Source organism: Chelmon rostratus, chromosome 21 (assembly GCF_017976325.1).
Source record: "Chelmon rostratus isolate fCheRos1 chromosome 21, fCheRos1.pri, whole genome shotgun sequence".
Classification (NCBI taxonomy): domain Eukaryota; kingdom Metazoa; phylum Chordata; class Actinopteri; order Chaetodontiformes; family Chaetodontidae; genus Chelmon; species Chelmon rostratus.
The window spans coordinates 7,506,338-7,613,218 of record NC_055678.1 but is presented as its reverse complement, the minus strand read 5'-3'; the positions used below and the strand labels follow the sequence as shown (position 1 = coordinate 7,613,218).

At 44.7% G+C, this 106,881-nt stretch overlaps 5 protein-coding genes across 6 annotated transcripts; 1 reads left to right on the top strand and 4 right to left on the bottom strand.

The window, feature by feature from the left end:
• Positions 1-10,956: 10,956 nt before the first annotated feature.
• On the bottom strand, positions 10,957-15,158 carry mmp21 (matrix metallopeptidase 21). Its single transcript, XM_041963413.1, has 7 exons — positions 15,019-15,158; positions 14,031-14,899; positions 12,839-12,978; positions 12,621-12,762; positions 12,269-12,526; positions 11,978-12,150; positions 10,957-11,262 (listed from the first exon to the last, which is right to left on the bottom strand). Exons 1-7 carry the CDS (start codon positions 15,156-15,158, stop codon positions 10,957-10,959), a joined length of 2,028 nt encoding a protein of 675 aa, XP_041819347.1.
• Positions 15,159-15,497: 339 nt separating this feature from the next.
• uros (uroporphyrinogen III synthase) lies at positions 15,498-18,373 on the bottom strand. 2 transcript variants are annotated; one of them, XM_041962879.1, is made up of 10 exons: positions 18,254-18,373; positions 17,685-17,841; positions 17,460-17,543; positions 17,260-17,356; positions 17,023-17,097; positions 16,555-16,629; positions 16,361-16,444; positions 16,144-16,229; positions 15,969-16,067; positions 15,498-15,885 (listed from the first exon to the last, which is right to left on the bottom strand). In XM_041962879.1, the coding sequence occupies exons 2-10, from the start codon at positions 17,745-17,747 to the stop codon at positions 15,763-15,765; spliced, it is 786 nt and encodes a 261-aa protein (XP_041818813.1). In that variant the 5' UTR covers positions 17,748-17,841; positions 18,254-18,373; the 3' UTR covers positions 15,498-15,762. The 2 variants fall into 2 exon arrangements, with proteins under 2 accessions (XP_041818813.1, XP_041818815.1); XM_041962881.1 differs by having other exon boundaries at positions 17,685-17,768; positions 18,254-18,275.
• Positions 18,374-18,665: 292 nt separating this feature from the next.
• Positions 18,666-22,073, top strand: LOC121624711 (BRCA2 and CDKN1A interacting protein). The gene is made up of 7 exons (XM_041962550.1): positions 18,666-18,821; positions 19,250-19,324; positions 19,427-19,507; positions 19,591-19,677; positions 19,800-19,987; positions 20,749-20,917; positions 21,145-22,073. Exons 1-7 carry the CDS (start codon positions 18,681-18,683, stop codon positions 21,313-21,315), a joined length of 912 nt encoding a protein of 303 aa, XP_041818484.1. The 5' UTR covers positions 18,666-18,680; the 3' UTR covers positions 21,316-22,073.
• dhx32a (DEAH (Asp-Glu-Ala-His) box polypeptide 32a) lies at positions 21,583-29,144 on the bottom strand. The gene is made up of 11 exons (XM_041962549.1): positions 28,884-29,144; positions 27,834-28,027; positions 26,062-26,434; positions 25,717-25,956; positions 25,533-25,626; positions 25,235-25,384; positions 24,230-24,421; positions 23,880-24,020; positions 23,373-23,563; positions 23,097-23,287; positions 21,583-22,811 (listed from the first exon to the last, which is right to left on the bottom strand). Exons 1-11 carry the CDS (start codon positions 29,142-29,144, stop codon positions 22,613-22,615), a joined length of 2,226 nt encoding a protein of 741 aa, XP_041818483.1. The 3' UTR covers positions 21,583-22,612.
• A 3,302-nt stretch (positions 29,145-32,446) lies between these two features.
• On the bottom strand, positions 32,447-106,678 carry LOC121624709 (disintegrin and metalloproteinase domain-containing protein 12). The gene is made up of 23 exons (XM_041962548.1): positions 106,555-106,678; positions 95,971-96,092; positions 93,207-93,280; positions 69,507-69,585; positions 65,771-65,847; positions 64,054-64,240; positions 58,854-58,919; positions 58,187-58,258; positions 57,626-57,795; positions 56,522-56,606; positions 53,980-54,128; positions 46,323-46,500; positions 43,484-43,573; positions 43,112-43,307; positions 42,922-43,030; positions 42,064-42,262; positions 40,428-40,505; positions 38,940-39,048; positions 38,455-38,590; positions 38,251-38,365; positions 36,882-37,124; positions 34,192-34,373; positions 32,447-34,113 (listed from the first exon to the last, which is right to left on the bottom strand). Exons 1-23 carry the CDS (start codon positions 106,676-106,678, stop codon positions 34,044-34,046), a joined length of 2,910 nt encoding a protein of 969 aa, XP_041818482.1. The 3' UTR covers positions 32,447-34,043.
• Positions 106,679-106,881: the final 203 nt, after the last annotated feature.

The following is a 106,881-nucleotide window of genomic DNA, read 5'->3' as shown; positions in this document are numbered from 1 at the left end:
TACCGCCATCACCCTCTCATGCTCCCCACAGGTGCACAGCTTTTTCCACCCCGCACATCAAAGCGGCGGCAGCAGAGTGAGAGACTGAAGTGCGGGGTGGCGCATAGTTTCATCTTCAATTGTATCCCGTATTCAAAAGAAGACGCTGTGTTACTCATTCCTCGTCTGTTTGGGTTTCTAACCGCGGGTGAAGTGTTTGGATTTTGAAGGCCAAAACAAGATTCGGCAAGAAGATGTTCGATTGCGTTCCCAAAGACTAGATTTGATAAATCATCTCAGAGAAGCAGTTTTTCAAAATCAGGAGATGATCCTCATTTTGTCGTTGTTGATTCCTGATCAATGCTGTAATCTTCTCCTGCAAGAAATCTATATGGCCATCTGCAAAAATTACCAGGTAGAGTAAAACAGCCGACTTTACTTTCTCCTCTGAGGAGTAGGTGTGGCAGCTCTGAGTTATTGACAGCTTTTTTTCCCCCCTCCCCATAAGCTTTGTTGCAGGAGGAGGGTGGGGCGCTTGGCTCGTCCTTGACCTCCCTGTGAACCAAATACATCGGGAGTCTGTTGCTGGGGAGATTAAAATCATGCAACAATGGGAGGTGGCGGGAACAGAAAGGGCCAGGTTTTCCTAAATACATGCAACACCCATGCAAGGCTGCCCAACAGCTTTGCCTGCACACAGCGGCGGTTTAATCACGCCATGCACGCAGGATGCGGAATACGCCTCTGCTCAGCTTCCTGTCAGGGCAGCGAAAAAAGGTCAGCGTGTTTCTTTTTTCCTCTGGTGGAGGCTTCACGGAGACTCAGGAGGAGATGAGAGATGTGCGTGCACTCCACGTCTTTAAGGCGCCATCACAATCACCCGCGCTCGCCCATCATACATCCTAGGAGCGCTGCGAGTGCTGCACCCTTGTCTTATTACAGGCGGCAGGTGCAGATGGTTAAAGGCAGGTGCTCGGCGGAAAAAAAAAAAAGGAAAAGTAGAAGAAGGGGGGGAAAAAAAAGAACAAGCACCTGGTCCCTCTGTTGTAACAGTCTGGGGCTGCTCTCACTATGATTAGCTTTGTTTCTCCAACAGAGCGCAGCGAGGAACAAGACCTACAACTTCATTAGGGTGGAGCGCAGCACCTCTTCTTTTGCTTTTGTCCTACACTTGACTGCACTAAGTCAGAGGAGGACGGGGTGTCTGTGAAGATCCGCCTTTTATTAGGCGCTACGGCTCCGTCGCCGGAGTGGTGCCTCTCTCTACAAGAAAAGGGCGATAATCTGATGCATGTTAGATCTACCGAGTCGTGATGAGCAAGCACAGAGGGGAAAAAAAAGAAAGCACGCGCCTGATTTCACAAAGACCTGCGTAGAAAGCCGAAGAAAGACCGCCAGTGCTGACCCGACAAGCAGCAATAAGCTCACTCCTACACGAGTTTGGCTGGGATTCAGCGCTGCACTCTGACCCCCCTCCTAACTTTGTTGTTTGGAGCTCGATTGCGCAGGTAGTGAGTCTGAGAGCTCTGCCCAGGCAAAGCCCGTGTAATCACCAACCCCTGCTCGCAGCGCTCCATTTTCAGGATGCTGCGGCGTATCTTCAAGGACGAGCAGAGGAAATGAGTGCTAATAGTGTGTTTGTATTGTCGGAGCTCGTAGGCCCACAGATTTGCTTTATTCATGGCCTCACTTCATCTGCCAGCCAAGCATTGAATAATTGAAGGAATTATCAGGCTAGGGGATCCAAAGCCCCTCAGAAATGTGTCATGCCCCTGAGCAAAGCCGGCAGAAAAGAAAAAAAAAAAGAGAGAAAGAGGGGCCTCCTAATTCAGAGCTGTGTGTGCGTGCAGCCACACAGCCCAGCAACGTTCCTCCTACATACAAAGACACACATACAAAGTTAAAACACAGAGGTTGATGATGCCACAAATGGCAAGCTTTGACTGGCAGAATATCAATAGCTCATAACAGCGGGAGCCCATGCATGTCAGATAAATTTATGATTCTCTCCAAATGCCGCTCTCCTATTTTCCTCTGCATCAGAATGGGTGTTTTTGGAGTAGCGAGATTTCACCATGCAGTTTGGCTAGTGTCCCCCGCACAAAGAATGTGACTGACGCAACATTAATCTCTGAACAAAGACGCTGGCACAACTACTCCGCACAATTTCAGGGCTATGAGGTGGCAACGTCAGTCTCGATTTCTCACTGCTCCTTCACGAGCTGTTCCACTTTCTCCAAATTCTCATTTAGATCAAACAAAACGCTGCAGAAAGGAGGTGAGACGGTGCCGTTTAAATCCGTGACACACACGCACACCGGGGACCTCCCTCTCATTTTCTAAACAGAGAGTCATGGCAAGAACTTTTAAATTTGTCATAATAAGGTGTGACCTACATGGGAGGGAGCCAAAGCCCGAACTCCAGCTCCCAGCAAGATCCCTGCCTATTGAGTATTCCAAAATGTAATGCATGAACATTGAGGAGGAGAGGAGCTTCCCCTCTAAAGACATAATTCTCTCATGCTTTGACACACAAGACTTCCCGGAGCATAGGTTAGAATACATGCCACATCCTTCAAGGTGAAAAGCATGCAATATTTATTTAACTGATGCACTGTTTGGTACATTTAAAAAAAAAAGACATTACCAACACCAGCCAGAGGTTGTAACATAATATAATCTCTCTGACACTGACATATGAAAAACATTCCTTAGCTGACGCTCATGAATAATGGCAGCTGTTTGGAGAGGAACAACTCCGAGGTCTATTTTCGAGAAGGTCTCAGCTGCAGTGCTGCAAAACAACTATCCTGCTGTTTGCGTCGAGCGGAGGGATGGTTGGAAATACATCTTTCATGAACGGCATATATGTTTAAGGAAAAGCATGTATATGCGCCACAGGACAGGGGGAAGGGGTTGATTTTTGAGATTGTGATTCAACCACGCACGCAGACGGATAAAGAAATCGACACTTCACACTGCAACGCAATTTTGTAGCACGGGACGTGCTGCGTGATATTTTTTACTCCGGAGCAAACGTGGCAAAATTTTGGAAGGCTCGCCCCGGAATAGGATCTCAGGATGTGAGCGGCAGTCATTCACTGTGTCCGGAGAGAGTGTGAAAGGGTGGCCTATTCTCTGTGTGAGCCGGGGGCCTTGTTGAGGGTGGCGAGCACGGCGAGAGCTCCAGCAGGCAGCTCACAGACGGCCGAAGCCCTCGCAAAACCAACTGAGGACAGCAAACCAGCCCTTTCCGCTTGATTGTAGGGCAAACGGTTGTCGTTATATTTGCAGATTTGGGCATATTGGTCGTAATGGGAATGTGGCGGCGTCGCTGCGACCGAGTCCGACTAGGCAAGAAACGCAACAATCAGACACGCTGGAAAAAAAAGGCCTTTTCCGCAGGAGACGTGACTTGTTGCTGTAAGAAAAGCACAGGTGTTACTAATAACATTAATAATGGTCCCATTATGTTCAAGTGTCCCAGCGTGGAAGTAAGCCAGCATCAACAATACCAGGACGCTGACAGCGAGGCGGCTAAATGGAGTTCAGCCGTTACTCATTTTATCGAGAGGACGACTTCATTTCTCTGCGCCTTCCAGAAAAGAATCCATCTGTTTCATGGTTTAACACCACCATGGTTTAGGTCTGGTTAGGTTTAGACTTGGTTAGACCATGGTTTGGGTCAAGACTACTCCTCCATTGAGGTTAGGGGACCATCATGGTTGCAATAGTAATCTCTTGGCTAAGGTCAGGGGGCAACGGTGGTCATGATTAAAACATGCAAACAAGCAGCACAAAGTGATTCACCGAGCACAGACAAAACATGAACAGCAGCTTATACAATTTCTTTAAGACATACACATAATATCAAGAAAGTCAATAGAAGAAAATAAACAGCAGAGACAAAACAATGTAAAGCCAATGATTAAAACAGAAAAACTGTGACATTATCTCAAATTAAAAGATTAAAAATGAGCAGCTATTGCACATACAGAGTCTGTAAACTGTTTGAGTTAATTACAACAGACTGGAATAATTTTACCATCCGCCTTCATTTTCTCTTCCAAATAAGTTTGGCCCGAGGGTTTGTCTAAAACCTTCACGCTCCTGCTTCTTGCTCTCTATTCAGCAAGGTCGCCATGTTCCCTGATCTCAGCCGCTCGCTGTGTTAGAAGTTATTACGACGATGCCGCAGAAATGGGTCGTAGGAAACCAGGATTATGCTTTAAGTCTAGACTGGGGGACCGCTAGCAATGCTTGGAGTTAAGGTTGAGAGAATAAATGCATGCTGGAGCGACAGGATGGGGAGCTTTAAAAGCAAAAGGTGCTTTTTGTTGCTTGTCTGGCTGCAGAATTCTGCATGAGCTGAAGACGTGAACAGGCTCTACACTCGAGATACAGCGATCGAATCTGGAAAAGCTCTCCAGATGTGACACATTTTGAGTTGATTTTCAAGAACAAAACAGATCTGTAGCCGTTCATATATAATACTGATTTGTAGTTAATGTGTTTTGTTAACAAACCGTATCAAAAAAATGCCCAAATTTAGGCTGAAAGTGAAACCTGGACACGCACACAGAGATGGGCATGCAATACAAAGTGTAAACCCCCCCCAAGTTAAGTAAGAGGCCGTTCATACCCAACCATCATTCCCCATCGACTCAAACCCCATCTGTTCCTCTGGTAGAAAATGGAAGAGAGAGGGAGGGAGGTGGCGGAAGAGGGGCGGGGGCGCTGAGGTGAGGAGAAAATCAGGGGGGGATCTGGAAGAGGTGGAGGGGACAGGGAGAGGAGAGGCGAAGAGGAGGAGGAGGAGGAGGAGGAAAGACCCCCGAAGGCCGGCCACTTGACGAATTCCTTGTTTTGTGCTCATGAATGTACGAGCGGCTTCACAAGCAGGTGTGCTTCTGTGGCTCGGGAGGGAATAAAAGGGCCCATCGGATGCAGGCAGCCGCCGCGGCAAGTGGCAGCAGCGCCACGCGATATTTTGCGCCAGAGAATAAAGTGATCGTTGCAAAAACAGAGACACTTGAGAGTAAATAAAAGGGCTCTGCTGCTGCTGCTGATGCACAAATTAATCAAAAGGCTCTTTGTGGCAGCAGGGCTCCATGACTTCTCTCAAGCTAATTAGAAGACCGGTTCACCCAAATTACAGAAACAAAGCTGTGTTTCCTCCCTGGCCCTCCTGACGGAAAGTGCAGATAGTTTGGGGTGTTTCTGCCCAGATTTTGAGATATCTGAGATTTCTGTTGGCATAGCGAGACACCACCAGAGGTGACGGAGGAAACTTTTTTACATGCAAAGCAAAGCAAACACAACAGGTTTAAAACTTAAAGACAGCCGAAGCATTAGCATTTCCTGCGACCAAGCCGTGGCACGCACGTCTCCTGTCACTTTCCCAGGCTCAAAATGGAGGCAGCGGCGGCCGGGCAGTCACTTCTGTGTGGCCATGCGTGGGACAGCCTCGTCCCTCCCCCCTTGACCCGCAGCTGCCACTCAGACTGACATCACCAGAAAGCCCCCTTGTTTTGTTTCTGAAACTCCTCCTTAGCCAAAGGTCAAGGTTCAGTGTGCGGCGGGTGGGAGGAATTCCTCCACCACATATGGAGGCAAATTAGCGGGCCGGGTGCATGTATTGGGTGGACTGCCTGTGGTATGACAAACATGTCCTCCTCCACACCCACTCTATTTGTTTATCAGGTATTTAGTCAATACCTAAATGCTGCATTATGCATGAGGCTACACAACGCTTAATTACACTTGCATGATTTGGATTCCTCATTCAAATTAGTCTGTGTGATACATGAACTATTCTCAAGAGAAGACATGTAATTACTGTACTATTTCCATTCGGCACAGTGACTCCTGCTTACATGTGTAACCAAGGACGGATATAAAGTCAAAGATACTTGTTCAGTCGTCCAAAAAAAAAACAACCAAAAACTGCTTTTAATGCAGAGTTACACTGTTTCCCGTCACACAAAAAGAGTTTCTCCTTCGTCACGGTTTAATGACGGCGTGAAAGCTCGGGTTTGTGAATCCCAAATCCTATTTACCTCTCCTTAACATTAAAGATCCTCAGTGAGGAGCACTCTGCTCCAAACTATTTGATGATAAAAGCTTTTGAAATATTGATTTGAATGTGAAATTGAGAGGCAATCGTGAAGGCACCAGTCAGTGTTTTTCTCTTTTAATCCAAACTTCTTTATCCTGGGGGGGAGAGAAGCGGGAAAAGAGGAAGGGAAGGGAGGGGGACACATGTGGGGGAACATCTGTGTGTGTGTGTGTGTGTGATTCTTATGAGGTGTGTATGCATTCGTGCAAATGACACCGTGCAGCTGTGTGCACTCCCGTGTGTGTTTCATGTGTTCCTCTCTCTGAGTGAGGTGAGAGACTGCTTGATTTTTGAACCACTGTAAACAAGCCGGAGCCTTGTTAACGATGCCACTCAAAGTTAATGCGCAAAACAACTTTCAACTCGAAATCCGCTTTTCAGGAAAGTCTGAATTCCACGCTTATTACTGCAGAATAAATGCTGATCCGCACTGTGCCTCAGTGTGGCGGTGGGATCTCTGGCAGCAGCTACAAATTCCCTTTCAAACAGTGTGAAACACAGCACACAGCGCATGTATACCCAGGTAAACGTATTTCCATAACCCGTCATTCCTTGGGAACACACACACACACACACACACACACACACGCATGTCAGCATTTCCACAGGAGGCATCTGACAAGAGGAGACACATAAAGCGTGTGGAAAGAATCCTCCCTTTTCTTATTCCGCTCTCAAAATACACCTGTCACATCCACAAACACGCTCAAATGCAGCACAGACACCCACTGCAAATATTTCTACCAAGATAGCTGAAGAGACTGCACATTAGCTGTCATGTGCAGTTTAAATGCGTTCATAAGCACTGGTCCAAAATCCCACATTTCTCATTCTAAATGATAAAAAAGAAGACAGGTGCGTGTAGATCTTTGTTCCCTCAGACTAACAGCGTCATTGAGCTGTCAAATACATTTGTGGGGTAAATAAAAATGATGAAGATGCGAGTAAACATGTGGATAAAATCGATACATTAAAAAATGAACACCGCTGTGCCGTGGAAAACTGACACGGGCCCATGCAGCAGTCCTGAGGTCTATTTGAGCTGCTTCTGTGTGTTGAGGTTGCCCTCTACTGGTCCCCCCGTCTCTGTGGCGTGAAAGATGAGTTTACCTGCTCGAGGGCACAATATTATGTTCCTGCATTTCCATTTTAATACGGCAGTCGCACCAGACTTCACAGTAAGCATCGATGCTAATCTACGGCCTGTCAAAGGTGCAGCGCGGTGCAGTGTGATGATGATTAAGTGCTGCTGTGTGTATACGTAAGGGTTCAGATTTTAACATTGTCTGTGATCCGTAGGGTGTTGTCGTCTTCTCCTTCTTCTCATTTTGATTTGTTAAGGATGTTGTTTTAATACCATGATCTCTCCACCAACTGCTCAGATGAAGCTCAGTTTGTCCATCATGAGAGAGGAGAGTTCAAGCAGCTGTATGTACGACGTGTTGCTCTGGAGGAGAAAATAACCTGACTGATGTTGCCAGGCTTTAGAATATCTTTATGTAGCTGCATTAAAAGTAGTTCTATGGAGTTTGGGGCTTGTGTGTGGGCTTTGATCAACCAGGCAGGATAAAAAAAGACTTTTGAGTTGCATTATGGGAAGTGTAGGATCCAGTGTTTTTGGCTCATATTTGAGCAGGCATGTCAAACTCATTCCATAAAGGGCCATGTGGCTGCAGGTTTTTGTTCCAACCAAGGAGGAGCACACCAGGCCAACCAATCAACATCAAGGGATCACTTAGCTGAAGACTGAGATCAGCTGATTAATTGATCCCAGCCTGGTGTGCTCCTCCTTGGTTGGAACGAAAACCTGCAGCCACACGGCCCTTTATGGAATCAGTTTGACATGCCTGTATTAGAGATTTGATTCCCGGCTGCTTCGATTCTGACAGTTCTGTTTCCGATCTGTCTCCTACTGTTGGTCAAACGCACGTTCATTCTGAACCCTGCCAACATGGTATCAGAGAAGGTTACAGGCTTAGGTTGCGAGACATTTTGACGATTCTGCTTTGGCTTTTTGCTGTTCACGACATGACTCAGAGTCTCACGTGTCGAGCCAAGCTGAGATTTCTCCAGCTCCATCAGCTATGTTTGACCCCTTTGCTGACAAGTGAGGAAATGTCAAAGTGCAGCAGAGTGGGTCCATCCCCTCCATGGCTCCAAACACCTGCGACTAATCAACCTGTTTACCTGTGGAACGCTCCAATCAGGTGTTCTTGGAGCGTTCCACAACTTTCCCAGTCTTTTATTGCTTGTTTGACACATATTGCTGCATCAAATTCAAAATAAGCAGATGTTTCCAGAAATCAATGACACTGCTGAGGTCAAGCATTAAATATATTGTTTTAACTCAAACGTGGAATGCATTAAAGCTATTCAACCTCCAGCAAGGTGCGACTCAGAAAAAAAAGCCACTATTTCAATCACAGGGGAAATCCTTGAATTGTTTACTGTGCAAATGTTCTCTTTCTATGAACAAAGTGATTTTATCCTTGAACTCACTGTTAATTCAACCCGAGAGATCTGCGACAACGGGGATGTCTTTGAAAGGCTGGAGCTGACGAGAATCTTGAACGCACATATGAATGCGACACACTGCTGCAGCTACATGCAGCAGTTTGTTGAGCTAATCCCACGGCACACACAAAGACACATTACTGTATGACAGTGGGTTGAAATGATGCTAGAAAAGATTTGTTCCTATGCTTTCCGCACTTTGACAGAAATGAGGCAACAGCACTGCAAGCTCTTTTTTCACATCTTGGCAGAGTTTGGGAGTTGGGTTTTTTTTGTTATATGAATGTGCTGTAGGAGTTTCATCCCATTCTCCCGTTTGTGAAGCACCTCCCATGTGGATTCCTGTGCCATGACACAGGTTTTTCTATCTCTCCGGGGCTGCCGCGGCTCGGGCTCCATCAGCATGACTGATCTCATTTATCCCAGTCGCATCCAAAGAGGCCCGCGGTGCAGGGGAAGGGAGCTTCAGTGGCGGCACTGTTAGCGCAGAGGCTGTGCGGCGTGCGGCAGCCGAGGCCTCGCGTGTGTGAGTAACAGTTTGTATTTAGGATTTCTCTGTATGGGGGGACGTATGGGGGGCCTTCATGACGGGATAAACAAACAGATCACAAGCCTCCGCAGCAATGCATCATCTTACGTGCTGGATTCAATATTAGTCTATCAATAATTCCTGCTGAGATGTCAGCCACACAGCTGTGTAGTGCTGCAGCAAACATATGGCACATTGGACTCACACAAATGTAACTCCATTCTGAACTACAGAATGTTTATTAGTTCACTTGCAGATACAATATGCCTGCAAATATTGTTGGAATTTGAAATCTCTTAAAGCTTAAGTAGAGCTGAACCAGGAAAACAAGGGTCTGTATTTGTATGCTGTTAATGCCTTTCCAGAGGGAAGCTCATTCTGCAGATGCGTGAGCAGACTCACCATCTCATGGCATCCGTCTCTGTAGCCCCACTTGCCATGACATTTTGTTCTTTTTGCTTGTAATTGATTTCTACTTCAATTTATTAATATAGCCTATGGAGCGCCTGGAGCACAACGCTAGTTATCTGGGGCCCACCAGGAGCTTAATCTCCTAAGATGAGCTGAATAAATAAGGGTGTTCAAGTAACATATTGATTACAGAATCAATGTCTGTTTCGTTGCACCGTGCTCAAATGATTACTATAAAATGGAACAGCATTAAGTAGCAAGACGAGCCCCCTTTTCAATCATTTTGCTTCAATCTAAATTTCAGTTGGCTCTTTTTTGATTGATAGTGTGCAAATCTTTACACAACACGGAGGATTTCAAGGAAGCGGGTTGTGAGATTGATGTTTTCCACCATCTCCAGGTTTTTATTGATAAAGCTTGTATTGTTTTCTTCCAAATCAGCTCAGATGCTGTTTGGCGCACTGGCGGAGTATTACAGTTTCCAGGTCACATGTCCTTATCCTTTCCTGCCTGCAGGCAGCTATGGATTTGAGGTCCTGCAGGTGATGTAGAGGGTAGTGGTAGTTTCATATATTCAGTGCAGATGTGCTATCAAGCCAACAAGAGGCTCTGGGACCAGGTGTACCATCATCATCATCATCATCATCATCACTGGGCAATGAGTGGATCTGGTAATAATTTTAACCCTCCCAGAAACATGTTGCACAAATAAGAAACAGTCTGCAGCATCTGGATGAATGTCGCTCCGTTGTGTGCGATGCGATTTTTGCATCATTATATAACCTTTCGTTTTCTATTCTCATGTCAAATTGCTTCCAGTCTGCACGTTTACCCAGAAATCACTCTCAGTCTCCTGAATAAATTTCCATTTTTATACATGCATATGCGGACACTTTCTTCTTCAAAAGATATAGATCCAATGCATCTGACATGAGAAGTCTCTACGTAGTTATCATTTCATGTTTTTGCATAAACACCCCCGTCTCTTTGTAAACATGCCGTTTGAAAGCAATTTCTCCACAGTGCACTTAAACACACCAAACTTTAAAGGAAGCCCGGCTATACATGTCTATATGTAACAGAGGTGTGTGCATGAAGCATAAGTAAACATTCTGTGAATAAGTTTATTCTCTAAATATCTTGAACATGAGAGGTCCTTGAGGATTGGTTTCATGCCAACATGCATTTGGCGCCTTGAAGTGAGAGACAGGCAGAGCAGCTGGTATGTTAATAACATACCTAATTGAAGACAAGCCAACGGAAATATCCAGTTGAATTACAGTTAAACATTACACAAACGTCGATAATGGGTGTCTACACTCATATGACAACATGCGTAGGCGCAACAGGTGAATCAGTAGACCATATCAGCACACATCAGGGGGCTTAATGAATCTCCGCCACCTCAGCGAGTTAGTCTGAGCGCGGTGGGATGAACGTTGCAGATGTCGAACCACTGCTGATCCACCTCCTTGTGTGGCAGCAGGCCATTCCGCGGCAGAAAGGCCCGGCGCCAGCGTTTGCGGCTGCCCACCACCTGCCAGAAGCGCGTGCCCTTGAGCAGAAAGACGGCGTTGTGGGTGTAGGAGAAGTAGGCGGCGTCGATGTTGCCATCTGGATGGTCTCCGCTCTCCACTGCAGGGAAAACTTCTCTGATGTTTTTGGGGAAGCCTCTCGCCAAGCTGTTGGCTTCCACGTCGAAGGCGTACACCTGTTCGAACGGATAATCGCTTTTGCCTCATCAATCAATTCAATTACGGGCAAATCACAGAGGAAGTGTGTGGCGGGTTTGTTTGCATGAATATGTTCCCTCGTAATGCTGAGAAACAATGAATTATCTTGGGCTTTGATTACAAATCACATAAGGAAACTGTAGCTGTAATGACAATTAATCCAGGGCCGGAATAGAATTTTAGGTGGCTCCAGGGCAGAAATTATCTGTTGTCCCCCCTATTCAGACCATTCACCAATACCTAATGTGCATAATGTTTCCTCTTGGGTCTCTTAAAGTATAGAGCAAACTATGGCAGCTTCATTATATGCCCAGAAACTAACAATTAGACCTATGCTGCAATAATAGACCCCAGGTTTCTGTGATTGTGTAATTTGATTTAACACAATTTATGGAATTATTAATAAGATTTATTTAAGGGTCCATTTTTACGAGACAAGGCCACAAAATTATGTGATAATGCTGGACCTGCTCTAGATATTCCCTTATGAATTTGCATTTAATCACCAAAACTCACAGAGTAAATCTGCCTCTGTGATGTCTGTGAGTCCTCTGACACTGATTTAATCCCTCAAACTCTCACCTCGTTGGCCCTCTCTCACGCATTCCCCAAATCTATTCCCATCTGAACAAATCTACACGCGTCCTGTGCACCTGCATGTGTCAAAGAGGAGATAAGGAAAGCCATTCTCACCAGAGTGTTTTTGAAGAAGTAGATACAGGAGTCCCTCCTGTCGTAAAAGGCTGTGTCAATGGGGCTGAACACCCCTGGGAAACCCTCAGAGATCAGCCTCGGATAGCGGTGACCTTCGGGGTCCTGTCTGAACACCTGGTCATTCTCATTGTCATACCTCCAGAACTGCGTACCTGTACACAAAAACAGCATTGACCAAATATACCTTTAAAGCTGTTGTATGAAAATGTTTATCCTTCAGGAAATCTGCAGTATCTGTACATATATTCACATATGTAGTGTAGTATTTACCTTTAAAGAAGTAAACAGCATCTCTTTTCCTGGACCACACATGCACATAAGCATCCACTCCGTCCATGGGAATGCCACGCCAGCCAATCTGCAGCGCGACTGGATCTCCATAGCGTGTTCGGTTGTTCCTGTTCTCATACAGCCAGTACCAGCCGTCTCTTACGAAATAGGTGTTAAAGCGGACGACCACCTCCCCGTAGGGTGTCTTCTCCTTTCTGATCCAATCAAATACTGTGTTGAATCGACCTTTACAGCCCCCTGGGTTCAAATGCAAGCACATTATAAAAAATGAATTACTGTAAATGAGTCTAGTTCTCTCTTTGCGTATCTATCCACTAGATGGTGCTGTTACCGTAGAGGTGCTGTACAGCTTTCCTGTCCATCCAGTCCATCTCGAAGCCTGACTCCTGTGGCAGATAGCTGGGCTGCATTATAGAGCCAGGCCTGTAGATGTGGGGGAGACCCAAAACATGGCCGATCTCATGAACCGCCACCTCAGAGAAGGAAATTCAAAATGTTAGAATGAATGAGTCTTTTCAGTAATAACGCCTCTGCCTTATTTATGCTTACTTTGAGAAGGCTGATCCCGGTGCCTGCATTGGGACCAGTGAAATGTTCGTCATCATCGAAGTGTATATCACCCAGAAACCAGGCGTGGGCAAATTCATGACCAGTGCCATCAAACCTCTGGTTGCAACCCAGGTGCCTTCCTGTGTGGAATATAGTGACACAGGATTGAAAAAAGATGCATTGATCCCTCTATGAATTTGAATAAAACATTATGTCCAAACAGTGTTACTTATAGTATAATGTGCATGGTGAAAAAAATTAAATCATCCAGCTGTTGTCAGCTTTAGTGCACAAAACCAACATATATCTGCTCTGAACGCTGGTGGTTGCTATTACATTTGAAATATGCTGGTTCTTAACGTGAAAGCTATTGTTGTAGTTTATTTCGAATGAAATTATTTAATTTGATCACTTTATCGATGCAGTTTGGAGTACTACTTTTTTCTTTCTTTTACTGCATTTTCTGCAGTGGTGAAGGAACCAGTCTTTACTTAAGTGAAAGTTCAAACACCACACTGTAAATACACTGTGTTACAAGCAGACGTCCTACATTGAAAATGTTATTTATGTAAATGTATGTAAGTATAATCAGGAAAATGTACTTTATGTATGAATAGTGGTGCAGAAAAATGGCCACTGTTACTGTTACATGGGTTTTACTGTTGTGCTTGTTTGAGGTGGAGCTAATTTTAAACAATTTTGTATAGGACTGCATTATTTTCATTCTGGATTAACTGACTAGTTGTTCATCTTGTAAAGTTTTAGGAAATTTCTAGAAATGCCGTCACAATTACTCAGAACCCAAAGTGAAACCTTCTCAATGCTCATTTTGTCCAAAATTCAAAATGATTAAAATTAAATGTAAACAATAAAAAAGTTACACAGAAAAACAGCAAATTTTCACATTTGTGAAGCTGAAGCCATGAAATGTTTTGCATGAAAAATGACTTAAACTATTATCAAAGTAGCTGCCAATCAATCTCTGTCTCTCCGATTAACTGATTAATGAACAAATCACTTCAGTTGTGCTTGTGTATACTGTTTGGTAGTTCAATTTATAGCAAGACCTCATATTATATAAGCTTATCTTTGGATGTCAAACTGGTAACTAAAGCTGTCAGATAAATGCGGTGCAGTACAAATGTAATCATGTATGTTGTAATAAGTGTCGTGAGTTTCAGGTCTGACTTACCTGTGCCAAAGCCCAGCCTGATATCAACATCCTCCAGCGGGGAATGAACATCCTCCACAAACTCCAGCGGAGACACCTCGCTCCACATCCTGAAGGCCAGCCTGAAGACGTACCTCTGGTCTTCAATCGACAGCTGACTGCTGTAGCCTTCTCCTATCAGCCTCCATTTCAACACCCTCTTAGAAAAAGCCATGTAACCCGTTTCACTCAGATCTCTCTTGCGCCTGTTTTTGGACACGAGAGCGGCCAGGTGACGTTTCCTGCGTCGCACTGCCTCGCTCTGACGGATGCTCACGCTGTCGTTCACAGTCTGACTGTCCATGCTGGTGCCATGTGAGCTATTTGGAAAAGTGTTATTTGAAATTGGATCAAAGAAGTCTTCTGTGTAATTCCTGCTGGTGTCATTAGAAATCCCTGTGAGAACACTCTCTGTGTCATTAGAATTGAATATCTCATCCTCAAAGGAGTTAGCGGTACCAAAAGAAGTGTCACTCATTATATTGCTTGCTGTGTTGTTACTGTCGGTCTCATTAAATGTGTCAGCATGCAGGGCACTACTGTTCTCAGGTGCTACAGGGGCGTTCAGGTCTGTCTCCTTGTCAGGGACTCCACACCTCGGTTTGTTCATTGCCGCCTTGGTGGCCTCATCAAGCACACCTGTGACAGGCAGGCCCGACACCCTCTGAAACTCCTCAAGTGCTGAAATAAACGCTTGGCTGTCGTGGTCCCGAGGAGCATCCCTTGAATGATGCACTGAGATTCCTTCCTGGATCATGTCCTGCAGATCATCCGGGAAGTCATCGCTAAAAGACGAGTCTGAATCCTCAAACTGGATCTCCTCCCAGTTCACTGGCTTAATGAATCCATATCTAGAGAGAAATAACTACAACAACACATGGGTTACATTATATGTTTCCTAGAATCGTTTGTGAAATGTCTGATAGATGCTGAGATCACCTGGAATTTTTTTTTTACCTCTGCTGTGGACTTGTCTGTTATAACCTCAGCTTGGTGAGAGCTGAAGGTCTGCACGTCAGAATGATCCCGATTATGGAAAAGTCTCTCCGCATCAGCTGAGCTAATGCTCGTCAAAAAAAGCGAAATTATCAGCTGGATCAAAGTCAGCATCGTGGCGTCTGTGTGCTCATGTGACTATATACAAGTGAGATGACGGCAAGTGAGAAGCCGCAGTGCTTTATAGGCAGATCCTCACCCACCTAAAGGTGCGACTCTCTGGACGTATCCCACTTTCCTCAGCTCTGTGTGAAAAGTAAACCTGCCTTTACTGTCTGCAACTGCTCAATTTGACTGTATTGTATGGGTGTGTTTTACATGCTCCATTGGTTTTAAATGGACTGCTGTTGACCTGTGGCAAGAAGGTAAAACCTTCACTTTCATGTGGACAATAACAGTTCTGCCAGCACCTGTTTTGAATGGGACACACACAATGAATAAACAACCTTCCACATCACCCCGCTGACCCGAGTTTATTTGCAAAAATAAACGCCACATTGACTTTCTTGAGCAAGCTTAACATAAATTAAAATTATAATCATATTCACTTACATTTTTTAGGCCTTTATGGCACAAAAAGCGACTTTTTCGTAGTGCAAAGTAGCTGAAGTAAAAGTGGTAAGATGAACAGTAAAGTAAAACAGACAAATACATATAAATAACACAGAATATACAAGGAGAGAAGATTAACTGGATGGATGTCTGAGCCTGCGGCTGGTTACTGTAGAGCTTTGGCTATCGCTGCTGCAAGGTGTTCAGCTGTTGGCTTTTCTGCAGCACAGCTGACACACAGACCCTCTGCTGTCATAGCGTCTCGGGTCGTAGGCCCTATGGCTGCAAACTGGAAACAAAGAAGTACAAGTGGCCGTTAGAGTGAAGATCTTCACGCGTCGCTTTACACGTGTGACTATGAGGAGGCTGCACCTTTATCTGAGTCAGCTGTTCGCCTGACAGCCTCCGAACCACTTCCAGGCAAAACTTCACTCCGGATGGACTGAAGAAAGCTATGCAGGCCGGGGCGCCCTGTAAATGCACAGACTCATGAACAGATGCTTTTTTTTTAAGTACTCTGTAAAATGCAGTGAGAGTGGGATTTTACCTGCTCTGTGAAATAGTTCTTCAGATTTTTCTCCACATCTGGATGTTCAGCTGTTTGATAGACAGTCAGAGTCTCTAGGGGCACTCCTGGAAACAAAGAAGCAGATTCCCACCGTGATAAAGGTGGTGCAATTATTATTTTATAATTAGTGGAACCCCAGTGGGACTTTTATCACCTTGACTTTTAATCGTGAGGCACAACAAGGGAAAATGCTTACCATTGTCCCTTAAAGCCGTAGGCAAGACTTCTCTTTTGATTGAGCCACAGGGGAAGAAAAATGGTGGAATATTTGTGTCCTCTCCTGTGATGAGAATTAAATATAAGGTCACATTAGTTACCAGAAAGATTCGTAACTTTTTATTAAACTGAACTGTGAAGAATGTGGGAGTATGAAATCATATCATATCGTACGTTCAATGATGACGCGTGACAGGTCCTCTGCTGTCCCTGTATCCTCGCCTAAAGGGTTCAGACCCAGATTTCGTACTGAGCAGGAAAAAAAAAGCACAAAAAGGATTGTTGAGGAATGCTGATATCAGCAAATCTTTACACAGAAATAATTTCAACTTTTTCAATTGCTGAACTCATAAAACTGACAACAAAGAGATTAACAGTCACTAAAGAAAGAAGGTAAAGCACACGGCAGGAAGGTGCTGCACCTGCTCGTTTTGTAAAGAGCAAATATTTGCTGTCTGTCACAGCAAACTGTCACCTGTGTACAGCCTATTTCCAAATAACTGAAGGCAGCAACATCACTTCACACGCTTCTGTCAGCACAACTCCAGGTGCCTGCTACACACTCCGCCAGAACGAGCATTAATGTAGCAAGGACTCCTAAAAAGCACAAAGATGGAAGAAAATGAAAGACAAAAGACTCACCTAATGCAGCAGTTGCCTTCCCAACCACATAGATGGACTTGGTGTTCCACTTGTCTTTCACAGAGCTGTTCCATTCTGAATTCATGATAAGGAAAAGGATGACATTTAATCAAGGAAATTGTTTGAAATCTAAGTTAGGAGTCCAGAAACACAGTGCACAGAATTGATGATATTTAAAGGAGAAGAACACCATTATATTAATGAGGTACTGGATGCAACTCTGTTGATTCCTCTCACCTTCCCTTCTTTCTTCTGCTTCTAAGCACATCCTCACAGCCTCCACTGCTCGTGGACTGGTAAACACCAGACCACCATGTTTCTCTGGTTGGAACAGCTGAAATAGAGAGACATCTTTAACAACACGCACGTGGCAAAATAAATGTGAAAATACAGAAGTGAAACAAGCATGAATTCAATACTGTAACAATGGAATTTACCTTATCTGACAAAGTGTTCAATGAGACAAACTTAAAAGACAGCACAGGAATTAGGGTTGCTTTGCATCCATGTGATGCCAGCTCCTGTGGAATTAAAATCGAAAAACTGTCAAAATTTGCAGTGAAATGCAAAGAATTGAAAGTGGAGTGCTGTCGTGACAGCTGCTGCGAATGCATGCACACAGTGTTATGAAAAAAAGTGGATTTAAGGAAAGTGTACCTTACCTTAATGTAAGGATCAGGTCCAGACTCTCCATCTCTTGGCTCTTTGAGAAGCAGCACATGCATCTTGACAAATACCTTAAAACACTGGCTCGACAATATAAATATGGAGGAATACGAGAGCACACACCAAAGTGGAAAATGAATGCTGCTGTCAAAACTGCAGTGACAAAACAGAGGAAAGGGGGTGTGAAGGCACAGCAAGCTAAGCTACACCCTAAAGCTGTCATGTGCAACCTGCTGATAACAGGACGGGTGAGATACGATTATTGGACTGCACATGAGGAGCAAATTATAAGTAACAATGTCACATTTTCTAACTGATTGGGTTCAGTGTGTACGTGCTAAAGCAAGGCTAATGCTTTCCTGTGTATTATTGTTTACATTAGCTGGACACAGAGGATGAGTTTACCTACAGTAATGTTAGCCTTCCCCTTCATGGAGGCTGTCTGTAATGTCTCGTGATAATAAGGCGATAATAAGCGACTCATGCATGTTGCTTGTGCCGCACAATAATGTAAACTATAAAGGATATTTTATAAAGGACAAAACATAGCATGAAATAAGTGTACCTTGAGTTGTTTCTGTCGCTGAGTGAATGACGACTTAAGCCACAGTCAAGAAGGGGAGACTTAACATAGAATATTTGGCAAATTTCTCAAAAAATAAAATTACATGTGAAAAAGCATTATTTGTTCCAAACATACTTTGCAAATAATTAGATCACCATTGGTCAATACTTATTTATAACAGTCAAATAATAATATAGGCACAGTTTAAATAATCAGGATCCCCTTTTTCTAAAATGGTACATTCCAGTTTACCAACGGCCGACAAGCTATCATTGCGGCTCCAAAGGCTGCTACGGCAAGCGGGAAGTCGTGTACATTTGGAGCCATAATGGCGGCTCCAGTGCTCCACTTTCCCCTGCCGCCCTGTGGCTGAACTGTAAGCTCTGCCCCGCCCACTCTGCTGACACGTGTGTTGCCTGTTTGCAGCATGGCTTCTTCAGCTAAAAGGAGAGCAGTCGGTTTGGGTGAAAATCCCGAGGAAAGCGAAAACAGCTCCGACGACAATCCGGAGGAGGATGATGATTCCGGGGAGGACGACAGCGAGGCGTCAGAGGAGGAGATCAATGAGGTAAAAGAATCAACAATACTCTGAACTTTTTATTTTGTGTGTGGCTCTGCTAGCCAGCTCGTTAGCTAGCTAATTCAGTTGTCGGCTAATGGTAGCAAGAAGGCACAAATATTTGCCGTTGCTGTCAACCATAATTAAAGAGATTAGTGTTGCTAAACTAGAAAAACTGGCTATCCCAGTTATGTATTAACGTTACCGAAGTATGATGGTAACTCTAATCTACTCGGTAATGACTGCTGAACGTATTTAGAGTGCACGTCAAAAACCCTCTTTAGTGGAGCTAAAATTACTAATTTACTCAAAAAGAGCATGACACAACTACTCATTAAAGTACCAAAAATAGTAAAATTTATATATCTTCCACTCCGAAAAGCAGGCAGGTTTCTGTTGTTGTTAACTGCTCTGTGCTCTGTTATTGTCATTTTCAGGAAGTGGTGGTGGACTTCGAAGCCCACGCCATATCAGCCAGCGACTTCAATGGCGTCAGGAAACTCTTACAACAGGTTTGGGCCAATGTTCATGTCATGTTTAAATGATCACATTCATATTTCACGTGATGGGCCGAAGCGTGGCCTCACACCGATGTCTGTTATGTTTGGATACAGGTCTTCCTGAAGGCTCATGTCAATACATCCGAGATGACAGACATCATCATTCAGCAGAATCATGTCGGAAGTGTCATCAAGGTGAATTACTCAACAATTTCATCTCATCTCAGGTTGTACAGGTGACTTCACAGCTCTAACATAAACTCACTCATTTGCTCCAGCAAGCCGAGGTGCCAGAAGACAGCGACGACGACGACCCAGATGAGGTGTTCGGCTTCATCACAATGCTCAACCTTACAGAGAGAAAGGTGACGCCACTGACATGCACCAGCATTACAGACTAATTCGCCACTTGTTTGGCTGTGGTTGTGTAGGAATTGAAGCGTGATGTTGGTACACTAAAACTTTCTTCATCTGATGCTTTTGGCAGGGCGTGCAGTGTGTGGAGGAGGTGAAGGAGCTGATCGTGGATCAGTGTGAGAAGAACTCTACCCACAGCGTGACGGAACAGCTAGAGCAGATCCTCAGTGACACCAGCAAGCCAGTGGGGCTGCTGCTGAGTGAGCGCTTCATCAACGTGCCTCCACAGATCGCCCTGCCACTGCACAAACAGCTCCAGTGAGTTCTGCTCTGTCCCCTTCTGTCCTCCTCACTATTGACTTTCAGGGAGAAATGTACCCTGAATCATGTTAATGCTGTTAAAAGCAGTTTTGTACAGGTGTCAACAAAAGCGCAACCAAACGCATCATTCCAGTTCTAAAATACACTGTTAAATACATGTATTCTTGCAATTTTAGGATACAGTAACGTATGATCTTTTTTATTCCAGAGGGTCACATCTAGTGAGAGAATCTGCTCCTGTTGCAGCACTTTTATTTGCAGTATTGCTGCATGCATTTCAGTTCTTCTGCAAATGTGATTGCAGTGCATGTGTACACTGTGTAATTGACATGCTTGGGTGCTGCATCCAGTAAGAGTTTTTAATCAGTTTCATCTCTCAGAACTGATCATCCTGGAAGTAGTATCCAGAACTGTGTGTTCTGTGTTAATGAAGGCAGCAGTCAGACTACATCTGAACCCTGAATCAGGGTGATTGATGCCATTTGCCTCTGTACATTGCGTGAAGTGTCATTGTTGAAGCTCTGTTGCTGACTGAAATGGATACATGACCTGGTGCTTTGTAAAGGAAAAAAAACTGAAGAGGAGTTAACTGCTTTTTATGCATTTATATATGGAATAATGGCTTTTCACTCTATAGCTGAAGGAGTATCTGTAGCATCTCGGCAGTTTGAATAGAAAAGGTTCATGGTCAATAATGAAACAGCCTTTCCAAAGTATTCTGTGTGAGAAAATAAACTGAAAGAACTTCTGTCCTCCAGGGAAGAAATAGCTGAAGCTCAGAGGACGAACAAGCCCAGTGGGAGATGTCACTATTGTTTGATGATCAGCAAGACCTGCAAAGAGGCAAGCAAGAGTATTCCAGCCAGAGGAGGAGCTCCCAAAGAAGAATACATGTTTGTCAATGCAGAGGAGGAATTCTTCTATGAGGTAAAGTCAAGAAAATGCAAGCAGAGTTTAAGACTGTGTTAATATATAATATACAGTGATAATAAGACTTTATAGTTCTGTAGTTATGGACTGAGCTAAAACAAAATAGCCTCAAAGAGAGTGTGTTTTACTCTCTAATTATTTTTTTAATCTTTCTCAGAAAAAAGGAGTGAGTGAAACATTTGCGTTCATGCCAGATTTAAACATTGCCTGTATTCTCCTTACAGCAAGCCGTCATCAAGTTCCACTACTCGGTCCAGGAAGAGGCAGACTCCTGCTTGAGCGGCAGGTGGTCGTTCGACGACGTGCCCATGAAGCCTTTCAGGACAGTGATGCTGATACCAGCGGACAGAATGCCTGTCATTATGGACAAACTCAAAGAATACCTAACTGTGTGAGCCTCATAATAAACTGAGACACCTGTGCACACACTGAAGAACTTCAGGCTCGTGGAGTGGTTCAGCATACTGTTGCGACACTGAGAAAATGTTTTGGTACCGTCAGCAGCTGTGGTGCCAGTATTGTAAACCTGACATTTAGTAATTTTGTTTAAAGCAATTTTATTGATGCAGTTTTTTAACCAACTCCTGCTTCCCTTACATATGCTGCAGCAATATACAGCCGTTTTATCATGTGAATATGAACAGAAATACAGCACCAAGTCATGTTTTTCCTAAAGATTTTTATTACAAGATTATGAACCGAGACAATTGAATATAAGAAATGTTTTGTGTTAATAGCAACAGCTGATATGTGAGCTTGGAATCCAGTCTGAGCAGATGGAGGAGGGAGGGACGTGGCAGTAAGTCAAATTACTGATTGGTAAAACTGTCGTCTACTCCGTCCTCCATGACATAAGTTGGTAAAACGCCAGTTTTCACAAATTTGGATTGTTGAGACACACAGGAGAAGAATCTTAAATTTAAACTTAATGTGTGCCCAGGATTTTCCATTAATGCATTTCTGTAGGTCTCTTGCCACTGATTAATAATAAATGCATTATATACCCACATGCCTTGATAGACATTTGCTCTGTTAATCTGGCTGCATGTAGATTCATACATACTGTTGCGGTCTCAAAACCTCATATACCGCATTAACCTGAAAGGTATACCAGCACCTCTCAAAAGAACAGCTTTGCATAAGAAATAAAGGAATTAGATGAAAACTGGCCTCAAGCAGCTTGTACATGCATCAAAGTGTTAGACCATCTCTTTGAATGTGGATCTTTCATGGTTCTGTGCACAGGAGGTGTGTTCTCCCTTCAAAGCAGTGCAACAGACGACATCCATCTGCAGCCCCTCTCTGCTGACGGTTAGTCGGAAAGTCGAAACAGCTGTCAGGATACGTAGATTTCCACACAGACAGTGTTGAAGGGGAGAGCAGATCAGGGAAAAGGGTGAGAAACAAACAAGAAAACCTCCTTCAGATGCTAGCACTTATGGGGGGGTGTTCCACAACTAATAAAAGGTGTTCATTTACTACAATTTGAGGCATGTCAGCTCACTAGACAACACCCTCACCCTGTGGGAGAGTCAGCGGCCTTTGCTCGTGTGCATGTGACCATCAAAACAACTTAAACAATGTAATAACTTAATATTACAGTCCCTGCTTTACATTTACTAACCATTTTACAAGCATAAATGCATTTGGTGACAAGGTTACAGCGCACATTTTCACATTTACGATTTCACATCACTGAATCACACATCTGTCGTAAGTCTGCGGCACCACTGCACAGCCGCTGCCGGCGTCGCTGCCGATGGTGGCGGCTTTTTGGTCTTTGTCTTTACGTTTTCTGGATCCGTCCGGGTCCAACATGTCCTGCAGTATGTCTTTGCTTTCACTGGGGGGCAGATTGTAGAAGAAGTACAGCGGAGCCATTTGGATGAACCTAAAATGACAAAAATGACAGTTGGAAAAGATGAAAAACAAGAATATCTTTAATTCTTATATATATATATATATATATATATATAAATAATGAACCTACTGTGGAGATTTAAGAGGATTAAAAAGATTTAAATGTGACCAAATGGCTGAGCTTTACTGTAATAACAAAAACAATCAAAACATGTTTGTCTCACCAGTGTGGCACATGAAAGTATAAGCCATGGGAATTCTAATCTGCTTGTACACATGGCATATGTAATAATGACCTGAAAAGGGTCTGACTTACACTTTAGGCGAAATTTCAGAGACTGTTCTCATGCAGTTGTTCTCTGACAGGGTGTAGTCGTGGAACACAACCCACTCTGGCAGCCCCAGCTTGTGTGACTGAGCCCCGTAGCTGGACAGCGGGTGCACGTGGGCCACGTGCTTGTGCGTCAGAATGAAGTAGTTTCCCGATCCGTCCACGTCTCGGGCGATCTGCGTGTAGGAAAGACCACAGACGTGAATTCAGGTGAACCGCTGGAGGCTCACTCATCAACGCTGACATTTCGCTCCCACATACCTGCATGAAGAACCCAGCCAGCAGAGCCCTTTTGATGTTCTGGGTGTTGGTCTTGGTCCCGAAGGAGGGCTCTGAGATGGGAAGCTCGATCCTGTTCAGAGTGTCTGTCAGCTCTGATCGGATGGCCTCGGCTGTCTTCAGGGCGGAGTGATCCAGGAAATAGTCCTGGCACCACTTTTCAGCACTGAAGTCTGAAACCAACAGTAAAGTAGTATTGACACTATGACACTGTCCCAATCATTACAGTAATCTCATGTAATTTTGCTGTTGATCTTGTGTTTTTAATTCCACATAAAGCATTTTAGAAAGCGCCTCATTGTATGAACTGATAATAATACAATATTAATTTTATGTTACAAAGGTTTCATGTGATTTCCACCGTGAAGAGCAGATTCAGAAACCACTGCTGCAAGGAAAGCACCAAGGTCAGAAAGTTGCGCTATAGTGAGGCATGTTTAAACATTTACTGAGGAGTTGGTTTGTTTCTGTTCTCTAACTGTGTCGTACATTGTTCTCTCTGGCTTTGCTTGAAGGCGTTGTAGATGTTTATGAGGGCGAAGTGATCGCCCTCAGGGTGCTGGAACTTTCTGTGACACTGAACTGCCTCGTGGGTCATGCCGGCAGGTGGTTCAAGGAAGCAGCTTGGCGCTAGATGACAAGGAAACAACAAGGTCAGCATCACTGAGACAAGCCACTCTTACCAAAGACCATCTGGTTCAGTGTCTGAGAGAAACTGTATGAGCTACTATAACAATGTCCATCTGGTGAATCTGCAAACCAATTAAAGGATCTTCACTCATGAGGAGCACGGGTAAGAAGTCTTATTCTGATTATGAAGTTGAACACATGGCACGTACCTGACAGCATCGCTGCGATCGTCAACATCTCACTCACGCAGTCGAACTCGCAGGACGCCAGCAGCGCTTTGGCCATCTGAGGGTCCAGAGGGATTTCAGACATTATGATGCCAATCTCAGACAAGTTGCCGTCGTCGTCTAAAGCTGCGAGGTAGTCCAGCTCCTCCAACGCCTGCATGAGACCCTCAGGATCTGCAGAAAGGAATCAAGCAGCATGAGTTTGACGCAGAAATTCCATTTGTCAAAAAGACAGAATCCCTATTGTGCAAATAGCAAAGTGTCTGCTCTCTGTAACAAACATTGTTTTGTTACTTGCTCGGTGTACGTAACGGTACATCTTTATGTGCAGTTCACTTAAAGCCACTATAGAATCTGAAAATTCCAAAATGCCCCCCAGTGGTCGTATCAAAACATGACATTGTCGTAGACAAATTGAGATGGACTAAAAAACCAGCACCAGTTTTCACCAGGGTAGTCTCATTTTCCCACAAACACCAACCTATGCCATCAAAATTATTTTAAAAAGTTGCTCTAATCACATAAAATCCAACACTTTGTACCTTTAAACTTCAGTTTTCTGCATTTATGCATATTTGGGCGAGTGACTTCAGTGCCAGACTCTGCAAGAATATGGCGATATTACAGTATATTTGGCCTGTGCTTCCTCTTCATTGTACTTGCCTGGCGCTGCCCTAACGGGACATGTTGTAATCGTTAATGAGCTGGCCTCTTTTAGCCCGTTCTGTTCATGTTAGGGTGGGTCAGAGCTCAGACAATAGTAGCAGGGTCCTGTCAGCTCAGCTAAATCACGGCTGACCGGGCCCAAACAGCTACACAGAGCAAATTCATCTGCACTTCCTCCAGCCAGAAAAACCCTCCCACATACACCTCTCCTGCTGGGTTTTGGGGTGAGAGAGAGATTGTGGGAACCAGTGACCTGAGAATAAAAACCGTTGTTTCCATGTTTCAGTGGTAACCTTGTGCAATTTCCACGGGCAAGCTAACCTGGTCTGTCGATGAAATCACACTGTCCAAGGCCGGCGATCGCAGTCCTCTTCAGGAAGAGGACTGTTGGTGTAATGTTGGACTCCAGGATCTGTGGGGAGGTCTCTGCAGGGAGATGGCTGTCTTCCGGATACAGGCAGAAACATTTGCCTGGGGAATAAATGGAACTAAATTTCAGTCAAGCAAAAAGCTGATGCACTTAGTTGTGGTGTTACATGAAATTATTTGATGGAGTCTGAGGAGATTATAGTTAAGATACCAGGATGCCTAAATCTGGTTCAAGTGTTGTCAAACATACCTGCTGGTCCAGACAGCTGCTTACGTAGCTCTGTCTGACATTTACTGATGGGTTGAAGAATCTCCGAGCTGGCTCGTATTCTTGGATTGTACACCTACAAAGTCCAAAACCATATGTCAATCAATATTATTATGGTAGTCATTTCAGGGAGATGTTTCAGGATGTTTCATTAGAAATAACACACCATCTTTTTCTGGACTCCTGTGTCAATGACAAAGTTGACGGACTCTGTAGGCCACCACATATCCTCCCCCTTTGGGGTAGAGAGGAAAACCCTCCTGGACTTTTTGGAGCTTGGTTGCTCAGTCAGATCAGGCAGCTGCCCTCCCTGGCCTGGGCACAGGACCACAGGCACCATCTGGCCCAGCTCCGCTCCCAGCCTGGTGCATTCTCTCTGGAGGATGCTGTGGGCGCAGTCAACCTCCTGCCGAAGAGATCACAAGCAAAGAAGCACAAGAAAAAAAAAAACTGCTAATTCAATCTTAACTTTGGCCCAGTGAAACCACTAATAATAAAAGCAATCTCTCACCTCAGCTGAGGCGAAAAACGCGACCACGTCGCCGTCCTCTTTGGTCCGATGGATCTCCAGCACAAGCCTCAGCGCTGAGTAGAAGTAGTCTTTGTTGCCGCTGCTGCTGTGGACTACCTCGGCAGGAGACGAGGCCTCCAGACTGATGAGCGGGATGCTGCCGTAGTGGCTCAGCAGCTTGTCAGTCATGGGCGGGACGGCGAGGACCACCACTCGGAGCTCTGGCCTGTGCAGCAGGATGTCCTTGAGGAGGCCGAGGAGTATGTCTGTGCTGACTGTCCTCTCGTGGGCCTGGTCAATGATAATGACCCCGTAGTGCTCCAGAAAAGGGTCTGACATCATCTCTCTCAGCAGCATATCGTCAGTGCAGTACCTGAGTGATAAATCAGAGGAAGGAAGACTGTCTAACTGCCATGAGTGGCAACTTCAGGGTAATAGCTTGAGTATGTTGCTTTAAATACCTCATAAGCAGGGAAACTGATTTATAGCACCTAGCGCAAACATGACTCCTGTTGAGGTTTGGGGTGTTTGTCTTCATTAAAAGGTTTATTAAAGATATGCTAAAACATAGTGTAACAGTAGCATAAGTGAAGAGCAGTCAAAATGTCAGAAAACTGACTCAGTAAAGTCAGCTACACAGCAACAAATACCACCATGTTAGCTAACATTAGCCTCCATAAGCTAGCAGCTAAGCTAAGGCAAGGCTGTAGCGGTTCTCTTGAGTGTAATAAATTAAGAAATAGTGCGTCTTATTGCTTGTGAGTTCAACTTTTCATCTGTAAGAGGGACAATGAGTTATCTCTTCATTTAAAAGTTTCACAGACTCGCTTTAAACGCAAGATCATGCAGTGAAAATGCAGGATATCGTTAGCAGTGCCTGAGCGATTGATCAGAGGATTTAATGTTAAAAACAAAGATTATGTAACTGCCATAAGTGGCAACTTCAGGATAATAGCTTGACTATGTTGCTTTAAAGACCAGATCAGTGGGCACGCAGACTAGAAAGTACCACAAACATGTCTCCTGTTGAGGTTTGATGTGTTTATGCTTTTGTTTAAAACCATTGAAAAGTTAGTCAAAGATGCTAAAATATAGTCTAACAGTAACACAAGTAGAGAGTAGTCAAAAAGTCAGAAAACTGACTCAGTTATGTCAGCTACATGGCAACAAATACCAAATGTTTGCTAATGTTAACCAACATTAGCCTCCATAAGTTAGCTGCTGAGCTAACCAAGGCTGTAGCGGTACCTTTCAGTGTAGTAAATTTAAAAAAAAAAGCGTTTTATTGCTTATGAGTTTGACTTTTCATCTGTGAGAGGAACATTGTGTTATCTCTTTATTTAAAAGTTACACAGGCTCGCTTACAGTCATGCTGGGAAGATGCTGTTCATATACAGACCGAGTACGAGCAGGCTGCAGACTGTTTACAAAATAGGTGACAGGTGACATTTAAGATGGACTGTTTTTGTAAGTATTTAATCTGTAAATTATTCTGCACCATATAAAATAGCAAATCCTTTTATTTGAGAAGCTGGAACCAGTGAAATAAATCATTATTTGTTATATATATATATATATAGTGATTAACTTAATGCCCTATGACTTGAAAGTAGCCCACTTTATCTAGACTGAAGCAGAATCTTGTGTGTGTGTGTGTGTGAGTAGCACAGGCAAGGAAAGGAAAGGAAAAGATTAAGAGTGACAGAGATGGCTTGTGGATGACATTAAAATGTCACTGACGCGTGCTGCTGCCGGCCGTGAAACCAACAGACCTCAGAACAGTGTCGGAGGAGCAGCAGGTCTCCAGGGGGATGGTGTAACCCACTTCGTGGCCTATGTTGACATCCATTTCATCCGCCACGCGTAAGGCCAGATCTACGGCCTGCTGTCTGTTGGTCTGTGTGCACACGACCATGCCGTGCTGGTACTGGGCAGACAGACAGAACTCTGCACACCACTGAGGGATCTGAAAGAGAACAAATGTTCTTCACCTCTCACTCTTCATTGGATGCCTTTATGGCGCTCCAGTGCCAGTTCACCGTCAAAAAGAGCATTTTCCATTCAGATAAACTTCCAGTGGCAGCCATCCTTTCAGGATCGTACCAACAGCTTTTGTTTAAGCACACAGCAAAACAAACAGTGACAGGAGATATCCTATGGTATTATCGCTCATAATGCAAAATTGCTTTGGCAGCATGAGGCGGCTCCAGCGGATCAGGGCTTAGCAGCAGGAGGTCCCCTAACACCCCGGCTGGAGCCTTTGTGAAGCTTGACTGTCAGGCAGGAGCTTGGACAGCCTCGCTGTGACACAACAGCATCTGCTGAGCTGGGCAGCCTGTTCACACAAGCTCACATAATGGTGCTCCTTCCATACATGTCAAGTGGGGGTGGGGGGGGGATCCGTGTCACAGGAATCAATAATGTGTCAGAGAGAGAGGATGTGCTGTTCAGCAGATAGCAATGCAGGGCAGAAAAACACAACTGAAAGGGTTTGCTTCACATGTTAAATCAAATCAAGGGGAGCAGACCAAATTTGCTGTTGACTGAGCATGTGGCTGCAAGCCGCATGCAAGTCATACAAATTGGGTTATGCTTTGGGTCTGAGGAGGTCAAAATGTGCCTGAACAGAGAGAAAGTAAAGGGAGAGGCACTATTCTTTAACTCGAAAGCCTCATGGGACACAAAGAAGCTCTAAAATGAGATGTAGATGAGGTTAACTGAAGCTTAGAAATTAATCCTGATTGAATGTGAACATCTTTTTCATCCCTCCAGTCCTTCTCTCCTGATCACATGTTCATATTATTCAGCATATGCAGTCTTACCTGCGTGCTCCTCCCGGTCTTCGCTGTCCCAGACACAATGAGCAGCTGGTTGTTGACCAGAGCATCCTCGAACTCGCACCTCACCTTCCACACGGGCAGAGTCTTCCTCTCTTTTAGTAATTTGTAGTAGCGTGAGGAAAAGGGCAATCCATCGAACTGATTTAACTCCAGATCATCCCCAAAGCCAAATGCATCTTCCGCAGGACTTTCCTCACTTTCAGGGGAAATGTCAGGCTCTGCTGAATTATCTACCTCCGACATCACACGTATATGTTTGTTAATCCGCACAAGGGCGCACAAAGTTTTTCCTCCCACTTCGGTTACGGGTCCATTTCAGTTTCCGTCCGGTCTGTCCTACAGCATGTCCTACATGCGCGCACTTGGTCAGTGAACGTGATAAATGAGCACAGTTTTCTTTTTTTTTTCTTTTTTTTTGGTTGCTAAAACTACATTTCTGAAGCTGTCTAAAGTTTGAAGCTGCTGTGTTTGGAGCTGCCTGACGCGCAGTGCGCACCGGCGCGTAATTTCTCCCCGGCGTGGCTGCGCACGTGTTTGATTTGCGCAGAGCGCCACGTTCACTAATGAGCAGCGCGGCGCTCCACCAGCCTGTCATAATCGCCTGCTTATCCAAAAGGAGCACGTGTCCAGCAGCGAGGACTGCGACGCTGATGATCCCACGTCAATAAATAGAGACGAATAAAGAAATAAAATCCCAAATATCCTCAAAAGATATGCAAAAGTTTTGGCACGCCTCGTCAAAAATGTATATATCTATGAATAGTTGAGTGAGTGGAAGATAAACTGATCTCCAAAAGGCAGAAAGTTAAAGATGAAACCTTCTTCATGAGCCTAATGAGTTTGTTCACAGTCATGGGGTGGTGCAAATTTCAAAGCTTTTTGAATACTGTGACTCCTCAAACCTCATAAACAGCAGCCACAGGCTCCTCTCAGCAGCTACAAGAAGGCAGCAAAGCCTTTTCAGATGGCTCTTTCATCAGTTCACACAGTTAGTTTAGTATATAGTTAAGAGATGACAGTTAACAGGAACAGTGGAGGTCAAGTTCAGGTCTGGAAACTGAGCTGCTCATTGATGGAGAAGCAAATCAAAGGCCCCGTTTGGCTGCAAAAGACCTTGAGGAAGATTCAGCAGACTGGTGCACTGTCCGTCTGTGCAGCAACGCCTGCACAAATATGAGTTAAAAAATCAGCATCAATTTAGCAGAGAAGCATCTAAATAAGCCTGATGGACTGATGGAGTTAAAGCAGAACTTTTGGGCAACAGTGAGCAAAGTTATGTTTTGAGAAAAAAGGGTGCAGAGTTTCATAAACAGAGCACCTCCCCAACTGTTTGGGCTTTGGGTTTGTGTTGCAGCCAGCGGCAGAGGGAACATTTCCACTGGTGAATGACAGCAAATCCTGGAGGCAAATATAAAAATCTGCAAAGAATCTGAAGATGAAAAGAGGACGGCTTCTACAACAGGATAATGATTCTAAACCCACCTGGAAATCCACAATGGGCCACCTCAAGCGGCACAAAGCCCCCTGACCAAAAAATCATTAGAAATCTGTGGACAGACCTGAAAAGAGCAGTGTGTGCAAGATGACTCAAGAATCTCACAGAACCAGAAGGCTTTTGCAAAGAAGAGTGAGCGAAAACACCCCAAACAGGAAGTGAAAGACTCTCAGCTGGCTACAAACAGCCTTTACAAGCTGTCATTGACCAAACTGACCACACAGTGTGCCCAAACTTTTACTTTAGGACCATTTCCTGTTTTGTGATTTTGAAACTGTAAAAGATGAAGAAATGTGTCATCTTCAGCTTCATTACTTCCACAAATCAGGACATCTTTTACTCACTTTTTGCATTCCACTTGAGAATAAATGAATCCACCACGTATGTTTTGGTTGAAGTGTTTTTTTCCTTTATAATTTCTACATATTAAATAATTATAATTATTGGTGAGATACAAAGCCATAAATATGACATCTCACAGTAACACTTGAGTTTACCCGTTCACCTCGAGCAGGCCGCAGCTTCTCCACAAGGGAGCGCTGTTGGGTCATTATCAGTCCGGTTCACACACTGTAAATGAACTGATCTTAAACTTTCTAACCAGCAGTGAAGCTTGATAGACATCAAACAAGCCTAAATGTCTCAACTCTGCTGACTGTAAAAATATAGCCTATACCTGTCTGATAGTAGCCAAGAACAAACAGATATGCACGGGTGGGATGTGACTACATTTACTCCAGTACTGTAGTACAAGTACAAGTTTGACATACTTTTACTTGGATATTTCCAGTTAATGCTACTTTATACTTGTGGTCCACTACATTTCAAAGGGAAATATTTACTTTTTACTCATTTTGGTACATTTATTAGACACTTACAGTTACTTTTTACATTAAAAAACTCAATATGCTTATATGACATGATGCAGTACTCTATTACTAATCTACCCATTAGTATCAGAAGTATAAAATCAGTTCCAGGTTGACGCTCTGCAACATTAAAATGCTCTTAGATCTGTTTGATAGTGATAAAAACAGAATAATCTTCTGGATTCTGCATAATGAATACTTTCACTTGTCATCTTTGCTGATAATACTTCTGTTCTTTTATTTAAGTAACAGGACTTTCCCTTGTAATGAAGTATTTTTAGTCTACAGTATTTCTATTTTTACTGAAGTAAAGGATCTGAGATCTTCCACCAATGCACATCATCACACTCAAGTATAGTTCAAACGTTCTGCACTGAACACAGAATTTAGTCAACCTACGTGTCTCGTTTTGACAAAGTGTTTTTAGCCTTTGCATTCGTCTCTTGACAAACAAAATGTGTCTGGAGCTGCGACTCGGCTCCGTAATTACATGATGTTGTCTGAGGCTGTGTGTCCTTCTTATCATGTGGGCCTGCTTCATTTTCTCATTAGCGAAGGATTTTTCTTCCCCACACACTGTTGCTATCGAGCATCCTTTTAATCACCGCACACTTCACTCCGGCGGGTCAGCCCAGCGAATCCTGACAGGCAACAGTGAACGCAGCCCCACACCTGTATTGACTGAAGCAGTGTTTGCATCCCTCACAAAGACCTCGTCAAATTGCTTTCAGAGAACGGCTCAGACTGTCGAAATGAGCTAAGCTGCCTCAGACGTCAGTGTCATATGATTAAACCAATTTGAAACCTCGAACGTTTCTGAAAGTAAAGTCAAATTCGACTCATTTCTGTATTCAGGATTCAATCTCCTGGTTGCAATTTGACTCAAGCGTGAAAGAAATGCAAGAGGCTCTCGAGAAAAAGGTTCGGTTTGAAGAGAAAAAAATCGGAGACGTATGAAATCTGCCTTTGTGTTCGTGCAAAGTAGGATTGCTGAAGAGAAACAGCCACTGTTTGTGTGCATTTAGACTCCTATTTCTATTTTTCTGAAATAATAATCATCCCTGTCATATCACTTGCATGCTGTGCAAAAAGATGGCACAAAGATCAATAACAAAAATGTTCTTCAGTGTTTGAAAAACAGTTTTACTGATACTGCTTGAGTGTTCAAAATACCATGACCAGACACTGACACTTTAAGTGTTTTCTTTACATACGATGTATCAAACAATCATTATAAAAAGAAGCATTCTCCATGGAAATGTGTTCACCTGTAACACAACATATGAGGAACATATGGACATAACGTACAGACTCAAACACCGTCTATTAGTACATGGACACGTAGCATTGAAAAAGCAAAGTAAACAAAGCGATGGATGTCAAACTAGTGCAGTATTAAAAAGATAACAGTATCAAAAGTAACAAAAGGTCAAAGTCAGTTTTCAGCCTACATATCTGTGAAGGAGAGCTGTGCTTAAAGGAAATGCTGCTCAGTGTGAATGTATATACGCTGCATTGCAATCCGGTAAATTAATAAAATACTGTTAAATTAGCACAAATCCAATTTATGCAGGATTTTGTATCTGGCACGTATGCAGATTGGCTTTACAAAACTAATCTCAAGAGCCAAATGAAAAAGGTACAAAAAATAGAAAATGAACAGGCGCCACAGTTTGCGGTGGCTCAGCGTGCACCGAGCAAACCGCCGCGCTTCGTTTCAGTGGCGGATGCGTCCTTGTCAAGTGAATCTGTCCGTGATTTCAAGTCCACTCCTGAACACCGCAGCCAGACTCTGGCTACGTGTGACGCCTGCGCGGCCACAGCGTCGAAGTCCTCAGCGGCTCCGTGATTTTATCGCAGAGATTCACACAGAGTCCTCGGTGTAGACAGGCACAGAGGGAAATACTCAAAAACACACATGACCTTTTAGCAGAGCGATATTTCAGAGACGTTTACTCTCTCTGAGGGATGATCTGGGCTCGTTTCAGATCCTTGCTCAGTTCATATGGCGGTACCCAGATCCCTCAAGTGAGCTTCTCGGGGCTTGTTAATGAAACGGAAATGGCAAATCAGTGACATTTCACAACTCAATACTTGTTACCGTCCCGAAATATAAATTCAGAGGAAACAGACCTGAACTTCAGCTGTCTGCGAAATACAAGCCCCTCTTCCCCAGCTGCAGAACTGTGCAGCAATACCTCTTTTTCTTGTTTCAAGCCTCGTCAGATTGGCTCAAAGCTGCGACAGGGAGCATTACCCTTCAAGAAAAACCCTGCTGGTTTCCAAATGACTTATCTGAAGCTTTCTCTGTTCTCATCTGTCATTGCACAATACTCTTTTTTTCAGCTCCTCCTGCAGTATACACAACAAAACCGTAATGTAAATGCTTCCCTTCATTAAAAATGCTTCCGCAATTAGGAATTTCACAGATTGGCTTTCTTCATGTTTTAAATCTCCCGTCGTCGTCGTCCACGATAAAGATCAGTTGATGAAACTGATGCAAACAACAACTCAGAACAAAAAAAATTCAAACGTTGCTACCGTGTAGTAAAAGTGTCTGGCACAGTGCACTGCGTGGCAATAAATACAGAATATAAATACTTTACATGTACCTGAGCTCAGACTCGTAGCACCATTCAGAGACAGAGCACCAAAGGGACACGGCAGATCTCCTGATTCAAAACTCAGAGAGGACGCCATCTTTTTAAGGTTTTCAGAGTTTTCATAGTGCAAATTTCTTAGTGTCCTATCACGACGATGTCCCTTCCGGCCAAAGTCTCAGCTGCTGTATTTGACGTTGGCTATTATGCAAGGCTTTGGTAGTGTGGGAGGTTGCTTGGGGCTGGGTCTAGAGGAGAGAGAAAAGTGGCATTAATAGTCTTTCAGTTAGGGATACCAGATTACCAGAGGGAAGGCTGGAGCTCACCTTTTGGGATGTGGGACAGGGCGAACAGGTCTGGGGACACCAGGTATTGGTGCAGGGCCACAAACAGCAGAGGGCCCTTGGACTACATTGTGGCCCTGCGCTGCAGAGGGGCTTCGAACCAGACGAGAGCTCCTTGGATCAGCAGGAAGGGGTTTCTGAGGAGGACTCGGCTTCTCCAACTCCTGACAAAGAACAGACAGGTTAGGATAATACCTGAGAACCTCCACCAGGTGGCACTCACGCCCAGGCGACCGCAGCTCACGCCTGGTTGTCGTGTCCACTCTCAGGCGTCGGGGCAGCCCTGCCCGAGCAGCGAGTGATGAGAGGAACTGTCATGTGGTTTTAATCTTTAGAAGACTGAGATCACGATGAAAGCCTGCTACCTAACCCCCATCTGCTCTCCGCTCACTTCCTCCTCTTCTGCTTGGTTGGAGCGAAGCCTCCTCAAACATCAGAGAGGAAGGAGCCAAACAACCGAGCCTCAGACCTCGCTCACCCGTGGAACCGGGTCTGCTTATTCAAAACATAATTGCTTTGTCAAAGTCAAATTTGATACCCGAATTGAATGTTTTCACTGCAAACTGGAGGCTGTCAGTGCAGTCTCCATGGCAGGATATGTGTCTACTTTGCACCCTATAAGGTCAAGCATCATGACAACCTGCGCTGTTCAAGTCCTGCTGGTAATTCATCACACTGACAGCAAATACTGTCATGCAATGACCGACTTGAGCTCCATCCAGGAATATCAAATCAGTACCAAGTGGTAGCAAAGTGAAATGTGGGCAAATGAAAAGTCTGATTCGCTGCATAATGGGCACAAAATGTTACTGCAGAAAAACTAAACCCACATCTCACAAGCCAAAGACAATCCCGCTGGCTCCATCAGGTGAAGCCCTCCCATTAGACAATGCCTCTACGCCCCCAGCAGAGAGCTTTCTCCGTGGGGAGGAAAAAAAAAGGGCTTTGTCGCCGTCTCAGAGCTGCCAGACAGCTGCTAAAGATATCGGTGAGGTCTTCTGCCAACAGGCATCACTTTCAGTTTCACACTTTGACATTAAATAGAAACAGCTGAGAGGGGAAGTCTACTTCCTGAAGTGGAAACGCTGCCAAGAGCTGCTGAACTTCACCTGTTGTGCAGGTGTATGAAACCCAAGAGCCTTTGCAAAACTGAGTGGACTTCTTTCTCTAAATGAAATGAAGCAATGCATGTAGCATACTCAGGAGACACTTTCCATGCTTCTAGGCTCTATTTTTGCTTTATGTTCTTTAGCGTTGTTGTCTGCATTTGCTTGTTGTTTGCAGATTATTCAGTTAAATCTGGCATATTTATATTGCAATAATGTCCACGATGAACACTTTATTTCAACCCTTTCTGTTCAGCATTTATAACCACTATATAAACATTTAATAAAGTATTTCTAACTTTAATGCAGCTGCAAGCAGATATAAGGACATCTTTAAGTGTTAATAACACAACGCTTTATGATAAAAACACAACTTTTCAACAAATAGTAATTCTGTAATGCTCTTTATGGAATGCCATTATATAATAACATCATGTCATAATGTTTATTGGCACCAGAACAGTGTTGTGTTTTAAAGCCAGACCTCCTCTGTGACCCCTCTATTAATCCAGACTAGACTAGAATGTCATTATGTGTGTTAACACACCTCCAATTAGCCTGAAACTGGTGTGGCACAGCTTTGACCTCAGCTCCCCTAACCGCTGTCCTCAAAGGCCGGATTGCGATCCTTGACATAAATTATAGTCGACTCCGGGCGAGCTTCGGGCTGGAGCTGATTCCTGATTTTTCATCCGCATTTCGTCCTTCTCGTCTTTTATTTACTTGCTCGGGGCTGCAGCTAATGATTATTCTCAGCAGGGGATTAATTTCTTAATTTCTTTGTTGATTAATCAATACAAATGTCTGAAAAATACAAAAACAATGACACAAACAAATTTTTGCAAAGCAGCAAATGCACACGTTTGAGGGGCTGGTTTAAAAAAATGCATTGATTCCATTTGATTAATCGACTCCTTATCTCAAGCCTCTCCCTGTCTCTTTATCGCTTCCTGTCTTTTCGCTCTTTCACTCTCTTTGGGTCTCTCTGCCTCGCTTGCTCACAGAGTACAAGTCAAACCGGATTAAAGGCAAATAAGAGTCTTTGAGAATCACTGAGTGAGAGGGATTTAACACCAGGAACCTCTGGCTTTCTCTTCCCCTCAACTTTGATAGCCTGCAATACCATAACTAAACTCCATGGAATACTAGTGGCAGCAAATTTACCACCCTGTGATATTTGGACATACTCATTGCTCACTTCAGTTGCTGTTTCATCTTTTCCGTCTTCTCCCTCTGCAACTCTGGCTCCATTTTCATTATTTATGTGGTGGTTTGTATTGTAGAATTGAAGTCTTGCTTGGATGACGCTAGCTCCCGGGTTAACCTCGTTATTTTATGAGACCGAGCATAACTGTCAACATGCATATACTATATAAGACACAAAAGAACCATGAAAACGGTCGACATCACACCCGTCTGAAGGTGCAATGAACAACATCATTTCCCCGGTTAGGTATTATAGGCTGTAGTGGTGAGTAAAAGCTCCCCAGAGCCAGTGGAGAAATTGCAGTGAGTAACATCATCAAATAAAATGTCTCCAACTGAGGCAACAGAGAAGTCACTCACCATGACCATCCTGCAGGAGTTATGGCGTGACGCACTGCGAAACGACGCCCCCCTGGGCGCGACGTGGATGTGATGTGGAGGCACCGGGGGCCTCGGCTGCACGGGGCCAGGGGAGAGGGACAGGGTGAGAGACAGAGGGACGGGGTGGTTGAGGTGAACCGGAGGGCACTGGGGCAGTCTGCGCAGGCTGTGGGAGGGGTAGGGGGCTGGTGGGAGCACCGCCTCTGGCCCCCGGTGAGGAGGCTGCAGAGAGATGAAAGACAGAGCCAGAAGAGTCAGTCAGAAGAGAGAGCGTCTGCTTCCTATCACAAACAGCCATGTTATCCTCCTCCTCTTCCTCTGCCATTCTTCCTGAAGCTGTCAAAGATGTATAAATCAAACGCTCCCACTTGCCTGCTCGCTATTCCCCAACTCCTCTTCAGGTAACCTATCAAAGGGAAAGTGCCACAAGCAACCGCCTGGCCTCAGTCAAGGGGGGACACCGCTAAAGAGGCCACACACACTCCCATTGAGGCGAATCAGACGCAGGAGAGAGCCAAAATATGGGTCTGCCTAAGAGGTGGACCTGGCCAGATGTGCACAGCTCAAAAACACGCAATGTAACACATACAAAGGCACGCACACATGCGCCCATGCGGTGTTTTAACACAGCTCCCGACAACTGGAAAATGACCTCACCTGCACCGTGCTTACATCAAACGGCCTTACATCCTTTCTCTTCTTACCGTTGACATAAATGAAAGCCACATGCTCCAAACCGAAAACGCCAATCTCATGGTAATGCACAACAGCTTGCCTCAGTCGTGCGCCACCACGCAGCGCAAATGTCAATTCTGACACGGCTCCTCTTATTTCAGCCTCCCTAACTCGATCGATCACAGGTCCCTTCCCATTACAAATCACGTCAGGGCGGCAATAAAGTAGTTAAGGCGCACAGTGGTGTCGGCACACAACTCATTACAGCAAAATCCCTGCACTGTCTGGCAATTATCAGCAGCAGGATGACTTTATATCTCGAGTAAGCCACCGCGTCAACATTCTTCATGTGGGGATAAATCAGTTTCTCTCGTAACAGGCAGCTGTTAATGACAAGACCTGTATTCAAGTGTTGCGAACACAATGCTCACGCCGCTTTCACCGCCTCCTCCACATGTCCACATAGAGGGGGATGATTTAATTGGATTTGAATGAGCTGCCATTTGTGTGAAAACAACACGCCGATCCCGCTGAGAGTGATTTGTGGTGAATATTACGCGGCACGGATCGTCTGACGGCGATCCTCCGTGCGAAAGTCTCGGCTATCAGCGTGAGATGTCTAATCTGCGGGTTTGCAGCGGGCCTGCAAAGTGAAGACGTGCGATGTAGTGACCTTGAAGACGGTGGCGCCGTGTGGCAGAGGCGGGGCCGGTCGAGATGGAGATGTCGTGCTCGCCGACGGAGGCTGGCTAGGGGCGGAGGGTCTGCTGATTGCAGCGCTTACAGATCTGGAATTTAAAGAAGACATTAAACATATATACCTTCCAAGATTTTTTACAAATGATTGAATTATTGTGTTGAGAAATAAAAAAAGCACCTGAGCTTCTCAATTGGGTTCTTTTTGCTGGTGAAGAGCAGGGAAAGCAGAGTTTTTTTCTTGATGCAGATGATCAGGCCGGCTCCCAGGACAGTGAGGAGAGCCACCAGGATGCCCACTGTGAGATTCCTGCTGTCTGCTCAGAAACACACACGGCAACAACAGGTAGCCTCAGCGATAAAAGTCCTCTGGTGCTCGAGATTGTCAGACTGCATCTGTAAACATCCCTGCAGCCTCGCCTTTCAATTTTTAATGTTTTTTAATGTTGTAGTCTCAGAGTCTCTGTGGTTTTCGGCAGAGGAAAACAATTTTTTTGTGGAGAAAACTGTAGTTTTAAGACTCCTAAGGCTCACTTTGTTCCAGAGCAGGAGTCATTGATATACTGCTGTTGAAATGCTAGCACATTCCACGCCTTAGACCTGCAACATAACATGACCCAAGCTACAATAAATCCGCCATTTAATGTACTTTAAAATGCAACTTACCTGCTAATCTGATGGGGCCGCTCTCCACACTCCCTCCGAATCCCGCCTTGTCACAGAACGGAGGCGCCCAGTGAGCCTCACAGTGACAGTTCTTGTTGTTGTTGCACACCTGCAGCATATAAAAAGAATGATTACCTGTTAGATGAGCCCAAAACGCAGTCGTCAGCATGCCTTCTTCATGCAAGGTTTGAGCAGCGCTCCTCTAACATGCAGCCTCTGCACTCATCGGGCTACAGCACAAACACTCAACAGCTGATAAATGAGTTGTGCTTACGAAATTGAATGCAGACCTGAGTGACAGCACGTGGAGCCTTAGTGTTGTTTTCATTATTTTTCACTGAATTCGTTAATTAATCTACAGAATTTCAAAAAGTTGAGAAAAACATGCAAATCCTCACATTTGAGGATCTGGGATCAGTAAATGTTTGGGATTTTTGCTTGAGAAATGACTTGAAACGACAATCAAAATAATTCTTAGGTAATTTTCTGCCTGCGTTGTTGCAGCACTCGACAGTCTCTGTCAATACTTGTATGCCGATGCTCTGTGTGCTGCATGTAAGCAGACAGAGTCACCCACCAGACAGTGCTGCTAGTCTCCACACGGCAAAGATGTCTGGTGTAAAAACCAGAGCAGGCTTTTTGCCTGATACCACATTTTAATCTCTCGCTCTATTGTCTTCCTGTCCTGCAGAGCCGTGGGAATAGTAAAATCTAAGAGGATTCCCCAGCAGAGTAATGTGGAGCAGGTGTGGACCTCTTTCCAAAGCAACATCTTGATGTAATCTGTGCATGCAGGGGTGCCCCGACTCCAAGAGGAGCAGCATCCTTTTATTTCTGCGAGTAAAACAGTCTTTAGAGCTTTATAGATATGTCTTAACTGGAACTAGACAAACAAATATGACCGCATAATGACTGGAGATGTTTCATTTTAAGAGACAGTTAAAACTGTTTCCTCTGTGGCTTCTATGGAGGAGCAACTTAAAGCAGTCACAGGCAAAGCCTCTGGGACCTAACAGTGAATTTAAGGGTAATACCACAAAGCCGCACATTTCATCTCATGCAGGACCACCCGTAGACTTTTATTGGGTGGCATTTAAGAAAAATCCAATATCCATGCACCCCAGCTCAAAGTCAAACTGCGTGTCACTGCTCCGAGCGTTTTGGCCAAATAAAGCCTGGCCTTCAAATTTCAACACAGTTTTTGGGACAAGGACGAGCGCCTGAGAGTATGATGAATTGCACTTAAAGCTGAGCATAAATGAAGCCATTATATCTAATTGATTGAACCTTTCAGCATCCAGAATGATTGATTGCGAGGCATTGTAACGGCTCCCCCGCCGCTCTACACTGGGCATTTTGAGCACATTACAGCCGAAATGAGCTTCTGTGTGAGAGGGGGGGTTGGGATATTAAGCAAACAGCTGATCTGGGTGGGGTCTGGTTTGAGATGGACAGCTATCACGTCAGCATGAAAGGCGCCGCACTCACCCCTCGACCGCTGCACTTGGCCGAGCACTCGTGCACGCCAAAAACACTGACGTTCTGGCACCGACGATTCAGACACATCTGAAGCAGACAAGGACATTAAAAATTGACAGTGTGAGCTCAAAGAGCATTTCAGTAAAACTGGAAAACCTTTAATCTTTTAAGGGAGAAGACCAACTGATCCAGCCTCCTATTTCTTTTAATTTGCCGCCGACAAACCACTCCAGCTTTAAAACGGCATAGCACGAAATCTAATTATGCTAACAATGGTATTTTTCAAGAGTGTATTAAAGCTGCTTTTGAAAAGTTATATGATGTGGACTGTGGGCTCCTTAAAGGCACCACACCCAAATGCATCCAGGCTGAATGTGAAGATGAACTTGGCAGCACTGGGCACAGAGAGTACTGCCAGACCCCTTGACAGATTAGGGCTGAGGCCGGATCCTCCTTAAGGGTGGAGACTCACAGTGAAGTAAATTAGACTAAATGGAGTAACTGTATCATTGAAGTGACCGATGGCTGAATGGATGACCACTGGAAGTTGCCAAATAGACTGAATAATGGTAAGTCAATTAAGTGTCTGAGGTTGTGCGAGTCTGAAATGACAGTACACACCCTGAAGAACTTCTTTAGAAGGTCTTAGTCATGGCCTGTCACTCCACGTCACTTTTTCCACTCTTCTTTCCCAGCACTGGGTAATTATATTCATATTGTGTTTTCACACAGCCTTACAGACAGCTAGCACTGCTGTTTAGCAGCAGAGGTAGAGAGGTTCTTCAAATGTGTCTTAAAACAATGCCCACATGTACCGTGAGATGGTTTTTGGTTTGCAGTAATTGGTGGACTGGGGACAAAATCTGCAGACTGGGGAAAACAAAGAGGGAGTTTTGCACTAAAAAGACTTTTAAAGGGATGCTTTCACTGTCGAGAAGAGGAATCACTACAGTAACAACAAGTCTTTCAATGTGCACATGGACAGTTGAGTATTATATTAAGATTGACAGTAAACTAAAAAAGACTGTAAACCTGTCCTTTGAGTAAAAGCAGCAATAAAAAACACTCGATTACAAATAAAACATTTGCTTTTTCAGTCAAAATGAGTAAAAAGACAAACCTCAGAACTGTAAAGGAACTCATCATGTAGTCTTGTTCATCATACCTGTATTTGTGTTATATAGTTATTTCTAAGTATGCTTTCCTATTGTGTATGTTGTTATTTATATGTTCTTAATGCACAGTTTGTCATGTCTGTCACTTTGTAACCCTGTGGTCAAGTTTTACTTATTTTAATGGTGCTGTACTATTAAATAGATTAACTTACACAGCATTGTGGCCATAGCCAATGCTAATTCTTCTTACTTTATATACTGTTTGGTATCTTAATCCACAATAAGGTATCACATTTTAGAAACTGATAATTTGTAAAATCTTAATCTGCAAACCGACCAAATCCAGCCGTCAGATAAATGTAGTGGGGAAGCGATATAAAGTAGCAGAAAATGGACTGAGTACTTCAGTGTTGTACTTTAGTGCAGCACTTGAGTAAATGTACTTCATCACCTCTCACCACTGCTGATGAATCAGCTGAATGTTGGACCGTTTTGTGTGTTCAATGTGCATCTATACCGGCTGCTCTCACCATTCCGTCTCCACACTTGGTCCCCGTCAGGACCAGGCCGGGATCGGGCATGTCATCACCCAAGTAGACATGTGTACCCCTGCACAGTATCCTCCCCCCTTCCTGCATGGGGATGTTTGTTTCTATAGAAACAGCGTTGGTGCCAATTACCGGGCGGTTGGCTCCTCCTTGACACTGGATTTTGCCACATTTAGCATCTCTGCAACCAGAACAAACAACAGGGAGAATAACAATGTGATAATTAAATAACATGTCACTGTTTTCCCAAATGTGTGTAGACTCCACGCAATTATTTTTTTTTGTCTCTCACTCCTCGTGTCCAATTAGGGAAGCTGCAGAACAGGCAGCTTGTTTGTGCTGTTTTCGGTTCACAACCTGAGAGATTTTGTAACTTGCTGGATGTCGCCAAGTAACTGTAACCTTCAATTAGGGCTGCAACTAATTAGTGTTTCCATTACTGTTTAATCTTATGGATTAATAGTTTCTAAATGAAAGAAAATTATGTAGAAGGTCCATCCCAAGCTGACACAACCCACCGTGGCCTCTTCAAACTGCTTGCTTTACCTGACCAACACTGAAATACATGAATATATGCAATTTATAATGATATAAAAGAGAGGAAATGCAGAAGATTCTCACATGTCAGCTGCAACCAATTTGACATCTTTGCTTTTTTAATGACTTGACTTAAATGATGAATCAACTTATTCTTTCAGCTGTAGCCAATCACATCCATTCGGGTCTGCAGCATTTAAAAGAGTTTTCTGCTCATATCGAAGACATTTTCTTTACACAGAGTAACCACAGCATATGGCCGCCAGTGCATTCATTGGCTTGGATGGAAAGGTCAGGTCTTACCTTGCTTCACATTTGGCAAAGGAGCCTTTGGAGTCCTTGCCACAGTTGCCATAGGGGTCTCCTGCAGAGTTGACCCTTTGAAAACAGATGCCCGGAGCTGGCTTTGCACCTTAAAAACACAATGAAACACATTTAAAATCCTTTGCTGAACCCTCGTGTGAGCCAACACGGGGGGGGGGCTTCCACATACCTTGGCCCCACAGCGTGATACACTGCTGCTCGTGAGTCTGGCAGATGCCGTTATAACAGTAGCCGTCCACGTTGTGGCAGGCGTGGCCGTCGTGCAGGTAGACGTTGGAGGGGCAGTGAGGGCTGGTACCGGTGCAGAACTCGGGGAGATCACAAGAGTTACTGGATTCGCGGCATGGAGTGCCTGCTGGCTTCAGCTGCACCCGAAAAATGACAGCGGGCAGCAGCCAGTGAGACAGAGACAAAGTGACGCTGAGGCAAACATTTGATGAGGTGAAACAGCTATCAAGTTTAGATAAAGGTGCTCATTTAACGTTAATCAGAGGAAATATCTTTATGTCAAGATGCCCGTGCAAAACCTGGGACATCCTACCTGACAGTCCTGGCAGCACTGCCCGTGTGCACAAACAGCATCCCCCTTCAGGGTGCACGTAGTAGCATTGCAGCAGGGATTCATGCATTCCTTCAAAGAAGAAGAAGGCAAACAGAGAAATCGAATGTAAGTGAGGAGGAACAAAAGCAAAGAGGAGTTTACTCTGCACAAAGAGATCGTATTTCACCTCAGAGCAAACGCTCAGACTTTGTTATCAGAGGGGATGCAGCCCTTGAAGGACTGCGTTCTGACTAAAAGACCTGGCAGAGGAAAGGAAACAGCAGTTTCTAGTTCTCTAGAAACAACAATGTTTCCAACTGACAGGACTTACAAGCTCATTTAGACCCTTGGAAGCATGGTGGATGGTGAAGGAAATAGAAAAATGAGGAGAAGAGAAAAACAGTGTAAAATAAACTCCCCTCTACAAACAAGAAAAATATTGTGCGATCTCTGATATAACCAATGAGCCTTGAAACTGAAACAGAAATTCTAGATGAGTCTTATTTTAATTCAGCTCAGTGTAGAAATTCATATGTGTCTGGATGACAGGGTGAGGAGCTTCACCTGCTCCTCACCCATAAACAGATGTTTATACTACTCTCCTCGAACGAATCAGCATCTACTGTCATACTTCTTAATATCAGTAAAGCAGTCTGGTCCAAATAGACTGCAAATGTTGTTGAAATCTAAATCTGAAATGCACTTCCTTAACTTGCTGTGTAAGCGGCTTTTAGTTTAAACTAGTGAATCCTTTCAGACTGGATCTCTTGTCTTCTTGCATGTTACTAAGAAAAAACCTTCAAAAAGCAACTTAACACTTGTCTTTGCTGACCTCCAGTGGTTTTACCTCTCACCTTGCTGCAGTGATGCACAGGTGTACGTCAGTACCCAGTGACATCACTGTTGGTCACACTGCAAAAATTCAACTCTCAAAAACAAGAAAAGTTACTTAAAATAAGCAAAATTATCTGCCAACAGAACAGGAAAATTTCACTTACCAAGATTTTTAAAACAAATCTGGTCCCAAAGCACCCACAGTTCTTTTAAAAGTAGTGCAGCCAGACTTCGAAGAAGTACATTTGTCTGGATAGAAAGAAATTCGAACTTCGACCAAGCAGTTTTGTACTCATCAGTGTCGGTCAAGCAGCTTCATAACTCTTTAACTAACTGGATATTTAAGTTTCAAGCATCAAGTTGCTCAGAAACTGTAATAAAATCTCTGTAAGAATTTTTAATATCTTATCAAGAAAATTAAGGATAAAAAAGCTTGAAACATGTGAAACATTCTAACATAAAAAATGACTGGTTAGAAGATATATCTTCTCAAAAACAAGCATGTGTTGCTTGATTTAAGCCATTTCATCTTCCTTGGATTGCACTTTTTGCAGTGTGCAGCTGCAGCAGTAGCACACTTCACAGTGACAAATCAGTGATGCTGTTGTGAAACACTGCCTGATGTTAAGTTACTCTTTAATAACTGACTGTGACAGCAAAAAAGATTAAATTGACCTAAAATTAGATATTAAGAAGTTCTTGAGTTTGTTTTTCCAGCGACACACAGAATCAGTGTCACACCATCCCTGTAACATTTCCCATCTCACCCCGGAGGCCCATGTTAGCCTTATCATGAGCCATGCCCTGCACCAATCAGCCGCTCTCTGATGCAGAGGGACCCCAGCGTTCAATCACAACTCAGCGCAGGAGATGTGCATGCACGTGTGCATGTATGATCTCACACAGAGGCAGGCTGACTGGACCCCCAAGGGCCAGCTCTCTCCCCCTCGCCATTAAGCCGCGGTTTGAGCAGACCGTACAGCCGAGTGCAGCGAGAACCGGGAGGAAGTAGATGGACGGAGCTGGCAGGGGACACTGCTGACATGATGGGCCTTCCAAAACTTCTTTCAGCCTGGAGACCATTAAGGGCCTTTCCCATGGTCCCCGGGGCCAAGGGAGGCGGCGGAGTCGCGCTGAAAAGAAGTAGCCTGTGATTGTGAGGAACAGGACCCAGGCTTTTTAATGAGGCTTTTTAATGGTGGAGAGAGGTGCTGTCTGAGCACTCTGATCTGGCCTGGGTTGGCATGACGCCGCTCAGCTCTGCGGAGAACGTTGTTATTGCTGCTGGCTCAGGCCTGCGGGGCTTAAGTCAGTTCTTTGTCTTGAAAGACAAGGCCACTTTCAGCCTGACCCTGACTGACGCCTGAATAGCTCACAAAAAGCCTCGCTGGGCATAAAGGTGTAAACAAATCGTGAAAAACAACAAGGCATTCTTCCACGTAGGCTATTATATAATTCAAAGCATCCTTCCAAATGATAATAGACGTCTCCTTCATATTTCATAACTCTGCTGTTGTCTGCCTGTCTCTGCTGATTGTCAGTTGCATCATGATTAATGGTTTTATCATCCTACAGTCGCAGCAGTTAGCGACGTGGGCCACCGTTATGCATGTGCATGCCAATGTAGAGTCATTTAAATAATTCACCAGTTGACAGGGTGAAGCTGTCAGCGATGTCTCCTCTCAGTGAACTGTAGCACCATCAGACAACCTTCCTCCCAAACACCTCTTCAGCGCACTGAATGAATAAATTCACACTCATATCCTTAAGCTCATTTTCTGGAGCTTCGAAACCGAGGTGAAGTATTTGTTTTTACTTTGGGAAAAATGTTGGTTTGTGCCACGCCTGTGCCAGGAACCCCCACAAGCTGCTTATTTCACGGCTCAAACGTGGGAAACATAATTAACGATGATCTACGGGTAGCGGTTTCACTTTTTGACGGCTGAAGAACGGCGGGGTTCAGGAAGTTAAAACGCTTTGTTTACCGCCACTGTTGCACGCTCACCTCCAGCTCTCCACAGTCACACTCCTCTCCCTCCTCCACGTAGCCGTTGCCACATTTCTGCCCGCCGTAGAGCACCTTGACCTCAGGCATGTTGAAGAGACACATCCCGACGCCCTTCTCAAAACTGGCTGTCAGGTCCTTCTTGCTGCAGCTGCTGAACACCGTGGGGAACGGATACCTGCGAGCGAAAGAAATGTGCTGTGAGCGACACAAACAGAGAGGGCGGAGGAAGACAACTGAGGTCCTCCAGAAGGGTCCTCTTCAGTCTGAAGTAATCAGTGCTAATTGCCGCTAATCAGAAAATCAATTAACCACTAGAGCTCAACAACCTCTCCAAAGCGCCATCAGTGAGCGAACAGCACAGGGCCCCAGTGACTTCTCCCTCCACGGAGAGAGAGGGGGATCTGATTAGACATATTTTACGAGACAGGGGATCGTAAAAACTCGAACCAAAAAAGTGCTTCCTTCGCAAGGCTTGCAACACCCATAAATTCGGGAGAAACGGGGGATGGTGTGTTTTTAATATTGTTTTTGGAGCGGACAGAGAGGGTGGTCTGCTCCGTGGGGAAAGCAAACAGCCCAGGGCTCTGTCTGCCAAAAGCTTTGTTAGAGACCTCACGTGGCTTTATTGAGCTTTTCTGTGATAATATAGTGCCTAGACGACAGTGTGTGTGTGTGAGACGTGCATGAATATGTGCAGATTGTATCTCATTCTCTGCATGGCTCTTGATAAAAAAAAGCACCATATGAGGTTTTTTAATACCTCCACCCACACCATAAAGTCCAGCCTAACAAGGCCAGAATGGGTGAATCTGGACATAATATTCACGCTTATATCACACTTATAAAACATACTTGTCTTTGCATGCATGGATGAGTGCAGGTGTGAGACAATATGAGGGACATCCAGGTCAACTTAGAAGCCCAACAGGCGCGACCCACCCAATAGCTGGACGTCAGGAATCACGACAAAACCGCATGCCCACGTTGCTTGTAAAGCTTTGTAGGCATTAATTTGAATGATCTTTATGGTTGGAGGCATTATGTTTTCAGATCGTCTGCCTACACTTACATGGGTTGACATGAACATGGTTTCTCAGGAGCGCCCTGAGAGAGTTTCAAATCATCCACTTGGACTCAAGGATGAACTGATTAGAATTTGGTCTTCAAAGGTCAAAGGTCACTGTGACCTCACAAAACACGTTTTTGACCAGAATTCAAGAATTCATACACTGATTATGGCAAAATTTCACACAAAGGTCGCGTTGGATAAAATCAAGAAGTGATGACATACATCCAAAAGGTCAAAGGTCAGTGTGACATCATAATGTGCTGCTGAAACACTTTTCTGGCCATTATTCAGCACCACAACTCAGGAGCAGAAGGCAGACTGTGACCATATTTCACATTTGGTCAGATGCTGAATTGGTGACACTAATCTTGGCCGTCCACCTTGAAACTGTTCTGATTGTACAGATCTTCTGTGCTGCAGGTTCAACATGTGTGTGGAGCATCCACATTTGAAGCATTGCAGTCAGCCACAAGCTCATTGTATCTGCTGATATTGAGCTTTAGGTGATTGTCGTTGCACCATGTTATGAAGCTCTCCATCAGTCCTCTGTGCTCCTCTGGAAAAAATAGCCTCTAAGTGAAGACAGTGTGTTTCTACCTGGAAATTATTCACTGGAATCATACATGTCAATATATCGATAACACTTAATGCCTTTTATTAAATTTCTTCAAAGTCTTCACTTCTTATGTTAGACAAGTCTGGACAAACATGGATGTAAACTGGAACTTTACTGGCTGATGGAGGCAAATAACTGCAAGGCAGTAATTTTAGTCTTTATATAAACATAAAATGAGTCAATTTCGGAGTCATAAGGGATAATTCATATACAGCCTGAGCTGCTGTGGCATCGAGAGGCAACAAAGTCATATAGTCCTTGGTAGATCGATACATGCATGTCATTGAGGTGTTCCTGGGAGTGAATGAGTGTCAGTTTGTTTTCAGCTGTAAAACCTAACCTTGAAACTCCGACCCACCGTCGCTGCTGATACAGAAGCTGTAAAACAACCACACTCTCTCTGGAGCTTTTCCATTTCCGAGAAGGAGGCATTTCTACGTAGCTCAACGTCGACAGCTCTTTCAAACCGTGCCTTTCTCTGATTGAGCCTCACATCTAATGCAGCTCTAAATATGTCATGGCACTTGGTGAATGTTTTGACATGACCTCATTCTCGGTTTGCCTCTGATTTCCGTCATGTGTGGAGGCGGCTTACATCAGCCCCTGCTGCTGACCCCCCCCCCTCCAAACACACTGCTCTCTAACATCAATACTATGCAGAGGTTGTGTTAGGTAAAAGCGGGGTGCTTCGAAGGAGATCTCTAGACACTCTGGATTAAAGCGAAAGATCAGAGTGGATTATAATGACATGAAATGGCAACAGGAAAGAGCAATAAGGAAAGCTGTAATAACAGCCATTATTGCACCCTCCTCTCCCCCCTCCTCCTCTCTGAGTACCTCAGGGGATCTCGCTGTGATGAACAGCTGTCAAGGCTGCTGTTCAACAGGCAGGCCACTTCCTTAGCAACTGCTGTTGTTGATTTCCTCTTTGCCCCCAAAGCCTGAGCCAAAATTGCTTGCTCAAGTTGCAACCCCCCCCCCACCCCCCCCCCCCCACCCCCCCCGCTGCATTCATTCAATTTCCATGAAGTCAGCCCTGCTCTTCAGTTACCAGCCCATGCAATCCATGACAAGCACTCACATCCCTGTTTTCTGTTTTTTTGTTTCTCTTTTTCAACGCAGAGATACATGAGCGGCTCGGGATCCAGCTGTTCTTTATGAGCAGCAATACAGAAATAATTGGTCTACCCTGCAACGGTCTGGGGGTGGGAGGAGGAATAATGGCTGTAAAGAGGCAGAGGCAAAGATGAGTTACAGTGGATGGCATTTAGCAGCTGCAGTCCGCAGGGCTGGTAAAGCACCGCCGGGGCCGGTCACAGTGGGCACATCTGGGGCTCATGGTGAGCTAAAGATGCTCTCGTCAACCACTCATCCCCCGAGAGTCTGGGCCACCACCTCAAAAGAAAAAGACCCAGTCTGACTCAGGCTGTCTGGATGGTTCCCATCCTGTTCTGGCTTTACGAGGATCAGCCACGTTCACCTCTGCTCTTTTTTTCTCATACTGCTGCATTGTTTTCCACCTGGTCAAGCCCCACTTCCGCTATGGGATCAACTGTTCTGTGCTCTGTTGTTCGTCTCTAAGCCATAGTGAGTGTCTGACGGTTGGTTTCTAAGCTGCAGCGGTATTTCAGTTGATGGTTGATGGAGTGTTCAAAGCAATCACAGCGACTAAGCCGCAGCAATGGCCAAACAAGGCTTTAATGGATCCGTGGGAGGTCTGGTGATAAGGAATCATTCCCAGATCAATTACAGGCCCTGATGATTTGCCGCACACGGCGATCATACTGCAGAGCTGAAGGCTTTCAAACATCTCAAAGCCCCGCTGCATCGACAAGGGGGTGGATTAACTGTGACAGGTACCTCACATTTCTGTCGAGAGCTTCACATCAGTACAGACATTTAATATGCATTAAATGGAGTTTCTGACAATTCTCAATCAAATCTGCAACGCATTTCTCTGTCTCTGCTTCCCAATGACCTGCCATTTGTCTTGTTAATCGAATTTAAAGATCCAGAGAAGCAGCAAAATTATTTCATCTCAAGAAATTTGTGGCGCTTTATACTTTCTGAAATGCTTGATGACACAATACAATTATGCGGTTAATTAAAAGTGTTGAGGACGCTCATCCTAAAAACTTTTACAGGTGCAGCATCAAAAAACTGAAACTGAAAGCAGAAATGAAGCAAAAGATCTCTGTGAGGTCAGAGGTTGCTTTATTAAATGTTATTTATAAGTAGCGGTACAGTCTGCTCTCAGTAATAAAAATGACATCTTTGATGAAGGTCGTTTCTATATGATTTTGCTGCAAACAATGATCATAAATCCAAACCTACTTCACCAGTAATTAGAATGCCCTTAAGGCAAAGTATCACATTAAAATACACTGAGCCCTTTAACCCAAATTTAGCTGGGCAGGGCCCTCTCCCCCTCGCCTGTCTGTCCTCGTGGTTCAGATCACAGAGAACGCCGGCAAAACCCACCCAGCACATCCTGCACAGCCAGTTTATGTCACATCTTTTCAGCCATAAAAGTCTGATCAAGCTATGAATCAGATCTGCCGGGCCTCTCCAGTGACGCATCTGCCAGAACATTTTCCACCATCCTTGAGAACATTTTTAGAGAGAGAGAGAAAAAAAAAACACAAAACGTGCAAACACTGACCGTGACCCTCCATCCTGTTATCGCAGTCTTATTACATTTGATCTGCTGGCAGGAACGTGAATAAAAGCTAATTCAAACCTGACTGTGACAACTGTAGCGATGACAAATATTTCATATGTGCGTAAGTAATTCAAAACCACAGTTGCTTCGCTACACATTTAATATTAATTTAACGGCTTCCTTTGTACATGTAGAGCCTGAGCTCTGAGTGATGACATTAGGTGATATGATCTGTTGTGGCCTTTGGTGCCTGGCAGTCTGGCCTACGTTGTAGATACCGAAGAGCATTTTCACATTGATTTCCCCACGGACCCAATTAAACACGGCATACTAGAGAGTTCCTGTTCTTCAGTGGGGCACGGGTCACATTTCCATGGCATGCCTTGGACTCGGACTCACTTTCTGTGATTCCTGATTATTTCATGACAAGGGAAATATATCAATCTCTGTCTGATGGCGATCTGGACCGCAGTTATCATCTTACTTAGGGCCTGAACGAATGAATGAACCCCATCTTAATAATGCATCCTGCAATCTGTCCATCAGCATCTCAGCTTGTCTGACTGACTTCGATGGGCAGGTGACTGTGTATCATATATCATGGAGGTTATAGCAAATGTATAACTGTGTAACTAGTCAAACAAATGTTGATTACAAAGTAAATAACACACCATCAGAGCTGTTTATCCAAAAATTTGCTTTCAGGATGGTGCAAATTCATTTTAGCCAAATTGCGGTTCTGTCAGAATGCAAACTGAAAATGAGAAAATGTGCAAAAAAAAAAAAAAAAAGTGCACTCGTCATTGTTTTTTGACGTCTTTACTTCATCTCTGCTCAGCTGTGTATTTTTTTTTAATTAATTTTCCCTCAATACCTCAAAATTTCCTGGCAATGGTGGTAAACAGCCACACGTTGTTGATGACAGGACTAAGCAAGCAGACCATCAGACCTCATGATGGCACAATAGAGCTAAAGAGAAGTGGTCCAAGACAGGTGATCTCTCACGTATATGTTTGTGTACATATGCTTGTTCCTCTGTCCATGAAGCAGCCAGCAGCAGCTCAGTTGTTCTGCGTGTGTGTTCCTGCGTGTGTGTTTGAAGGAGTTCGAATCTCGAAGGATGAGAGACACCAGCCTGTTCTCATTTAGAGCTAATGGGGGATGGAGAGATGGATGGAGAGGGGACGCGACAATTGGCCGTGACCAATGCGAGCAGGAAACAAGCGGTGCTCTGTGCAGATGTGCAGCTGGCGCTGGGACAGCTTGTAGTTTTACTGCCCCCCACCACCTACCCCGAAACCCATCAACCCATCATAATAACGACGAACTGGATCTCATTAACTCCTCCGCTCAACTCCTGGAGCCATGGCGAGGCCAGGAGAGCTTGATGGGCATCTGTCTGCACACTTCAGCGACAATGAAGACAATTCTGTGCCCCATTTGATCAACATGAAAGATCGATCAAAACAGAAGAACACAAGGTGCTCCTTACTGACTGAGTGCAGGCGAGTTTCTTTCAATTAGGACTTTCACTTATTGAATGCAAGGGCTGGTAATCAGGGGGGCTTTTATAGCAAGTCATCTAAGTCCTGGCCTTGTGAAGAGGCATTATAATCACATTGCGCTTTGAAAAGAGCTGGTCCCCTGCCCAGAAAAACATGGAAGTCGATGCTATAAACAATTAACCGTAGCAGCCGGGTGATGAACAACATTCAGGTGATTGCAGCAGAGCCCATGTGTGTGGCCACATGGCATTTTACAGCATGGAAATGCGAGGGGTTTGAGCTGGACCCACGGGAGATGAAGTACTGCCTCAGGCAAAGTATACGGTGCTGACCTGGAATTAACTGAGGAAGTAGAATGAGGGAATAGAGAGTTCCTAAACATCCTTATTTAAATGTATTGCTTCCTTAATCCTGGATTAAACAGCAGAGCAGCAATATGGAGCAAAAAAGAAGTGGGGATTATTTTGAAAGAAAGGACTAGATCATTTCTTTCTTTGTCAGCTGGAATGAAAAAGAGCACAGGCTCTGAACAAAAATCCGAAATATTCACGTATTATTTTATTTCTCACGGGTCTACGTTTGGTACGAACTGCATTTTTTCACATTTAGATAAAGTTCGTCATTGCTACATATGACAGGATCAGATATTTTAAGGGAGAGGTGATAAGTGTTGCGTACATTAAAACTGTATAACAGACAGTTTTCAAAGGTATTTAACTATTCATTCAAAGCTGCAGAGAGATTTTCCAACATTAAAGTTGCATGTGTGTCAAAGAATAGAATCACTCTAACTGGCTGTGAAAAAGGAAGAAAAGTGCAGAGCCGAAGACAGACAGAGAGGACGGAAAGCATTTCTTGCCCTTTTTTTATGTTTTCATCTTGTTGCCAATTTTAGGACAAAGTCCTTGACCAGGGATACCCTCGATCAGAGTTAAATATAAATCTACATCTTACTGCCGTGTTGATTTATGAGTCTATAATCAAGAATAGTGTTACCCTGTTTTTCATGGATCTGCTCCAAACCAAATACAAAGGGATGTTTCCAGCATAAACATCAATCTGAGGCTCCCACAGACCACTAGACCCTGGGCTGGAACTGATACCCGATGTTTCCACCCAAAACATCCCTATCCCTGGGCTCAGTCTACGACAAGATGTTAGTCATTACAATCCACGGTGAGCAAATAGTCAACAAACTACACCTCTGTCTTCATCTGTTGTTAGATGCAAGACAATTTGTAGGCTTTTTTTTTGTTTGCACAGTACATCAAGTGCAAAATCTCACTCACACTTAGTTGGAGATGAGCTGCATTGTTTAAGGACAAACTGCACTGTTTTGACCATGCACTGCCACTGAACCATTGGCTTCCCATCCAGAATGAGTCATATTGCCTCTGGGCATTAGCACAGCTGTTGAATCTGCCATAAACCCAACGGCCCAACAGTTCAGCAGCGTTATTTGCTCAGCGCTCGGCAGACAATAAATTACAAATGGCGAGCATGTTGAATAATGTTTATATATGATCACAATCTGGGCTTTTTAATGCTACACTCGCTGTATTTAATAAGCGACTAAATGCAAGCTTAATGATGGTTTGACATCACGATGATGCATTTCGGCGCGGCTTTGGAGTCGAGATGGCATTTGTGAAGCTGAACCACTGGAGTGAGTGAATGATAGCATATGTCCTAAGGCTGAGGGAGGCCAGCTAGCTGAAATAAAACTCTGGGATACTGCAGTAAGAAGTAAGGAGTCAGCTTGAAGATCTATTGACTCTTAATTGCTAGACACAATGACTCACCCTGTGGACGGAGTCATAATGCAGCCTCCACGATCCACCGTCACCCTGCAGCCACACCCCCGCTCAGGGGTGTCATGGTTCATTCCGAAGTTGTGTCCGAGCTCGTGGGCCAGAGTGACTGCAGCCCCCAGTGGGTTGTCCGAATGGTCCTGCAAAAAACAGACAACATCAACCATCAAACATGAAGAAACTGAACCATTTCATCTCACCAAAAGTCTCTTTAGTCTTCAGTCTGATTCATCTAGTATATTTCTAGGCTAGACATGATGGTAGAAGCAACGTCCCATAATAGAATTTGTTCAGTTTACAGTTCTGCTGCAGCAAACAATAGCTAATTAAAAACAGATGTCTCTGATTAAATACTCTGAGGAAAATAACAAATAATAAAAAATGTAATACTAGCCAAATTGCTTTTCCCCACAGGACCCACTGGAGAAACATTACTCAAAACAAGTGAGTGCAAATGCATATTGCCAAGCTTAGACAAACAATGCTGTTGGATCTCTGCTTATCAGAGCATTTCCTCTGCTCAACGTTGTGGCACTGAAGTGAGAAATGAAACAGCAGACTGCAGGCTGTCACCTTCAGCTTGCTCTGCAAACTCTGACAGAGCCAGATGCTTCATCCGCACAAATAAAGACACGAACCTCCTCTGAGCAACGCGAGCAAATACGGTGAAAGACAGAGAGACGCCCTCAAAAGGACAGCTTGAAAACCGGGCAGAGATAACACAAATGCGCGATGATGCACTGTGAAGATGCGGTGACACAGAGTGAAAGCCGCTGCTGGCTGAGGCGCCGACGTTTTCCTGCAAGGTGTGGAAAAACATGCGCGCGTGAAGAGGCCGGTTAAATAATACAGCTGCTGCAGCTATCGGCTCTTCATGGATGCAGCGCTGTGCATTGCAGCACCTCGCCTCCAGAGTCCTCCGTCACTGTGCATTATTCAGTAGTGCTGTGCAAGCCGAGCTCAGACTGATGAACTGCTCTGCTGGGGGGTTTTGAAAGTAACGGTCATCAGCCGCCGGTGCTTGCCGCCATCCAACCGTGCAGCCTGAATTCATGCAAAGAACCCCCCCCCCTCCCCATCTGATTCTGTTTCCAGGAAAAAGCCACCCTCGCCGACTGATGAGTGCTCAAGAGGGCACTGAATGCCGCTGTCTGCGTTCTGTTTCGCCACACCAGTGAAATTACTGTAACATTCGGCACTGGTAAATAGAGATTCCAGATGGGTTGAGAATGAATGCTCAAGATTTAACGGCCTAGAAAAATAACAATGACACCCACGGGGGAAGTTGGCTAATGAGTTCAAAGGTACTCTGTAAACGAAAGGAAGACAACTGAGACAACAGGGTCGTGATTTGCCCAGTAGAAGAGTCTGCGGTTGGAAACTAATCATTTATGTCTCTGACCTGATGTATGTGTGTTTGTGGAGCTCTATCATAATGTCCACGTCCCCACTTTACCATCTGGGAGGACGAGAGTGAAGAACCATCTGGGGACTAGCTGTAAACCCTACCACTAGCCGGCCAGGCCACAAGACAAACAGCCACTCCGAGACATAGACTATAAAATAATAGCATGATTTGCGCTAATGCAACATGACTTGTGCACACAGTATAGGGTTACGGTTCTGTAATGGGTGATCATTTACGACATGACCCTATGTTTTCATCCAGACTGTGATATACAGCGCGCTTAAATTCACTCATTTGTTGCACCTCATTAGGAAGCAACGGTTTTCAATACACACTGATTTATCAGTGGAGGGTACCATGCATACCCTTTCCTGGCTCTCCTGCAAAAAGACTCAATGATGTGCGTGACCTGAAGTTAATACAAATTAATATCAACGCTGGAATCCTGAGCTCAACCCTTACACAAGGCACTCAGGGGAGAAATATGAGAGAATTATGTCAGACAGGAGGGGGAGGTTGAGAACAAGGCAAAGAGTGGAGGGCGGGGAGAGGAAGAACAAAAGGGATCAAATAAGTCTGGTCTCCTTTCTGGAGGTCGACATATCAAATGTACTTTCTACTCCTTTGCTTTCGGATGGATGGACACACGAAACTAAAGCAAAAAGTTCAGCTGCATGCTGCATTCAGTCCTCTCACTCACAAGTTCTTGGCTGTCGTTGTCTGGGGCTGACAATTGAGATATCAGCTGTTCTCATCACCTGGTCGCATCCATCTAAAAGCCGGCGCACACACCTTCGCTGTGAGCCTTTCATCTCATTTCTGTCTTTTTAAATATGACTCTCTCTCTCTGCCTTTGATGGAGCCATTCTGCACGCCCCTCCACCTCCCTGACACCACCCGGTCCTCGCAGATTCTTCAGCTTCGTCATTTCATGTGTCAGCAGAGTCATCAACCACCACCGCTTGCCGCTGCTCAGGGCAGACGCCCCCGCGGTTACAAAATCTCGATTACAGTCTAAGCGCCAAAGACTTTCTGATAAGACTTAATTATCACACATCATCCGTGACAATAAACAATTATCTTTACTTGTGACCCGTCTTTCCTGATTGAAATAAGTTCACGTACCATGACGATTCCTCCCGACTGCTCTGCTGTGCACATGCTCATGATGGGCGCCATACCAATGGTGGTGCCCTGGAAATAGACCCCACTGAGGGAGAGACAACAGAGGTCAGTACATCATCAAGATTTTCACAGCGTCCAAGTTAAGGTCCTGGGGGGAGAGTTGTCATGGATGCTAGTGCTCATAATGCTAATGCTAGTTAGCTCACGTTTTATGTTCTTCCATGGGCTGCACATTTCATTGGTAACAAATTAGGCCTGCACATCAAATCACCTTATCTGTAATTAAAATAGAAGAGTAAGAGTCTATAGCCACCCTAGCAGCTCTGTGAGGCTGTTCGTGGGCGCAGCAGTGCTTTAAGCTAACACATCTTAGTTATTAGCAAAGTGGTGGACTGACTGACTGACCGACAGACAGAAAGACTGACGGCTGACCGACCAACAGACCAACTTTGAATCCCTTGAGCCCTGCCGCTGTGGCTAAAAACATTAGCTTTTTTAGTTTATTTTACTCTAAAAAGAGCTGTACCAGGTACTTGCTAGCATCTGTTCCACTAGCATCATTGTTAGTCTCACCTCTATTAGCATCTGTAAAAGAATAGCGTTAGCCTTTATGCTAAAGTATCTTTTTTTGTATCTACATCTGTACTTGATAATACATTTTTCGTGTCATTTTACCCAAAATTACTATTATTATTTTATTTTGTTTTGTAGAAAGATGTGTATTTTGTTAGCATTTTGTCAGCATTTTGTTAGCATGTCATGGGGGTTTCACAGCATGCACAGAGCTAACCCTGATTCAAAAAAGGTTTTGAAAATGTTTGATGAGGAAGCAAATTAAATTTGTTTTGGTGAAACACAATCATGCACGTTTGTTATGAAAAATCCACGCTGCAGGGTACCTTTGGGCTAGAGGAAATAGCCATCATGCTACAAAAAAATCACATTCGATTTTGCTTGGAATGAATAAAACCATTCTCTAACTACCATGTAATTTTCTATAATTTTATGCTCTCGATAATTTTGGAATAAAATTGTACCGTTCAAATAGTGATATGAGTTTTGGAACGCTAGTATTGCATGTGAGCGCTACAATAACAGATCCACCTGACAAGCTGGGCATTGTCATGAGGCTTCTGAGGCAGCAGCTTGACCTTCCTCCAGTCTAGGAATTCATGCAAGGTGGTGAAGGGGTCCTGGGTGATGGGACACTTGTCCACATCACTCCACACCTCCAGGCCCACCAGAGCCACACGGATATTCAAAGCCCTGTAGAACTGAAGAGAGAGAGATGTGGTTTCAGGTTTAGGTCTCTCCTAACATTTCTGTTACTCTCTTCACTGTATATCAACTTATTAAACACAAATGCTACACAGTCATTGCTTGAAAATGACGAGGGGCTCTGAACGAATCCTTAAACATTCATCAATGCACAACTTTCCATACAATTAAATCACCTTTTGCTTCTGTTTTATTAAACCACCACCCACGACATGTTTTATTACGGCGGCCTCTTCACAACATTTCTCAGTCGAGTTATGGAATTGATCATCCATTCATAATCCAATCAGCCTCTCTTTGCAGGTCGGTTAATTCTCAAAAGGCTCGGAGTGACCTCTAATAAATCACATTCCTGCACTGCATTCCCTCTGTTGATTTGATTGTTACCTTGTCCACGTAATTGGCGATCTCAGCCAGCCGCTGCTTGACCTTCTCCATGTCCTTGCCTTGCTTCTGAAACTGAACAACAGCAGCAGACAGAATAAAGCAAGGGGAAAAAGAGGTGATCCACCCTCTTGAATGTTTAGCATCATCAAAGACATTATTTGGGACATAATAAGACCGTGTCAAGCTCTAGAAATGTCTCCACAGGGTGTCCTGGAGCTGTGCTACAATCACTGTCATGTTAATTCCGCTGGCGCCTCCGCTGCAGTTGCTATCATCAAAGAGCTCCTAGTGGAGGTCAGGCTTAAGAGATAACCTCAACCACTTTGTCTAACAGTATAGCCGGCATATATTCTGTTTCTGTAGCTCTAGGCATGTGACGTTGACCTGCATGTCAGCAAGAAATGATTCCTTCTCTCTGCTCTCTTTAAGATCTTAATGCTGAGATTTGAGATAATTCAGAGTGCTCATAACGCCCAATTTGCAAGTGATGTGGTCAAATGATGGAGCTGGACAGTCAAATGGATGAGTACGTGGACACATCAGAGGCGACAACAAAGGCACTTTATCTGTGTCTCAAGGGGGTAGCTCAGTATGTGAGCCCCTTTCCTGTGGGACTTAGCAGCGCGAAGCAGGGTGGAGAGGTCGAGACTGTGCGACTTCTGCTTACCTCTCTATTGTCAGCCACGATGATCAGCTCCACATACTTGGTTGTGGTCTGGGCATGGCGTTTATGCTGCAAGAGGTGGGTGAAAGGGAGTGTGCAGGGAACAGGCAGAAAGAGGAGGGAAGGGGGGGGGCGGGCATAGAGGATGGACACATAATGGATAAAGTGATACAGAAAGAGATGAAAAGAGACGGGGAGGAGGGAGAGGAGAAGAAGAAGAACATTAGGAGGACACACTTAACCGCAGCTTTCTGGAAAGGGTAAGCCTAAATTTAGCAGGTGGCCACTCAATGCGATTTTTCACCTGAGCTGCACTCTACGCAAAAGGCGGCAGAGACGAGAATAAGCACAAAGCAATCAGCTTCGCTTTGGATCTCCAATAACACTCTGCAGGAACCAGCTTATTAACTAATAAATCACTGTTTTCGGACAATGCTGCCTGCCCTGCTGGTAGCACACAGTATAATACACTTGCACCCCCTTGCTTTTCTTTGCAAAATTCAAAGAGCACGTGATAATGATAGGTGTTCACAGTGACTCTACCTGCACACATTTCCTGTGGCAAAAATCGCCACAGTCTGACCTCTTTTTAATAGCTTGCTTAGGAAAGACGCCAGAGGAAAAGGTGAGTCTATGCGGTACACAGAAAAGCAGTGCTCTACGCTACGTGTTCAAAATCCCAGTGCTAACACGCTGATGCTAAGTTGGTATCATGTTTTTTTAATGTTTACCAATTTAGTTTAGCGTGTTGGCATGCTTGCTAATTAGCACTAAACACAAAGTTTGGTGTCACTAGTTCTGAAAGTTGGTTGGACCGATTAACCTGATGATGGTGCTAGAAGTCAGGGGATCATCAAATATTCATCCTCTGGGGACCATGAAAAGCAAAATTTATTGGCAATCCACCTAGTAGTTGTCTGCCATGAACTTTTCCATTAGCATGGCAAAATGTAAAACGGCTTAAAAAGTGAATAAATAATAACAAAATCTTGATACAAAATATATTAAAAAATTGGAAAATAAAATCTGAAAATATAGATTGAAAAAAGCGAGCGAGTATGGAGATTTCTTCTGAACCAAGACAACCACAGCCTCTGGCCATGCAGGAGATGCTGCTCTCCTGCTGTGCATAACAAGCTCTGGCCTGTCTCACCTGTGCACACACACACACACACACACACACACACACACACACACACACACACACACACACGAGTTCAGTCTTTCCACTCACACACACGCGGATACTATACCATCCTGCTGGCTAAGTGTTCTGCCTTCACACTGTGGCCTGCTTTCAACCTGAGCCTCTTTATCCTTGCTGGCCTGGCAGCCTGGATCCTCTCTGCTCTTATCTGCCTCCTCCATAGATAAGCCAGGATGGGCAAGTGTGCTCTAAATGCACCCTATGGTGATAACCAAGTCTCTGGGAAGCCACTGGAGAGGAGATACACATACATGAACACTATGTTCAATCAACTCAGGGAAGAGCATTGCCGTTCTGGAGTAGAATTCAATGTGTTAGAGCTGTGTTGCACATATTTTACTCCATTTTTCTTTTCATTGTCTCTATAAAACTCAGGCTACCACTGGAAAATGGAAAAGATTGGTTTCTCCAATGCAGTGGACATAAGTAAAAGACATCCGCAATCAATATATTCGGCTTGAAAGCTTCAACTTGACATAAATGGCAAACAAGAACAAAACATTCACCCTCTTCTTCCTTCAGTTCCTGTTTCACACGCCACTGCTGCTTCTATATCGGAGAATTAAGGTAAAGAAAGACGCCAGTGCTCTCATGCAATTTAAATGGAGGAGAATTTAAGAACAAAGGCCTGCTTACTAGCCTCAGAGCTTTCAACCGCACCTCACAGTCTTCATTAAGCAAATGGACGCGGCTCAGGTGTGGATCAAGATGAAAACTGAATAATGGAGCTTCGTGATTAGATTCTCCAACCATCCACGACACTGTTCCCAAAGATCAAAAATGACCCTCTGTGCTCAAAGTGTACAATTTAGTTTAGGCTGGCATCTGACTGTTCTTTAAATCCATGTGTATTAGTCCACGTCAGACCTGATCCCTCCACATGCTATGTTCTCGGACAGCCAAATGTCCGTCTTGAGAAATAATTTGGAGAAGGTCGTGTTGTTGATGTGCAGCTCCTGTCAGCTAGCCATCATATCTGTCTACCCTTCCCTACCGCATCTGTCTCTCATCACCCAGCGGCGCTCCGCCAGCACGCCTCTTTATCTTTAGACCCTCAAGCAGGGCACATCGCAGCTTATCAAAGCGGCGGCAGCACACCTCGGCGCCTCTGTGCAACATGCTGAGGTGAGCTTGCTTGCATGCAACCGCGTAGAACAAATCGGACTTCATATTCCCACGTCCTGGAGTGTCGTCCCCCCGCCGCTAACAAGACCTCTCGCTCCTCTGATTGCAAGTGACGATTTTCGAAAATATCCGTCACCATCCTCACTTTTTCAATCACCCGTGGGATCGTCCGTGTTTAACCGCCCCCCTTACAAACCCCATCTGTCTTCATTTAGTACACATGTTTTCCCTTCCAACTCTGACATCCCTTGCTGTGTAAGGAGGGGTAGGGATACAGTATTTTAAACAAATGAAAGGGGACATTGTGATCAGATTAAAAGAAAAAAAATGAAGTGCATAGAAAAAAACCTTGTATGAACCTCTAAACCACATTTTTCATATAGGTATAAATCATCAACATGGAACTTTTTTGCCTCCTTTTGTTATCCTATCCTCTGTTCCTCCTGCATTGTGCTGTTTGTCAGGATTTCTTCACTTGTGCCAAATCTCTGTAGCCGTCTTAACACTAAAGACAATGCTTGCCGTTGAAGCCAGCACTATAATCATCAACAGGCATCAAACAGTACAGTAAAACAACAGAAAACCCCCATCACGGCATGAATAAATAAAAACTAACAATGTGAAAGTCCAGGACGTTTTAGCCAGCACGGCCATGTGTTTGGCCTGCCTCTGGAAACACGCTCAATCTCAATATACCCTGAATGAAATGATTAAAGTAAAAAAAAAAACAGTTTTAAGAAAGTGGAAAGTCCCTTACATTTAAACTGCATCAGATTATCATAAGTGTGCTTAGCAGAGGTGGGGGACTCAAGTCACAAATTTGAGGATTTGAGACTTGAGCGCTTAACACCGATGAAAGACTCCACCTGACTTTGACTTGGTATTCGTGACTTGAAAGAACTTGACTTTTCTCAAATGAAATATTTTGCATTTTTGTAGATGTTGAGAAGCTACATTTTGTTTCTGAAACTGCACGTGATGATTACAACGCACGCAAACCTGGACATGGCAGACCAGCAGAGGCTCGACCAATGAGGCAGCCGGAGGAGCCTCGTCCAAAAATAATAACATTTGCATTCATGAAATAACAGCTGTAAGCAAGATCTGCAGCTCAAAAACCAGTGACATGACCACCATGATATCCAACTTCATCCTTCACTATGAATCCCACAAAAAAAGGTCAGTGAATTGCCACAAAATGTCAAATATCAGTAAGATATTTGTTATATTAGACTCATAGCAGCGACTCGACTTGACTTGCTTGGTTCCCACCAGGGTACCTTGGGACTTGCTTTGAGACTTGAAGGTTAAGACTTGCTTACGACCCACTCCCACCTCTCATGCTTACCCTCCTCTTGGGTCCTTGACCATCTGTTTCATCTCTTGCACCAGCTATCTCTATGTCTCTTTGTAATGGACTGATAAGTCATCCACTCCTGCCATCCCTCACAAGTGAGATAGAGATCACTGGAGTCTGTGTTTGCCATGTATCAGCGCTCATCATCTTTAAAGCTCGAGGATAGAGACTCCCTGGGACCGCGGCCCGTGATTTATCCCTCTGCTCAGTGGGGTAGTCAGGGGCTGAGTGGAGGGTGTGGGATAGGGTTGGTTTTCCTTAGCGGCAATCTGTTTGTGGACAGACGGGTCCTGCTGAAGGCATGATGTACAAGCCTGCAGTCTGATCTGGCTCTCAGAGCAAACGTTGCCACTTAGCAGCCAGTGTACTTTCCACAGACGTTCATCAACCCCCGCTCTCTTACACCCCAGATCACTAATGGACACCGTCAGATCAGATGGAAGAAATTAGTTAATAATTCAACAAGTAGCGGCTCCTAAATCATAGCTGGCCACTCACCAATATCTACATTGCAAATGATCTTTCCAAAGAGGGTTAAGGTGAGCAACCTTTCATACTCTACGCAGGTGGATTCCAAATACGGGAGACAGTAAGAAGACGTTTTTCACTTAGGCTGGTTGATATAAGATGTTTTGTCATCACATAGTTTTCAGAGCACAGAGTGATTAAAACGAAGGCTTGAGTGGCAAACGCAAAGCGAAGCAGAGGCAAAGGGCTCATTTAGCTTCAAACGCAGGGGATCTGGGGGAGGTTGAGGTGTTGCTGAGTCGAAAAATTGGTCATTGGAAAAAAAAAACATTCCTCAGAACTCCAAGGTCGAGCAAGGAGAGAAGGCACGCGTTGAAGGCCGCCATTTAGTCAGGCGTATTAATGGTTAATAACACCGACCTCTCTCTCTATATATATAGCCTAAAGAAACACCTTACTACTCTCTATCCATCCATTGCCTTATATTTATCATTTCCTGTGTGGTGACAATGCTACGCAGCCCCATAACCTCATCACAACATCAAAAAGACGACCACCATGCTCGCAGCTCTATGACGCTTTGCTTAGACAAAGTGGTCCTAAATGCTACTTTCAGCATGCTAACATGCTCACAATGACAATGCCAACATCAATCATCAATATCAGCCCCATCAATAGATATAGCTACAAAGCCTGCTCGTAGAAGTGGTGGATTGCCTTTAATGGACCAGGTTTAATGAATTTGACCTGTTAAAGACCTAGTGAGGGCAAAACGGGCTGGACTACATAGAGCAAAGGCTTTTAAAACACATTTTCTCTTTGTTCTACACAAGAATGCCTGAAGAACGCTCGGTCTGAGTGGCACTGAGTGGCTACAAAAAGAAGGGCAGGGGGCGCTCTGGTGATCTAGAGGTTAAGGTGCTGAATATGAGCTGCAACTCAGACAGGGGACGTTTGTTGCGGGACTCTCTTCACACATCGCAGCATCAGTGTGGACAGTTTACCTGCAGCTGGAGATAAAATGCTAACAGTTTAACGATCCTTACCCTCGCGCTGAAAGTCCTGAACGGGCTGCCGTCTGCATACTCGACGGGACGGGACGTGTTGAAATCATGGCCACAGGTGCCAGGAGTGAAACTGAGGTGCTCAGCTGCGTAGATCCAGTGAGTCCCATCAGAGTGATCGGCAGAAGGCTCCAGCACGTAAGATTTGCCTTCGAGAGATATGAAACCCCTGCAGAGAGAGAGGAACAAAGTGCATGGAATGATGTGCAGAATTCAAATACTGGAACAGCACAGAAACATATCAGATGTGCAGCCGATAAAGAAAATATAATCTTAATCTTGATTTGATTGAAATAAAAGTGAACCTGATACATCATTAGGACATTCATCAGTCACTATCATGCAGTGTAACACTAGTGGCTACCACCTGAATTAGTACTTGATGATGAAGTGGTTAGCAGTCTGCCTACAGAGCAGTAGTAGCTCTGTATCTGAAGTTTTTCTGCTGATGAGCCCTTTGTTCTCTTTCTTTTCTCATGTTTCAACAGTGGCCTCTGTGATTCAAAGTGACATTCTCATGCTGTGAGTTTGGATAAACTGCGAGATTCTCACAAACCTTGCACAATATTCACAACCACATGAACTCGCGATAATCCCCCAACACCCCCGCTCCACAAAAGCCGAAGCACTGCCAACCCAAACCAAGATCAATTTGTCTCGGTCGGCCAAGAAACGTGTAGCTCCGTCGAAAAAGTTATGTGCATCTGTCGCTGCACGACAGGTTGCAGAAAAACTGAAATAAATAAATAAATAAAGGCCAGGTCAACAGCAAGGGCTTCACAATCAGGCGAATCACTCTGCGCAGGGTGTAGACGTTTGGCTGGTCTGTGAAAACATTCCTGATGGTTTCCAATGATATTACTGCAATCATTACTCCTGTTTGACATCTGCAAACAGAGTGTTTCCAACACTGAAAGCCCTCACTTGTCTAAGGCCTTACAATATGTCACGTTTACTGCTTTTCGACAGGAAATACAGGGTGTCATCTCAGCTTACTAATGTTGCAAAATTCATTATTTTGTCAGTTCCGTTGACACGCCATCCCTCAGAGTTGCAGCCTTGAGACTTATGACTTGCTCTCAAGCCAGACACAATTCCTGTGTATTACAACCTGTGTCTGATTTTCGTACTTTTATTGTCAATTTTAGTGTGTTGATACTCACCAAAATAATTGATTAGAGAACAGTGTAGCCACCTCATCTGAGCCGCTTTATTTAGTGAGCGGTCGGACTTTAAAGATTTGCATCTTGATTTGCAGTTTGCTTTTGAAGAGTTGTTTTTCGCTGTTGCCGCACAGCCAGAAGGTTCTGGGGTCAAAGTTGGCGGCCGGCTGCGACCTTTCTGAGTGGAGTTTGCATGTTTTCGTCATGCCTGCTTGCTTGCCTCTGTGTGCAGGAGAGTTTAACTGACAACTCTAAATGATGGTTCAGTTTGTTCGGCCCGGGGATTGACTGCTGACCTGTTGTCAGCTGGGATTGGCTCCAGGTCCCTGCGCCCCTTAAGGATAACTGTGTATAGCTAATAGATGGATGGACTTTTGACTAGACTCAGTCTGAGAGACTTGATTTGATTTGAACTTGTCCCTAAAGCCTTGAAGACACCCCTGGAATGACATTTCCATGCATTAATTCATTTTCCAGCTACTATCGGTGGTATTGTCATGACAAAATTTTAAAAAATGAGTGTCTGACGTGCTTACCTAACACCGGCGCAGGTACTGAGGCTGACGTCCGAGTTGACATGACCCTCCACCTCACCGTGGTAGTAGCAGTTTGCCTGAGGGAGCACAAACAAAAAGATTTCAGTCTTTAAAATTCAAAACAGTGAGAAACAAAACGAGTCTGTAGGTTTAAGCACAGTTCAAGAACCAGTCCCGGCTGATAAGTGAAATATGAGCAAATTAACTGCGGGGCAATAGTCTTCTGCAGGGTTAGCAGGAGCCATTTTCACTCATCACCACAGGTCAACGATGGCTGAAACCTGTGCGGAGTCTCACGTTACCCGGCACAATCCTGCAGCTCGCCGCTGTGTTCCCAGGTACCCACTTTCATGGACCACCTGTCAAGCTGCAGCAGGGAGTAAAGAAAGTGAATTAAGCCCATGTTTATTGAACCAGGCCTGGCAGCGAGAGGGCGGGGAGGAAATGTCTGGTTTAGAGTGAAAACAGGCCTTCTGCTGCAGCTAGACGGCCTTGCTCAGGTGAGGTCTGACCAACCTTCTGCCACCCTGTTCTGGAAAACAAGGAAATGTGAGTTTTCCACCCCTCTTTGACTGCCTCTAAATATAGAGTGCAGGCAGTAAATTTCAATGTCCGGCTTCCTCCGAGGCAGCTAACCTCCAAAGCCTTCTGATTTTGCAATGTTCAGCGTCTGAATGGGTTTGTGGTGTTAAAGGGCCTTGCTTAGGCTTGCATCACAGTATTTCTTCGCAGTAATTCTGCAATAAAACAGATAATCCAATTAATGGCTTCTCACACAAGCTTGTTAAAACAGCATTGATAAATAATATAGTACCTTAACCAAATGAGGCTGGGGTACCGTAACATTTAATCAAATCGAAATCATGCATTGAATCCATTTATTGTATGTGAATCCCACATCAAATGAATTTAGCTCTAGCTTCCAGTCATTTAGAGTTACAAGTTCTAAATAATTTCATATTTAACGCTTCAGCCATTCATACTTCTGCATTAGAAGTGGATCACATGACTGCTGAGAAGTGAAAGGGGTGGCTTAAAGCGAGAATTATCGGCCAGCTCTGTGCGTTTTAGCATCCTCATCAAAAGTCAGTATTATGTTAATATTGCTGTTTGCTAATGAAAGAGTTGATCAGAGATTTGTTTATACTGTACATTCAAGAACTCTATCAACTTGGAACCAGAACCAAAATGGCCACCCTGCCAAAAAAAAAAAAGGCTGAAAATCTACTTATTTGCAAATTGCTCATTTTGTAAGCAAGTCGGACTGCAGGAAACGGTACCGGTGAATAAAACCCCCACAGCTGCCAAAAAACAATATCTTCAAAGGGCAAGACCTGGAACCAAAGCCTTGAAAGCCTTCGCCTGCTTTGGTCACTTTCCATATCTCTACCTGGAGGTGCACTGAAAGAGCGTTATCCATTTTAGCGAGGTAAAAAGGTGCAGAGAAAGGACAGCCCATTACATGAAATATGACATTTTAGTGTTACGGGGAGGAGCAGGGCTGGATTTAGTGCACTGAGTTAATGCTACCACCTCATGTTTCTTTGATGAGATCATGACTGTGATGCATCGATATAAGGGATATGAATAGACTTTTTGTTTCTAAGGTTTCTGCAGAAAGAAATGAGAAAGGAAAGTGCTTACGCCTTCATATCTGGAATAAGGAAGATTAATAACTAATACCCAGATTATTGTGGGAGGCAACACCGGGTGTGAACATCACATTGTTTATCAAAACTATGCATTTGTTATTTCAAGCTAACGCTATAATATCCATGCCGGTGATTCATATTCCCAGTAGATGGCTTTTGTTACAGAACAAGGCACTCAATTAATGCACTGTATGTGGACTTAGATTTAGTGAGAACAGGAGAGGATGGAAAACAGACAGAGGGAACCAGGGGAGGGCTGACTTAAGCTGAAGTCACTCCCAGCAGTACCTTGCCTTTGACACACAACTGAACCCTCCAGATCCCTTGCCCAGATCACTATATCAGTCTCCTCCCTGCCGGCAGGACAAATAAATTAACTACGGATCAGTCTCAAAAGATCTGGTCGTTTCCAGTAAAAAGACCCTCCCATGAAGAGCTGGCTGCGGTCATGAGAGAGGAATGAGAGGAGGGCCGGAGGTCGAAAGATGTCAGTTAGCTCCCAAGCTGGTGAGACCTTGAGCAGGTAGATGCAGGTTAGTGCAGTGATCCTTTGGTCCACCCATTCAATCTTCAATCCACCTGGCGCAGAGATTATTAGTCGATTAATCAACTTGGAGCACAACAGAAAACTTCGCACACTTACCCCTCAATCTAACCATCCATTCACGCCTTGTGCAAGCTATCTGAGTTCTAGACTCAGAGTCCAGCCTGAGCTGACCCGCTTCAAGTCCCTCATTGTCTTAATGCTTTGGAATGGCAGCAATTCTGGTGAGCTGGCCGAGCCCAGCCAGCGATGGTCCAGCTCTGGTCTCACAGCAGTCTCCAGTGGAAAACGCTGTTCATTCTACTGTGTGGGTTGGCCATTATTGAATTATATTAATATCCTCTTTTGTGGATTTCAGCATAAGTAGGCCAGGCGTTTTTGTACACAGACCTCACAGGCTGTCTATTATTATGCTTTCTGGGTGTCTGAGCAAAAATTAGATGTTTAATTGCTTTCCAAACTGCAGATGATCAAATCGCTGAAATCATTCAAGCAGGTGGAACCTTTGAGGCATAGAGGCTGCTCCACGTGGTCCAGCCACATCAAACTCATTCATTACAGAACATGTAATTTCCCAATAGTCCTGCTGTTTCCGAACCTCAAAATAAATGTCCTTCAATGGGGATATTTATGGATCTGTGGAAGATGTTTTCAAAGACCCATTGTATTTGAAAGCAGAACATATTTTGCTGTGGAAAACCCAACTGAGCTTAATGAAGATGAGAAATACTTATCAACACTGAAACAAATCAGAAGAAATTGGAAGAAGACCACAAGCCAAGTTTGAATGTATGGAAAAAATACAGTTCAGGTTGTATAAGTGAAGCCGTTAACTCATAAGAAGCAAAAAAAGAGGGTGTATTAGTACATTATAAAATAAGAAAGATGCCCCCTGTTGGAGCTGTGCTCAAATTATGAACTTCTCTATGCAAACCCTGCACATCTGCCCTGATCCTGGAGTCATTTGACAGACTTAACAGATGTATTTTAGATGAAAGCACAGTCTCAATTTAACAAGCACGAGTCTCACAAATGCAAACGGTGCTGGATGTTGAGGTGAACTTACTGTTGATGTTCACTAATTCAATATTTTCGAGCAGACCCGCGAAACAAACCATTTTTTGGGACGGTTTTAAGTTCATCCATTATAAAAGACTCGAGCTGTTCCCTAAAACTGAGTGTGTCCTCTGACCTCTGTCCGCCTTTTATGTCATCAAATATGAATCTGCCGGCAGAGAAAGAAAATGGGCCCACTCACCTACATACGCTGCTTTACGCGCAAGACTACCCGATTCCAGGCGGTTTAAAAGCGGATCTACCCTCAACGTCAGTTTTTCTTTTTCTTTTACTTCCTCACTGACCTTAATAGGAGCACAGTGAAGCAGAATCCGACAAGAGGAAGACTTCCACAAAAGGCCGACATTCACACTGTAAGAGCTGCTGGCTGGGCGATGAGGAAGAAAACATCACTGATTCTAGATGGTTTATTGTGTCAGCCTTAATAGAAAAAACAAAAAATATAAAGTTGCTTAAAACATACCATGAAGTTGTGAGAGCCTGTGACCGCGCTGCCATCTTCCAGGTAATGGGTTTCTGTATAGTTACTTGCAAACAGCCCCCTAGAAAGGATAAACAAAAACAACAAGTGAACCTAAGGGGCTTCATCCTAAAGAAAATCAATCACAACGTCTTCAGCCATTCCACCGCTGCCAGACTTGCATGGGAGATAAACACTCTGATGTGATTTAAAACTTAACCCTGCTTTAGGAGAGCATAAATTGAATCGAGCAGCTGAAGGCATCAAGGAAGAAAATGGATTTAAAAGAAGGCTGCTGTGACGTTCGCTATTAAGCCACTTTCACACCACATGCATGCACCATGAAGAAGCGTTCAATATCAATCCATAACTCATTCCATGCGGCGCGGTGGAACAGTAATTAGCTTACACATTGCAGACAATAGCAAGTAATGAGCAGATGTACATATGTGATCTGATAAAATGGGGAAGAGGGAGATTATGTTGACAGGTAAACAGTGAAGAAATCATTTTTGGTTACAGATGGGAATCAATAACGCTATAAAGTGACTCTCTGAGGTTACCAAGTGATTCATTTACAGTTTATGTCTAGAAAGCACAATAAATAAACACAGTGAATCTCTGCTAACAGAGGGGTTCTGCCCCGCTCTCTCTTTCGTCCCACTTCTGTAAGAAATGATGAAAGAGCAGCAGAAATTAAGGGATCACTTCCACGTAGAGCAAATTACCACAACGCCTTAATAATATGCCTTTCTTCCCTCTAATTTCAACCAGGTGTCCACTTATCTTCATCACAGCAAACATAGCAAAAACAATCAGAGTCCAGACGAGCATTTTAGCACTGTATTGACAGCAAGGTCAGCAACACCTGTAATTTGCTATTCCTGTTGGATAAACTGCTGGTAGTCAAACCTCATAGATATTCGAATTAGGGGAGGACCATCGTGACTGGTGAGACGCAATCATGATGCAAACGTGGGCGTCTGTGTCATCGTTTCAAAAAGTCTCGATTTCCGCGTGTCCAGACTACGCCGCAAGAGTTTTCAGAGTAAAACAGTGTCAGCAGCGTTTCCAAAGCTCCGCACACACACAGGTATTTTTTAAAAATGGGTTTTTTCTTGCGTTGTCCTCCAAAAAAATAAAAAAATACGACCAACACAAGCACCATTTAAAAAAAATCTCATGCATAAAACACAACTGAAGTGCTGTCAAGGTCATGCCAAACCAGCATATATAATTAGATACGTAAGATATAACGCTAAGCCTTAAGACATGTCCAATCATTAGCCTGATAAAAGCTATTACCAGTAGGCTACCTGACATTAGAGCTCTGATCCTTCTACAGGGAAGGCACGACCCGCCATCGCCATCATAAAGAAAGGAAACATCGGAGCACACGCTGTCATCACAAGCCTATTGTGCCCATTTCTGTGTGGCCGAGAGGATGAAGAGAAGAAGAATAGAAACCTGCATCATGGGCCTGATGACAGTTAACTATACCGAGTAATTCGTCACGTGAGAGATACACCATGTGAAAACAACTTTTATACCTGACATAAAAATTCTTGACACGGAGTCTTGTTGTTTTCAAAGCTTAAACCACGTCTCATGGCCTGGCTCAGAAGAGAGAGTTGCTTCCTAAGTTGTCATGGAGATGGTTTAGTTGCTATGACGTGACCGGAGACAACAAGTACGCTGGACCTTGTGGATAAGAATTTATTTGCCTGCACTGATGGGAGGAGCTGGGGATCAAACTGTCGACCTTGTGATCAATGGACGACCTCTTGACCTCCATGCTTTGTTGTGTTTTGTTTCGGAGAAACTGTGGCTGTTAATGCAGATCACACAGAACGGACAGACAGCATATGAGGGGATTACGATGCAAGGTTTTGTTCTGAAAGTTTCTCCGGACATTTTGATGCTTTTCATTTGGTGCTGTGGCTCCCGTTCAAGTGGACTCCACTGAGCGAACCAAAGCTGCTGTCCTCCAAGAAACAGCAGATTAAAACCCTTTCAGAGCCTCCTGAAGACCTTTCAAGCCTATAAGTGATTACTTGACGCTCAGAAGACGGATTTTTGTTTGATTGCAGCACATAACAGCTGGACTGCGCTTTCCTGTCACAGCAATGACAAAAAGAATCATTACCATCACAGCCATACCACGATGAAGGCTGCCCTCCCGGTCACTTATGGAGGTTAATGAGCACTGCTCCTTCCTCTGGGGAAGGGCACTCAGCTGGGGGATAAGGGGATCAACAGCAGAGATAGCTAACAACAAATGAGCTGAGGTCCATGAAAAGCTATGCGGACCCCTTCTGGGTTGATTATAACAGTATGAGCATGTGTATTCATGTTCACGATCTGTAGGATGAGGGCGTCCGTGCCTTTATGTGTCTGTGCATTGTGCATACAGTGAGTGCATGTACAGTGCTGCACCGCAGGACACCGGCAGATGGTTGGCTGGTGCTAATCCACAGCAGAGGAACAAACCTCAGCAGGCAGCTGGATTCTCTTACTGACCTCACCGCTGACAACCCAGCTGGGAGTGTCAGATGTAACAACCCGGGGAGGGGGGTTATTTTGTTTGGGAGCTGTCAGCATGAGACACAATGCTTCCCCGCCCTCCACTCCTCTGCGGAGCCAAAGAGCTGGTAATAATCATTGGATCAAAGCGAGGCCAAAGAGGAGAGAGAGCCAAATAAAATGATGTGTTTCTTCAGTCTTAATTAGGTCTGCGCTCTCGGTCGGACACACAACCTCAACATCTGCCCACAACAGACAATCCAGTGTGTGTGTGTGTGTCTGCCTCGCTGCTTGCCTGCTTGCCTCTGCGAGAGTGTGGGTATAAAAGAACATGTTGCAGACACCCATGTGTCATCCATATGTTGCATTTTTATTGTGACTTTCAATGAATGAGGTTTGGCGTCTTGCTCAAGGACTCTGAGCGAGGACATACAGTTGTTGCAAGAATGAACCCGATGTTTCAGTCGCTGAAGCGTATTTGATAAAATCTTAGTGGCTTATAAGAAAGATATCAGCCAATGTGACCACTGCATTTAACAGGGAGAACACGGCTGCTTTCGAGGTAGCCCTCATTTCAACTGACACGCTCATATGTTAGAGCTTCCTTGAATGCATCAGAGTTTTCAAAACACAACTGCATTCAGACAAATGTTTATACCATTTACATGTACATTTGACCGAATGAAGAAAACTAAGCAAGTCTGTCACATCACTTACAGACAAGCAGCTGAGTCCAAATCTAAGGTTGGTTCACCTATAAATAATAGGAATGCCTTTTCCAAACCTAAACTAAATTCAAGACACTGACACCTGTGGGAGGTAGGCTTAGATCAGTTCAGTTCAGGCAAACTGCAGCACAGACCGTCCAAGCACATATCATGATAATATCATTATTGGCATTCTTGCATTATTAGCAATGGTAGAGGAACCACTCATACTCAAGCATAAATAGCAATAAATGAGAGCCCAGCGCTTCTAAATGGTTCTGAGGTTTGTCACTACCTGTCTTTGGTTGGCAACCTTTATCACATGTCAAACTGATTCCACAAAGGGCTGTGTGGCTGCATGTTTTCGTTCCAAACAAGGAAGAGCAAACCAGGCCAACCAATCAACATCAAGGGGTCACTTAGTTATCAGCAGAAGACTGAGATCAGCTGGTTAATTGATTCCAGCCTGGTGTGCTCCTCGTTGGCTGGAACAAAAAGCTGCAGCCACACGGCCCTTTATGGAATCAGTTTGACGTGCCTGACCTATATAGTTACCTTAGCAACACAGTGGAATTGCAGCTGCCTCGGCCTGTCGCTAGCGTTCCTGGGCTGCTAATTCACATGGTTTGCAGCATAATTGCTTACCTCATAATGGGTGCTAAGATTAGACTGTTTCCTTCATGAACGTCGGTTGACCCTTGTGCATTATGAGGAAAAGCATTTCGCAAACGGACCCCAGATAATAGCAACATTAAAGTGCAAAAGCAGGACTCAAGCTGAACTCTTTGGAATAATAATAATAATACTTAATGTGTATAGCACCTTTCATACATGAACTGCAGCTCAATGTGCATCACATGTGGTTTTGTGAAACCCCTAAAACCTGACTGTTGTTTCAAGAAAGACATGAAAAATTGTGGACCTTTTCTTTAATGTGCTAGAACAATCTGTGCAATCTGCACTGCACACATGCAAGAAAACATACACAGGAACACTGTGCAGGAGCATCATTTGCATCAAGTGCAGACTCACAGATCACACACTTGTGGTTTCATCTCATCGCAGCCGAGCCATGAAGCACCGACCAGCTACATGATGTGTCTAGTTCCACCAGTCTCCGGTCCCGCATGGCAGCAGAAACCCAGTTTATCAATCAGTGGGAAGTTAATGAGGCGTGGGTGAAGGGAGGGGGCGGAGGGGGGTCGTGCCCTCCCAATTTAAAATGCATTACGCAGGGGACGGGCCTCTAGCAGGGCTCCGTCTGACAGACAGGGAGCATCAGGGAGAGGCACCACGAGTCAACGAGAAGATGCCACGTTCTGGCTGCTAATGCCTCAGAACCTGTCCTGACTGCAGGCGGCCTGACACCACAGCAACCACAAAGAAACTGCAAGTGTGACACAACAGGAGGCAAATATCCCCGAGAGGCGTGCTACCGCTGCATGAATCTTAAAACACTGACAATGAAATGTTTATTTAACTTCTCTGCAACCGTTAGACAGGTACAATAACCATAATCAGAGCTGTTATGTTTACATCTTGTCATGCTGTCTCCAGGCTGAAAAAGACAGAATAACTTTCTGAAAGGAAATTATATTAGGTTGGGGGAAGGAGTCAGATTCGCCTGTCAGTAGATTTGACAATGCCGACAGAAAGACAATGAAGTCACTTCAAGCTAATCCTGAATGCCAGCAACTAAATGCCACTTCTGTGCTTCCTGCATTAAATTATCATATTTTTCTGTTGTATCTCTGTTCAACATTGTCAGCCTCTTCTGTCTGTCTTTGTATTGGGAAATAACACCAGGATTTACGCAACGTCTTATCTAAATGGAATATATTCACATACAGAAATAAATGTCACGGCTAACCATTCAAACACATTCCCTGTTGTAAGCGCTCCAATTGAGAAAATTCTACCCCGCCAGCTTTGGAAAATTAATCTCTTTGGTGATTTATCAAGACATTCCATCGCTCGTTTACATGCGATCTTCACTGGTGGTGTTTGCTCTTAGGCATGCAGAGTAAATGCGGCCGTGTGTGAGATATATTTATTGCAACAGGCTTGATGAATTGGAGTTTGTGTCTAATCAATCAACAGCAAAAGGGAGGTCTCATTTGCAGGTGAGTGCTGCATGTGACCTAGAAAGAAAGGTCCTGAAGGTCAAACGCTCCACCTGGCAATCATGGGAGAAAGAGTTTTTCGGGTTTTCCTATGCTAATGCAACATCGGTTTTCTATTTATTATGACACACATTTGTACATGTAGTCTTGTACTAATGTGATTATGGCAACAGAAACCTGAAGCACACAGATGCAACAAGAGCCGAGTCTCGCACAGGCCGTAAAAACTCATTCTCAGCAGGGGAGAGGCTGCTCGGGACAGCAAGAAAACGTTGAATTGATTATGTGACTGCAGGCTAAGAGGAGAAAGAGAAACTTAATTGTGAGAGAGAAAGTGTTCCCTGCTAAAAACTGCTGTCGGGTGGCTTAAAGGCAGTCAGAAACGTGGGCAGAGTCACACTTGTCCGTCCATGCTGGGCGTCATAGATCTGCTCAGTTTGGTGGAATGTTAAAACAGCACATTTTTGAGTGAGTAGTCACAAATGCGTTTTCAACTTCCAGCTCTGCAGGACTGTCTTGATTGGTATCCAACCAGGCTGCAAGTATAATTGAGCAAGGAAAAGGTTAGCACTTTGACAGTAATGGAAGTACATTAACTTCCTTTTTTCGGAGCACATAAAGTGAGTATCCCTAATGGACTTGCTGTGACCAGGACATTGACACTATAGTCTTTGTTGCCGTTTTTGGAATACAAACTGGATCAATGTGCAGCGATTTCCCAGTCTCAGGCTCCGATATGTCTCATTAAACTCGGACAACCTAATCAGGGACTTCTGGACAAATCCTTGAGCAAACTATGATAAATGAGACGGCCTCTTGAGAGCAAGTAGCTCTCTAGCGCTCGTAAGCCCCGCTCTGCAACCTAAAGTTATTTAGAACAGATGTAAATATAAACATTTAGAGCCGATGAAATCATCATCAAAGAAATACGATTCTCATAAAAATCTAATCTAGGAGCTCCAATTAGTACATTACATTTCAGCGGAGGGACTCGTGAGCCAATGTGGTAATAATAACGTCCCTCCGCTTTTATGTGGCAAGTGGCAAGAACCCAGCCTCATGTGGAAAAAGCGCGATCATGTGCATGAAAACCTTCAAGAGTGCAAACCCCCCGAGCCAAAAAAACGTGTCTCAGTGTTAGTAACATTTTTTTTTTCTTTTTTTTCCAGGAGCAAAGGATGAGGGCCAGTCTTCCTGGCTGTGATCTGTCTGACATCAGGCAGTGTTGCAGGCCAGTGCCAAGTAGAGCAGAGAAGCAGAATTCCCCCTGCTTACCCTGAGCTCAATGCAACTCCCAGTCTTCACGAAGCATGTCATGAACAGAGCCGTTAGAGCATGCCAGCCAATGATTTCTGCTCAAGGAAGAGGGAGGAAGGGGAGGGGAAGAAAAAAAAGGGTAGTGGCAGATGGTTTTGACTTTTATTTATATAAGCTGCCGTGTTCGGTAGCACCCAAGACCAGCACCCAGTCCAGCAGCAAACACAAACAATTTGTTTTTTTCCAGTTGTGTTAAAAGAGCACAAATGATTTATTTGACACAGAGGAAGCAGGTCGAGCTTTATCCCGGTTTCAACTTATCATAACAGCCTCATTATGATTCTTTGCACCTGTGTGGCATCCCGGGTTGGTAATTGGTCAATGAGATGGTCAAACAGAATAGCCATTAGTAGCAGTGGCACGCAATTATTGCAGCGGCTGTCACCTGGAGATTGATGCGGTTAAGCCGAGGCATGCCCCGTGAAATCAATAAAGTGTCATCTCTGTGTAATGTCTGCGTGATGGATGACTCCACGGGATACCAATTACAGAGACGCAACGATGAATGCCACCCCAACAAATGATAAGATCATTGGAATTAGGACAGAAATGCGACACTAATCTTTGATAAAGTGTGAAGATGATGATGGAGACGACACTGTGAGACGGAAGTCTGTTAGTTATTATTAACAAATAGATTATCTTTATAGTTTCTTAACTGTCTCTACTTCTCAAAGTAAACCCGAGATGGTCCACTTAGCAAAGTGGGGTGCCTTCTATAGACTTGTACCTCTCTATCTATGCAGTAAGAGGTCAACCATCCTTACGTTTGGATCATGACCACTACGACAACTATGCAGCTAAAAAATCTGAGCGTGATCAGTGCTAAGAAAGACAGGAAGAGCCAGAGAGAAAGGCCACAAGCCACTTTCATTGTGCTGGGATGGATAGTTTGACATTCATGTCTTCTAGCCTGTAGCCGAATCAGGAAATAGGAAGAAGAGCCAGAGAGAAAGGCCACAGAGGAAGATTTGCTGATCGCAACCTCGCATCTCCAAGAATCCCCATGTGTGGACAAACAAATCCCAAGTCTGGCAACAACAGCGTTCATCATTGGTTCAAACACTGAGAAAGACCAACTGTATGTTTCTGATTTGCCATCATGATTGCAAGAATACTCTCTTAAGTCAAAAAGGTTGAAGTGGCTTGATACTGTTATACCACCTTCAAAGCTCATAGGTCTGAGTGGATCCAAGCCTGAACTCATTGAGATCTGAACCATAGATGGAGCAGACCAGGACACGCTCTTTATTTGTTGTTGGAGTGGTGACATGGATCGTTGTTGGAAGGCACGGACAAACGTGTCATTTAGGCTTGATGGCTTGTTTCCTTTCTGATGTCCCTCAGCACGTCACACAAAGCACACATGCTGCTGCCTCACCGCATTATGGCAGCACTTTGTCTCCTGCTGAAGCACAGTTCAGCGCAGAGTGACGCACGGTCCAAACATCCCAGTCTGACAAGCACAATGAAAAAGCCACGCTTGTTCAACTTCTCACTGGTCGTCTGGTTTGACGCCTTATCTCTACGTACGGGCGTGAAAAGCATGACTACAAACAGGATAACTACAGGAAAAGTGCAACTTTGAATCAGATGTTTTCACACATTATCATCTGTCTCCTTTTTTTCCATCTTCGCCTGTTGACACTTTTCAACAAGTAAAATCCATTCACATCTGGCTCTCGTGTGTTTTACACCACAGTGTCTGTCACCCAAAGGCCTGTGAGAGCGATCACCCTGTAAATCATCACCCGCTCGCTCATGGTTTACAGCAGGGCAAGCCTCCCTTATTTTTTCTAAAAATACATAAATAGTTATTTTACTGCTCACGATCCCCAAGAGTCAGAGAAAAACAACCACATTCGACTAATCACAGGCAGCTGATCGGCACAGTGTGACCTCTGAATGCTCCACTTCAGATCGAGTGAAACATGAAGCTCGTTTTGTGTCGATTCTGGCGGCCCCTGTGGACAAAAGTGGTAGTGTTTCCAAGGAACGAAGACAGCATTGTCCATGACCATCACCACCTCGTACCGACCAAAGTGAACGTATCTGTTTGCAACGTGAGCATCGTCAACTGTTGCTGGAGTTAACGACACACACTGTGTTTTACTGCATTGGGCATGCTGGATGGCGAACCCATGACCCAACCTACTCTTACTCTGATTGGCTTACCCTGAAATTCTTACCCCAACCCTTCCCAATCTAACTCCTCATGCGTAAACCTAACCAAACAAACCAACGAAGCCAACGAGTAATAGCCAATCAGAGGCAGAATAGTGTGGATCATCACTTTTCTCTCCTGGAAAAAAAAATCACATGATGGCATGGCTAGCACATCTGGCAATTTAGACGCAGCTTTGACTTTTATAAGTTTTATGACCAAATCAGTCGAGATTCCTGGTGAAAAATTCTCACATTTTTATGCAAATTGTGCCTGCCGGGTCTTAAAAAACAAGTCTGAATGTCAGCCACATCAGCATCGAATTTGAAACGATACATCAAGTCAACCGGTCATCCTTAACAAAGGAAATGGAAAGTTCTTCTACCCAAGTCAAACTCACCGCAATTTGTAAAGGACTGGTTACCCTTGTTTCCCAACGAGAAATTGAAGACTTGAAACTTACAAGACTTTGTTGTATGAGATCTGCAGCCTTTGCAACCCTTAAAGAAAAAATGAAGAAATGAACGTGAACTAGGAGGAAGAGGGCCAGTTCAGGATCAGTTCTGAATCCTCTCAAATCCCACAGTTCTCTCCATCTGTTGAATGACCAACCACGTTTGAGCTTTCTCCCGTGTCACTGCACCTTTTAGCCTTTGTTTTGTACTTGGGTCAACTCTTATTCTCGTTGCTGATCCTGTCCTTGTGCCAGCGATTACCACAAAATACAGCGCCAAAATTAAGAAAAATCTCCTCCTGCTTCCTTCAAACTGGTCTACGTGCCGTAAGTCCTTTCGTCTGATTTGTTGGGGAATCGGACCTGCGGACAGGCATTAAAAATCATTACATTAAAAACAGCCAGCCTTCTCACTGATGGTCTCATTTGCTAATGTAGGTCATATAGAGACATCAGTGTTAAATTGAGACTGTTTTGGATAAAAACTCCTTGTAGCTGCTTCAAATACGCTTATGCCTGTAATTAAACAAGTGATAACAATTACATTTAAATTGTAGGGAAACAAAAACAGGAAAAACTCGGCAGTTTGTTCCAGGTGCATGATTTTTTTTGTTTTTTGTTTTGATGACATGGGCCAATGACATTGTTATCTGAAACTAATTATGCCTGGTGCCAAAGCTGCACTCTCTCAAATCGCCTTTGTTGCTGTGGATCACTGGAGGGGAGATCCTTCATCCTGCTTTCTAGTCCTATCTGCCCCCGGGGCTTCTGTTCCTCTGTGGCAGAGAGCGTGCCTCCGCTCTGCCTCCTCATCTCCCTCGGTGCGAGCCCCGGCTGTGCGCCTGAGTGTGGGGGTGTGGGAGAGACGGGGAAGAGCGAGCGTGTCCCTGTGCAGAAATCGCCGCATACGCTGGTAGCTCGGCGTGATTTATGCGCATCTGTGTGGGAACACGCGCGCTTGTACACATGCAGGCATCGCTGCATGCGCCGTCTCCACGCAGTTTGCGCTACACACACGGGATGCTCGAGGCTTACAGATCATGCAACACATTCTTTTCTTTCAGCGCTATCAGCAAACCACAACACTCCTCTGCCTGATTTCCTAAACTACTTATTCAACCCGGAGCTCATCCTGCATTGAAAATCAGGAGGGCATTATAGAACTGTAATGCTTTCCTGAAGTTTTCTGCAAAACAAAATTTTAGAGAGCGAAACAACAGTGAACAATTTTCACCTTATACACTTTCCACCAAAAGAAATAGTTCAGTGTGCAATCTGTTGAGAGTGAGATCTGGGAGAAATGAGGACACGGTTTCTGGAAAGAGATGCTGATTTGCATCTGCCGCAGCTCTTTACAATATTGTGTGCACCACAAACTTTCATTGTGCTGGGATGGATATTTTGACATTCATGTCTTCTAGCCTGTAGCCAAATCAGGAAATATTGAAAGCCTGCAGATGGAAATTGACTAGATCGAATTCATATTCCTCTCTGTCGACCGATCCGAGCAGAAACAATAAGATTTACGTGCAGCCTCAAAACAATTAATTGAATCGTCTCATCATTATTATTATTTTTTTTTGCTTTGTTTGTTTTTTTTAGAACATTATGTGGGTTAAGGCTGAGAACTGGGGGGGAGGTGCCGAAGAGGGGCGAATGCAAAGTCATTTTCAGGACGGGTCATGCTAATACAGCAGCTTTGAGCTTTCCCATTAATTCAAATGGCTCGCAAAGAACTGGCCCAAGGCCCAAAGCTTATGCATCTATATTCATAGAAACCTCGTGCTCGAACTAATGAGCAACTAGGGAACGTCAGACAATCAAGCCTATCATTCTTTTCACAAGGTAAATGCACATACAGAAAAAACAGCATTTCAATTAATTAAATCTGTCTAGCTATGCCCCCTTTTCCCCCCCCTGCCCTTCTCCCCCGACTTGCACGCCCTCAGGGAAATCAAACAATTAAGGACTGAATGCAAATTTACTCTCCCTCCCTTCACATCTTTCACCCGTCTGATTGTGACAGCGAGGAAGATGTCCTCTCTCTTTCTACTACAAGTCTGATTTTGATGTTTACGGCGGGCTTGCTTATGCATCCCGACCCTGCGCTCTTTTTAGGAGAGGATAACTGACAGCAGAGGAAGGCTGCAAGATTAGGGTTAAATCCGACCGGACAAAAACAACTAAATTAGAGATGAATTTTATCTTAACGTGCGAGGTCAGGATCCTCATGCATTTGCAACAGGTGTGATCTGGACTAACACAAGGAATTAAGAGTCCAGTTTATTAGGCAGTGCAATATGTTTCTGGACCCCAGAGGATTCATAACCCAGCTTCCATTAAAACCGATATCTGCAGTGAATGCTGACAAAAGATTGTGTTACGTCTTTAAATCAGCCCACGACATCATCTCACCCTGTTGCTGTAGTTGGTGATTGGTTTCCCAATAACGCACTACTAGCTCATCGATCATCCGTGGTCCATTGATCCCTGGAAGGAATACAGCTCCTGTTGTTCAGCTGATGCACCCAGGGAGTGGAACATTATTGGCTTTCTCGAAGAGATTGTTTGTAAACATCACATCAGGCATCAGAGTGTGCAGATGGAGCACACAGCTGGGGCTCGCTCATTTTTACGGCATCGATGACCCGTTGTGCATAAAGAAGAGGTGCGCGTGGCTGATTTGTATCCCCCATACATCTATTTATTAGTTTTCATCAGCATTTTGAACAAAATCAATTAAGAGACCAGGTCCATAGCTGGGATTGTCGATATCTGATGTCATGCACAGCACCCCCAAGCCCCTTCAGAGCACTGAGCTGACACAAAAATGAAGAGCCTCTAAACATTTATCAGCAATTTGTTTGTGTCCCTGATCCATGCAGTAATCTTTATACAATCACGTGTTCACAAAGTGGTGAACCTCGCTCCATCCTCGCTTGTGAACGACTGAGCCTTTCCAGGATGCCCCTTTCATACCCAATCATGATACTGTCACCTGTTACCAATCAACCTGTTTACCTGTGGAATGATCCAAACAGGTGTTTTTGGAGCGTTCCACAACTTTCCCAGTCTTTTGCTGCTCCTGTCACAACTTTTTTGAAACGTGTTGCTGCATCAAATTCAGAATAAGAAGACATTTACAAAAATCAATGAAGCTGCTGAGGTCAAACATGAAATATATTTGTCTTTGTGCTGGTTTCACTTGAGTATGTGTCAGAAATGATCACCTTCTACGTATGTATTACACAACATCTCAACTTGTCTGGAAGCAGGGTTGTATTAATTGGCATTTTGTGTAAAGTTTCATATCCCACCTTTAAAGTCTGAATGCTGTTTCCACACTGCTCTGCAGGGGAAATACTGAATCATCTATTTACTTATGCATTTATCGGCTAATTTGAATATATTGATTTAAAAAAAATAGAATCAGCTAATTAAAAATACAGAGACATGTAATTGTAAAAAGCAAAAGGAGCAGTTCAGTATTTTAGGTAATAAGCTTGTTAAGCTTCTTGCTGAGGGTCTCTATTTCTCTCTCTCTGATATCTGCATGTGCAATATGTGCCAGCAGCTGGTTATCTTAATTTAGCGTAAAGTCTGTAAACAAGGAAACAGCTAGCATGCCTCTGCCCGAACGTTATGTCCTGTTTGTTTAATCAAAAACTGAAGTGTAAAAATGGCTATTTGTGATTGTCGGAGATTATGTGGGGATTGTTTGTGAGCTGGGTGCAGTGACTCCGTGGAGTCTCTGCTGGTTGCTCCAGCTTCATATTGGACTGACTTCTGACATCTAACTCATCAAAAGAAAGCGAAAAAATGTATTTCCCATAATAGAAATTTCAATTATGCCTTTAACTCTGCGTTGCTAAAACCCCCAAATTTGCAGAAAACCTGCCCTCGGCGTCCTGGTAGCTACGTTCCTGCACCAGACTACTGGTTCAGCTCTTTCCAGCTGAATATATGCCTTGTTGTTTTTCCAGAAGGACAACCTATAGCTTTTCTCTCAGCTCGCCCTCTGTGACTTTACAACCTGCCCCTGACCCCTTTGCTTGGAAACTCTGATGATAATTTTAAGGTAACTGTGTCATGGACCCGGCCCTCGATTCCACGGGGTCCCCGCACTCCGAAGCAGTCCGCAGCCTCTTTATCAAACCATGGCAGCTCCTATTGTTGTTGGCAGCTTACGCCTGTCCCCAGTGCTGGAGGGATTAGGTGAGAGTGAGTGAGGAGGAGTACGGGGGCCAACCGAAGGAGACCCCGCCGTGTCCCGTATCCCAACGGGGAGTTATTAGAAGTTGCTGACGGCAAGAAAATAGGGAGGGAGAAACATGAAGGCAGGTAGACAGAAGAGGAGGACTGCCTTAACACTTCATCTGACAAAGCAAAAACACCTCCAGCCCAGTCATCACATATCCCTCCCCTGCCTCCGTCTGCTCCCTGTGTGTCCATCTCTCAGCACCGCCGGGCCTCAGACGCCGCATAACCTTAATGATGAGTGGGATGGGAAACCAAAAGCATCTGCTTTCTGCATGACCGGGAGACGGGGGAAGGCTCGGTGCTCCAGGTCCCTGACTTTCTCTGCACCATTTCCTTTTATCACTAAGCTGAATTTAGTGATGAAAGAGGCATCTGAACTCTAACTCCTACACGAGGAGTAGAGGATTTGAAATTTTAAATAAGTCAAAAACAGGAACACAACAGGGGAAAAAAAAAAAGTTGATCAGCAGAGATGCTACCTTTCAGGGCAAGAAGGGGAAACTGCTGCTGGAGCTTTTTTTTGCCGTGCTAGTCAACTGGAGCGGATGCTGTTTTTGCTTTCCATCCAGCATTCATTTTTCACAAGGACGGGGCTCTGCATGAGCATGTGTTGGGCAACAAAAAGGGGGGGGGGGGGGGGGGGGGGGGACGTCCTAGATCAGCTGAAAGAGGCAGGCTTCCTTCAGCCCAGAGCTGACCGTCTGACTGATGACCACGCGTGGCTTCTTCGCTCAGTCAGTGACCCCACACGCAAGGAGTGCTGGTCACAGGAAGGTCAGCGGACTGTGAGAACGCAGAGAACAGGATGAGGCAGAGCGAGCCTTCCCTCCCCGCTGACATTAACTCACACTGTAACTCCGGCAAATCTATTTGTCTGTCTGTCAGAGGGAGGATGGAAGCCAGGACTGTGAGTCTGGACTGATTATCTTTATGGTCAGCAGCCACGGAGGTCAAAAACTTTGGCTGCTTTTGTTTATTCCCTTTGGCACCCCGGAGCCTTGAGAAAATGAGATTTCAGTCAAATTGATGGAGAGCGTTTGCTTAAATAGGTGAAAGGGAGCGATCGCGAGCCAGAGAGCGAAAGACAGACAGCCTGATGGAAAGGGAACACAAGAGGAAGATGAAGGCAGAGGGACTTGGCTAACTCATGCAAAAACTAACTTTTATACTCCAAAATCCTCAAGACCCTCTCACAAAGCCACATTTTCTGGCAATTCCCATTCAAATGATTCCGCGTTGCACTTCTGCTGCTGTCGACTTGGTGCAAAGACACGTTATTCCTTGTAGGCACAGAACTCAAACATATAAAGACATGCTCTACTTTCATAGCTGCATTTCAGCAACACATGAGCCCCTGGAGGTAGAGCTGCTTTATTTTGCATATTGCTTATTTCCCCCATGCATACAACTATGACATTACTGCAGGCATTCTGGGAAGACAGTGGAAGACAGCATGGCTACAGGTTCCCAGTCTCCAAAGTTTGGTTATTGTTGTCAAAGCTTAACAGTGGAAAAAATCCACTGCGCTCTGAAATTACAGCGCCTTGTTGATTTGTGATTTTTAATTTCAAAAGCCAAACGCTAACAAGCAAAGTGGTAACCACGAGAGAGCACGCGCTGAAACGTTGCGTCTGCTCATGTGTTTGTAGCATGAAAATTGTATGATAAAAAAGGCGCATTTTGTCTGGGGATAGCCAGTATTTACACAGTTGCCACACCTGCGACATTGTTGCGTTGGGAACATGTTCCAGCGTTCTGTATTCATATTCATATATATATTTCTAATGGTGTTTGGAAAGCAATTCCAGCGCAGGCACAATTCCCTTGAGCTTGCACACACTTCAGCAATGCCACATACTGTAGCGCGTCTATGCCTGACCGAGCTACAGCGGAGCCATGACAACATGGATAAAACATGAGGTCATGCTCATATTCGAGGATAAGGATTTTTATAAACAGAGAAACACTAACAGTGCGTGCTTTCATTTGATCAGCCGTCTGGAATATGTGGAAAAGTCTCGCAATAAATGTTCGTGCGGATAAAACCTTACATCTTGCTCTATTAAGTGCTAGAGAGAAGTCACGTAGCGGTTTGAAAATGAAACACGTGGCCAAGATCCCCTCCTAACGCAGTCTTACCTTAAAAGACGCCTGTTTTTACTCTGACTCTGGCATTTAAAGGTGAAATTAAACAAGGTACTGTTCAGCCTTTGAATTGCTATCTTAACACCAGAATCTCTCATGTTTCATAATAATGCAAGAAAAGATGAGTCATACAAAAGAGGAGAAGGGCGCGGGCTGCCTGGTTGTCTCTTTGTTTGCTGTCATGTCTCGACACGACATGTCCTATGGCCTCCGACAGCTCGGTCACAGCCTAATGGTTAAAGAGGCCAGTTTGTCAGCGGTCACTCGGTCGCCTTTGCAAACCCCCAAATCCCCGGTTGCATAAACTGAAAGCACGATCAAACAGCTTCCTCACATTTTAAACATTATCTTTATTTTAAAAGCATGAACATTGTGCCTCAAAAACAGCCTCTCCTGCTTAAAAAGAGGCCGTCTTTAACCGCAAGGCCCTCTGTACGCTGTTGGTGAAGGTAAGCAATGAGCGATGGCTCGTCCCCGAGAGAGAAACTGCTGCTGACAGTAGGTTTCAGGTGTACTTTGTTGTGAAGGGAGGGAGGCTGAGGAATAGATCTACCAGCTGGAGTCCTGAGACCCCCGCGGTCCGTCTGGAAAAAGGCTCAGAATGCGGGGGGGGGGACCCCATCGCTGCACAAAAGGTCTTTTTTAAAACAGGAAACTGGTGTTAAAAGTCTTCAGATTTTTCAGTTTTGCACTTAAGAGCCTCTACAATTAAAAATGTGTTTGGCTTATTGTGGCTTAACTTGTTGTGATGTTTGACCTTCGCCGTGCAGAATGATGCATGTGCGGCGGTTTGCACTGTCACTGCTTTCACAATCATCTGCTGAAGAGGGAAAGTTTCTCTGCGCTCACCTTTAAATCTGACTCAAGTCACGTACGCGTTCGTGTCTGCACGAACACTGTTCGTGTACGCACAAACAGAATGTTGTGACATCACAAGCTTGGAGGCCAATCATTGGTCCAGAGTTCGACCTGCACAAGAGTGATGTGGAGACTTCAGTGCGCCTTCAGTGCTCATACAGCACACTGAGAAGTGAGGCAGGAGACCTCTTATGTCCGGTATTTCAACCCTTTGAAATGAGCAGATCTGCATATTCATGGTTTTCTGGATTTTAAATGAGGGAGAAAAAGTAGATGCAATTTTAAGGTTTAACCACCAAAATATTACATCAGACACAAATTACTATTCAAAGCAGAGTATTTTTCTACGTCTGCAGGGAAAATACTGAGTAAAGAAATAGAACTGAGGTGAGTTATTATCAGGTTTCCTACGTGATTTTAATGAAATGACAAACTAGACGAGGTAACGACATCTTGAAAAAAGGCCTCTCATATCACAAACTGCTACTTAAATTATAACATTGAGTCAATACTAAATTAAAGAGCTTATTCAGCTGTTATCTACAGTTTAGTCTGAGCAGGAATTGGACAAATGACGGGACCGGACGCTTAGAGGCGGAGAGAAAGTGACTTCAAGCGAACAGGTTTTTTCTGGACTGGACTAGACTTGAAGGCTTGGGATCGAAGGCTTCCAGACCAGCAAAGAGGCATTCATACAAACACACAAAACACAGAGCTCTAAAGGTCACCAGCACATGTGCATCTCACTCTTCTTCATCCTCAAATAAGGAACAAGCCGTTCTAAGAGCTTTCCAGTGTTACTGGGCGCCTCCTAATTAATTAGGAACATGGAGTAGCGACGCCGCCTTATTAATTACTGCTCTAAGCTTGAAAATAATTGGAGCTTCTGAGAAGGTAATTCAAAAGATTGAAGCTCCTTCCAAAAAATTCCCTTTTGAAGGGAGTAGTTAAAAGGCGCTGGCTCTGGACAGAGACGAGCCCATTTCCATGGCTTGTCTTTGAAACTAATGAATCACAGTATATCATGGCCTCGCAGCCGCAAGGGTAACAAGGAAGGTACAAAGGCGAGAGCTAACCTCAGCGCATCCTTCTCTTGGAAATAAGGTTTGGTGGTTCTGAGTTTTAGAACGTGGTGTGTGTGTGCGTGTGTGTGTTTGAATTTTGCTGATGAAAGAAAGTTTTCTGTTTGTCTGCAGAAGAAAGGGAATAAACGAGCGTTGCTGCAAGTACGCCAGCCCGTCAAGCCGTTTTGGTCCGTAACCTTAAGCAAACTTCACAACGAGGGTGTGGTGTGACGAAGGACTGTCGCTGGTCGATGTGTGTCATTTGGGGAGTCGAACTGTTCCCTTGTTTACTGTGTGTGGACTGCGCCATCTTCACATTTAATTTGACTGTAATGTCCAGAACATACCTGCCAATGTCTCATTCGCCCACTGTCCATGTGTCTCCATTTTCATGCTTGGCTAATAGGTCAGATAACAATGTGATACCTCAGCGACAGGGGGTATAGATGTGACCAGCTGGCTTCAGATGAGATTATCAAGGGCTCTAATTAGATGCAATCTCCACAGTGATTACAGGGAGCACATACAGTATCTCAAGCTCAAATGCCTCCATGGATGGAGAATTCAAATCACCAGTTTTATCTGCATATCCTCCCCTTTCTCAGAAACGTCTTCCCGTCCTCTTCTTTATCCACATACTCTCACTCCAGCTCTACAAGGATGCTGGGCTGGCACGTAACTATGGGAACAAAGCATCTAATGGGATCTTAACGAGGAAGAATTTCAATTATGTGCTAATATCACATTCCTGATGCATAAAAAGTGTTGAAAGTTTAAGATTAAGATCTGTACAGTTTTGTACTTCTTATTGTCATGCTGGTATAAAACAGTGGTCCTGGTATAAAAAAGAAATATTAATTAGCGAACAGCCTGCTCACTAAATGTGATTCCATTGGTCAAGCATCATGTCAATCAATACAAAAATTGACCTTTAAGAAAGAAGGGTAAAGTCAAGAAAAAATCTCATCTTGTTTTATTTCTGAGTTAATGACTTGATACACTCCTTGTCTTCCTCCTGGCTTGAAGTCAAGAGGACGGATCTTAATGCACATGGGTGTCATCGGGTTTGACGCTCCTTAAACAATCTGTGTGTGGCTCAGCAGCCGAGGGCAATTAACTCGACAAAGGAGGTCACGGAGATGTCTTTTTTTCCAGAAAGGGTTGGTTATTTGTGCGGTGTCTTCAGCCCTCTGCTTGTTCAGCTCCCCAGGAGAGGCTGTTTCCTGTCCATGTTTTCACTGAGACACGAGGACGTCTTCTTTGTGAGGAGCAGCAGGTCGCTGGCCAGCAGCAGTCCAGCCTGAGATACGGAGTCAAATAACATCCCTAAAATCCAATACGCAAACTGGGACAAATTGTGTCTGGATCCTGTCCAGGCTGAATTTTATTGTTCTTCCAAACACCAGAGAGATACAAGTTTACAGCCAGGCCTTTCACTCAGGAAACATATCCTCTGCCTGCCCCCTGTCCGGGGAAAAGGCCAGATTAAAGTGTGTGTTTGCACATCTGTGTGTGCTCCTTGCAGCATAAAAGACGCCAAAAGATGGATAGCCGTCCCTCCAGACCCCTTATGCTTAAGGCCAAACAACGCAATGAGCAGGGAGAAACCCCCAAGTGCAGGCAACCAAGAACATCCTCCACCCAGCTGATGAGCCCCGGGCCTCCTTTCAGTGATCCTGCAGTCCATTAGAAAGGGAGAGAGGGATGAAGTGCATGCTGCCTGATCAGCCTGGGACTCTTCTTGACACGCCTGGAGGCCTCACATTCAAAGCCGCAGAGCAGCAAGAGTTGCCAGAACAGCTTGGCCAGAGTAGGTTCCATACCAAAGCTCAACAACTGTCCCCACTGATCACGACGTGCGCAAGTTTCAGGGTTTCTCTGGCAACCAACTGAATAACTGATTGCCTCTGCTGAAAAGCAACAAGTACACTTACATGACATGGTAAATGGACGGATGCGTACAGGCCTTTTCTACCTGAGGGGGACAAAAGGCTTCCTCATTCACCCACACACTCACCGGCTCGCGCAATGGGAGCAAATGGCTTCAGAGTCTTACCTTGAAATGCGATAAAGGAACAAAGGTTCACAAAGCAAAGGCCATGAGAAGCTTCAGCCATCTGCTGACTGCATTGATCCGAGAAGAAGAGATGCCGGCAGGGGTCAGACCCAGTGCAGCTTACGACGGCGGTTGGGTTTATCTCATGAATATTCCCTTCGCGGTAAATGTGACAACATGTCACTGCGTCATTTACAAGCCAGGGCGTTTTTGTTAACGGCTCTCACTGCACTGAGGTCACTTTGAGGTTTGATAATCACCTGCTGGATGCTCATTTTGCTTATAGCAAATGACGCGATGCTGAATTAAAGTTACATTTCCGAGCGGCGGGACGTCATCCGGAGGATGCTTTTGGAGCCACCCGCGGTTCAAGGGTCAGAGAAAGTGCAGCATTTTAAAGAACCGGCTTCATTTTGATCTGTAATCCTTGACAGCGCCTCCTGACACACGGTTGTAATATTTATGCGTTTGGCATTGAACACTGGAATCAAACTATTCATTAAAGCGGTGTTGAAATATCACTATCAAATATCAAATCAAAATATCAAATAGCACTTCGGGGCTTTATTCGCTGTTGGTTATTCTGTATAAACGCGCCTCCAACTAGCCAGAGAGAGCTGGAGCAGCTAATGATGGAAAATACATTACAAAAACACTGGTGGCTACAACTGACACTGTCGAGAACACATGCTCCTTTCTCCTACGTAACTTGTTGATTATGTCCCACAATGGCTCTGATTGATGACGATGATGATGATAATGAATATGTCCTTTGTGTTCATGAGTCTATCTGTAGATGCCTTTCTTTATACACACCAATGTGTAATCTTTTTATGTTGATAATAAACTGGCAGGCTAGATATAATCAGTATTCTCAATTGCATTTTTTTTTTAATTGAAAAAAATCAGAGTGATACACAGAATCTGTGGCATTGGTATGAATAAATCTTATCAGTTCCAATCCTTATACGTGGGAGCGTGAAATGGCAGCATTTCCACAAAGCGAGGGCCTTGATCTTTCAGGCAGCCATCTTTTGAACCATGATACGGAGCGCCAGTCTGCACGGTTGACATGTTGCTCCGGGCGGCGTGCGCCCTTTCCATCCAGACAACAGGCTGCTTTCAAAGCGCGTCCGCCGATGTTGCAGGAATATCCAACGCCTGTGTCTCCTTCTTTCCTTCCCCTTTAATGCCGAGCAGCGGACACACAAGACGCCGCTCTGCGTGCTGCCTCACAAACACACCAGCTTTGTGCTACGGAGAATAGTTTTCATCGTGTTGCGAGTTTTCCAAATGTCATCGGCCACACTGACACTGCACAGCTCACCATCAGAGCAAGTAAAGTAATCAATTACAAGTGGACATCCGGAATAACAAACGTCTTCTCAGAAGTTGATTGCAAATGGTGATACCAATGTTATTTCTTAATCTGGACAGAGGATGCCACAGTGGATGATAAATTGACACTTACTATACACAAATATCATGAGGAGACAAATAATACAGTCAGAAGTCAGTAGTTCAGGACGTCCCTTGTGAGTATTTGTCTGTTAACTTCACTAATTTGCCACAAATGGACTGATGGTATGTGACAGCTCAGCGTGCGTCAGATGCATCTGAGAGACGAGAATATCTGAAATCTGTGTGAGAATATGAATAAACCTGTGTGATATTTGCCGCTTGGATCTCTTAAGTTTCACACACTGAAATGGGTATAAAAAGTCACAGATTGTGCGGTGCAGTTCATAAAAGAAGATTTTCACTCCCTTAAGGGCTGTTTGAAGACGAATTTCGGTCTACTGAGCCAAGCCTGCTACAACAGGGATGGAGCTGAAGGTGAAACACAAGATCATCAAATGTCAAAGCTTCAAAACGTAGATCACGTCAGTCACAGAGGTTCTGTTTCTTTTCTTTTTGGTTTCTTTTCTTTTTGGTCTGTAGTCTGTAGTTCAGCCATTTAATCCATTACTTAAACTACAACCAAAACTATTAGAACGTATGTTAATGTTAACGAAAGCGATAAATAATTCATGTCTCGGCGCCGTGATTCGGATTTCCTCCAAAATCAAATGGCTTCCTGCTTGGCTCATGCTACGCCCTTCCACCGAGTTTCATGAAAATCGGGCCAGTAGTTTTTCCGTAATCCTGCTGACAAGCGAACAGGCCGAGCTGAAACCCCCCTTGGCAGAGGTAATAAGGATGAATTCTTCCTCTCTATAAAGCTGAAACAAAAAAATTCATCATTTCGAGTGGTTTGAGATAAGAGCTTCATGTAGCCCAGCCGTTCTGTGCGACCTCCACCGCTCTCTACTACACTCCTGGGCTGAGCATGTTCACCTCTCAGGACGACCGACACCATCGCGTTCGCTCGTGTTTTGTTGCCAGCGGTGTTTATTAACAAAGACCTGAGAAAACAGCAATAAATCCGGGGGCTTAATTCAAATCATTTCATTCTGGGCCGCATTAATTCCTCCTGCGCCGATGCCGGCTGTGTTTGAACAACTGGATTTCATCAGCAGGCCGGTCTGCCAGCAACCTCAGACGAGGGCCCTCGCTTCGTGTCAGCACAGCAGGTTCAGCCCCGGCTATGGCAGCCAAACTCACTCGACAGCACACATCCTCTTCAAATCCGCATCTCGTCGAACACGCATGGCATGACGGAGCTTCCATTTACTATTTTTTTTTAAAGTCGTGTTTTGACTGAGGAAGTGTGTGAGAATCCACAGATGATGAAAATTCAACCCCTGCCAGTAATTAAACCCTGTTCTCCAGACTTGCTGCAAGTGCTGAGAGTAAATTCTGACAGATTGGTATTTGGAGCGCTTGGAGGTTTGTTTAAGTAAAGTCTTTCCATCACGCTCGAGCTTATTAGAAAGATCTAGATTGCACCTTTCTGCAGTCTCTGTTTGTTCCTCTTGGCCCGGGGGTTTTGAGCTCGACTGTGGATTTTACATCTAATGCTATAGGACAACGATGACAGCCATGCTGGATGAGGATCGTGCATGGGAATGTTGTTTTTCCACCGCAGCTCATCGCAGGGGAAAAGTTTAGTTCCCGTTTTGAAACGAGATGTTATTACTGTACCAGAGCGTAATTCCCTGCTATAAATGGAGCCGGTGAAAAATTTGACAATCTGCAAGTCAGCTTTGCAAAATCCCCACCTGTGCAGAGCAGGAATGTTATTCAACAGAAGGACCGAGCGTGATTTCCCATCAAAATATTTTCAAAGTGGGTAAGCCAGAAAATTGCGGTCGCCGGTGTTGAAAGCTTTGTCCCGCAGTCTGCAGGTGGAATTTACATATATTAAGACTGGAAAACAAGAGAGAGTCACAGTCGAGTCTGACATAAAAACCTACTCTCTCCCTCGCTGCGCTTCCCCTCTGACAACAGACAACTCGGCTTGTTCCTGGTTGATCGTGTGTAGCGGCGGCGCTGGATGGAAAACATATTGCTCCATCAATCACGCCCCATTCTTCTCTGAGGCCGAGGCCACGTTCAGTCAGCTCCCGTGTAAAAATGCAAAGGTGACAAACATGCCTCTGAATGGATCCAGAGTTTCATCAAATTGTACCTATTCTGATACCCTGATCTCTTTCAAACGATGCTCCCCCTCCCTGCCAGACCGCTGTCTGACGCTGTGTTGACAGTACCCTAATACACAGAGTGAGGAGTGTGTGCCGTGTTCAAACAAAGCCCCCCCCCACCCATCTCCCCTGTGCTATGCCAAAGGATCAAATGAAAAGATACAAGAACAAGGAGGAAGACGTCAGTTTGCATCAACGTCTGGCTGGTGTGTTCAGGAATTTCCGCCTTTTCAAGTCTTTGTTTCGGCGAGGACACACCGCCGTGCCCGCGCTTGCAGTGCGAAAGAGAAAAGTGTCCTCCTTCCCTCTTCCCTGGCTGCTATGTGCGACACACAGCTTGGCTACAGGCCCGGCTGCAGCCCCCGGGCAGCGCATATGTCACCCTTTTGTACTCCAGAAAGCACTCAGTTCCGAGCTCAGGCCAAGTATGAATGGAGGGAACACTTACTCGTTTTTCTCCAGAGCCAAGAGCAGCTGTTCACCTTCCGCTTCAATCAGGAGCTTCAGCGATGCAGGGTGACTCTGATGAGACAACAGACAGGAGAGGGGATGAGAAAGATTGGTTCTGGAGTCAGGCAGACAGCGATTTTGATTGAGGAAAGATGGCCGCGGTCGCTGCTCATGTGTTACAGTTGGTTTAAATGTACGGAGATGCATGGAGTCAGAGCTCTGCGTGGCAATAAAATTAACAAAGCCCTCAGTTACAAGCCTGATGAAACTGTGAGCGAGCCACCCAGCGCTGTGAGAAAACATGTTTTCAATAGACGAGAGCAGTCGGCAATCCTCGCGAAGCGACTTTGTATCTCAGAACAAGGGCTGCGAGGATTAGCTTTATGTTTCTATTCCGTTTGACATTAATCCTGCAGAAAGCCGCGAGTCTTCGCGCCCCTGAGTTACAACACTGAGAGGCACCGCGTGTCTCTGTTACAGTCAGATGAAGTGGCGGCGAGTCATGCATCACTCCTGTCGGGCCCGCCGGCGCAACGAACGCGGCCGCGAGTGCGCACGCACGTCGACGCATGACCTCTGTCCTCTCACACAGAAACACACACACACACACACACACACACACACACAGGAAAAAAGGGAAAAAATCCTCCACATTCTGCATAGCGCTGAGCAACCGCACACACATTTCACACACGCGGTTCAATCTGGGTCAACTGTGGAAAGGAGCGCTGCTCTGGGTTAAGTCATCCATCACCCCCTGTGGAGAGGAATGTTTAGTGGATCATAAGAGGATATGGAAGCAGAACACTTAAGGTTTTAGGCAGTATCACTGCACGAGCCATGTGGGACTAAACTTCCAGCTATTTTCTGTTCAGACGGCTTTCTATACGCATGCTTTGACCTCCCTCACACTGCATAATGTTTATGACCACCGCCTTTTGCAACTTCAGGGAAACTAAAGACAACACGCTGCATGTTTGGGCTCATTATTAAGGGAGTAATATATTCAAATTAGCACTGTTTTTCACCTTTATTGTGCATATTCTATGATCTGAGGTTTTGTTTTGTTTTTCGGGTAATAACATCCCAGAGAAACCTTGTGGCACCTTGTCTGTTTGGTTTAGCCAGAACAAATTAATTCACAAATGAATTGACTCAATAACACAACCTGCGAGCACAAGCTGTGTTTTTAAGTCTGCCTGGCAGCCCTGCATTTTGTTTTTCTGTCTGGGATTATAACGCCAAGCAGAGCCAAGGATCCCAGATTTCAAACATTTCATGAATGCTCCAGCGGGATTTGCAGTGTTTTCTTCCTTTCGAAGACGCAGATATTGTACAGCTGTCTTCGCATGAGATGCACTGCGCTGAGCAACAAAGAGGCGATGGCTGCTATCTCTGCCTGACCGGATGTGGTCCTTCAGTCTTTCACTTGGCCCACTCTTGGTCCTGACATGTGAGCAGGATTCATTTCATTAAGACTGAGATGCACCACGCATTTTAATTGTCACTTAGATTTGCATTAAATTTAAACAACAATTAACAAACTAATATTATTCATTAAATCCATGAGCAGTGTTCATTTAAGTCTATATTGAATGGGGAATATGAGAACAGCCTTTCAAGGCTGGCATTAGGCAGGCCTGAAAAATGAGGAAGTCGTCTAATTATAAGCTTACTTTGCATATATCCCGAATCTGTTGCTTTGAAACCTTTGATTGCTTCGATTAAGTAAAGTTCTGCTCTAAATTCATGACGCAGTGTTAAGCTTGAGTCCAATCTTACATTTAATTTCACCAAGATTCAACCTGTTTTTGAATGTTTGTGCAACTGCTTTAAGAGCAAACCTTGACTTTAAAAGATTTAAAATGTCCTTTATTGGAAAGATCAAACCCCTAGAGGCCGCATGCTCACAGGTTTGCTATTTTAAACCCACGTTGAGACAAACTTTATCCCTGCATGAAAAACCTTCCTGGATCACATTTTATTGTCTCACCAGTACCTGAAGAAAGAGTTTTCCCATTAGTGGAGGCCAAAAACCAAGCTAACCCTGCAAATGAAAATAGTTTATCCATTTGGGAACATGAATGTGTTCAAGAAACACATTACAAACTGTATTATGAAATACAGAGTTATGTGTGGAAAGCTTTGGTCAGATGGTGGTGCAAGATGAAAGCTCTGGGCCAAAATAAGCCCTAAATTCCTTTGCTCCACAGAGAATTACATGGCAAGTCTATTTTTCATCAATCTGTACAGAGCAACTCGGACTAGTCAGGAAGTAAGACATCGGAGCGGTGTTGAGAATCCTGTGAATTTTCAAAATAAAACACCCTGTGCTGACTCCGGATCATACAGCCGCAATAAACACACTTAAAACAGACAAGAAAGGAAACCATTTAGCTATGAAGTCTAGTTACCGATGGTAGAAGCATAAATATCAAGGAAAAATGACCAAATCAGCAAAATCTGAGCAAGTTAACAAAATCAGGCAGGCAAAACGCTCTGCTTCAGAAACTCGGCCGGTGGGGTTTGCAGCCGCGTGTACGACGCATAGGCGACGTCAGCTAAATCACCCATATGGATTTTGATATTTATTGTGTGCAAGTGGAAACTGTGACGCCATGGTGACGCTAAGAAAATACGTAGGAGTCGTCTGCAGGGGTCCATGACTCTCAGTGTTGGACAGATAAATGGACGTCTAAGAGACGAGCAGAGCACACATGTGTAAAAGCCGCTGTTTAATTTCATCAGCTGCCGTTCTTCACCTGGGGTTTGAGCTGGCTGACTGGTCTCCAGTCTCGTCCGACAAGCTGAAGAGGTACCGTGGTCCCGTAGTGTTTCTGCTTCGCTGTTGGTCTGCGTTGAACAGTCGTGCTCAGAAGATTTCCTGTAAGGAAAATGTGAATACCATGTGAGAAAAGAGAGAAAGCTTCAAAGCGGTCCCACTTTATTAAGCTCTCTGTGCATCTGTAAAACCAGACCACGTCCATTTTTTTTTTTTTTGAGGACACAAACAATGGGAACATTTTTAGAGCAGATTTTCGACAAACAATCCTGAAAACGAATCCCTCCCTGCTATTAAAGGTCCGAGCCTGGTGTTCATTAACATCAGGACACAACCTGACAGCACAGCTGCCTCGTAATATAAAGTGTCCATTTAACGAAATCATAGTATTTGTATTTGATGGCTTTTCTGTGTCACAGCACACAAATAATGCTCTTTGAATGGGTTTTGTTTTTCATAACTAACAATTATCTACGCTGACAAAACGCCATCCTCGCCCTTCCTGAACACGTGTTCACCTCCTTTTTATAGACTGTCAGTAGAGCGGAGCCCGTCTCCTCTGCCATTAAGACATGAAGACAAGGGCAGTAATCAGCACTCTCAGGCATCAAGCAATGAGAGCCGTTAGCCTGTGGTGAAACCGTAACCGCCCCCTCTGCCACTCAAGCTGCATAAATCTCCACAGTTCTTCAGGAACGGAGAGTTTGGAGCAAAGAGGAGCTGCTGCTGCTGCTGCTGCTGTGATAACTCCAAACACAGGGCTAGTGTCCAGGATGCAGTGCACGGATTAGACGTAGCTGTGGGGCATTGTTCCCAGCATGCTTTTATCTCCTCTCTCTCTCTGTTCTGACAGGGTGTTAACTGAGCCCCCAGAACGGCTGCGACTCTCGGAGCTCGGCTGCGTTGCCAGTCATTTAAGAATATATCCGTCCCCAAATCCAACGCTGACGTCCCCGAGCGCGCCGGCAGGGAGCTAAAGTGGCAGGAAAGCTGTCACTTTACCGAGCAAACCTACCACTTTAAAGTGAGACAGAGGCGGCTCTGAATAGCACATCATGAGCAAACAGAGAGTCAGAATGCAACAGCGAGCCACTGGAGGACATTGCTAACAGGGTTTGTGCAGTAATCAGCTCCCCGCAGCGGGGAAGCTGTTTCGGAGCTTGGGTCTCTTACTAAAACAGCGGGGGTTGTTAGAACCGTTTGTTTCAGAGCAAACATCCTAAATCAAATGTTTGCTTGCTTTTTGTTTTCTCCCACTGACGCTTCATTGAGCGTTTCCAAACAGCAGGCAAACAGATTTAGTCTGCGGATGATGTCAGTGGACTTGTGAGAAGTAACGCGTGTGGTCCGGGAGTAATTTATGTATGTTTTGAAACTTTGTTACATTTTAATTCTGAATCGCATTTCAAACACGTATAAACACAAAACACACTCGAGGGGGAACACTCATCGCAGACTATTATTGTTGCCAGAAGACTCGAGGCTCTTCCTTCGAGGTTCACATCCCTTCTGCATCTCCACGCATGACTCACCCAGCTAAATTGCTGAGTCTGCTTATTATCCAGCATTAATAACGCAGGTCAGGCGGAGTGCTCCCCAGCTGAGCTTTGTTCTGGTTCTCCTCTGAGGAAACCACCACTCTGGAGTTCATCACAGAGCCGCTCCAGCTGATAGCGGAGAGCCAGAGGTGACCAGCTCAGCAGTCCTCATCCAGCTCCAGCCCGGTGATGAGAAGCAGGCTCCGGCAAGGACGGGGCGGCATCACACACACAACAGCGGGGAGAAGCATCCGAGCCTCATTAGTCGCGGAAAACCGCACCGTCTGGGGGAGGTGGGCACGCTGAGTCAGGGAACGCATGACAACCTCAGTGAAAAGTACGAATGGATAAACATGAGGGGGGAAAAAAACAGAGTTTTGACAGAGAAAGGTCAAGTCCACAGTGTGGTTAGCCCATTTATGAGGCTAACACAAACACACGCACACATGCACACACTCACACACACACACAGATGGAATGGGCATTGCCTTTTCAGTGGCATGCTCCACATCAACTTTCAGGACGAGGTTCACAACCATCCAGCCAGCGTTTGGTTCCCTGACTTCAAAGTCTGCAAGTGAATAACCATTTTGTTAATGTGCTGTGCTATGAGGTTTAATTCCCGCTTATAAATGGCATTATATTAGTGGAAATAGTCTGCAGGGTCATTTTGTTTCCACATGCTTGGGAGAGAGGTTTGGTAAAGCTGGAGCGTGGCGGGGCTGCGGCATGCCGGGTCTGTAAGTGGCTTTTGTTAGCCCGAATGTTATAAGAGCCACCAGAAGCATTAAGGGAGCGGTAAAAGTGGCACCAGAACCCAAAGCCTTATTTATACGTTCAATAAAGGAGAGTGTAAACAGAGGTCTTAATAAAGCGGAGTTCTGGCCATGATCAGCTCCCTTTACGCTCCGGCGTACACAAGGAGAGTTTGTGCCATTTATATTGCCTCAATAAAGCCAATGCAAGGTTGGGGGATCGTGTGTCCGTGCATGTGCATGTGTGACCGTGTGTGTTTGTTCGCGTGTGGGTGACTGAAATGTGATACAGACCAGTGACTGAATACAGTAATAAACTTGGCTTTCCCAAGCAGTGTAAGAAGAAATAACTCTATTGTGTGCTCTGTATGCACAGCCATTGTTTGGCTGTTTTACACGCTGTAATACATGATCGGCTGGTTGCAGCTTAACAGCGCACACTTAAGGGTTAACTGGGCTGAATTTGACTGACGTGTTTTGAGACGTCCAGGTCTGAGGTTCCAACCTGAAGACTGCGTCGTCGCCAGATGATAAACAAGACGGGAGAGAAGAAGAAAAAACATCTGTGCAACACTGTTTTTCTCGAGTCTTTGCTTTTTTACTTGGGCGCTTTTGGAGCGTCTTCAGGACTAAAAACTACCGATAGCTGAACTCCTCACAGCTCATACTTGTGATGAGCGGGTGGCCGTCGCGTGGCTGTAAAGGATCTCAAGACAAAAGGTTATGAACCTGCGGCTTTTTGGTTTGTGACCCCTTAAAACAAAGCCCACTTGTCGCCTGTCACTGCTGGCTGCATATGTCGGTTGGTTATGAGCGGATCGAACGCTTTTTTCAAGAAGTTTTAGAGGCATGAAGAGAAAAAATGATCAAGTCAGTCACAATCTATTCTGTCTTTAACATCTCCCAACGATTTTAGGCATCTCGGGAGATAAAACAGTTGTTTCAACAGGGTTTCCATGACTGTATTTCATTCATTTCCATCCATTCCATTTTGGCCTGTTTTAACTGTGGCAACCAGGAAAACTACATCAACACTTCCTGGGGCAGTTTACACGTCCTGATGGTATTTCACAGTGAATCATTCCCTGGTTTTATCAGTGCTCCCGACGTTGCGCAATCTCCACAGCTGCTGGTCCCAGAGAGCAGATGACCTTCTTCGGCTCTTTGCAGATCTCAAGACCGCCCTTGCGCAGCGGCCTTCTCTCCACCTCACTCAGCTCCACCAAAACAAACCAACAACTGTTGGGCTTTATTGAACCCCAGAGCCTGCTCCCTCGCAACTCTCTCACAGGAAACATGAAATAATGTATTCATAACAAGCTTTGCTTTTACCAACACAAATGGCACGCTGTTCTTTTTCTTTTCTTTTCAGCCCCACCCAACATGTGCACAGGTCCCCCCCTGAGATGGGATACAGGCTCCTCATACGTACGTGCACACATCAATAAGGACCCCTCCTAATCACAGTCACTCTGGCCTGATGGCTGGCGCAGGAAAAGTGCACAAGGACACACTCCAAAGTCACTCTGACAGCAATTCTCTCGCCATCTTAAAAATATGTCAGATTGAAAATGAAAAACAACGCCTTTGGCAGCTTGAATGAGACTCTTTGATATGCAAAATCCCTTGAATGGTACAAAAACAAGTGCGGAGGGGACACACTTGAGACGTTTCCAGCATTGTTTGACACGGGTGGACACTGTTTGGTTACACAAACCTCCAGACGGAAACGGGCTTGAAATAAGAGCATGTGGAATAAATCAGGGCAGAGCGATGAGTTTAATTTGGCCTGTTTCAAGCACAACTGTGACACACAAAAGACAAAAAAAACTGAACATACGGCTCCCTGGTTCCATATGGAAGTGTGTTCTTGATAAAGCCAATCTCACAGAATGATCACTTTGTCTGCATCCAGAGCATGTGTCCACAGCCTCTTCCATCCGGATTTAGTGGACGTCTTTAATCAGAGCACTGGCTGGATTGGGGACATGATCCAGCAAAAGTTTTTTGAGCCAAAAGTTGGTTCTGACATCAGCCCGTGGGGGGAAACTTGGTTAATGTTTATGGCTATTGTTCATTTAATAATGGGTGATCGACAGGCAAATCACGAATTCAATTTATCCCCAATCAGAGTGGGCAAATTATGCTAATTCAAACAGAAGAGTGATTGGGAACAGAATGATGAATGATACTTTGGGAGGAAGACCCATCAAGAACACTCTTTCATAAATGACCTTGGGGACAAAAGCAATGAACTCTGCTGCCTTCCCTTATCTCTTTCTCTCCTTCATTATCTTCTCTGGGCCTGTGACTAATCATTATGTTCATTATTGACTGTTCTATCGATCATTTTGATTAATTTCAAGAATCTTTTACTCTATGAAATGTCAAAAAGCAGGGAAAATTGCCCTTCTCAGGTTCCAAGGCGTCTTCAAATCGCTTGTTTTGTTCAACCATCCAAAAACCGAATATGTTGCATTTCAATTTATCTGCGCAGTCAAGTAATTTATTAGTGGATTCATCGTGGATTAATCATCAACATCATCCACATTTTTAGTCATTTGTTAAGAGAAAATGCCAACGATCCTCTGCTCAAATATGAGCTTTTGCTGCCTTTTTAAAATAGAACTGTAAAATGAATTTGTTTAGGACTGCTGATGGCATGAAACAAGCAATCTCAGGATGCCACCTTAGGCTCTAGGAACTTGTGATGGGTTTGTATCGCTATTTTCTGACATTTTATAGACTTGAAAATACACAGATTAATCACTTGTGTTGCCTGCAGCCCTAAATGATACAGAAACAGAGCAGAGCAGCGTATTGAGGCTCTGTTGGCCAGCGAATGGACTAATCTTCACCTGGCTCCATGTAATTTGCTCTTCGAGCCGCACCGCAGGGTTCAGTGGGATTGCAGAGCAAAGGTGAAAAGTGCCTGGTGATCTTGGCTTAACTCCACAGTAAACATCTGACCCATTTGGGGGACGTTATGTCAACACCCTGGGGGTCGCACGAGGAAACACAGAAACTTGTAGGTGACATCATGCAATGGAAATCCGAACAAACTGGACAGAGGCTCTCCTTAAATCAGCGCTAATAAGGTAGCAGCGTGTCAAAAGTCACAGTGGTGCGGGTTGTTAATGGCCGGATTTATGAGCGGATGATTTTTTTTAGAGCATTTTTAGGGTCATAATCAAGCTGTTTAACACTGGACTCCCTCTTCTGGTCAATAGCTCTTTTGTCTTCCTGTCTCTGTCTTTCTACCCCCGCCATCCACACCAAACTCATTTACTGTCACACAAGCCCCATGTCAGCACGTAATTACTGTATGCGAAATAGATGGTCCTGCAGCAAAAATTCCCGTCGGCTCAGCAGGAGGTTAATGTTGTCCGAGAAGCGGTGCCGGTACGCCCCCGGTGGGTGACACCGTTATGCACGCCCCCCCGCTGCAGCAAGGGTGCCTGGCGTGGAGCCCATGTGCCTTAGCAACAAAGGTCAGAGTCAGACAGCTTCTGGAGCAGAGCTGTGTGAAGGCTTGTTAATATGAATCCTATAATCATTTACAGCATCCTGGACCTCCTCTCTGTCATGGGAAGCCCACGTCTCAGTCATATTTAAAGCGCAAAAAAGACTCAAAAAGGCGAAGGATTATAACAAAGGAGATATCAGTGCATGATTAAACTGAAAAGGCTTGATTCATGAACAAAGCTCATGCGGTTTTTGTCAATGAGAGCTTTCGAGCTCCGTACAAATGCGAGGAGTTGCTGATTTTTCTTTATTGTAAGCTGAACAGTTTTTAGACTGCTGGTCTGACAAAAGCAGGCGATTTTAAGATATCAGCTTGAGTTCTCGATATTATAAATCAAGAACTGCTATTTTCACCAGGTACTTAAAAACCTGAAGACAACCAACACAAACTTTGAACAATCTTAAATTGGTCAGGGTCCGACTTCAAACTTTGGTCTATATGAAGCCATTTGATGTCCTGTTTGTTCAGCTTCACTGAAAAATACATCACAGGTCTGCCTTTGGAATAGAGCTCAGGCGGATGGAGACAAAGCAACTGGCAGCAGCGGAACCTTTTTAGGGGCAAATTTATTAGAAATTCACCCAGGTAGGAGGCGACCTGTCTTGTTCCTGTTAACATATCTGCCAATTAGGAAACATATCACAACGTTTTATTCTCCTTGCAGAAGGAGGAGAAATCCGGCCGGACGCTGTGTGCCAGGCTGGAAGATAGATTATCTGGAGCTACGACATAAAAGTCTGTGTTTCGAATCTCAGTGGAAAACAATGACTGCAAGTTCATGTGGAAACCTGTCAAACTGGGGGAATAATTGCCTCTGCACCTGCAGTGCAGTGCAGTATATTGATCTGGAATTCCGACTGATTCCTGCTCTTGATTCCGAGCTGCTGGTCTGATTTTCAAGTTGCAAACAAAATCAATAAATTAACACTTAAAGCTTGGTCTGCTGCCCCCAAGTGGCCAAGAAATCAGTTATTGCTGTGATTCTTCGTTCTCATCTTAAAGGACCAGTGTGTTAGATTTAGCAGGATCTACTGGCAGAAATATCATATTTATAGTAAAGAAAATAAGAATCTGTGTTTTCCTCACCTTAAAATTATCTCTTTATATCTACAAAGGCAGCTGGCCCTCTTTCACAGAGTTTCTACAGTAGCCCAGAACGCAAGTGTTTGGCAAGTTTCCAAATCACCGTAGTTCTCCACCCATGGAAAAGGTGGGGTGAGGCGGGGGGTATTCAGTTAGTTGCAATCTGCAGCCTCACCACTAGGTGCCACTAAATGAGGGAGAAAGACACACAACTCAAAATCAATGCTAACGTTGATCTGTGTCTGCTAGAACATACGCAACTCTGTGCTAACATGTTAGCTGTAACAAGAGCACAGCTGGAACCACATCCATAGGTAGAACCAATTACCTTGAGCAATGGCTCAGTTCCATTAAGAGCCACTCCAGCGAACCAGCATGTAGAATTACTTATTTGCACTTAAAAGCACCGCAAAACAAAAGAAAAGACCAGAAGGGGATTATAAACTGTTTTTGTGAAACACTGACGGGGCGGAACCTGAACTAACCCAGATCCATTTGACAACGGCAACAGATATCTGAGCCAACTGGTCCCTCGGACCAGACGAGAGCGAAGACGCTCGGGGGGGAGCTCAACTCTGACCCGTCTGGGTGTGAAAGTCCAGTGAGAAAGTCCAGAGCCGGCGTCAGGTTTCAGCTCATGTGTTAAACTTTTGTTGGGAGGGAGGGAAGGGAAGGGAAGGCGGGGGGGTCAAATGAGTCCAAAGCAGCTTCGAAGAAATTAATGCAACACATGTAGGGTCAGGCCACATGAGCACAGTCCAGCTATTTTCCCCTTCCTACATAAATATCCCCACAGCGGAACAGCAACTGGTTGATCAATCTGTCTTGATGCACAAGCACAGATCGGCCAACTCTTCTTACCAGCCTCCTGGGTCTTCACTATCCTGAACGACTCATCTGGAAGATCCGAATCCATTCATACTGAAAAGACACTAAATGGCTCTGACTTGAGATTGGTCACATCACGGTGATAATGCCTCTCTGGGGGAGGACACTGTTTGCTGAAGGAATGTTTTACTACAGTCCAAAAATACATTCTCAGCTCAACTTTCATTTGTCTGAGCGTGCGGCACGCAAGCTGCATGCGGCGCTCGAGGCGGAGGGAGTCATGTTGGCTGAAGCGGTGCAGCTGGCTAGTAAATACTGCCTGACACCGAGTGTGTCAACCATCGGAGGGAATCATCCGCGAATGATCCCCGGCTGGGACAGAAACATGCACGAGACAGACAGGGAGGGAGAGGAAAGCCGATGAGGAAGCTCAAGGAGCATGGCAACATGACGGTGCATGGAGCTTCACTGCTCCATCTTTTCTTTGCAGCGCTGAATTCCTGACTGCAAAGGCAAAAGTGCACTGTCTGGAGGCAGAGACTCATAAAACGGAGCACTTATGATCCCCACTCATTACGCTTTAACATGAAGTAAGCTGCAGCTAATTATTTTCATTAATCGAACAGTTGTTTGGTCTATAAATGGTTCAAAAAAAGGGGAAACATTCCACTTACAAATTCTGACAGCCTAAGGTAACGTCTTCAAATCACCAAGAGTCCAAAACATGTTCAGCTTCAGACATTTGCATATTCAGACAGAGAAAAACAGCGATTTGTGAGACTGGACACAGTGGAAATTTAGAGTTTTCACCTGCTTAAAGGACCAGCGTGTAGGATTTAAGGGCAGAAATGGAATCAAATATTCATAACTATGTTTTCAATAGTGTAAAATCCTCCGATACTCTTTGTTACCTTAGAATGAGCTCTACCACCAACCTGGCATCCTGCCAAAGCAGATCATACGCCAACCATCTCTCATCGCCTAGGTCTGAAAACAAATACGCAACTTTCAAAATAAAGCTTGTTGAGAAAAGTTCAGCTGACGCTCAGAGTTTGGTTAAGTTTAGGCACCAAAAATACTTAACCCCTAGATGGACTTTGTTCCCCTTTATACTATACTTGTCCTTCACTACCGTCATTATCGCCCCCTGCTGGTATTTACTTACATGCGTGCCCTCTTCCTCACAGGCGAGGCAGAACATCACAATGACACACTATCCTGGATCGTCAGGTCTGGTTTATGGTTTGGCTTGAGACTTGGCCGCTTCCACAGAGTTCACCATGTTGCACCATTATCCTACAGTAGCCCAGAACGGACAAACCAAACTCGCGAGCGCCTGTCATGTTCTCACGTTACCTGAGGGTCCCTGTAGATTTTCCTGCATGCTCAGAACGGGAGGGCTATTCGGTTGGTTGCGATCTGCCACCTTTAGGTGTCACTAAATCCTCCACACTGGTCCTTTAATGATGACTAATAGATTATCAAAATTGTTGCTGATTTAGTTTTTGAAAATCAGCTGATGGATTCATCATGAAGTCAGGCATCACCCTGATTTTCACACCGTTTGATTGCATTTGATTTGAACCCCGTCTCCTGTTGGTGTTATTTACCTCACTCAGCCCAAATTACCCCCCAAGCAGGTAAACATCCTGCCAAAGACAAGCTCATCTTTCAGACTTTACCAACCAATACGCACGAATGAACCGGCCGTGATGGTTTTTGACGAGCGTGAACCCACAGGAGCGAAGGCATCAAGGCCAACTTCTGATGAAGATGAACCGTTGATGAATAAATGAACAACTTCCTCACGCTTTGAGTCCCACTTCCACACATTTGCCCTTGCTGGTAATTAATTCCCAGGATGAGCGTCGTGACTGGCAGTGTGTTTAGATGTGAGAGCGTTCTGGAGGCACCTCCGCCCACCACTGCTGCACATACTGTGTGTAGCGTCCTTGTTGAATCTCACCATAGGGCATGCACACTGGTGACTGAGATGTCATGAGCCGCAGCCCACGGGGTTGCAAAGGCAGCGTGAGACAAACACACTCTGACACCACATTTGAACACTTCCCTGCAGCTCCCGAGCAGCTATTTTTCATCTCTTGCAGGGACGGCGTAAACATAATAAACACGGTGCAATTCACGGGCTTCTAAAATGCTACTTGACTTCCTAAGTTCAAACTGACAATGTGGATTTTATTTAATGTTTGCCACTAAAATAAGCCTGGAATTCATCCATAATTGAAAAATTGAAGTATGTTTGAAGTGCCTTGAAAAACTGGAGTGTGCTTAAAGCGCCAGTGAAATGCCTCCAGTGCTGCCACTGATTACCAAAGAGTTTCAGCATCATCAATTATACAAGGTCTCCTCTCCTCTGAGGTGCACACTGGATGGACTGCGAGCTGAAATTTTCTGTTCTGCTGTTCGCACACAGTCCTATTGGAGGGGATGACAGAAAGTCATGCATTTGGAAAAGCCGTGTTTACTCTGGAGATGTTTCATTCTGCTCGAACATGTGTTATAGATCTGTAAGTCTGGTGTACTAACAAAGGTCATCATCAAACATGATGTACCCTATAACGTCCAAAGGGGAAATATGAGTGAAGAGAGAGTAAAAGACAGATCAGAGGAATTACAGACAGAGGGGTTCATTTCAAGATAAAAGACCAAAAAAAATCTTTTTCTTCATGTTTCCTGCTGAAAAGACTTTTAAATGTGTCATTTCTTTCACATCTGAACATCCACCCAGGAGTAAATCAATTAAGAAAAATCAATTTAGCACTTTTGCGCACGGATCTTCTCTGCACATGCCAGGAAACAATCTTCATCTTCGCCTCCTCTTCGCCTCTTACCTTCTGCAGACGTGGAGCGCGCGCTGCCACACACCGACACGGACACGGATAAGGCCTGAAGAGCTGTCAAGATGACAAAGTTCAGGGTCCGGCTCCCAGGAGTCATGATGATGCCCGGCTGACGCGTGGACGGGACCGGCCGACTGTTCTCACTGCGGCGCGACCATCGTACAGTCACAGCCCACCGACAGCTGATGCGCGAGAGCCCCCGACCCCCTCCCTCCAAACAAAAGTGACTTCCTGAAATATGATCAAGTTATGTGAGCGCAGCTTTAGGAAATCCCGACGACAGCTGATTCAGCTCCGTGC

Excerpts from the sequence above, each read along its gene's own strand:
- mmp21 (XM_041963413.1), bottom strand. The coding sequence starts at position 15,158 with ATGCTGACTTTGATCCAGCTGATAATTTCGCTTTTTTTGACGAGCATT. Across the intron at positions 12,979-14,030 it reads CAGGCTGGGCTTTGGCACAG|GAAGGCACCTGGGTTGCAAC; the intron begins GTAAGTCAGACC and ends TATTCCACACAG. Across the intron at positions 12,151-12,268 it reads TGCTGTTTACTTCTTTAAAG|GTACGCAGTTCTGGAGGTAT; the intron begins GTAAATACTACA and ends TTTTGTGTACAG.
- uros (XM_041962879.1), bottom strand. The coding sequence starts at position 17,747 with ATGCATGTGCTGCTTCTCAAAGAGCCAAGAGATGGAGAGTCTGGACCT. Across the intron at positions 16,230-16,360 it reads TACGGCTTTAAGGGACAATG|GAGTGCCCCTAGAGACTCTG; the intron begins GTAAGCATTTTC and ends CTTTGTTTCCAG. Across the intron at positions 15,886-15,968 it reads AACAGCTGACTCAGATAAAG|TTTGCAGCCATAGGGCCTAC; the intron begins GTGCAGCCTCCT and ends CTTTGTTTCCAG.
- LOC121624711 (XM_041962550.1), top strand. The coding sequence starts at position 18,681 with ATGGCTTCTTCAGCTAAAAGGAGAGCAGTCGGTTTGGGTGAAAATCCC. Across the intron at positions 19,325-19,426 it reads TCAGGAAACTCTTACAACAG|GTCTTCCTGAAGGCTCATGT; the intron begins GTTTGGGCCAAT and ends GTTTGGATACAG. Across the intron at positions 20,918-21,144 it reads AGGAGGAATTCTTCTATGAG|CAAGCCGTCATCAAGTTCCA; the intron begins GTAAAGTCAAGA and ends TTCTCCTTACAG.
- dhx32a (XM_041962549.1), bottom strand. The coding sequence starts at position 29,144 with ATGTCGGAGGTAGATAATTCAGCAGAGCCTGACATTTCCCCTGAAAGT. Across the intron at positions 26,435-27,833 it reads TCCTCCGACACTGTTCTGAG|GTACTGCACTGACGATATGC; the intron begins GTCTGTTGGTTT and ends TTTATCACTCAG. Across the intron at positions 23,564-23,879 it reads GCAAAGCCAGAGAGAACAAT|ACTTCAGTGCTGAAAAGTGG; the intron begins GTACGACACAGT and ends TGTTGGTTTCAG.
- LOC121624709 (XM_041962548.1), bottom strand. The coding sequence starts at position 106,678 with ATGACTCCTGGGAGCCGGACCCTGAACTTTGTCATCTTGACAGCTCTT. Across the intron at positions 58,920-64,053 it reads TCAGGACTTTCAGCGCGAGG|CATAAACGCCATGCCCAGAC; the intron begins GTAAGGATCGTT and ends CACCTCTTGCAG. Across the intron at positions 34,374-36,881 it reads ACTCCTGCAGGATGGTCATG|GAGTTGGAGAAGCCGAGTCC; the intron begins GTGAGTGACTTC and ends GTTCTTTGTCAG.